This window comes from Corticium candelabrum, chromosome 2 (genome assembly GCF_963422355.1).
Source record: "Corticium candelabrum chromosome 2, ooCorCand1.1, whole genome shotgun sequence".
Classification (NCBI taxonomy): Eukaryota; Metazoa; Porifera; class Homoscleromorpha; order Homosclerophorida; family Plakinidae; genus Corticium; species Corticium candelabrum.
Genome location: NC_085086.1, coordinates 47,110 through 185,000, shown reverse-complemented (window position 1 = coordinate 185,000; position 137,891 = coordinate 47,110). Strand labels below are relative to the sequence as shown.

General features: G+C 39.5%; 12 protein-coding genes and 1 long non-coding RNA gene across 19 annotated transcripts in view; 8 read left to right on the top strand and 5 right to left on the bottom strand.

Annotated features, from left to right (window-relative positions):
* Positions 1-5,732, top strand: part of LOC134198358 (CARD- and ANK-domain containing inflammasome adapter protein-like) — a 32,424-nt gene extending 26,692 nt beyond the window's left edge. The window contains exons 10-13 of the mRNA XM_062667735.1: positions 3,297-3,364; positions 3,513-3,684; positions 4,419-4,687; positions 5,336-5,732. Of these exons, the coding sequence (XP_062523719.1) occupies positions 3,297-3,364; positions 3,513-3,684; positions 4,419-4,687; positions 5,336-5,566 (740 nt within the window). The 3' untranslated portion in view covers positions 5,567-5,732. The remainder of the gene's footprint in view (positions 1-3,296; positions 3,365-3,512; positions 3,685-4,418; positions 4,688-5,335) is intronic.
* Positions 5,733-12,910: 7,178 nt separating this feature from the next.
* Positions 12,911-14,649, bottom strand: LOC134198256 (uncharacterized). The gene is made up of 3 exons (XM_062667617.1): positions 14,588-14,649; positions 14,255-14,364; positions 12,911-14,196 (listed from the first exon to the last, which is right to left on the bottom strand). Exons 1-3 carry the CDS (start codon positions 14,647-14,649, stop codon positions 12,911-12,913), a joined length of 1,458 nt encoding a protein of 485 aa, XP_062523601.1.
* Positions 14,650-27,383: 12,734 nt separating this feature from the next.
* On the top strand, positions 27,384-28,319 carry LOC134198255 (probable serine/threonine-protein kinase DDB_G0271682). Its single transcript, XM_062667616.1, has 3 exons — positions 27,384-28,028; positions 28,095-28,267; positions 28,314-28,319. The coding sequence occupies exons 1-3, from the start codon at positions 27,692-27,694 to the stop codon at positions 28,317-28,319; spliced, it is 516 nt and encodes a 171-aa protein (XP_062523600.1). The 5' UTR covers positions 27,384-27,691.
* Positions 28,320-28,326: 7 nt separating this feature from the next.
* LOC134176252 (uncharacterized) lies at positions 28,327-29,116 on the top strand. Its single transcript, XM_062642932.1, has one exon. The coding sequence runs from the start codon at positions 28,352-28,354 to the stop codon at positions 28,844-28,846; it is 495 nt and encodes a 164-aa protein (XP_062498916.1). The 5' UTR covers positions 28,327-28,351; the 3' UTR covers positions 28,847-29,116.
* Positions 29,117-32,029: 2,913 nt separating this feature from the next.
* On the top strand, positions 32,030-41,341 carry LOC134198392 (uncharacterized). 6 transcript variants are annotated; one of them, XM_062667772.1, is made up of 13 exons: positions 32,030-32,115; positions 32,393-32,537; positions 33,690-33,788; positions 35,395-35,469; positions 37,208-37,244; positions 37,765-38,772; positions 38,826-38,892; positions 39,666-39,997; positions 40,058-40,321; positions 40,386-40,421; positions 40,478-40,549; positions 40,612-40,665; positions 41,007-41,341. In XM_062667772.1, exons 2-13 carry the CDS (start codon positions 32,418-32,420, stop codon positions 41,093-41,095), a joined length of 2,253 nt encoding a protein of 750 aa, XP_062523756.1. In that variant the 5' UTR covers positions 32,030-32,115; positions 32,393-32,417; the 3' UTR covers positions 41,096-41,341. The 6 variants fall into 6 exon arrangements, with proteins under 6 accessions (XP_062523756.1, XP_062523757.1, XP_062523759.1 ...); XM_062667773.1 differs by lacking the exon at positions 35,395-35,469; XM_062667775.1 differs by lacking the exons at positions 32,030-32,115; positions 32,393-32,537 and having other exon boundaries at positions 33,193-33,788; positions 37,208-37,521; positions 37,580-38,772.
* A 757-nt stretch (positions 41,342-42,098) lies between these two features.
* On the bottom strand, positions 42,099-42,973 carry LOC134198254 (uncharacterized). Its single transcript, XM_062667615.1, is given in 3 exon segments — positions 42,099-42,443; positions 42,475-42,783; positions 42,785-42,973. Coding segments are annotated over 3 exon segments (843 nt in total).
* A 670-nt stretch (positions 42,974-43,643) lies between these two features.
* On the top strand, positions 43,644-44,118 carry LOC134176595 (uncharacterized). The gene is made up of 3 exons (XR_009969293.1): positions 43,644-43,765; positions 43,846-43,914; positions 43,971-44,118. It is a non-coding gene; the product is annotated as an uncharacterized LOC134176595 (long non-coding RNA).
* A 1,613-nt stretch (positions 44,119-45,731) lies between these two features.
* On the top strand, positions 45,732-57,829 carry LOC134176616 (probable serine/threonine-protein kinase DDB_G0281745). The gene is made up of 9 exons (XM_062643283.1): positions 45,732-45,822; positions 48,410-48,508; positions 50,121-50,195; positions 51,307-51,352; positions 54,756-54,823; positions 55,029-55,206; positions 55,270-55,536; positions 56,142-56,464; positions 56,964-57,829. The coding sequence occupies exons 1-9, from the start codon at positions 45,742-45,744 to the stop codon at positions 57,447-57,449; spliced, it is 1,623 nt and encodes a 540-aa protein (XP_062499267.1). The 5' UTR covers positions 45,732-45,741; the 3' UTR covers positions 57,450-57,829.
* A 251-nt stretch (positions 57,830-58,080) lies between these two features.
* On the top strand, positions 58,081-64,573 carry LOC134176618 (mammalian ependymin-related protein 1-like). The gene is made up of 4 exons (XM_062643285.1): positions 58,081-58,325; positions 59,864-59,936; positions 61,246-61,384; positions 64,196-64,573. The coding sequence occupies exons 1-4, from the start codon at positions 58,114-58,116 to the stop codon at positions 64,360-64,362; spliced, it is 591 nt and encodes a 196-aa protein (XP_062499269.1). The 5' UTR covers positions 58,081-58,113; the 3' UTR covers positions 64,363-64,573.
* A 407-nt stretch (positions 64,574-64,980) lies between these two features.
* LOC134176617 (alcohol dehydrogenase class-3-like) lies at positions 64,981-71,874 on the bottom strand. The gene is made up of 12 exons (XM_062643284.1): positions 71,832-71,874; positions 70,393-70,636; positions 69,876-69,963; positions 69,334-69,466; positions 69,180-69,266; positions 67,897-68,026; positions 67,714-67,841; positions 66,289-66,361; positions 65,538-65,571; positions 65,443-65,471; positions 65,246-65,384; positions 64,981-65,178 (listed from the first exon to the last, which is right to left on the bottom strand). Exons 1-12 carry the CDS (start codon positions 71,853-71,855, stop codon positions 65,151-65,153), a joined length of 1,137 nt encoding a protein of 378 aa, XP_062499268.1. The 5' UTR covers positions 71,856-71,874; the 3' UTR covers positions 64,981-65,150.
* A 771-nt stretch (positions 71,875-72,645) lies between these two features.
* LOC134197841 (tetraspanin-9-like) lies at positions 72,646-73,828 on the bottom strand. The gene has a single exon (XM_062667192.1). It carries the CDS (start codon positions 73,646-73,648, stop codon positions 72,953-72,955), a length of 696 nt encoding a protein of 231 aa, XP_062523176.1. The 5' UTR covers positions 73,649-73,828; the 3' UTR covers positions 72,646-72,952.
* Positions 73,829-75,266: 1,438 nt separating this feature from the next.
* LOC134197825 (U4/U6.U5 tri-snRNP-associated protein 1-like) lies at positions 75,267-101,992 on the bottom strand. Of its 2 annotated transcripts, XM_062667176.1 has the most exons (30): positions 101,907-101,992; positions 101,515-101,752; positions 99,300-99,456; positions 99,171-99,235; positions 98,255-98,328; positions 98,135-98,190; positions 95,409-95,520; positions 94,620-94,694; positions 94,337-94,396; positions 94,241-94,277; positions 92,648-92,790; positions 92,518-92,590; positions 91,888-91,934; positions 91,803-91,829; positions 91,679-91,738; positions 91,503-91,612; positions 91,222-91,285; positions 89,264-89,297; positions 88,803-88,869; positions 88,567-88,676; positions 86,553-86,618; positions 85,121-85,158; positions 84,997-85,059; positions 84,853-84,934; positions 83,229-83,325; positions 80,281-80,373; positions 80,108-80,216; positions 76,761-76,850; positions 76,583-76,704; positions 75,267-75,523 (listed from the first exon to the last, which is right to left on the bottom strand). In XM_062667176.1, exons 2-30 carry the CDS (start codon positions 101,741-101,743, stop codon positions 75,499-75,501), a joined length of 2,385 nt encoding a protein of 794 aa, XP_062523160.1. In that variant the 5' UTR covers positions 101,744-101,752; positions 101,907-101,992; the 3' UTR covers positions 75,267-75,498. The 2 variants fall into 2 exon arrangements, with proteins under 2 accessions (XP_062523160.1, XP_062523165.1); XM_062667181.1 differs by lacking the exons at positions 99,171-99,235; positions 99,300-99,456.
* A 10,890-nt stretch (positions 101,993-112,882) lies between these two features.
* Positions 112,883-127,813, top strand: LOC134198239 (helicase POLQ-like). The gene is given in 19 exon segments (XM_062667598.1): positions 112,883-113,309; positions 114,526-114,704; positions 114,834-114,962; positions 115,032-115,103; positions 115,692-115,767; positions 115,972-116,069; positions 116,140-116,238; positions 116,397-116,541; positions 116,544-116,568; positions 116,800-117,045; positions 117,979-118,120; positions 120,223-120,327; positions 120,995-121,295; positions 122,690-122,850; positions 124,094-124,192; positions 125,412-125,588; positions 125,658-125,771; positions 126,587-126,721; positions 127,474-127,813. Coding segments are annotated over 19 exon segments (2,481 nt in total). The 5' UTR covers positions 112,883-113,209; the 3' UTR covers positions 127,552-127,813.
* Positions 127,814-137,891: the final 10,078 nt, after the last annotated feature.

Genomic DNA, 137,891 nt, shown 5'->3' with positions numbered 1-137,891 from the left:
TAAATTAATATATTAGTAATAAATCAATGAATTGTTAATAAATTAAGAAATTATTAATAAATCAATAAATTATTAATAAATCAATAAATTAATAATAAATTAATAAATTAGTAATAAATCATTAAATTAGTAATAAATCAATAAATTATTAATAAATTAATAAATTAGTAATAAATCAATAAATTAGTAATAAATCAATAAATTATTAATAAATAAATAAATTAGTAATAAATTAATATATTAGTAATAAATCAATGAATTGTTAATAAATTAAGAAATTATTAATAAATCAATAAATTATTAATAAATCAATAAATTAATAATAAATCAATATAATAATAAATTAATAAATTAGTCTTACATCAATAAATTAATAATAAATAAATAACTTGTTAATAAATCAATAAATTATTAATAAATCAATAAATTAATAATAAATCATTAAATTTGTAAATAAATAAATAAATTAGTAATAAATTAATAAATTAGTATTAAATTAATAAATTAGTATTAAATTAATAAATTAGTGAGAAATCAGTAAATTGATAATAAATCAATATATTATTAATATATTAATAAATTGGTAATACATCAATAAATTAGTAATATATCAATAAATTATTAATAAATTAATAAATTATTAAATACATTATTAAATACATAAACTAGTAATAAATCAATAAATTATTAATATATCAATAAATTAGTAATAAATTAATAAATTAGTAATAAATCAATAAATTAGTAATAAATGAATAAATTATTAATAAATCAATAAATTGTTAATAAATCAATAAATTATTAATAAATCTATAAATTATTAATATAACAATAAATTAATAATAAATCAATATATTAATAATAAATTAATAAATTAGTAATAAGTCACTAAATTAGAAATAAATCAATAAATTATTAATAAATTAATAAATTATTAATAAATCAATATATTATTAATAAATCAATAAATTAATAATAAATCAATATATTAATAATAAATTAATAAATTAGTCTTAAATCAATAAATTAATAATAAATAAATAACTTGTTAATAAATCAATGAATTATTAATAAATCAATAAATTAATAATAAATCATTAAATTTGTAAATAAATAAATAAATTAGTAATAAATTAATAAATTAGTGTTAAATTAATAAATTAGTATTAAATTAATAAATTAGTGAGAAATCAGTAAATTGATAATAAATCAATAAATTATTAATATATTAATAAATTGGTAATACATCAATAAATTAGTAATATATCAATAAATTATTAATAAATTAATAAATTATTAAATACATTATTAAATACATAAACTAGTAATAAATCAATAAATTATTAATATATCAATAAATTAGTAATAAATTAATAAATTAGTAATAAATCAATAAATTAGTAATAAATCAATAAATTATTAATAAATCAATAAATTGTTAATAAATTAATAAATTATTAATAAATCAATAAATTATTAATATAACAATAAATTAATAATAAATCAATATATTAATAATAATAAATTAATAAATTAGTCTTAAATATATATTAGTAATAAATATATTAGTAATAAATCAATGAATTGTTAATAAATTAATAAATTATTAATAAATCAATAAATTATTAATAAATCAATAAATTAATAATAAATCATTAAATTTGTAAATAAATAAATAAATTAGTAATAAATAAATAAATTAGTAATAAATTAATAAATTAGTATTAAATTAATAATTAGTGAGAAATCAGTAAATTGATAATAAATCAATAAATTATTATATATTAATAAATTGGTAATACATCAATAAATTAGTAATATATCAATAAATTATTAATAAATTAATAAATTATTAAATACATTATTAAATACATAAACTAGTAATAAATCATTAAATTATTAATAAATAAATAAATTAATAATAAATCAATATATTAATAATAAATTAATAAATTATTAATATATCAATAAAATAGTAATAAATCAATAAATTAGTAATAATTCAATAACTTGTTAATAAATCAATAAATTATTAATAAATCAATAAATTAATAATAAATCAATAAATTTGTAAAATAATAAATAAATTGGTAATAAATTAATAAATTATTAATAAATTAATAAATTAGTGAGAAATTAGTAAATTGATAATAAATCAATAAATTATTAATACATCAATAAATTAGTAATAAATCAATTTATTAGTAATATATCAATATATTATTAATAAATTAATATATTAGTAATAAATCAACAAATTGTTAATAAATCAATAAATTATTTATAAATCAGTAAATTAGTAATAAATCAATATAATAATAATAATATAATAAATTAGTAATAAATCAATAAATTAATAATAAATCAATAAATTAGTAATAAATAAATAAATTAGTGGTAAATCAATAAACTATTAATAAATTAATAATATAGTAATATATCAATAAATTATTAATAAGTTAATAAATTAGTAATAATCAATAAATTATTAGTAAATCAATAAATTAGTAATTAATCAATAAATTATTAATAAAGAGGCATGAGATAATTGGCAGCAACTTACACACAAATTCTTATCTCGACTCGGGAATATATATAAGTTCCTTGTCTTTGATTGGCGTGTACAAAACTGCTGGCTTGGCAGTAACATCATACAGCAGACGGATACGTTGAGCCTTGGTGTCCAGTTTCAGGGCTGCGTCATTGTCAGTGCCCCTGGTCAAGCTTCAGGTGGATTGAACGGCTGGCCCTTAAACCTCCACGTAGCGCATGGAGGCCCTGTCTCTCTATATCTCCGTAACTGACAGTATTGCCGATCCAACGAGGTGGAGGGCTTAACTTTTGGCAATTCTGTGTGTGTGTGTTTGTTGGTGTGTGTGTGTGTGTGTGTGTGTGTGTGTGTGTGTGTGTGTGTGTGTGTGTGCGTGCGTGTGTGTGTGTGTGTGTGTGTGTGTGTGTGTGTGTGTGTGCGTGTATGTGTGCTTGCGTGTGTGTGTGCGTGCGTGTATGTGTGCTTGCGTGTGTGTGTGCGTGCGTGCGTGCGTGCGTGTGTGCATTTGGGTGTGTGTGTGTGTGTGTGTGCGTGTGTGTGTGTGTGTGTGTGTGTGTGTGTGTGTGTGTGTGTGTGTGTGTGTGTCAATGTGTGTCAATGTCTACTCTGTGTAGTCTGGTCAAATGTTAATTTTGTATTGATTACTATATTATTATCACGTTTGATAAGTGATAGTAATAAACAGAAATTTGATTAACAAAATATAATTTAATTAATTTTACATCTCTACTTTTTGTGTTTGCAGGTCGTACAAGCTCAACAGCAACAGCATCAAATGTTTGTCCATCTACACCAGTGACACAGAGAATGAGGGTCGGCTAATTACTTTTGTATTGATGTTTGGTAGTTGATTTTAAGTATTGCGTGGCGGTGTCGATTTGTGATATTTCCTACAGTGTAACTGCCTAGAACATTGCTTGCTATAAACATCAATAGTAAGAATTTCTGTTGTTTTACACAGACCACTACACCTACACAACAATCTCCAAGACAAGTGGCTGGAAAAGGAGATGAACGGTTAGTAGAGCAGCTGATACAACAAATAGAACAACTGAGAAATGAAGGTTCAGAAAAAGATAGAGAAATTGCTGAAATGAGAAAACAAAATTCAGACCGACAGACCGCATTGAGAGGTGAGAGACTGCAGAGAGAAAATTTAGTTACTTATACGTAATATTGATTTGGTTATGTCAATATGGATTCTTATTTGTCAAATAGCAAACAATTAAACAAAATATTCAATGTCTTGTTTGCCACAGTCCAGACTTTGTCAATGCCATCAAATGGTGTGGCTGTACAAGACAGTGAAACCAGGATTTCACTTTCACTTTAGTTCATCAAGGCATGTCTGGCTGGAGTGGAGAATATTAACCAGTTAAACAGCAACTACAGGAAACTACCAGACAGTTTATACTGTTCTGTAAAGTTTGAGACCTTTTTAATTCATTTATATGAAACATTTTCAAAGATTTCTTATGTGACTACAACAATGCTGACAACCTCAATTTAGAAGGTAGTGCAAAAGCAGCTTCCAGTTGAATAGAATACAGAAAGTATAAAGAATATTTGAGATCCTTTTCTTGTTTGTATGATATCAAACAGGAAATCAGATCTGCAGAGTCTCTAAGGTGCATTGCTATACATTGAGGAGAGACTTCAGGATTTCTAAAGATGTTGTTTCATTAGTTCACGACATGACCAAATGAGATCTTATGTAATGTATTTAATAAAATAATAACTGAAAGTAATAATGGTTCAAGTGTGAGCATGAGTATTGATATAATTCCCCTGGGTAAGGAACTTGCAATACATTTCTTTTAGTTTTGATTAGTGTATGCCGCACCCATTTATTTCAGTTTTGATCTAGTGGATGGCAAAGTGGAGGAAACGTCAAATGACGACAACATTGCAAGTGACAAAAAAGACGATGTGCGACGACAGAGATTTGTGCTGTTAGTGGTTCTGCTCTGTGTTGGCACTGTTGTCCTTGCAGTAGTCCTACAACGAATTACATACACAACAGATCACAGTATTGATACGTCACATCGTGAACCTACTCGAATTCGTGAAAAAGCAGCAGTACCGTTAGCTACAGACTCAGACGCTGACCAAGTTACATCTGTTGAACTTTTAAAGGTTAGTGCTTCAACACTCTAGTGTCTTTTGCATGCTTTTTACTAACACAAAGTACAAAAATGCAAATCCCACCTAGTATGATTAGCTAGAGAGAAGACTCTATACTTAATTGTATTTAATTAATTGACTCACGTGTTCCATGCAATAATGCTCTTACTGCTTGCATGATATTGAGTCTAGACGCTGTTAGTCCAACATTGACGTTTGCCACCGCTGGTTATTTATGGTTGAGCAGCGCTGTTCAAAACGTCTTTAGTATGGCAAAGAGCAGTCAAACAACCCTAGTAGACAGACTAACAAAATACTAGACAGTACAGTCCAACCGAGGCAATTGATGTAAACTTAGAATTGTTTATAAATTATTTTATTATTAATATTAATAAAACTACAATAAACTATATAAATTTTATCAGAAAATTTTTACTCGTGACAGGAACACGCCCATTTTTCCTATGGAAGGCATGCAACCACCTCACTGCCTAATGCCTATAGCTATGCCTTTGCAGATACCTTGTGCTAATTAAGTCGTAGAGGTGTAAGGAACAGGCCAATCAGTCCTCTAGATGTAGAATCAGAAAGTAAGACTTTAGTTAAGTTTTGGTATTAGTACTATTGATCAAATTCAATTTCTTGTTGTTTCCTTAACAGATTGCTGTCGAGGCAGGATCTCATTGGCATTCATTTGGCATTCATCTGGGCTTCAGTGGTGAAACTCTTAGACAGTATGAGAAACAGTTCAACGAGGCAGCTCGTCTTCTCTTTGAGATTCTTGACAATTGGCGGAAACAGAAAGGCAAACAAGCAACAAAGAATGCAGTTTTGGAAGCTTGCAGACAAGCTGGTGTTAGAGGGGCATGTGAAAGGGTTTTTATAAGATAAGATTCTGACATCTTTCTTTACAATTGTTGTAGCTCTGTTAAGTTATGGGAGCACAAAGAATTGGGCTGTGACACACATCACAATTCCTTGTCTCTTAGCTAACGTTGTTTTTAAATTATTTGTAAACGACAATCAATCATCAATCTGTTGATAACGTGTACATAAAAACGAATAAATTTAGTACGTTTCTAACGTAAGCTACTGCTCGAGATTTTTTTATCTGAATGTTACATGCGAAAAACTGCTGTAGACGAGATATATCATGCAGTTTGATTGTTTTGCTCACGTTTCTATAAATTGAGTTAGTTAATTAAGTTAAGATTACCTCCAACGTTTCAACAGCAAAACTTCATTTCCGTCAGTTGATACCATGATGGCTTAATTAGTTAATTAGCGACCACAGTATACCGTAATATAAACATCAAAGAGTAGTCCCAAAGTTTTCAGAGAGTTTGTGAATTCAGCTCGCGCGCACAGAGACGGAGGCTCAAGCGACTACGTAGAAATCAACCATGTCTAGAACTAGACGACTGCCTGCCCATTTTCTAATATTTTTAGAATTTTAATGGCCTATTGTATAAATTCTGTTATTGTACTGGAGAGCTGCATGCATTCTTCTTGTAAACGATCGTCTATCTATAGAGTCTATAAATACAAATAGATACAAAAAGGTATAACAACGTGGACATGATGAGTTAGTGTTAGTATAAATAAAGTAAACGGAGATGAGATGACCTCCAACTTGTCCGAGTTCTTTTATAGCCTAGACGCTCAACGTATTCATCTTGCCATTTGCATAGCTGTTCATAAGGTTTTCAGAAAATGTCTGCCGCTGATCCTAAATGGCAAGTCACATGTATCAACGCTACAGCGATCTCACGAGATGATTACGAGCGAGCGGGCACTGTACTAGATCATCTCTACCAGTAAGGTCTCCTTGATTCTGAAGGACGTTCGACAGTGAATAAATAAAATGCCACCGAACACAGAAGAAGAGAAGGTTCGCTGCTTGCTGGAATTGCTTGAAAAGAAGCATCCTAGATCTTTTTATAAATATGTAATATATTGAGGGTTGATATAGGTACTTGGCTGTTATGCTACCGTCTGAAAGTAAGCATACGTATTAAAATAGAATAATTATAGTGTGGAACCTACATCGCTGATATCAATCAGAGATGATGTCGTGATTTAGGAATCTGGCAAGCTCAGGATAAGCGCGTGCGCGGCTCAAAAATGCTTTTTGTTGGATAGTCTTCTTGCACAAGGCAGTGCGTGGGACGTCCAGAAGCAGCTCAGTAAGAGCTGAACCGAGTCAGCATGCGCTCTCTCAGCGTAGCTTATACCTCACGACGTTTTCATACGCGATTGCTTGACTGTCAAGAAGTTTTACTGTCACGAATTAGCACTAAAAGAGAAGTTAATTTTTGTGATTTTTGCTAACGTAACGTAGAAAACACGTAACGTACCGTTGGTGTCTCTGTTCTCTAGTCGCTGCTTTGCAGCTTGCACAATGAATTTCCTGAACTGCATAGACATCTAAATCGGCTCGCGCGCACAACATGCAGGGTACACGCGCCGTTGTTTAGCTAAGGTGTTGAAAATCTGCTATCTAGGTCTTTACTTTGTTATTGTTGGTGTTTAGGAAACTGGACCTTGCAGTGGAGGCGTACATGAGCAAACAGCAGCACCGGACGCTATACACAATCAGATGATGACGAACTTACAACTTTCGAACTTTTCTAGGTTTGTTTTCATGTTCTCAGCTTCTTAGTTCATAAAACAAAAGCACGAGTCGTACATCTACATGTTCTGATCCCTTGTAAACACATGATGTAGAGAAGACACTACAGTTGACTCATGAAATTGACCCAAGGTTTTGATTCCTATTGTATGAAGTAGCCTCCCCCCAGACTTTCGCGCTCTAGTCTTGTCCGGTGCCCGTATGAGAATTCCAAGCCAACGGACAACACTAGTGTGAGAGAGTCTGGGGACTATGCTATTATGAATGTTGTGCTCGACTGTAGTGTGGACACACACACACACACACACACACACACACACACACACACACACACACACACACACACACACACACACACACACACACACACACACACACACACACACACACACACACGCACACACACACAAACACACACACACACACACACACACTCAAGAAAAAATAAGCAGATCCATCACGAACACGTTCTACAATGTCGTGCGTGAATTTGATGCTAATGTCTTTGTGCCTCCATCGCAATGCAAAAGCACAGTGACCAGAGAGAACTGAGAACGAAAGATAAGCACATTTTGCAGTGATGCATGTGTATCACTTTCTCGTTGTTTCTTTGTTTTTAACGTTTGTAGTTTAAGTTTTATTTGTTTCCTGTTGACGTTTTTGCTGCTGAGATCGCAATTGAAATTCTTATTTTCCTTATTTTTAGTGTTAGTTTTCGTCAAACTGTTAATTAATTAATTTATCTGTCCCTAGAATTTCAATACAACGTATACTATCTACACGGTCGTTACTGATAGATAGACGGTATTAGGGACTATATATACACGCTATAATAGCATTTACAGGAATGGTCCATAAATAAGTACATTTAGTATGTAAAACTCCTTTGTAATTGGTGGTAAATTCATAGAATTAATATTTATTGCTACTGTACCTTCTGCTTTATTTTATACAAAATAGTTTGCGTGAACTTCTTGTGTTACTAAGAAATAACATTTCGATGTTGTAGGTCGTTCTCAGTGCATTATTTATGTTTAGATTTCTTTAGACCATCTTTAGTATGTCAAACCATAATCATCCTTACTATCATCCTTCTAGCATGTTTGCCAGCAAACGTGTCAATTATTTCCTCTACATCCGTTGAGTAATTTTCTATAAAGAAATGCTAGACTACTCAGCCTGTCTTATTTGTCTCATAGTATACCTCAAGTATTTATAGAGACGGGTGTACGTACTCAAATTAACGTTTGAAGGTAAAGTCAAGACTACAGTTGATGTTTCAATATAAACTATAGCGATGATACAGTCATAGTTGCAGACGATTTACACTCATTTCCGGGTAAGCCAGTGGGACGTTAGAAAATATTGATATCAAACTGTACGACATCTCATACTTTGTTGCGACCGTTGTGTTCCGCTCGAATTGTATGGTTAGCACTACAATAAAAATTAATTAATTTGTAATACTGTAAGTATCTGTTCTAGACATATATTTCTTGTCCATTAGTCAATGACATGGAAAAGGTAATTTAGTAGTCGACAACAAAGTTTTTATTTAAAATTATTAATTGAAGTTGTGTGTACAAAGCCGAGATATCAATATCTAGATCGCATTTCCGCACGTGACTCACGTGACTCAAGCAACTAAATTTAGCAATGACGTGGGCGCATGCGTACAATAACACGTTTCTTTTGGGTCCCGATCTGCGAGTTTGAGTTTTAAACTGTCAGCGCTTTGTATAGAGCATTTGTTAGTAAGTTAAATTGAGTAGTAATGTTAAAGTTATGGTGATGAAGTGTAAGTTTTTTGTGTGAGAGTATCGTGTTGAGTGATTTCTCGTTTGTGAGTGAAATTGTAAAGATTTGTTGTGATTGATGTGTTAATGTTAGCCTCGTCCCCAGACTCTCTCGCGCTAGTCTTGTCCGGTGCCCGTATGACAATTGCAGGCGCGAGAGAGTCTGGGATAATCCCGCCTACTTCCTGCCGTATCTCCTTTCTAAACGCTCACTAAGTGTCACCCCCAACGTCATCAAGTGTCCCGTAACTTCAAAATCAAATTAGTGTTAGCACTAATCCAATAAACTAGTGTGGGACCCATCTGTGTATCCACCCAGCGCAATTTGGCAAGCTCTGGGCATGCCGGCCGCGTCCGGTGTACACAGAACGTGCATGGCAAAGTTTCCATGGCCGCTGAGGACGTCTACATAATTTGTAGGTACGCGTGATCATGAGCGCACGGTTTGAATCTATCTGCTCGAAAATCACATGCGTAAACACACTGACTGATCTCTTTTATGTTACATTACTGTTACGTATGATCGTGTAATCGCAGTCAGCCGTTCTTGTAACTAGCAACGTATCGCGTTAGAAGCTGAACACGTGACTGTCAAGACTGTAAAATATCTCATCATTGTAAATTACTCGACTCTCCTACTGAAGCGACGATCTACTACTTCTAGTAGTGAATGATGTCATTCGACTTCCTCCCATAACGTGTGCATTCCTAATCAGTTACTGGAAACCGCTGTACCGGATAGCACAATGTCAGTGACAATGACATCATATTTGAGAACATTTCAGATCATGACTTCCCAGTACTCTAGCAACTACTATATAGTAACTACTAACAATTCCTAGAAAATGAACATATCCGGGTAAGGATATAGATATAAGCAAGTGTATTGAAGTGCTTGCTCACTTCTGTTGGTTACCAACTACAGTGTATACTTTAGTATGACTATTCAGCTCTCACTGCCCAGTGTCTCTGTTGTCCTGCCATGGCTATGGAACATTCATCGACCGATCCCTCTGATGAAGTCAATTCACGTTATGTCAAGCTAAGAGGCAAATACTCTGTGCTATACACAATCCTCTGCTAACTATTGTAGCCAAACTAACAGTTGACACTGTTGTAGGCTTCACGAGAATTTTGAGCTTGGAACTGAGTCAGACAGGGTGCAGACAAAAGATGTTCTTGACTGCATGAACGTTGCCCTAGAGGCTGCTGGAGAGGCTGCAATATCTTCCAGCGATATTGGAAAACTCATACAAGTTGCCTTTGGCTCAGCAAATAAAGTACACAGAAAAAATGTCAGAGTTCAAGGAAGCCGATCGTACATGTATTGTGGCATTAGAAATAAGACCGACCATACCGCCAAGCGTCCTCATCTGTCACCAACAACTGAACTGATAGCAGACTTGGAATATGAATTGAAACATGAAAGACAGATCAAGCAAGACTTGCACCTTCAACTGCAGCACGAAAAGCAAATCAGGCAAGACTTAGAGCTTCAATTGCAACGGGAGAAGCAGGTCAAACAGGATTTGGAGCATCAACTGCAGCACGAAAAGCAAATCAGGCAAGACTTAGAGCTTCAATTGCAACGGGAGAAGCAGGTCAAACAGGATTTGGAGCATCAATTGCAGCACCAAATGCAGCAAATTCAGTCTATCCCATGGGACAGAGTACGAGCTGAGATAGACTCAGAGCTGGCTAACCTGCAGCAAGCCGGAGGAGCACCGACCATTGGTCCAATTGAAGAATCAGATCCAAGTACTTTGTCTGACTTCACGTTCAGTCAACTGTATGACCAATTGTTGCAGTATGCACCAAACACCACGTTGCTGTTGTCAACTATAGGTGGCCGTAGAGATTTCACAAGAACAGTCAGCAATTTAAAAGACATACACAGTCTGACTGCCATTGCTGTACTTGCAAAAATAATAGTGACCATGTAAAAGGTTTCCAACTTCTACTGAGCTTGATGTTGATTGCTAGGGCAACAAGCAAATCAGTCATAACAACACTCAATCACATTGGCATTTGTCTTTCATACAGTCAGACTATAAGATACGTAGAAAATGCAGCCAGGGCAATAGACAAAAGAAGAGAGCTCCAACGTGGTCATTGGATTGTTGCCTATGACAACATAAACATTAATAAACAGGTGAGACATGAAAGATTTGCAAGACATGCAGAAGCCTGGAACTTTACAAGTCGCTTAGCGTTCAAAGTTTCCAAACTACCACCACTCGAATATTACAGCACTGCCGGCATTCCACAATGCAAAAGAGTGGATCTATCTGTCGACGACATCCTACCCAATGATGAAGATGACAGAGATTTCCATAAATCTGCACAGAAGAAGGTGGAAACAATGCTCATAACAAAGTTCAAATGCTTCAGTCACCTTACTTCAACATCATACTACTCCAACCAAAGGAAACATGCTACAAAGTCTGTCATCCATTCAATTTCAGTGATTGATGTTGATGAGAGTTATATAGACAACAATGTCACAATACTTGAAGAATTCCAGAAAATGTTGGCAATAGATGATACAATTCAGCAATGTGACGTTGGAGACCAAGCTACCTGTAGAGCAATCCGTGGAGCTCGCCGCAGAAGAGTAGCTGATGTCCCCAATGCCCGTCTTCGATGGGCAAAAGAAAACCCAGGAGATTTCCATTTTATGTGGGAGTGTTTGAAAGTAATCTATCTGCATTTTGGGAGTCACAAGAGCATCCTGGCTCATTGGCCAATCTAAGCAAACTTACTAATAGAACCAACGTCACAAAGCTGCTAAAAAGTTCCAGCAAGCAGATGAATTCCTGCGACATGCACTAGAAGCCCACTTGACTGCATCTCTGCTAACATTTCTAAACATCTCTAGTGTATCAGCAGACATTTCATCTGATCAAAGCACAGTGACTGAACTAAGGCTGCACCAAACAGCTGAGAGATTTGCAAACCAAGTGCTATCAGCCCCAACTGATGAAGACAAAAAAGACGCTGACCATATGTACAACTTCCATCGGTCATTCTTACAAATGGCGTTGCTGTATGAAGACCTCAGAGATGCCATAAAACACGAGGATGGTCCGCGAATTATACAGCATTGGAGAATGTGGCTACTGTATTTCCTAGCATCAAAAAGGACCAACTACAGCAGCGAAGCTGCTAATCTCTTGGCAAATTTAAAGGCTGATTTTTCAAAGTGGCTGTCCTACATAGTCACTCACAACAGAACAGTCAATTCGTCGGGTCGGCCAGGTCATGGAAAGGCAATTGACATGGCTGTTGAACATCACAATCTCGTGATCAAAACAGCACTTAGGTCATCTGGTGGTAACCTCACTCTCCATCACCTAAAAATGATAAGTTTAGCAGCTCACATGCTACACGATGCAGCAGTATTGTGTGATGAAGAGGTCTTTGCTACTCACAACGGAACACGACATCAAAGCTCAAAGGCTGAAAAAGACATTCAAATGATGGTATCAAGCTTGATTGACTCCAGAGCAACCTGTCGAATTTCTCAAAGAACATTACCATCAAATAGGTGCTTCACAACACCAGAGCGTAAAGGATATGAAATTGCATTGTCCAAACAATGGCTGGCCAAATTCCTGAAGAAAGAGGAACTACATCTTGATGAAGACAAATCAACAGATGAAGACCATGAGGAAATCGATTTTCTGCAAGACAATGAAACATGACGAAGTGCTAGGCTTTATTGTAGCGTTATAGCACTATTATAGCACTAAATTATACCACTAACATAAATTTCATAGGTTATTGCTACAATCCCCCAAAACATTTCTACAGCGCTCTACAGTTAATTACATCTGTGTTATCACTTGTACGCCTCAAAGCAATTTGGGTTACAGTGTTAGGTATATGACCCTCGATTAATTGAAATACAGGTGCACTGAACTCTTTTACCACGCCTAGTGGTACCACATCTTCTTCTGAACAAATCTTATTACATCTCTTTACAATTTTGTCAATCACTGCCATGGAAAGTACTCCATCTAGACCTCTCCGCCTAAATCGTGTGCCTCCTGCAGTTTCCCTAAACTTTAGCAACGATTGTTTTAATGCAACTCTTTGCCCTGCAAGAACTCGACGTGATCTCAAAGCTCCAGATCTACAAGGAATTGGAGTGCCATCATCTGTACATGGTATTTTGGTGACAAACACACGTGGACGTTCAATAGAGGAGCAGAAAGAGCAACATAAATCAGAGGCTGGTAAAAGCTCCTCAGACTGCAAAATGTCACGAATTATTACTTTCCGCAAACAAGATGTATTTGAACAAAGTTTTAAGACGTCAGGCCCAGTGTCTTTAAGATCACGGGCATGTGCCACAAATCTAACCAGACACAATCGCCTTGAGTCTCTTCCTCCACGACCAGCTAACTGCACCAATTCTGATGTCTTGTCTGGCACACCAAACAAGATCACTTCAGTGATATCATCAATGTCTATACCAAGACCAAATGCACTTGTGGCTACCATTGCTCTCTGCCTTCCACTCTTAAAATTCTCATAGTGTTGTGACCGACACTCTAGAGACATCGTCGCGTGATACTGACCTACACAGCCCTTGGTGGCAGCACTACAGCTACGGACGAGATGGACATAAACACTATACAGGGTGTCCTTAGCCCTACAAAATATCAATGTCTTAGGAATTACTTCTGGAGACTTCACTGATGACAACATTGAAGAAAGTAAGTGAAAGACAGACAACATACACTTGGATGAATCCAAAGAAAAGAAGAGGTTGTGCCGATTCAAGGATCCAGACACTAGGACATAATCAGGCATATTTAGCTGTTGAGTGACTGAAACAATAAGTTGTTGTGGAGCTGTTGCTGAAAGAGCCATGAGTGGGACAAACGGTAGACAGGAACGGATATAGTTAAGCTCTTTATAAGCAGGGCGAAATTTACCCCAGTCTTCAATTAAATGAGCTTCATCTATGGCAATGAAGGTAATAACTTCCTTCAATCTCTCAGACATTGCCTTCCTGCAAAACTTTCCAGTAATTGCCTCGGGTGACATGTAGACTGAAATAAGAAAGACAAGATACCCTGTTGGGCCTGTCAGAACAACCACAATTACAATGCAAGTGCTCACTCAGTTTGAACTTTCCTAGACATATATCCTCCAGCAGCTCATTATCTGATAGAGAAGGTATGCGAGTAACAGAAACTGATTTTTCCTCCAGTTTACTAACGTTGAGAGAGAGGAGGATACAGACATTTGGCCTGTGTCAAGCCACAAAAGTTCAATACAATCTAAATCCTAGGTACCTGATCATCCATCAGTGATATCAAAGGGCTAACAACAATGCATGAACCAGACAGGACCATAGCAGGTAGCAGATAACACAGTGACTTTCCACCAGAAGTCCTCATTCTAACAAATACATCTTTCCGCGAAAGAATAGCCCTGGAAGCTTCAAGTTGACCCTCCCGGAAGTTTTCATACTTGAAGACTTCTCGAAGGGTAGACCGTAGTTTCCTGTCAAGATCAACCCGTTCCCTTGTCATTGCGCGCTTTTTGCTATAGAATAGAGTCTGCGCGCAAACGGTGTACGTACTGACCGCAAAGGAGATGCGCGTGTGAACTACATAGATGGTCATCACTCCGCCAATCGTAGGTCTCAGACTACAAGCTTACACGACTCCCGTCACCAACTCTCCATAGACTTACCTTTTCAACATGCTTCAGTTGTCTGCAAGTCCTGGATATGCCATAAACACCAAACAATGGTCATAGCATCCCGTGTGGTACGTTTATTGGATTAGTGCTAACGCTAATTTGATTTTGAAGTTACGGGACACTTGATGACGTTGGGGGTGACAGTGATAACGTTGGGGGTGACACTTAGTAAGCGTTTAGAAAGGAGATACGGCAGGAAGTAGGCGGGATGATCCCAGACTCTCTCGCGCCTGGAATTGTCATACGGGCACCGGACAAGACTAGCGCGAGAGAGTCTGGGGACGAGGCTATGTTAATGTTATGTTAGGATGATTGAGACACACCACACATGGATTGGAGGTTAGCGAGGGCTGTAGAGAACAACAAAGTCGATGAGGTGGAAGCTCTTTTGAATGCAGGAGCCTCATGTAATGCATGTGGTAGTGATGTATGTTATTGACTGAGTGACTCGTTTTTTTGTTTGTTGATAACAACTCACTCTATTTTAGGGATGTCCTGTACTTGTTATAGCTTGTGATAAAGGCTACATATCAATTGCACAATTTCTGTTACAGAAAGGAGCAAAAGTTAACAAAGCAACTCCTTATGTAAGTGTTGAGAGTGAATGGATGGATGGATGGATGGATGGATGGATGGTGGATGGGTGGGTGGGTGGGTGGGTGGGTGGGTTCTATACATATATTTTCAACATATTGCTGCTCTATTACAGGTTAGTTGTCTAACAGTCAACATCGAATACAATCCAATAGTTTGTACCAATAATGCAATATACTAGTTCTAAAGGAGTTCTTAGACAATGAGGCGAGCCTCACTGACGATGCTGTCAACACAGTCAAGATGTACTGGATGGCGCTTCGATGACCTCGTCCCTCTAACACAAAGAATTGCAGATCGTAGTAGAGAAAAACTCAGTCTGCATCGTATTAGTGCCATTGTTTGACTGTAGGAAGTGTTCTGTTTGTCTGAGATCAGGCTGGCTAGCCGTTTGTAGAAAGTGTTTGCTTCTCTTCCAATGCCTCCAGTTGACGACAACACTAATGGAGTGAAGCTACTTCCTTCAATTTCTCTGACTCTCTCGCCATAGGCTCTCTGCTTCTCAAGTTTATGGTTCCGGAAGATTTGGGGTAAGGTCATCTCCTGGTAACTTTGCGCGTTGGGGTAAAACACCCTAATATCGAAAAATGCGCGTTCACCACGACGCCATACACCTCTTGCCGAAACATCCAGCCGTGCCTCTTCGTCCCTGTTGGCAGTACGATTGTGTAGGCATTCACCTGAGAGGGGGTTTAGCCTCGGTTCGATGGCCACATCCGAGCATACTTCACTAATCAAATCTGCAGTGATGTCCCTCACTTCGTTATGCCTGATAGTTGGAAATCCTCCTTTGGGGCATATCATAGCATGGTCAACATTGAATGTTGACCCGCATGAGCACTTTGAGGAACGCCCTTCATTGACAACCCATACCTTAAACAAATGGCATCTCTAAATTCACACTTTGGTAGATGAAATCCATGATTTTGGATCGGCAAGACAGTCAAGTAGCTCGATGCTTCCTTTTCTCCTGCCAGTTCTATGGTTCTTCTTAGCGAGGGAGATGCGTCACTTTTCAACTTGTTCAAGGTTGATTTATGGGCTGCTTCTTTCTCTGACTTTGATGCCTTTTTTGTTTTTTGATTTTCTTTCTTGTCTACATAGTAGGAAGGTTGTTGATTTACAATCTCAGCTGCAAGAGGGGCGGTAATTCGTTCTGAAGTTTGATAATGCCAATCAGCCATTTGTGTAGGGTCAATAATATTTAGACCACCAAGTCTACAAGGTAGAGCTAGAAGGCTTCTCATTTCGTCACTGATAGCCGTTTGACCTTTGAGAGCAGGAATGAATTGTTGACGGACGATCTTCTCCAATGGAGCCATTAGATGTGAAATCTCTTTGACTGTACGCAGCAGGAAGTTCCATCTCCGTATCAAACCATGTGTAAATGCTGAGTAAGCAGCGTGTGGTTGCGTTTTTGCAATTAATCTCAAGTTCAACACTTGCTTAGCCCATTCATCTACCTTTCATCGTATATACTCCCCGACAAAGCAGTCATCACCCAAGGCAGCACCCAGATGTCGTTTTCCTGTAGTTGTTATATGAACACCAGAATTTGCAAAGACCACTTCAGCTTGTTTCTTTGCCTCAGGTTTCACGATTAACCATGACTTGGTCGCATTGGTTTGATAACCAAAATCCCCTCCTACTTCAGTCAGCTTGTCCCACCATTTCCAAACTTCATTTATGGTACCTGCTCCAATCGCATCGTCTGCAAACCATACTTGTTTACAGATTCCCGCAAGGCTAAAGATCAGAGGAACAGTTCCGATGGCATACATTGCCATAGCTAATGGGTCTCCTTGAGTTGTTCCTTCCACTGATTGTATTATCTCTCCGCCGATAACGTACATGTTAATTGCCACTCTGTAGGTGTTAATCAGTATTGTTGAGAGAGCAGGACATATTATCCTAGAATTATGCAAGGTCGCATTACGATTGAGTGTGTTGAATGCATTTTTTGCGTCCACAAGCAACACACAGTCACACTCATCAGCATGGAATATTGATCTCATGGCATGAATTTCAGCTTCAGAGCCACCTTCTTGCCATGCACAAACTTGCAATGAACCAGCACATTGGCAGATGTCGTCCTTCACTACTGCTGCAATAGATTTCGAAATTATTCTTCTAAATGTTTCACCAATCCCAATTGGCCTTAAGCCAGGACATTTATTGAGTGGTATTAGTCTACATGCAACAAACGCCTGTAAGCCACGAGGGTCAACGAATTCTGTGCAGAGTCTTTTTGCAAGGCTAGCGAGGGAGTTGCATAGCTCAGCCGACTGACAACCAAAAGAACAACCAAGACGACGCCAAGCATTAGAGACCATTCCAGATGGACCGCTGGAGCCTTGAGTTTGTAGAACTGCTCGTTTGATGGCATCTCCATCAATCTGTTCAAATATAACCGCTGGTATGTCATTGACTGGTCCTCGAAGAAGCGCCGAGTTTGATGTTGGTTGCGAGGCTGGGTGCTTTTCTTTGAGAACATTCATGGCAGTTTGACCATTGGACCCTTCCACTACTTCATCCATTGCCAAGATTCCTCCATTGGTATTGTCTGACAAATATCTAAGAGCAGCGTTCAACTTGCCTTGAACCATTAGGCGACTGAATATTCGTTCAATCTGTTGATTTGAAGGGGGTTTCTTTGATGACTCTAGGCGCTGCTGTATAGCTTTTCCTTCCCTAAACAACTCATCAAATCTTCCTTCCTTCCACAAGTTCAGCCGACGCTGGAGGTGATGGACGTGATCCCTGCTCTTTGATTTTGCACTGGGCTTTTGCAACAACAAGACTTGCAGGACAACGAAAGCTTTCAGTGCAATACCTTCCATAGCTGTTGCATTGCTATATGCTTGCAAAAGATTACACATTTCAGAAACAAAATCTTTTCCAACTCGTCCTGAAGGTACAAGGAACAGATTTTTTCTCCAAAAGACGACGTCGTCATAGATTCTGGACAATTCCTTGCATGCTTCCGAGCCATCTAAATCATTCCATTTGAAACTTGTTGCGGCACACTTTTTAAATGATGGCAGGTGAAATAAAGAGGTGTGAGAGCTGTCCGTTGACGGTACAGGAGATTCACAACGCATGGTGGTGGGAGTTCCTTGGCAAGACATCCAAGACGTTGAATTTCTGTTGCCTGAGGACGTGACATTTGAGATACATGTCGGAAGGCTAGATCTCCCAGAGATTGTGCTTTCATTATCATATGGCCTTTGTGATCTCACAGGGCTACAGATCCCGGATATTATGTTGCTATTGCCAGATCCGTTGTTATGCCGTCGAGACGTGGTGTTTCTGTTGACAGATGGCATTTGACAAGTCAACTGTTGTTTATTCAGCTCATGGTACGGTTTGCATTTGGAGAGATGCTGATTCAGGCGTTGAAACCAGTGTCTGCATCCGGGACATTGAGATAGCCGTAATTCAAATTTGAGATGCGATGGAAAGTCGTCCGGGTCATGTACCAGTCTAAAATGCTCAAGAAAACGGTTCTTTGATCCGGTCCATGCACAACCTGTACAATTGCATGAGATAGACCACCAGGAGTTGGTACCAGAGATTGGTGCCGGAGAAGCTGTTTGAGACATGTTGATGGCCTGTTAAAAACTATAGTCTTGAGGTATTTAATCGTGAAAATGAATAACCACGAGCCGACTAGGTCAACCGACAACCAGCGATCCTAGCACAATCCGTGCCATGTCAACATTCGGAGATGGATGGATGGATGGATGAATAGAATGATATTGAATGATGTAATGAGATTTGTGATAGGACGTATATTATATTAGATAGAGATAGTGCGTTTGACGTCACAATCACGTGATATCCCGGAAGTCGTCATCTTAGGGGGCAAGCGTACTAGCATGGCTACGAGTTGCTCTGTTTTCGGCTGCCACGATCGTAGAATTCAGGGCAGCAACATACGTTTTTAGTCTATACCGGCTATACCAACCAGTCAGGGACCTGAAACGCGTCATTTGAGCAACAGGCAACGGGCAGCGTGGATCTCCAGCCTAGTCAGAAAGGACTGGAAGCCGTCGCAGCATTGGCGTGTTTGCTCTGAGCACTTTCCGTCTGGTAGAGCTGTCATTTCTAGTATGCTCTGTACTAAAAGAGTAATCTATGCTACTCTGAATAATTCTAGGAAAGCCATCCTTTGTGTATGACTCAACTAATCCTGACTGGGTACCATCTGCAAGGATGGGTTAGGTTGCTACGATCACTTCCAGTAGAGAGAGATTTGTTCGTCTCAAGAAAGGTCTAGTACACCTAACAGCACACAATCATATACAACATCATGTCACTCCAATTCATGTCGGGAATACTTCTTGCTTCTCCGTCCACAGTTGGGCCTCCGTTCTACCTGTATTTAGGCCCGCAGGTACAACTTTCTCCTCGTATCGCTTCTGCGATTCGTCGGAGAGGCTTTTAGACTTCTGTTCCATAATCTCTATTCTAAGAATTAGCTTTATCGCACTCGACCATCAGACTACGAAATCACGTTAAACTCCCGAATTCACGGATAAAATTTGGTTTAAATCTTTCGCAATTAGTATAGTGTCGCCGTACTATGTAACACACAGTTGAACGTCCTTGAAATGTTGTACAAGCCGCCGTCGCAAACAGAGATGCCTGCCGAGGACAGAAACTTGCCTCCTAAAATGGCGGCAAATACGGGTACTACAGGGAACGCCTACTCCTGGCCCCCGCACGCACTATCTCTATACAAATAATAAAACATAATTATTGTTATTACAGGGTTCGACTGCTTTAATGTGTGCAGCATATCGTGGTTATGATTCACTAATTGTTATGTTATTATCAGCTAATGCTGATGGTAATCTGAAGACTAAGGTGAGTGTTTGTGTTTGTTCTTGTTGTATGTGTTGATGTGATGTATGAGATGTTATGTACTAATAATAAATGTATTAATATTGAATATTATTATAATTTTATTTAATTAATAGAAAGTGGAGAAATACAAACAATTTATAGAAATTAGTTTTATATTTATTGGTTGGTTTTAAATAAATTTTTATTTATATGTATGCATGTATGGATGTTTGTTTGTTCATTTGTTTGTCTGCAGTTTTTCTGTTTATCGGTTTGTTTGTGTTTTGTCTGTCTGTTGTAGATCGTTTATTGTAAACATCAATGCTAATACAGTAAACGTTATATTACTATAACAAATTTGTAACTAAAAGTTCAAGATAAGTGACTATAATGTAGGATTTATGTCTGTCTGTCTGTCAGTGTGTCTGTCAGTTTCTTTGTGTCTGTTTGTCTGTCAGTGTGTCTGTCTATGTGTTAGTGTGTCTGTCGGTCTGTCTATCAGTGTGTCTGTCTGTTTGTTTGTCTGTCCATTTTTCTGTCAGTGTTTTTGTCTGACTGTCAGTGTGCCTGTCCGTCTGTCTGTCAGTGTGTCTGACTGTTTCTGTTTGTCTGTCAGTCTGTCTGTTTTTCTGTCAATTTGTCTGTTTGTCTGTCAGTGTGTCTGTTTGTCTGTCAGTCTGTCTGTTTTTCTGTCAATTTGTCTGTTTGTCTGTCAGTGTGTCTGTTTGTCTGTCAGTCTGTCTGTCCATGAGTCTGTCAGTGAGTCTGTCTGTTTGTATGTATTTATGTCTGTTTGTTTGTCAGTCTTTTTGTTTGTCTTACTCTCTATCTGTCTGTCTGTCTGTCATTGTGTCTGTCTGTCTGTTTGTCTGTCAGTGTGTCTGTCTATCTATCAGTGTGTCTGTCTGTTTGTTTGTCTGTCTGTTTGTCTGTCAGTGTGTCTGTCTGTTTCTGTCCGTCTGTTGTCAGTGTGTCTGTCTGTTTGTTTGTCGGTCGGTCTGTTTGTCTATCAGTGTGTCTGTTTGTCTGTCAGTGTGTGTGTCCGTCTGTCTGTCAGTGTGTCTTTCTCTCTGTTTGTCTGTCAGTGTGTCTGCCTATCTCTCAGTGTGTCGGTCGGTCTGTCTATCAGTGTGTCTGTCTGTTTGTCTGTCCGTTTGTCTGTCAAGGTGTCTGTCTGTCTGTCAGTGTGTCTCTTCTTCTGTCTGTCTGTTCGTGAGTCTGTCATTGTGTCTCTCTGTTTGTCTGTATTTTATGTCTGTCTGTTTGTCAGTCTTTCTGTCGGTATCGCTGTCTGTCTGTCTGTCTGTCTGTCAATACATTTATTTCTTGTACAAGATGTTATGCTAAAAACAAATAAGTTCTGATTAACATAAAAGATTCTGTACTGTCTGTCTGTTTGTGTGTGTCTGTCTGTCTGATTGCTTTCTTATTATAATTATCTGTTATTGTAGGGTGGATGGACAGCATTGCATTTATGATTACGCTGCTAACAACAATCACTCCAAAGTTGTTCGTATTCTATTAGAAAATGGATGTGATATCAACATAAGACAAAGTAAGACATGTTGATGCGAATGTGAATGATAACATTTGTATCTAGGATCCATGGCCCGTCCTTCGCACTGGCAAGATACTGCAGTGCAAAGATAGGTCCGTGGACACGTCACGTGCAAACTTTGTTGCGAGGTCCCGGATGTGCGGAATGACTTCCAATTGTGCTCTTCGCACTTGTTTCGATAGACATCGACACACTCCCGTGTATCGCTTGCTGCAGAAAACGTGTAGGTTAGTTTTGGTGCAAATGCAATCAGAATTTGAGCAGAAACAAAAGCTGTAGAAGAGTAAGTTTCGTCGGCAAGAGATATTCGGTTACTTGAAGCTTTGCGAAGGACGACGTTGCATACAGTCTACGCAGGACTGGTGTGGGCGTGTGTTCAAATGAACTGGAATGTGTAACGTTTGCGTCATCGAGAAATTTTAGGCGGGGGTCAACCCCTCGAGAGGGAACCTGGTGGTTACTTTTTTAAATTGTTTTACGCAAACCTTCCCCTGTGCGTGCCGAGTGTGCGTGCCGAGTGTGCGTGCCGATTTCGGTTGCGAACGGACAAAAGACGTGGCCGCCAAACGCGAACACCCACACACACACACAGACAATTTGAGCTTTAGATATTAGATCATTGTCTTGTGCATTTTGGTGTGCATGGTGTGAGCACAGCTTTAGCTACTAGTCAGGGTTCTAGCCAGGCATGCTAAGGTGTAGCGGCCCGCTATGTCTTCACAACTGCCCTCTACGCCTTTCACATATGTCTACGCATTCAGAGCAGACCTCTACACCTCCAATACTTGCTACACATGTATTATGTACCATACTCTACACCTGCATCTACGCTTTCAATATACATTAATTTATATCAACAAATTATTAAGAAATAATAAATAAATAATTTGCATACAATTAATTAGCCTCCAACTTACAGACCAGAGTGCGTGCGAACTCTAGTCTGAACCGCAAGGCTACTAAAATGATTTTGGAAGTACTTATGAAGAGTGAGTGATGCTAAATGGTAGTCTAACTGCGTAGGATTGCTTTACCTAGATTAACATATCATTTGTAAATGCCATGAGATCTCACGAACGAAGAAGAGACGTCTGCAGTGTTTGCTGTGATATCTTGGTAGACGGCATGAAACCACGACTCTTTGATTCTTTGGCAGACCGCTAGCTACTCTAACTGCTCGACTAGCGAGACTACCACTTGACCAGTTGTCAAAAGTGATGGTCTAGCGACGCTGCTGTGCATGTCCTCTCACCGCAAAAGCTTGAAAAGATTGAAGAACTGAAGCTGAAACTAAAACTAAGATGTGTGCGCGCATCAGAGTCTTCATCAAGCCTCTGGCGTGCACTTAGCCGCCCATGAGGATTTCACACGCTTGCAATCAGCATTAGTGCACTTAGCATAACCAATTATTGCTAAACCAATCAGAATTTAACAACCGACATTCCGGTTCTAAGACGCTGGTTGGCTTAGAAAGCTATTTCCGAAATCATTTTATTACCGTTCTGGTCCAGACTAGAGTTTGCGTGCTCTCTTTGTCTGTAAGTTTGAGGCTAACAATTAATTTATTTATAGAAATTAATTGTTTGTAAATTATTTATATTTTATTTATTTAATATTATTTATTAATAATATATTTATATAACTAATTGTATGCAAGTCATTTATTTATTATTTATAAATTATTTATTAATATAAATTAATTAAATGCAAATTATTTATTTATTTATTTGTTATTTATTTATAATTATTTTTTATTATTTTTATTGCATGTACGCATGCTAAGGTACCCGTCTTCGCGTACACTGGCTACTTATTTAGTAGGTACTGTACACTACACTTGCACACGTACAGCATTGTATTGGTAATGAGAAACAGTTTAATTAATTAAAAATGTAATAGATACGTCACTATCAGTCTGCCACTCAGTGTGATTTGTAGAGGCTACTCCCCCAAACCATCGGTAATTTTATTTTAGAAATTTGCACAGACACTGCATGCCATGCCCACGTGCCTTGCTTGTGTGTCACGCCCATACTGTGTGTCTGTTGGTCTGTCTGTCAGTCTGTTTGTCTGTCTGTCAGTGTGTATGTCTATTTGTGTGCATATCTGTCTGTCCGTATGTAGCTCTGTCTATCTGTTTGTTTGTCTGTTTGTCCGTCCGTCTGTCGGTTTGTCTGTCCGTCTGTCTGTGTGTCTGTCTATCACATATATTTGTCTGTCTCATGTGTCACGCCAATACCGCTAAGCCTTCCTAAACTCCTGTCTATAACTCTGCTAGTTTATAGAAAATTCTATTTATTTTGGTTGATCTACAGTCAATACTCCAGCAAGTGACAAGAAACGTATAAGTATAAACTGGTGTATTATACATCTAATTTTATTGTCATGTATTTTCATGTGTTAATATTAGAAGATGTTAATCATAATTGGGTATTGTGTGTATTTGACAGAATGGAGAAACAGCACTGCAATTAGCTGTCAGGCGGTAAAAAAGACGCAGCAGATGTAATCAAGGCATTCACTGTAAATTGTGTGTGTGTGTGTGTGTATGTGTGTGTGTGTGTGTGTGTGTGTGTGTGTGTGTGTGTGTGTGTGTGTGTGTGTGTGTGTGTGTGTGTGTGTGTGTGTGTGTGTGTGTGTGTGAGTTGCACCAACTGTCCTACCATCTAATCAACTTTCAATCACTTTATCGCACGGAGAGAGCTCCAGTGAGGCAGCAATGAAAAGCACAAAGGATGTGATACAATGCTATTTAGAATATTACTTGTCTATGGAAGCTCATCTAGACATGTCAGTGTGATCTTACAGAAAACTATTTGAAGTACAATAAGAAGCTGGCTAGATCACAGTCTCCATGCAGTTGCTTTTGCCGTTGTACTGCTACACGTACACTGCCTCACTTTGAGAAATTTGTCAATTTGTTCATGCAGCTGGATGTATATATATATTAACGTTACCAAAGAGCTGCAGTTTACCTTGTGATAAAACGGGTCTTGACTTGATCAACTTTAAGTGTGGCATTGAGTTGAACCCTCCCAATAAATTTGTGTGTGTGTGTGTGTGTGTGCGCGCGCTCGCGCGCGTGCGTGTGTAAATATTAATAATAAATCAATAAATTAGTGATAAATGAATAAATTATTGATAAATCAATAAATTAGTAATAATTAAATAAATTAGTAAGAAATCAATAAATTAGTAGTAAATCAATAAATTAGTGATAAATTAATAAATTAGTAGTAAATCAATAAATTAGTGATAAATCAATAAATTAGTAATAATTAAATAAATTAGTAGTAAATCAATAAATTAGTAGTAAATCAATAAATTTGTAATAAATTAATAAATTAGTAGTAAATCAATAAATTAGTGATAAATCAATAAATTAGTAACAAATCAATAAATTAGGGATATATCAATAAATTAGTAATAAATCAATAAATTAGTAGTAAATTAATAAATTAGTAATAAATCAATAAATTAGTAACAAATCAATAAATTAGTAATATATCAATAAATTAGTGATAAATCAATAAATTAGTAGTAAATCAATAAATTATTAATAAATCAATAAATTAGTAACAAATCAATAAATTAGTGATATATCAATAAATTAGTGATAAATCAATAAATTAGTAGTAAATCAATAAATTATTAATAAATCAATAAATTAGTAACAAATCAATAAATTAGTGATATATCAATAAATTAGTGATATATCAATAAGTTAGTGATAAATCAATAAATTAGTGATATATCAATAAATTAGTGATAAATCAAAAAATTAGTAATAAATAAATAAATTAGTAATAAATCAATAAATTAATAATAAATTAATATATTAGTGATAAATTAATAAATTAATGATTGATCAATAAATTAGTGATAAATCAATAAATTGGTACTAAATCAATAAATTAGTAATGAATCAATGAATTAGTAATAAATCAGTAAATTAGTAATATATCAATAAGTTAGTAATAAATCAGTAAATTAGTAATATATCAATAAGTTAGTAATAAATCAATAAATTAGTCATAAATCAATAAATTAGGGATAAATCAATAAATTAGTAATAAATCAATAAATTAGTAATAAATCATTAAATTAGTAATAAATACATAAATTAGTAATAAATCAATGAATTAGTGATAAATAAATGAATTAGTAATAAATCAATAAATTAGCAATAAATCAATAAATTAGTGGTGGTGGTGGTGGTGATGGTGGTAGTGGTGGTGGTGCTGGTGGTGGTGCTGGTGGTGGTGGTGGTGGTGGTGCTGGTGCTGGTGGTGGTGGTGGTGGTGCTGGTGCTGGTGGTTGTGGTGGTAGTAGTAGTAGTAATACTTGTCTGTAATTGCTAAAGCGAAATCAATCACTTTCTTAGATTACAGCATTTATATGGGAATCTAAATTTATTTAACGATAAACGATATTTCAGCCTCAAAGGATAACTTTTGTTACTTTACTCTGATGACTACAGACTATTTTCAGACTTTGCTGTCACATGAAACGACAGTCACTTTGTATGATTTTAGATAGATTTTACATTTACAAGACTGAAGTAGTGCGCGTAAAAGGGAAATAGTGTAATTCTTTGCAACTTTCTTATCCTGGTGTTCAAAAGTCTCATAGCTGTGGAAGAGACAATGTAAACACGATTTCAATTACTACTCTAGCATGAGATTTTATAAAGAATATTTAGACAAGTCAAATTTCGTTTTAATTGATGATGAGTTCACAGGTAATGTGTAATGTGCCATAAGAGATGTGGGATGTCAGTGTGATGGGATCATGGGTTTTAGAAATTGCACAGGTATGGGTTTATTATGTACTAGGATCCATGACCCGTCCTTCGTACGGGCAAGATACTGTAGTGTAAAGATAGGTCTGTGGACACGTCACGTGCAATCTTTGTTGCGAGGTCCCGGATATGCTGAATGAATTCGAATCTTGCTCTTCGCGCTTGTTTCGATAGAAATCGACACACTCTCCGTGTAGCGCTTGCTGCAGAAAACGTGTAGGTTGGATTCGGTGCAAATGCTATCAGAATTTGGAGAGAAACGCAAGCGATAGAAGAGTAAGTTTCGTCGGCAAGAGATATTCGATTGCTCGAAGCTTTGCGAAGGACCGCGATGCATAGGGTCTACACGGGACTGGTGCGGGCGTGTGTTCGAATGAACTGCAATGTGTAACGTTTGCGGCGTCGAGAAATTTTACGCGTGGGTCGATCCCTCGAGAGGGGACCCGGTGCATTATTTTTTATTTTTTACGCAAACCTTCCTCTGTGCGTGCCGAGTGTGCGTGCCGATTTCCGTTGCCAACTGACAAAAGACGTGACCGCCAAACGCGAACATACACATACACACACACACACACACACACACACACACACACACACACACACACACACACACACACAGACAATTTGAGCTTTATATATTAGATGACATCAAAGCTGTATTATTGGTGGAAGATCAGATGGCAAGTAGAATGTTTGTTTTTTTGTTCACTCATTTGTTTATTTGTATTGTTTGTGTATTTGAGTTTTGTGTTTGTTTGTCAGGTGCGCATCAAGCAAGTGTAAATCAAGTTGATGCTTTACAAAGAGAGTTGGAGCAGCTCAGAGAAAGCAATCAAGCCATTCAAGCAGAGAAATCTGCTTTACTGCAGCAATTGGCTGATCAGGAGGCTGTGACTCGTACCGTCACTGATGAGAATGTACGTCAAGTGGGAGAAGTAAGGAGATTGCAGCAGCTTATGCAGCAACGTGACCAAGACAACAAACAACTGCAAACAGCAGTTCATGAGCAGGAACATCTTGCAGACGGAAACAGAAAGAAGCAAACGAACTGCAGGAGGAAATCACAAGAATGGCAAGTCAGTTAGATGACAATGAGAGACAGCTGCAACAACAGGAGGAAGAATTGGATGGCAAGAGAAACACAATAGAGCAACAGGGTATCACAATAGAAGAACAGAGAAGGCAAATGGATGTCTTGAGGCACGAGGTGCAAGAGATGGATGTCATGAGGCACGAGGCGCAAGAGAAGCACACAATTAATGAACGTCTGGCAAGAGACTTACAGAGAAGTGAAAGTGCAGTGCAGGAGCTGCAACAACTTCAACATCAATATGACAGCATTACACTGATCCATGATGACAGTTTACACATGACTGGATTAAAGTTGGGAGAAGGAGCTTATGGAGGTAACTGAAATTGGTGAATTGGTTGCTCTACTGTATGTGTATGTGTGTATTGATGGTGTATTGTAGAGGTTGGTGTTGGCATGTGGAGTGGTGTAGCAGTTGCTGTCAAGACATTTCATGAAGAACCGGTTAGAGTAGATGAACTCAACGTTTCCTTCATTCAACGTGAAGTGTCGGTGTCCAGTCGTATCCATCATCCCAATGTCGTATCCATCTGTGGAGCTATCATTGAGAATGAAGTTTCTCTTCGTATCGTCATGGAGCTTTTGGAAGGATTACTGAAAGATGTGATCAAAGTTGCTTTGAAAAGCAGATATCTGTCCATGAGGGAACAAGTGGATATAGCTGTGGGATGTCTGTGTGGTGTGATGTGTCTCCACCAGCTGCAGCCTGCTCTTCTTCATGGAGACATTCGCTCTACCAACATTCTTATCAGCAAGACCATGGAAGCCAAAATCGGTGATCTGGGCTCTTGCCGCTTCTCTAACGAGTCACTTTCTGTTGGTCCTCTCAGTCCACAATACATTGCACCAGAACGAGTTGTGGAAGGTCGTGCAGTGTCCCCACGCAACACAACACAAGCCGACATGTACAGCTTGGGAGTCACATTTGTTGAGTTATTCACAGGAGTAGGTGCAGAGGTGAAACGGCGTAAGTGTCAGTTTCGAGCTGTTCCTTATGTTTCACTGCAGGACATTTGCTATGCTATGGCAGAAGAGAATCCATGTGATCGCATTTCTGCAGCAGCAGCTCTCATGCAAGTGAATGCGGTTAAGCAGAATGACGAGTACACTTCATGTCCTCCCAACGGATGGTGAAAGGCAAGAAACGCAATGAAGACAAAGTGACACTCGTAGAGATGCCGTGGATGTGACTTTAGAGCAGATAATTGTGATGTATTTGTTTGTCTGTTTGTCTCAATTTATCCAACTTTGCTGCTTGTTATAAATGCAATAGATGATGTTGCATGTGTTTAGTCTGCTGTGCAATGTGAGTTGACATTGAACTTTTTGATAGTCTAGCAGTCAGTCTCAACAGTTTTTAATTTACAGTTTCACTTTGTGCTGATGGGAACTGAAAACACTTATCGTAGCCTTTTTAAATGCTGTTTATCACTTTTGTATGTCAATTCAGCAGCTGAGTATGAGTCTTTTATAAGACAACTTGGCAATTGAACTCAAACTGCACACATACATGTTTGTCAGTCTGTATGTATGTATTCACTTTTAACATTATAATGGATAATCAGTAAGTCATGTAGGACAACATGTGAATAGAAAACTCTTGCTGTTTGCAATTATTGATCTGTTCGATGAGAATGTGTTGTAGACATGGTTGTGGGCCAGCATATACATCAAACAGTCAGCAGCAAGGTTAGTGATCGATCAAACAGAATGTTGCCTATTGCATGCGCGTACTAAACGACTTAAAGTAACAAACAAAGAACAGACAAATCGGGAAATAAACAAGAAAATTAATATACTAATGATAGATGAAAAAATTTGTGATAAATTTAATTTAAATTAATAAATATGTAATTAATTTGAAAATAACAATTTAATAAATACATAGTAAATATGTAAATTAATAATAAGTTATTCAATTAATAACAATTTCATAAATTAATAATAAATGAATAAATTAATAACAAATTAATTGTAAATAATATATTAATAACTAATCAATAATCAATAACATATTAATAAATGAATAATGAATTAATTAGATAATAATAAATTAATAATAAATCAATACATTAATAGTAAGTAACCAATTATTAACAAATCAATAAACCAATAAAAAAATTAATAAATTAATATTAGATCAAAAAGTAATGGTAAATCACTAAATTAATAATAAATCAATTAATTAATAATAAATGAAGAAATTAATAGCAAATCAATAAATTAGTAATAAACGAAGAAATTAATAGCAAATCAGTAAATTTATAATAAATCAATAAATTAATAGTAAATCAATATGTTAATAATAAATCATTAAATTATTAATAAATCAATGAATAATAAAACATCAATAAATAAGTAATGAAAATAAATTAATATTAAATCTATAATATTAAATAATATTAAATAATAAAAAATAAATTAATAATATTAATAACATTAATAAAATAATATATTAATAAAATTAATATATTAATAAAAAATTAAAAAATTAATTATAAATTACTAAATTAATAATATATTAATAAATTTATAATTAATAATTAATTAATAATCAATCAATGTATTAATAATAAATAATTAATTTATTATATAAAATAAATCAAGTGATAATAAATTACTATATTTATAATAAGTCAACCCGGTTGGAACCAAGAGATAGTGAATATGTTGTGAAACGATGCGCAAGAGTACGTAATGATACGGATGTGAGTTGATTGTCAGTATTATGTGTATGAATAAATTTTATTGTCATTATAAAGACACACAGCAAACTGAGGGAAACAGATGGACAGAAAGATAGACAAAAAGGGGAGACAGACGCACAAATTGACTAACTGACAGACACAAAGGCAAATTGTCGGAATAAATGCACTTATATAATTAGAAATTGACTATAGAAATCACAATGTTTTTCAAGATTGGATAGTCATTTCTCCAATCTCAGTAACACTTGCACTACTAGAAGGATTACTTTCAAGCTGATACAATATGGCATGATACATACAGTGACGATTCACAGACACATCATTAACTAACAAGTGAACAAACAAACAATTAAACAGACAAACAAGTAAACAGACTAATAAACAAACAAACAAAGTAACAAGCAAGCTAGCTACCAAACCCTCAAACAAACGACCAAACAAACAGACAATAAACTAACAAAAAACAAACAAACAGACAGACAAGCAAAGCAACCAACAAAAAATAAACAAACAAACAGACAAAAAAACAAACATAAAAACAAGCATATATAATAAAAAACAGACAAATAACAAAATGAAAAACCAACAAATGAAAAAAAACAATAAACAATAAAACAGACAAACAGTCAATCGATCAAACAAACAAACAAATACATAAATAAAAGAGACAGACAAACAAACAAATATACAAACAAGCAAACCACAAACGAGCAATAAAACAAGTAAATATGAAAACAGTTGGACAATGAAACATGAGGAAAATACAACGGAGCAAGCAAACAAAGAAACAAACAAGCAAACAAACAAGCAAAGATAAAAACACCAACTAACGAAGCACAAACAAAGAGAAGAACAAACAAACTAACGAACAAACAGAAAAGAAAAACGAAAACCAAATGTAACACAACAAAATAAACACACAAACAAACTGAGAGATAAACAAACGAACAAACAACAAACTAACAAACTAAACCAGACAAAACAAACAAACAAACAGACAGACAGACTTACAGATAAAACAACTAACAAATTAACAACCAAACAACAAACAAACAAACAAACAACTAAACAAACATACAGATAGACAAACAAACAAACAAAGAAACAAAGAAACAAAAAATATACAAGCAAGCAAACCAACAAACAAAAGAACAGCCAAACAGACAAACAGACAAACAAATCAATATATTAATAATAGATAAAGGAAATAGTAACTTTATTATTTATTTATAAATTAGCAATTAATTAATAAATTAGTAATAAATCAATAAATTAGTAATATATCAATAAATTCATTATAAATCAATAAATTAGTAATAAATTAATAAATTAGTAATAAATTAATAAATTAATTATAAATTAATAAATTAGTAATAAAATAATAAATTAATTATAAATCAATAAATTAGTTATAAATCAATAAAATAATATATTTTGAATATCGCGTTGAACACAGTAGCGCAATAACGATTGAAACAGAAAAAGCGTGAATTCCCACAGCTATGATAAATAAATCATTTAATTAAACAAACAATAGAATGACACATTAATAACAACGATACAACTCGTGCGCACAGATTTAAGGGTCCTTCTTATCCGGGATAATAGCGTGAGGAATGCGCAAAGAGTAGATTTGCAGACGTCATTCATTTGGGGAAATTCCTTGAATCACAATCTCGCTGAGCCTTTTTTGCAGTAAGTAGATTGTTTTTGTAGCAATACTTTGCTTATTTGTGGCTGCATGAGAGAATGTGAGAATGATGCGTATTTTAGTGATGTCGCTAGAGAACTAGAACGTAACTTGTAGATAAGTGGACTGTTGTACGACGTCGTTGCTTTTTGGGAAATGCTGCGAGTGCTAGTGATGAGAGAAAGAAAGATGACGTCATAGTGTTGGATGTTTTCTCACTTTTTCTTTCGTTTGCGAGTTGATTTGAGTGTTGGGATGTTAGAGTTTGTTTGTTTCCTATAGTTAAAAGTGTTTTTGGACATTGGAAATGTCTGCACGTGAAGAAATCAACAAACAACTTTATGATGCTGTGAAGAGAAATGAGGTCGAGACAGTCACTCATTTGATTAAAAGAGGAGCAGACGTTAATACACGTGGTGGGATATGGGTATGTGCTGTGTGTTCTAATGTGCGTATTGGATGATGAAATGAACTTCACGTCATTTGATCTCAAAATAGATGGAGACTGTTCTGATAGAAGCTTGTTATAATGATAACAAGGAAATGTATTTGTTGTTGTTGTATGTGTTGATGTGATGTATGAGATGTTATGTACTACTAATAAATGTATTAATATTGAATATTATTATAATTTTATTTAATTAATAGAAAGTGGAGAAATACAAACAATTAATAGAAATTTGTTTTCTATTTATTGGTTGGTTTTAAATAAATTATTATTTGTATGTATGTATGTATGTATGTTTGTTTGTCCTTTTGTTTGTCTGTAGTTTTTCTGTCTCTCGGTTTGTTTGTATTTTTGTCTGTCTGTTGTAGATCGTTTATTGTAAACATCAAAGCTAATACAGTAAACGTTATATCACTATAACAAATTAGTAACTAAAAGTTTAAGATAAATGAACATAGTGTAGGATTTATGTCTGTGTGTCAGTGTGTCTGTTTGTCTGTTTGCCTGAATGTCTGTCTGTCTGTCTGTGTATCAGTGTGTCTGCCTGTTTATCTGTCTGTCCATCTGGCTGTCAGTGTTTTTGTCCCTTGGTGTGTCTGTCCATCTGTTTGTCAGTGTGTCTGTCCGTATGCCTGTCAGTGTGTCTGTCTGTCTGTCAGTCAGTCAGTGTGTCTGTCCATCTGTCTGTCGGGGTGTCTGTTTGTCTGTGTGTCAGTGTGTCTGTCTGTCTGTGTATCAGTGTGTCTGCCTGTTTGTCTGTCTGTCCGTCTGTCTGTCAGTGTTTTTGTCTGTTAGTGTTTCTGTCCATCTGTCTGTCAGTGTGTCTGTCCATCTATCTGTCAGTGTGTCTGTCTGTCTGTGTGTCTGTCAGTGTGTCTGTCTGTCTGTCTATCAGTGTCCCTGTCTGTCCGTCTGTCTGTTTGTCTGGCTGTCTGTCTGTCTATCTGTCTATTTTTCTGTTGGTCTGTTTGTGTCTGTCTGTCTGTCTGTCTCTTTGTCTGTTTGTCTGTCTGTCTGTCTGTCTGTCTGTGTCTGTGTGTCTGTCTGTCTGTTTGTCTGTCTCTCTGTCTGTCTGCTTTCTTATTACAATTATCTTTGTATGTTTCTTAATATAATTATCTGTTATTTTAGAATCAATGGACAGCATTGCAATATGCTGCTGTCTACAATCACTCCAAAGTTGTTCGTATTCTGTTAGAGAATGGATGTGACATCAACATAAAAGACAATGTAAGACATGTTGATGTGAATGTGAATGATAATATTTGTAATCATTGTATTGTGAATTTTGGTGTGCATGGTGTTAGCACAGCTTTAGCTACTAGTCAGGGTTCTAGCCAGGCATGCTAAGGTGTAACGGCCCGCTATGTCTTCACAACTGCCCTCTACGCCTTTCACATATGTCTACGTGTTCAGAGCTGACCGCTACACCTCCAATACTGACTACACATGTAGTAGGTACCATACACTATACCTGCATCTACGCTTCCAATATAGATTAATTTATATCAACAAATTATTAATAAATAATAAATAAATAATTTGCATACAATTAATTAGCCTCCAACTTACAGACCAGAGTGCGTGCGAACTCTAGTCTGGACCACAACGCTACTAAAATGATTTCGGAAGTACTTATGAAAAGTGATGCTAAATGGTGTCTAACAGCGTAAGATTGTTTTTGCATAGATCAACATATCATTTGTAAATGCCTTGAGATCTCACAAACGAAGAAGAGGACCACTAGCTACTCTAACTGCTCGACTAGCGAGACTACCACTCGACCAGTTGTCAAAGGTGATGGTCTAGCGATGCTGCTGTGCATGTCCTCTCACTGCAAGCTTGAAAAGATTGAAGAACTGAAACTGAAACTAAAATAAGATGTGTGTGTGCACCAGAGTTTTCATCACGGCTCTGGTGTGCACTTAGCCGCCCATGAGGATTTCACACGCGTTCAATCAGCATTAGTGCACTTAGCATAACCAATTATTGCTAAACCAATCAGAACTTACAATCGACGTTCCGGTTCTAAGACGCTGATTGGCTTAGAAGGCTATTTCCAAAATCATTTAGTACCATTCTGGTTCAGACTAGAGTTCTCGTGCTCTCTGGTCTGTAAGTTTGAGGCTAACAATTAATTTATTTATAGAAATTAATTGTTTGTAAATTATTTATATTTTATCTATTTAATATTATTTATTAATAATACATTTATATAACTAATGGTATGTAAGTCATTTATTTATTATTTATAAATAATTTATTGATATAAATTAATTATTTGCAAATTATTTATTTATTAATTTGTTATTTATTTATAATTATTTTATTATTTTTATTACATCTACGCATGCTAATGTACGCGTCTACCCGTACACTGGCTACTCATGTAGTAGGTTCTGTACACTACACTTGCACACATGCAGTTATATCTTTAGCATTGTATTGGTAATGAGAAACAGTTTAATTAATTTAAGAATGTAATAGATACGTCACTATCAGTCTGCCACTCAGTGTGATTTGTAGAGGCTACTCCCCCATACCATCGGTAATTTTATTTTAGAAATTTGCACAGACACTACATGCCACGCCCACATACCAGACTTATGTGCCACACCCATACAGCTATACACCTTTCAAAACTCCTGTCTATAACTCTGCTAGTTTATATAAAATTCTATTTATTTTGTTTTATCTGCAGTCAATACTCCAGCAGGTGACAAGAAACATATAAGTATAAACTGGTGTATTATACATCTAATTTTATTATCATGTATTTTGATATGTTATTATTAGAAGATGTTAATCATACTTGGATATTGTGTGTATTTGACAGTGGGGAAAAACTGCACTGCAATTAGCTATCAGTCACAATATGAAAGATGCTGCAGATGCAATCAAGTCATTTACTGTAAATTGTGTGTGTGTGTGTGTGTGTGTGTGTGTGTGTGTGTGTGTGTGTGTGTGTGTAGCTTAATTGGTTAGAGAGTGCATTTAGAGGAATACAACATCCGGGACCTTGCAGGGTTGTAGGTCCAAGTCACAGTGATCCATGGCATAATTTCCTTAAGCAAGAAACTTAGACACAATAGCTTCTCTTGACTCAGGAGTATAAGTGAATAGCTGGTCATTGACTTGGGTGAGTATGATCACTGGCTTGGCAGTAACATCATGCAAGTAACATTATGCAGCAGGCTGGTACTTGTTGTCGTTGGTGTCCAGTCCCTGTCCTGTGCAATATTTAGTGCCGTGTGACTCCAGCCAATCTCCTGGTGGATTGTAGCACTGGCCCTAACCCTCCACGTATCGTATGGAGGGCCCTGTCTGTAGAGGCAGGTGAGGGAGTGTTTATTTGTACGTGAATGAATGGCATGTGTTTGGGTGTAATGGGTGTAATGGGTGAGAGGTCCCTGCTTGTTGATGGATGGGTGTGTTGGTACGTGGGAGATTGATTTACTGGGTTGGTGTATGGGATGGCGGACAAGTTGATCAGATGTGTTGTTTAGTGTGTGGGTGAGTTTGTTTGTTTGTTTGTGTATTATAATATGTTGTGTTTGTGTGTGTGTGTGTGTGTGTGTGTGTGTGTGTGTGTGTGTGTGTGTGTGTGTGGTGGGAGGTGTGAGTAGGAGCATTTGTGGGTGGTTACATGAGCCGGTTTGTGAGTTTTTGGGTTGTCACTATTTCATGGGTCAGTAGGTGAGCAGTGTATGATTTGATGGGGTGGTGGGTGATGAGTCATACAGAAGGTCAAACGATGGGTCGGCGAGTTGGTGACTGGATCATTGTGTGTGTTTGTGGGTTGGTCAGTGTGTGCTTTCTTGGTATGACTTAGCAAATATATCAAGATCTACTTGGATAGAGAGAGCATTACTATGCCTTCCTGTAGTCTAGTCAATTGTCATATGGCAATATTGATTTACAGACTGTTGTGTGCTGTGACTGTCTCAGAAGTTCAAACTCTTTAGTGATCTGAAGAGACACAAATGCATTGCTGAAAGACAAAACCCTGTACATCAGTAAACTGGAGCCATTGAATGCCATACCTGTAAGAGATATTTTAGAATCAAAGGAGGCTATTCAATACACAAACACATAGAAGACCTTTATGTTACTTTGTCTTTGTCATCACTGAAGGGGTAGCGTGTCTGTTTAGACGGAAGCAATAGATGATGAGGAGGAGTGTGTGTGTGTGTGTGTAGTGCTGTAGCTCAATTAGTTATAATAATGTAGCTCAGTCACAATAATGACGAGCTATGGCATAAAGACACTTACACACAATTGCCTCTCTTGACTCAGGAGTATAAATGAGTACCTGGTCATTGACTTTGGGTTGACAAGACCGCTGACTTGGCAGTAACATCAGGCGGAGGGTATTGGCCTTGATGTCCAGCCCCATAGCTGCGCCAAAGTCAGTACCATGACTTTGGCAAGCTCCCTGTGAATTGTCAGCACTGGCCCTAAGCCTCCACTTAGCGCATGGAGGTCCTGTCTCTAGAGGCAGAGGGATGACTGACCTTAATTAAGGTTGACTTTGAACGATGTTCACGTCTTAACAAATATCAGTGTGTGTGTGTGTGTGTGTGTGTGTGTGTGTGTGTGTGTGTGTGTGTGTGTGTGTAATTTTATTAATTTGCTTTTTTTATATTTAGGACAAGAGCTTATCTGCATCCTCCTGGCCTGTGAACTGTAAGTTATAATAGAAACAATTATTAATACAGCTTGATGAGTAGTCGTGTTTGTAACTTACTGACACTAAACATATCACATTCTTGTAGGCTGCTTTATGAATGGGAGGGTTCAACTTAGGCTCACAAGCCAAGCCATTGTATTTGTTTAGTCCCAAAACATTGACGTGATAAGCTGCAGTCCTTATCAACAGATCAATCCTGCTTGTAGTTACACGTTTGGAACAAGACACAAAATATAGTTGAAGCTGTTTGTGCAGCTCAGGCAGCATTAAATGGTATCATAAATTTTCACTTGAGTTTAGCACTTTCTGACAAATTTTTGTTGTAATACAGGATGTCTTATGTGACTGTTGTGCTGTTAACGTATTGCTTGTCCTTTAAAAAAATTTTATGTTTTCTATGTTTTTCATTGAAGTGAAACAAGAATGTAGGATGGCTGCATGTAATGTGTGGTGGATAATTTACTGTATGTTGGTATTATCTGTTGGAATCTTTACGTCTATTTGTTGTATCATCAGCTGCTCCATCTGATGAATGGAAGATTATGGAAACAACAACCACAGCACCAGAAGAAGTTGCCCAAGCAGTGGCATCAGTTGCAGAAAACATTGGCAATGAAGGAGGATCATTGCAATCAGGTGCTGTGTCAGTAGTGGTACCTGAAGGTGCAGTTTCTATTCCTACTACATTCTCTATTGCCACATATTTGGATGAACAAGTGATGCCACCAGTCAATGAAGAAGAGGTGGTGGTCAGCCCTGTTGTTCATATCTCCACATCACAATCTTCTCACAAGTTCAACAAACCCGTGCAGCTGTCTCTTCGACCCGAGGTAGCACTGAAACCAAGGGAGCACGAGACCGGATGGCTTTTGGAGCTGAAGATGAGTGAGTCGTCAACTGAAGGCAAGCCTTCTGAATGGCACACTGTGTTGCAACTCAACACCGACACAGAAGTAGTGGTGACACACTCACCATCCGTTCATTATGATCCAAACACTCAAACACTGTATGTCAATCATTTCAGTTTCTTGGTATGGCTTGGCAAGGCACTTGGGATCCGATCTATGCGAGACATACGCTATGTTCTATTTGGCCAACAGCTGCAGCTACACAAGTGGAAGATTGCCGCTCACATCATCCATGGCTCAATTTCCGCCTACAATGAAATAGCTGAAAAGATGAAATCAAAGTCTTATGAAGAGCTAATAGTTCCTATCAAGGATCGCATTGGTTTGGAAGGTAAAGTGCGCATGTCAATTGAATGTTGTGACCCATGGCAAATGGTTTTGGGAAAAGCAGTCACTCACATTCCAACTAAACGCATTTGGAATTGTCGAAAGGATGCTGCATGTTATTATGAGTTCACAGTACAAGATAGAGAGAGAAGCTCTGACACGCTACAGTGTACAGTGGTAGCATCATTTGAGCATGACAAACAAGAAAAATCTGATGACTCTTGTGATTCTGTTCCCTTGATGGTTGCTCATCCATTGACTAAACCTCGTATTAGAGAAATAACAACAGGTAAATCAATTTAGGGTCAGTCAAATTGACAATTTTTGACTGTGTGTATTTAGGTGATAGGCCTGCACTTGACACAGTACTTGATGTTGATGATGATATTTCACAGTATGCCAAAATAGTGTAAGTTATACTGACTGATATATACACTCTTTGTCAATAGTATGTGCAGGTGTGTTCTTGTCTTTATATGTTATTGTGTCTGTGTGTCTCTGTCAGTACTGTGTGTCTGCATACGTGCGTTTGTGTGAAGCTACGTATATCTCAGTTGGTTAGAGAGTCATACAAGTGTGATTACATCCGGGACATCAGTGATTACAAATTGAAGTAGAGTGATAGCGAGTTATGGCATAATTTGCTAGTGCAAGAAACTCACACAATTGCCTTTCTTGACTCAGGAATATGCATGAGTACTTGGTCATTCACTGTGGATGGACAAGACCTCTGGGTTGGCAAATAATATTCTGTAGCAGATGGGTACTTATGGACTTTGGTGTCCTGTCCTAGAGCTGCACCATAGCCGATGCCACTCCATGGTCTGGTGAAGGTTCTGGTAGTTCTTCATTACTGGCCGAGAAACTCCAGGTAGTACGCTGTTGCCTGGTATTAGGGATGGGGAACTAGCATTGGATGACAGGGTTAGCATGTGTCTGTGCGTGCGTGCATGTGTGTGTGTGTGTGTGTGTGTGTGTGTGTGTGTGTGCACGCGCACGCGTTTAGTTCAATTGTGTGTAGTTAGAACATTCAGGACCTTTGTATCATTGGGCCGGTACGTAACTCACACACAATTGCTCTTTTCAACATGAGTATTAAATTTGTCTTTTGACTGCGGGTGGATACACACTTTAAAATAATTTTATATTTATATTAACATTAGATTATGTTTGTTGTTTTAGAAGAAGGCACAGTGACAAATTAGGAGGATTTTGGCGTGGATGGGCTGACGTCCCTGTTGATGTCATTAGGGATGTCAGCTATCTGCTCACCAGCAGTGAATGCAAACAGCAACTGGCCAAGTCACTTCTAGATGTTGAATCTGGTGGAATACATCGTGATGAAATAGTCCAGTCAAGTGATGAAGTGTTTACCACACTCGATTTGTGGATTAGAAATCAAGGAGACAAAGCTACGTTAGATAGACTCTTTCGATTCATGCAGACAGTAGACTTGTTTGAAGCTTTGAAAGAGAGATTGAATGAACGCTTGAAATCACAGAAACCCAAAAAAGGTGAGTGTGTCTTTCTTATCATTTTAGTATTTGTTTTTAATTTGGTTTTCTCTCGTTCAGTGGGCATTGCTCGCTTTCATCCTCCTCAACTGTTTCATGTTGTTAATGAAAACACATCGACTTGTTGGCTGGGATTAGGTTTAGAAATGGGATTGAAGAATGACCAAGTGATGAGCACTGTAGAAGGCACACATGCATACAAACTTCGTGCCATTTATGAAAGAAAACGCAGTGAAGTTGGAGAATACAGAGCGGCTGCTCACTTGGTAACAGCTGTGCAGGCAATCAAAAAAATGGGATCAGTGGAAGATGATCTACCAGGAGGTATGAAGTTTCACTGGGAGTTTGTACAGTACTGCTTACTGAATTATATTTGATTGTGTTGCAGTGACGGCTGCTCTAGCTGAATCATGCTCTTACAGTGGCAAGTGATGTTTGTAAACAGCTAAATATGTCATTCTTAAGTCGGTTGTTTTACAGGCTTGGAAGCAGAACAGGTAGGACAGGCTATTGTGGCGGCAGAGGCATTGTACAATGATGACAAATCTTCGAGTGATTTATGATACTTATATTATGGTATTACATTTTTGTGTATAATGTATGATTTATTGTAGGACTTGACTCTTTTAGAGAAAGCAGCAGCAATTTAGAGGGACAAGAGATTTTAAGTAAGTAAACTGAATAAGTTCAACTATTTGTGTTTTAGAATTTTGTGTTGCATGAACGTAAATTAGTCAATTAAACAAAGAGATGGAATGTGCAACATGTGCATGGATATCAGTGCTCTAGACTTCTTTTTCCATATGAATTACAAATTATGTAAATTAGTTTTGTTGAGCACATGCAGACAAATAAAAATGATATGAGTCAGTTGAGTTGTCATACAAGAATATCTATTACAAGTAAAGTAATTTTTATCAATTGTTGACTTTATATTAAACGTGTGCTTATGCAATTATGAATGAAAGTGAACTGAAGCCAACGTGTATGTCTCTTATTGTATTACCAGATCCAGTCTTTGCACATGAAGGACAAGTAGACGTACAGCCTTCCTCTTGCTGCTGCCTCTCTTTCCTACGAAGATGTCGCCAACAATGAAAAGCTGAAGAAACATTTGCAATCAGAGCACATTACTAATTAATGAAACGAGTCGAAGACTGTTGCAGATGTTTTTGTAGAATTTGGCAAACTAGCTGATGTTATATTTCTAGCTGTATGGTTGATTTGTGCAATTGCAAGCAATTCATTATTATTGTATTCTTAGATTATTTTTTCTTTTTTCTTAGTTTGATATTTCTATTTCTGTATTGCAAGATAGCAAACATGTCAGGGCAACAGAGACAACTGTGGCTCTATCAGACTCGTAGGAATCATGGCATCCAGGTTGGGGCAATCTAGATGCCATTATTGGAGCTTTTCTTGTTCCTCGATCATTTACACGATGACTTATTTATATATATTCACCATGACGACAGAGTTCGTACACCTAGTGGTCTCGTTTACCTTTTAGTGGTTGAGACCTTGGGGCTCTGCTTTAACCAGAGTTAATTATGGTGATGAAGTGTAAGTTTGTTGTGTGAGAGTGTCGTGTTGAGTGATTTCTCGTTAGTGAGTGAAATTGTAAAGATTTGTTGTGATTGATGTGTTGATGTGATGGTAGGATAAGTGACACAGACGTCTCACATGGATAAGATACTTGTGAAAGCAGTGAAAGACAACAAAGTTGATGAGGTGGAAGCTCTTTTGAAAACAGGTGCCTCACCTGATGCGTGTGATTATTTAGTATGTTATTGACTGAGTGACTCGTTTAATTGTTTGTTGATAACAACTCACTCTATTGTAGGGATGGCCTGTACTTGTAACAGCTTGTGATGAAGGCTTCATTTCAATCATACGAAGTTTGTTGCAGAATGGAGCAAAAGTTAACAAAACTACTTCTAGTGTAAGTGTTCAGAGTGAATGAATGGATGGATGGATGGATTCTATACATATATTTTCAACATATGGCTGCTCTATTACAGGCTAGTTGTCTAACAGTCAACATCAAATACAATCCAATAGTTTGTACCAATAATGCAATATACTAGTTCTAAAAGAGTTCTTAGACAGTGAGGCAAGCCTCACTGACGATGCTGTCAACACAGTCAAGATGTACTGGATGGCGCTTCGATGACCGTGTCCCTCTAACACAAAGAATTGCAGATCGTAGTAGAGAAAAACTCAGTCTGCATCGTATTAGTGCCATTGTTTGACTGTAGGAAGTGTCCTGTTTGTCTGAGATCAGGCTGGCTAGCCGTTTGTAGAAAGTGTTTGCTTCTCTTCCCATGCCTCCAGTTGACGACAACACCAATGGAGTGAAGCTACTTCCTTCAACCTCTCTGACTCTCTCGCCATAGGCTCTCTGCTTCTCAAGTTCATGGTTCCGAAAGATTTGGGGTAAGGTCATCTCCTGGTAACTGCGCGTTGGAGTAAAACACCCTAATATCGAAAAATGCGTGTTCACCACGACGCCATACACCTCTTGCCGAAACATCCAGCCGTGCCTCTTCGTCCCTGTTGGCAGTACGATTCTGCAGGCATTCACCTGAGAGGGGATTTAGCCTCGATTCGATGGCCACATCCGAGCATACTTCACTAATCAAATCTGCAGTGATGTCCCTCACTTCGTTATGCCTGATTGTTGGAAATCCTCCTTTGGGGCATATCATAGCATGGTCAACATTGAATGTTGACCCGCATGAGCACTTTGAGGAAACGCCCTTCAGTGACAACCCATACCTTAATTAAACAAATGGCATCTCTAAATTCACACTTTGGTAGAAGAAATCCATGATGTTGGATCGGCAAGACAGTTAACCAGCTCGATGCTTCCTTTTCTCCTGCCAGTTCTATGGTTCTTCTTAGCGAAGGAGATGCGTCACTTTTCAACTTGTTCAAGGTTGATTTATGGGCTGCTTCCCTATAGAAAATCTTCATGCGATCGCATGAGATTCGCATGCGAGTCTCTTGCGTATGTCGTTTACGCATGCGAATTGGCCGATTTCGCATGCGGAGACTAGCTGGCAATGCGTTACGAACGAGTTCCGCATGCGTTCTCATGAATTCCGCAATACTCTGGAAGTTTTCGCATACGAATCGCATGCGAATTGCAATTTCGCATGCGGAGGCTCTAGCTCGCAATGTGTAATCACAAGTTCCGCATGTAGAGAGGCGACCCGATGGTACGAGTTCTGCAAGTGTTGCAACACCTCCTAGATCTACGTACCTACACCACTTTGGATAGACCTCTACTACGAAGACCTACGAAGTAACGTCGTTACTAGACGCTCGTAGCTCAGACTGGCTTCGGATTTCCCAACTATTCGTAGCGTACTGCAGGTATGTACACACGGATAAGTTCAAGTTCAAAGAAAACGACAGAACCGCAGGCTCCACCAAGGGCGGCATTTAGCGACTGTAGACTAGCAATTAGCGCGTTTAGAGACTAATCAGCTACCACCCAGACGCTCACAAGATGTGACCGGTCTGCAACATTCGTACTGGATTGAGAAATGAAACAATGGGCGTCAAGCTGAAAAGGCGGAGCTGAACGGGAACCTTCGCTGTAGCCAATCACCATCAAGCACTGTTCACCTACGCGGGCACTCACGGACTCAACCGGCAGTTCAACTGTCTAGCTGTTTTGGCGGTGTAGCGACGCCGGGTGCAGGAGGATCGACTATGGCTTCACAGTCCAGCGACAGTCAAAGACGTGTCCCTACAGAAAAGGTAGTTTGTCACTCCAGCTCCAGTGGCTGTTACCACACTGCATGGTCACCTAACCCACCTCAAAACAGAAAATTCGATAGATTCTTCACGCTAGAAATAAGATGGAGCTGGGACTGAGGCTTTTGGAGAAGATTAGAAAAAACATACAGGTACCCAGACAAGAGTCTTGTCTTTCTTGTCTGTGTTACTGCAACTGCTTTATTAGACAACGATGAAATCTCCGCGAATACAGGCCTATTGCTGAGGTCGCTCATGATAGTGATTCTCAACCCAGGCAAGAGAAAAATCAGAACCCAAGTGAAAATGCAGACTGGCAACCACAGCGTAAGAAGAAGGCGAGTTCTTGTGGAAAACATTTCTAGACTGGGTTTTTGCTAAGGTAGAGTGCGAATGTCAAATAATTGGTTAGAAATATAATCAGAAATCAAAGAAATCGCGGTCAAATGGTTCTCAATCATGTCTCTAGGCGCATGATCGTGACCTAACCCCGTGCATGCGATTCTCGTGCGTTCCGCAAGCGATTATCCGTACGTTTCGCATGCGAATATCCGGACGTTCCGCATGCGAATGAGGTCCCAATTATGTAAATGAGCTACGCATGTGCGAGTCGACCCTCATCGCATGCGTTTCGTATGAGAGTCGCATGCGAGTCGCACAAAAATTTTCTATAGGGTTCTTTCTCTGACTTTGATGCCTTTTTTGTTTTTTGAATTTCTTCCTTGTCTACAGAGTAGGAAGGTTGTTGATTTACAATCTCAGCTGCAAGAGGGGCGGTAATTCGTTCTGAAGTTTGATAGTGCCAATCAGCCATTTGTGTAGGGTCAATAATATTTAGACCACCAAGTCTACAGGGTAGAGCTAGAAGGCTTCTCATTTCGTCACTGATAGCCGTTTGACCTGTGAGAGCAGGAATGAATTGTTGACGGACGACCTTCTCCAATGGAGCCATTAGATGTGAAATCTCTTTGACTGTACGCAGCAGGAAGTTCCATCTCCCTATCAAACCATGTGTAAATGCTGAGTAAGCAGCGTGTGGTTGCGTTTTACAATTAATGTCAAGTTCAACACTTGCTTAACCCATTCATCTACCTTTCCTCGTATATACTCCTCGACAAAGCAGTCATCACCCAAGGCAGCACCCAGATGTCGTTTTCCTGTAGTTGTTATATGAACACCGGAATTTGCAAAGACCACTTCAGCTTGTTTCTTTGCCTCAGGTTTCACGATTAGCCATGACTTGGTCGCATTGGTTTGATAACCAAAATCCCCTCCTACTTCAGTCAGCTTTTCCCACCATTTCCAAACTTCATTTATGGTACCTGCTCCAGTCGCATCGTCTGCAAACCATACTTGTTTACAGATTCCCGCAAGGCTAGAGATCAGAGGAACAGTTCCAATGGCATACATTGCCATAGCTAATGGGTCTCCTTGAGTTGTTCCTTCCACTGATTGTATTATCTCTCCGCCAATAACGTACATGGGAATTGCCACTCTGTAGGTGTTAATCAGTATTTTTGAGAGAGCAGGACATATTATCCTAGAATTATGCAAGGTCGCATTACGATTGAGTGTGTTGAATGCATTTTTTGCGTCCACAAGCAACACACAGTCAGACTCATCAGCATGGAATATTGATCTCATGGCATGAATTGCAGCTTCAGAGCCACCTTCTTGCCCTGCACAAACTTGCAATGAACCAGCACATTGGCAGATGTCGTCCTTCACTACTGCTGCAATAGATTTCGAAATTATTCTTCTAAATGTTTCACCAATCCCAATTGGCCTTAAGCCAGGACATTTATTGAGTGGTATTAGTCTACATGCAACAAACGCCTGTATGGATGGATGGATAGATGGATGGATGGATGAATAGAATGATATTTCAATGATGTAATGAGATTTGTGATAGGACGGATATTACATTAAATACAAATAATAAAACACAATTATTGTTATTACAGGGTTACACTGCTTTAATGAGGGCAGCATTTCATGGTTATGATTCACTAATTGTTATGTTATTATCAGCTAATGCTGATGGTAATCTGAAGGATGAGGTGAGTGTTTGTATTTGTTATTGTTGTATGTGTTGATGTGATGTATGAGATGTTATGTACTACTAATAAATGTATTAATATTGAATATTATTATAATTTTATTTAATTAATAGAAAGTGGAGAAATACAAACAATTTATAGAAATTTGTTTTATATTTATTGGTTGTTTTTAAATAAATTATTATTTATATGTATGTATGTATGTATGTATGTTTGTTTGTCCTTTTGTTTGTCTGTAGTTTTTCTGTGTCTCGATTTGTTTGTGTTTTTGTCTGTCTGTTGTAGATCGTTTATTGTAAACATCAAAGCTAATACAGTAAACGTTATATCACTATAACAAATTAGTAACCAAAAGTTCAAGATAAATGACCATAGTGTAGGATTTATGTCTGTCTGTCTGTCTTTTCATATCAGTGTGTCTGTCTCTGCCAGTGTGTGTGTGTGTGTGTGTGTGTGTGTGTGTGTGTGTGTGTGTGTGTGTGTGTGTGTGTCTGTGTGTGTCTGTGTCTGTCTGTGTGTGTCTGTCTGTCTGTGTCTGTCTGTCTGTGTCTGTCTGTCTGTGTCTGTCTGTCTGTGTGTGCACGTGCACATGTGCCTGTGCGTAATTGTGTGTGTGTGTGTGTGTGTGTGTGTGTGTGTGTGTGTGCATGTGCGTGTGTGAATGTGCGTGGGCATGGGCATGGGTGTGCAGGCATGCGTGCTTATGTGTGTGTAGGTGTGTTACTGTGTGTGTGTGCATGCGTGTATGTGTGTGCACGTGCGTGTGCATGTGAATGTACGTGTGCATGGGCGTGTGCAAGCGTGCGTGCATACATGTGTGTGTACATGTACGTATGTGTGTTACTGTGTGTTTACGCATGCGTGTGCGTGCTTGTGTGTGTGTGTGTGTGTGCGTGCGTGTGTGTATGTTTGTGTCTGTCTGTATGTATGTTTGTCTGTCTGTCAGTTTGTCTGTATGTTTGTTGGCTGTCTGTCTGTCTATCTGTCTGTCGGTGTGTCGGTCTGTCTGTCAGTTTATGTGTCGGTCTCTGTCTGTCTGTCTGTCTATCACATATATTTCAAACATAAACTAGTATACAATACCAATAACCCCTAATTACTTGTGCCTATCAGTCTATCTGTCTGTCAGTGTTTTTGTCTGTCAGTGTGTCTGTCCATCTGTCTATCAGGGTGTCTGTCTGTCAGTGTGTCTGCCTGTCTGTGTATCAGTGTGTCTGTCCGTTTGTCTGTCAGTGTTTGTCTGTTAGAGTGTCTGTCCAACTGTCTATCAGTGTGTCTGTCCGTCTGTCTGTTAGTGTGTCTGTCTGTTTGTCTGTCAGTGTGTCTGTCCGTCTGTCTATCAGTGTGCCTGTCTGTCTGTCTATGAGTGTGTCTGTTTGTCTGTCTTTTTGTCCATCTGTCTGTCTGTCTGTCTATCTGTCTGTCTGACTGTCTGTCTGTCTGTCTGTCTGTCTGTCTGTCTATCACATATATGTCAAACATAAACTAGTATACAATATCAATAACCCCTAATTACTTGTGTCTATCAAGTATTCCTAAAACAACTACATACTACAAAAAGAGACATAGATGTCCTTATCTAAATCTAGTTGGTTTGACTGCGACAGTAACTCCAGAGAGAAGTCAGGAAAGGAGGGTAGACGGAGAACATGGGAAGGTGGATTAGAACATTGAACAGAATACGAGAGAAACGACGACATGATGACTGACAATCGAGAGAGAACAAGTAGAAGCTCCAACAGCAGATTTGGTTAAAACAGCAACTCTAGAGAGCAGTGATGGAGGGAAGGTAGACAGAGATGACAGGCAGGTGGGTGAGAACATGGAACAACAAACATAACAAACAGCAGCACAATGACTGACAATTCAGAGAGCAAGTAGAAGCTTCATAAGCAGGGTTGACTGCAACAACAACTCCAGAGAGCAGCAACAAAAGGAGGGAAGATGGAGATGATAGATGATGATGAGTGAATGAGAACATTGGACAGCAGACAAAAGAAGTAACAACACTATGAATGACAATCCAGAGTCGGTGCAGACGTGTAGCCAAGTGAGACAATAAACAAACAAATACATACTACCTAACAGCAACAGGTGGGATCCATAAATTGGCAACAATGTCACTGGGAGGGTAGCAGCCGAAGCTGAACCTTCTCTTCTCTTTGTCTTTTGTTGAAGTCTTCACTGCACTCACAAAAAGAAAGGCCACTTACCCAGCATCCGGAATCTGTCTGTCTGTGTGTCTGTCTGTGTGTCTGTCTGTGTGTCTGTCTGTTTGTCTGTCTGTCTGTCTGTCTGTCTGTCTGTCAATACATAATATATTTCTTATACAAGACATTATTGCAGTCTACAATATGCTAACAATCAGTACGACAAATAATAATTATGCACTGTCTGTTTGTCTTTGTCTGTCTGTCTGTCTGTTTGTGTCTGTCTGTCTGTCTGTTTGTGTCTGTCTGTCTGTCTGTTTGTGTCTGTCTGTCTGTCTGTTTGTGTGTCTGTCTTCATTTGTTTATCTGTCTGTCTGTCTGCTTTCTTATTATAATTATCTTCTTATATTTCTTATTATAATTATCTGTTATTGTAGTATGGAACGACAGCATTGCATTTTGCTGCTGCCAACAATCACTCCAAAGATGTTCGTATTCTGTTAGAGAATGGATGTGATATCAACATAAAAAACAATGTAAGACATGTTGATGTGAATGTGAATGATAATATTTGTAATCATTGTATTGTGAATTTTGGTGTGCATGGTGTTAGCACAACTTTAGCTACTAGTCAGGGTTCTAGCCAGGCATGCTAAGGTGTAGCGGCCTGCTATGTCTTCACGACTGCTCTCTACGTCTTCCACATATGTCTACGCGTTTAGAGCTGACTGCTACACCTCCAATACTGGCTACACATGTAGTAGGTACCATACACTACACCTGCATCTACGCTTCCAATATACATTAATTAATATCAACAAATTATTAAGAAATAATAAATAAATAATTTGCATACAATTAATTAGCCTCCAACTTACAGACCAGAGAGCATGCGAACTCTAGTCTGTACCACAACGCTACTAAAATGATTTCGGAAGTATTTATGAAAAGCGATGCTAAATGGTAGTCTAATAGCGTAGGATTGTTTTACCTAGATCAACATATCATTTGTAAATGCCATGAGATCTCACAAACGAAGAAGAGACGTCTGCAGTGTTTGCAGTGATATCTTGGTAGACGGCATGAAACCACGACTCTTTGATTCTTTGGCTAGCTACTCTAACTGCTCGACTAGCGAGACTACCACTTGACCAGTTGTCAAAGGTGATGGTCTAGCGACGCTGCTGTGCATGTCCTCTCACTGCAAGCTTGAAAAGATTGAAGAACTGAAACTCAAACTAAATCTAAGATGTGTGCGTGCACCAGAGTCTTCATCACGGCTCTGGTGTGCAGTTAGCCGCCCATGAGGATTTCAAACGCGTGCAGTCAGCGTTAGTGCACTTAGCATAACCAATTATTGCTAAACCAATCAGAATTTACAACCAACATTCCGATTCTAAGACGCTGATTGGCTTAGAAGGCTATTTCCGAAATTATTTTAGTACCATTCTGGTACAGACTAGAGTTCTCGTGCTCTCTGGTCTGTAAGTTTGAGGCTAACAATTAATTTATTTATAGAAATTAATTGTTTGTAAATTATTTATATTTTATTTATTTAATATTATTTATTAATAATATATTTATATAACTAATTTTATGCAAGTTATTTATTTATTATTTATAAATAATTTATTGATATAAATTAATTATTATTTATTATTTTTATTGCATCTACGCATGTTAAGGTACGCGTCTACCCGTACACTGGCTACACATGTAGTAGGTACTGTACACTACACCTGCACACATGCAGTTATATCTTTAGCATTCTATTGGTAATGAGAAACAGTTTAATTAATTTAGGAATGTAATAGATACGTTACTATCATTTTGCCACTCAGTGTGATTTGTAGAGGCTACTCTCCCAAACCATCAGTAATTTTATTTTAGAAATTTTCACAGACACTACATGCCACGCCCACATGCCAGATTTATGTGCTACGTCCATACCGCCACACCTTCCAAAACTCCTGTCTATAACTCTACTAGTTTATATAAAATTCTATTTATTTTGTTTGATCTACAGTCAACACTCCAGCAGGTGACAAGAAACATATAAGTATAAACTGATGTATTATACATCTAATGTTATTATCATGTATTTTGATGTGTTATTAATCATACTTGGAAATTGTGTGTATTTGACAGTGGGGAAGGACTGCACTTCAAATGGCTGAGGAAAACAATAAGAAAGATGCTGCAGATGCGATCAAGACATTCACTGTAAATTGTGTGTGTGTGTGTGTGTGTGTGTGTGTGTGTGTGTGTGTGTGTGTGTGTGTGTGTGTGTGTGTGTGTGTGTGTGCAGCTGTCGCACAGCACAAACTCGGATCTTTGTTGGTGATGGGGCGACATCGTCTTCTCTTCGACATTCTTTGCAAGCGTCCTCTTCAGTGGCTAGGACACATTGCACGTATGCATGCCCCAGGCTTCTTTCTTCAAAAGTTCTGTTTGGCTGGCTACCACAAACTAGACCTGCCATGGTTCTTGCCTACGGTGGAAAGATCGTGTGAATGACGATCTGCGAAGGTTGCAGGTTGACAACTAGTTTGGGCTAGCACAAGATCAGAAAACATGGCGGAAGTTGTGCGCTACACTTCCAGACTCATTTGTTTCACATCCATCAAGCATCAGTTGTGGTTTATGGCAACGATATTATAAGAGCTGCCCCAGTCTTGCTTTTCACAAATGCTTTGTGACTTGCCAGCTTCCAGTTCATGAACAGCCTGGTGCATGACAATGCTTGGTATGCCAGGGATGGTTTAAGAGTTCAGGAGGTTTAGCTGTACAAGTGTGGACCTGTTGATCAGCCACAACCGACACGAACTTAAGAAGTGTTGTCAGAACTAGCCTTGATCTAGACACCTCAACTGAGTGTCCAGCTTTGACTAACATGGCTTGCTGCTTGTTCCACAGACGGGGTACTTGTGGGCCTTGCTTTCCACTCCCAGAGCTGCGTTATTGTCAATGCACCTGGATGACCTGGCCAAGCTTCAGGTGGATTGTAGAACTAGCCCTAAGCCTCCATGCAGGGCATGGAGACCCTGTCTCTAGAGGCAGGGGAGCTATCTCCGCAATTGACCTTAAGATTGGTTGACGTCGAATGACGTGGAGAGCTTGACATTTGTCCATGTCTGTCTGTGTGTGTGTGTGTGTGTGTGTGTGTGTGTGTGTGTGTGTGTGTGCACGTGTGTGTGTGTGTGTGTGTGTGTGTGTGTGTGTGTGTGTGTGTGTGTGTGTGTGTGTGTGTGTGTGTGTGTGTGTGTGTGTGTGTGTGTGTGTTGATATGTTTGCCTGTATGTATATCTATTTTAATGTGACATTGTGTGTGCAGGTGAGTTCCAGAACTGCATCTTCAGCATCAGTTGTACCTAACAGCAGTAAGTCATAATATAAACAATGATTATAGAGTTTACAGTGTGCTCTCTAAAGCTTGTCATGTGGGCATTGCATTTTGCCTGTTAATTAAAGTGAAAATAGTTGATATTAATTTGTATGATTACCGCTCTTCTAAGCAAACTATGTCATAGTACAGTACTATAGTGTTCTTCACTCGTACAATTATTTGGATGTGATTGCCAATAACCTGAGTCTGACTAGCAGATATAGATTTGATTGTATGCAAACATTTGTATACAAACTGTGTAAGTACCTGAATACATCTAATGTGTTGTATGTAGATAATCATTACAGTAAACGTTGACATGATAGGCTGTAATAGAGATCTAAATACATATACCATACCAGAAGTCTGTATTGTCTCGTGTCTTCAGTGTGTGAAGAAGAGAATTAAAATCGACTTTCATTGTTCACTTCTACACTTTGTGTAGCCAGTGCATGTTGTAGCTATAGTAACAATATTTCACTTGACATTGATGATCAGTAACTATTACTCACAAAGGGCAATATAACTGTCAGTCATTGGTCATTGGCCAACCAACGGGTGTTCATGACTGACCACAATTATTCTTTGATTGGACATACCTACATGACTGTTCAAGGCATAATAATAGTTATTGCATGGATGGTATTGTAGGGAATCAATGAGCACCCCAAGAATTCATACAACTGATGGAAGCAGGCAAGTTCTAGAGTTAATGATCTCCAGATGTGTAAATTCAAAATGACGTTTTATAGCAAATATCATATTTATTACTCCAAACACCATTTATTGCATGAGCTGCAGTCGAATGGATAAACGGTGGGAGGGCCACGTGTTGGTAACTAAATTGTTTGTTGAACAACAACATTCTCTTGATTAGCTTTCTCATCTATTGATCAGTTCATGTTATTTACTTCACAGACCTTTAACTAAAATGTTTCGAGCAGTAGTTGTCAACCAAGGCGAATTTTTGTTGAGGGGTTCCGCATGGTCCGTGGATCATGTTAGTCATGACATCACCAACAAAGTAAATTTGAGCAAATTTAGCAGTAGAATTTTCTGGAGAAGCAAGACTTCTGATAGAATGATAGATTTGTCCCTGAACTTTGAAACAGGGATTCCAACCGTTGCGAGCTTTAATTTCATCGCATCGAAAGGACGTCATCTGAAAATCCGAGTTATACGCTTCCGTGTTTGAGAGGAAATGCTGCGCTTCAACTGATTGGAGCTCGACCAATGGGTAAGAGGTTTGGGTATGGCGGGTAACAAAACTCTTCCGCCACTGCAGCAGATGCTTGGTGGTTCCTTCTTCCACGTCAGTGCTTTGCAGTGTTTGCACTTGATGTTCATTTTGCCAATGTTGTTAGGAGTAGGCTTCAGTGTAATATATCTAATAGAAACGTTTAGTAAATGGCGGCGACATGCAAGATAGAGGAGAACCTGTACGCCAAAGGACTGCTTGTGGTATTGCTATGACAATGATTTTCCATAAGCACTGATGACGGTATGCATTGCCTACATGATAGACACAGTTCCAAAAAGGAGACAACTTGGTTAGAAAGTATAAGAGTATTTTAGAATTACGTGATTATTGACGCACGTGCTAAGCGCGTGTTGAGAAAGACAGCAGTGCTCATTGTTAACTCTTTCGTTGACTGGAGAAGAAGTTTTAGTAGTAGCTTTCGCGATCCGTCAACAGGCACTGCGCTGGCGCTGTGAGTCAAGCCGGCGATTATAGCTTTGTTATCTTTTTTTTGTTGCAGTGCTAACTTTCGTTGCTTTGCCCATGACGAAATAGGAGACAGAGAGCACTTTTTGGGAGGCATTTTGACAGTGTACAGGCGGGTTTGCTGTAATGACAACTGTTTTGGCAAGCTTTAGCCAAAACAGCAGAGCGTTTGTGATGTCACAATATGTGATGCAACAATGAGTAGGCATAGGATGACATCAAGAAGTACAGATGAACGCTAGCAACACCTAGGTATACGACACAGACTACCAAAATCGACACCGGTTGCTATTCCAAACTGAGAAAAGGCCGCATGCTAAAAGACAAGCAAGGAAGTGCAGCGGTTTGTGAGCGCATAGGGAACAAACTTTTTGTGACATCACGATTTTCAAAAAAAAACCAACACAAAGCAAAGTACAGGGTACTGGCCACCACGAAGAGCACCAGTTGCTTTACGAAAGTAGAGAAGGTCGTGTGCTAAAGGAGGAGCGGAAAGGAATAGCAGTTTGTGAGAAATTACGATACAAAAATTCAAAATGGCTGCACCCATGGCCCTACTTTCCTTTATAGATATAGATTTTGATAGAAATATATACAGTAGTGAATATGATGCAACAAATAAAGAGATGAAATTAAATGTTGTTGCCGATGATTACAAGAAAAGATTGTGAAATCAAATAAGAATGAATGCGCAAAATTTTAGATGTAAGGTCAACCTCTTTTGCTAGAGCACGATGTCTGACCAAAATGTTTTATTTATATTCCACTCTACTCATGTCAATAATTGTGAATAATTATTAAGTTTTGATAATCATAATGAAATATAGTAATTTATTAAATATTATTTGTGAATTGTTGTTCCAATCAAGAATAGTGATATACATATCAGAGTTAATTAGGTGTGTGTGTGTCTGTGTGTGTGTGTGTGTGTGTGTGTGTGTGTGTGTGTGTGTGTGTGTGTGTGTGTGGTGTAGGTCAATTGGTATGAGTGCATTCGGAGAAAGGAAAAATTTGGGTTGCAAGTTCAAGTCACAAGTTTAAGTGGTGGCTTAATTGGCAGAAATTTACACACAATTGCTTTTCTCGACTCAGAAGTATAAATTAAGTACCTTGCCTTTGACTGGGGTGAACAAGACCGCTTGTAACATCATGCAGCAGACTGGTACATGTGAACCTTGGTTGGTGTTCAGTCCCAGAGCTGCGCCATTGTTATTGCCCCTGGATGACTCTGGCGAAGCTCCATTGGATTGTATCGCTGGTCCTTAAGTCTCCATGTAGAGCATGGAGGCGCTGTCTCTAGAGGCAGGTGAGCTGTCTTTGTAACTGACACTATAGTCGACGTCGAGCAACGTGGATGGCTGAACGTTTGTTCATTTGTGTGTGTGTGTGTGTGTGTGTGTGTGTGTGTGTGTGTGTGTGTGTGTGTGTGTGTGTGTGTGTGTGTGTGTGTGTGTGTGTGTGTGTGTGTGTGTGTGTCAATGTGTGTCAATGTGTACTTTGTGTAGTCATGTTATTTTAGATGTATGACAAGTTAACTATCATAGTATGGTAAAATGTTTAATTTGTATTTACTATAATATTATTATTGCGTTTGATGTATTTTAGTAATAAACAGAAATTTAATTTAAAAAATAAAATTTAATTAATTTAACATTTATTTTTGTGTTTGCAGGTTGTTCAAGCTCAACAGCAACAGCATCAAATGTTCATCTCTCTACACGAGTGACACAAAGAATGAGGGTAAGCTGATTTCTTTTGTATTGATGTTTGCTATTTGATTCTTATTGTGTGTGTGTGTGTGTGTGTGTGTGTGTGTGTGTGTGTGTGTGTGTGTGTGTGTGCGTGTGTGTGTGCGTGTGTGTGTGTGTGTGTGTGTGTGTGATATTTTGTGAGATTTCCTACAGTTTGCTGTATACATCGATAGTAAGAATTGTTTTGTTTACAGACCACTACACCTACCCGACAGCCTCCAAGACAAGTGGCTGGAAAAGGAGAATCTGATGAACAGTTAGTAGAGCAGCTGATACAACAAATAGAACAACTGAGAAATGAAGGTTTAGCAAATGTTAGAGAAATTGCTGAAATGAGGAAACAAAATGCAGACCAACAGACGGAACTGAGAGGTGAGAGACAGCAAACAGTAAATGAATATCAGCAAATTGTTGAACTGAGACAACACATTTTAGATCTACAACGTGCATTGACAGATGAGCAACTGCAAAGAGAACATGCAGTTGATAGAGAGAGGAGAGACAAACAACGGTTAGAACGAGACAAGGCCAATCTTCAGCAGCAACTAAATCAAGAGCAAAGAGAAAAGGCCAACGTCGTAGAGCTACTCTCAGAATCTGATGCTGCAATTGAACGTTACAAGCAAGAAAATGAAGTTTTCAATATTCCTTCTCATGACATTCAATTGACTGGCACAGAACTAGGACGTGGAGCATATGGAGGTGAGATACAGTATGACATTTGATCACAATGTTTTCTCTTTATTTGTTCTAATCAGCTTCATGTTGACCAACTGCTTGTTGTTAATAAAAATCCAATATCTACATCTCACTTTACTACTAGATGTCTGTAAGCTAATACCTTGTTCACTCATTTGTAAAATACATTTATTGAGTTGTAGAGTGTATGTTTGGTTCTCCCTAACTAACTTAAGTGTATCTCACTTTTGCTAACATTCACAGAAATGAGTGATGCAATAACTTTAATTAAACAGATTTGGTTTCCTGGCTTTACAATAATCATTTGAAGAGGGTCTGAAAGCATTTGAAAGACTGCTCTCTGCTTTTTGTTTGCCTCACACAATTTTTTTTTTATTGGGTAACTGAGCATGCATACTCATCTTTTTAGGTTGGCACTTATAGAAATGACATGACACAACTGGGTAAGGTCAGCTTGTGCTGGCTTAGAAATGAAGTTGGGACAGGTTGCACCACTAAGTAAACTGCAAATTAAATACCTGACACTTTCAAATAGAACTTACCAACAGTGAGTTGGGTAGAATTGCTTGTGAGAAGGAATTAATTTAAGAAACTGTATTGTGATTTAGTTGTTTGTGTTGGATATTGGCGTGGCTGTCCTGTTGCTGTCAAACTGTTGTATGATCATTTGGCTGCTGTTCAACGCAACATTCATCTTGTTGAACAAGAAGCATCTGTAGCATGGAAGATACATCATCCAAACATTGCTGCTGTTTGTGGTGTCACTCTGGAGTTAGAAGAGAAGAAGGCATGGATTATCATGGAATTACATAGCGGCTCCATGTCTGGTGTGATTGATGCATGTCAAGGAGATGTTGCACCTCTCACTTTACGAGAAAAAGTTGACATGGCACATGATTCTTTGTGTGGACTGGATTACATTCACTCAATGGTAAGAACAATAAAGGTAATGAGAAGAGACAGACAGACAGACAGACTAACAAGGACTTTATGTCCTCATAATCTAGAACTTGACATCTGTATGGACTCGTAATTAGCCTTTATCTGCTATTGTACCATAGTTCATGTTTGAAAATATACTACCATTGACAGACAGACAGACAGACACAGACACCCATGCAATTTAACAACCACAATTTTGACTATATAGTTTTATTTTATGAAGACTAATTTATTGACAAACAAAAAGGGAGATGACATACAGACTGTCTAGTGATTAAACAAGGAAGGAGGAAGGAGACTATAATTTGATTGGTTGACCAGTTTGTAATGACACCATGAGATATAATCAGTAAGGCAAATTCTAAATACACACGAGATTTCAATTATGGAAAATCCACACAGATATGCAACTGTTCAGACAAGTATACCAATACATAGATAAAGTTTATTTTTAATTGATTGTTTTATTACTATTTGTGTCATCATAGCAACCTACAGAAATTCTTCATGGTGACATCTGTCCAAGGAACATCCTGGTTACAGCAACAATGAGAGCCAAACTGGGCGATCTAGGAGCTGCTCGTTTTCAAGATGCTTCACTTTCTGTTGGTCTGCTCAGTCCACAATACACACCTCCTGAAAGATTTGATGTTCCAACTTTACCAAAAAGCACCAAGACTGACATGTACAGTATAGGTGCGACCATATGTGAGCTATTCACTGCTATTCCTCCAGATCGTCAAAAAAGAAGAGATCAAGTCTTACTCATTCGTCAGCTCAGTGTTCGTTCCTTATGTAAGCACTTGATGAGAGATAATCCTGCCACACGACCAACAGCAACAGAAGCCCGTCATATTATCAGTTGTATTCGTGATACAGACGAGTATAAAGCATGTCCTCCTAAACGAATGGTAAAGGGCAAGATGGATGGAATAGCTGATGTCACTAGTCTATTTGGTGAAGTTGACATTTGATTGAAGCATGTGTTTGTTACTTGACACCATTTATATGTTGTTACAAGGTATTCACTTAGCAATAGCAATATCTTTAGCTTTGAAGGATCACATTGTATTTTGTTATCTCATTGGTCAGACATTATAGAACTAGCGAGTTTTACTGTTTGAACTTTAATTGACATTGTTATTCAGTATTTGTAGGTTTGATGTGTATCACCTAGTCACGTGACATTATCATATGTTTTGATTATACGTACATTTGATATTATACTTACTACTTACCACAGTAGTAGATATAGTCACTTTAGTAAACTACCTGAGCATCAAGCGCTTGTGTCTAGAAATTCAGACAACAATACATAGACTGTGATGTTCAATCAACACCAAACTAACGGATGGAATAAATATTGTATTGTTTTAGTGCAACAACTGCCAGATCAATGAAAAGAATTTGTAGACACTCTAGTGTCTAAAATGGAATGAGTGAGTTAACGAGGAACGGAGAACAATGACATCAATGATAACTAATAATAGTAAATATGTATCTGCGTTAACGTACTGCAAGGTTATGTACTAAAATTTTAATTAACTTTTAATACCCAATTCTGTTATTAGGGTTTCCGGTTAACACAGGTCACATGACGTCATTCCTTACTACGCGTGCTCCACACGTGTCTCCGATATGTTTGTGCAAACTGTGATCTTCTCTTGTCTGTTGTTCTCGATTTCTCTTGCTGACCCGTTGCCGTGTAAATCGCCCCAGCAATGGAAAGGCTCTCTATCTGAATACGATCACGGAGATGGTCAACACAACTATTACAATGTTACGTATGATGCAATCAAACACCGTCGTAGGACAGTCGAAGAAGTGCGCGCTGACAGGCCGGGAAGAACGTAAGACTTAAGTAAAGTCGAAACGGTTCTAGTTGATGAGTGAGTGATATTTTGTGATGACGACATAGTGAGGTATCCGGTTTAGGGTGGTTGTGTGATCACGTAAATTAGTGCACGTGACCTTCACGCATCACTAGCGCTGTAGCCAGACTATCTCCGTCTTCATCCTTCGGCGGAGATGGTCTGGCTACGCGAGACTAGCACTGTAGCGCTGGAGGGAAAGCTTATTCCATGCATTGTGAATGTCTTATTTATTTACTAGATACATGACCCGAATAGGCAAACAACTGTAGTGTTATGATGGAAGACTCAGTTTGAGCGTATGTAGACACGTCATGTGCATTTTTTGGTAGCAATCAACACACTCCCTGTGTGAATTCAGTTCAAATGACTGGTGTGGGCGTGTGTTCGAATAAACTGGAATGTGCTAATTAGTTAATATCCCGTTGAAGACAAATGAAAACTTAACAGAGTGTCTCATTCCGAGAAATTTGCAGCGACTTTCCTGTTCAGAGATATATATCTGGGCAACAGAAACTTGAAGTCACGTGCAGTTTCTTACTCACCCATAGGATACATGCAGTAGCTGGACATGCAGTCATGCATGATTTAGTGCAATGTTTGCTCTCCGTTTTTGATGTTTTCACACTCCCAGTGTAGCACTCGATCCAGGAAACGTGTAGGTTGGATTCAGTGAAAGGCAGTCACACGTCTCTTCAGTGAGTCTTCTCGGAGCCATCTCAACAGTCCTATTGGATGTTATAACTTCGAAGACGTTGCTGCCATTACAGGAAACAGGCGTATCGAATGTGGCAGGTTTTCAGCGAGAGTACTCGAAAAAACCGAAGGTAGGCATATTTCTAAATACCCAGATATCCTACACAAAACTTTCTTGTGGTTTTGATATCGCCTGTAATAAGCGACACGCTCCGCGTGCATACCGTCCGAGTTCAGCTGTTTGCTCTGGATGTAGTTTGATGTTTAAGATAAACAAATCAACTACAGCTTGCTCAGATAACGCAGTCTGATGGGACTGCTGGATAGCTATAGCATTGTGACGTAACAATGGCATGTGAACAAATTAATGGATATTGAAAGTGAGCATTGCATTCTTAGTTATGAGAAAACAAAACTACCCTATGGGATTGAGTTCACGTAACGGAACTTCCTTCAAATTGAGTCTATCAGGGGCATTCAGTTTCCTTCTTGAACAATGAACAGCATTATGACGTTGTACGATGCACCCCTAAAACGGGACCCGACTGAAAAGCTGGAAGACGCCGCCACCCTGCCCATGTTCTTACCCATGTTGAGTTACGCCTGTACCCCAAATTTGGCCTCGTGGTTGATCCTGTCTAGCCGGCTATCGAACTTATACATACATACATACATATATATATACAAACACCTCCGATTTTAGCAGTATAGATTTATTATTGTTTATTTATTATTATTTATTTATTTTTATTTATTTGTTATTGTGTTGCTGTGTTGTGATTGTGTTGTTTATCCCTATATTTGTGTTTGTTGTTGAGCAGGTATTATGAGTGGCTGTTTCTTTATGATGAGAATGTTTTCTATGAGTTGAACTTGGCAACTCGAGTGTGCAGGGTAAGCAGAGATGATGTCAATGGAGTGGTTGCATTCCTTGGCTTTGACTAGTACATGAATGTTTGTATGCATTTTGTCTTACTGTCTGGCTGTTTTGATCTCTTTTAATATTGTCTCTGTTGTTTCAGTGTGTTGTACAGCATGTTGTACACGTTCACACAGATGCACACACACAAACAAACAAACAAACACAAACAACAAAACAAAACAAATGTTAATTAAGCCCTTCATGTCATTCCACGTCGACTTAAGTTTATTACAGGGTTCTAGCCAGGCATACTAAGGAGGTGGCAGGGTGCCACGCTTTAGTCCTCAAATGAGATGCTCGCCACGCCATGTGAACAAACATTCCAGGTGGAGTTAGTGGCTGTGTTCACACTACACTAAGGATAGCAAACTTTGTTTGTGCTAGACAGTCTGACTACTTGCTGTTCACTTTGACCGTTTACACTTACAGAAAGTACTAGTTATGGTGTGCTATTTACTGTGATTGGAAGTCATATTTTTTCCATGTGGTGTGCTCTAACAGATCGCTTTACAAAGCAAGATGACTAAACGGAAAGCATCTTAATTGAATGAGGATGTGGAATTTTATATAAACATAGTACTTGACCCTTGCAAAAAACATTGATATGCAAACAGCTAATCTTCTTTCAACAAAGATCATCTTAAAAACAGCCAAGTTATTCAGACTAGGTTTATTAATAAGCAGAGCAAATCACAACAGCAGGGCTACGTTTTCAACAAAGTTACCACAGCAAAACCACACCCTTTCAAAAGACCACGCTCTTTTAGAAAGCCACACCCTACTACCACGCTTTGCCAAAAGCCTGGCTAGAACTGTTATGAAGATGGCTCCCCCTGCCTCTAGAGACACAACCGGCTTAGGGCCAGTGCTACAATCCACCTGGAGCTTGGTCACTGTCTATGACGCACCTCTGGGACTGGATACCAAGGCCCACAATACCCGTCTGCTGCATGATGCCAAGCCAGCGGTCATGTCCACCCCAGTTAAAGACCGGGTACTCATTTATACTCCTGAGTCGAGAGAAGCAATCGTGTGTAAGTTTCTTGCTTAAGAAATTACGCAGTACCCTTCACTGTGACACACACACACACACACACACACACACACACACACACACACACACACACACACACACACACACACACACACACACACACATGCATAACACTCGTTCACACATGTGCACACACACAATACTTTGTATGAGTAGTTTGTGTTGTCAACAACAGTTATTTCTTGGGTATGGAAGTATTAAACTTAAAATTAAATTTTATTTTTTAGAAAATTTCCTCACCAGGGTCGTGGCGTAGTTATGAAATTCCTCCTAATGCTACGTTTGAGCACGACTTAGTGCTTGGAGTTGGGCCAACTGCATTGAAAGTTGAGGAATGGTCAGATCGTATGGTTGCTCCATCACTACGTATGTCATTTAGTTTCATGTTGTAGTTTCGTTAACACATGAGAGTGTGTAGTACACTAAGATGGTACTAAGGTGGGACGAGTCTGTTTTTAGACACTTTGGATTTATTGACAGATTGGTGGGCATGTAGACAGCAATGCAGTCTGAGACAGTCAGCAGGCTGTCACAGATTGACTGGTAGGGAGGTAGACAGATAGACTTTTACAATGAATACAGAAGCACTACAGTGCTAAACCCTCGGTTGGTGTATGTAATCATATCTCATCATGTGATAATGTTCTGCATACTGAGGCATTTCGCCCAACCCACTCATCTCAGCTAGGGTTTCCACTACAGGCATGTAAACAAAGGGTGCAAATACTTACAGGTCAGTCGCTTTGTCCAACAGACAGACGTGATGTCATGGACAATGCATGGTCCCCTTCGCAAATTCCCATGGAGCGCCAAATTTCTGTTGAAGACGACACTAAAAATTGTTACAGCTGCTACAACACCGCTCAGCCACGCATGCCGAAAATTCAAGCTGTCAGACTGCAGGACCACTATGCAGAAACACTGTGGAACAAGCTAAATGTTACAAGTACATTTCAGCTACACGTACTTCATGGCGCCTGAATCTTACCAGCACCTTTGCTCTCTAGATGCCTGGTGGTGGGAGAACATGCACGTGCAAATGCAGATTAGGCATTGTTTCTAAGTGCTAAACCCTTATGAAAAGTAAAGGACTAAACAGTATGTACAGGATGGACGAGCTGAGCAGCTATCAAACAAAGAGAGGTGGAGCCTTATGATGACATCACGTTCGTCTATTGGTTGGTAATGACACCACTTCTCGTCTATTGGTCAGAATAGCTTCGTTTGCATCTCCACTACTCGAGTATAATAGGGTCATACGTATGGTCGGTCGTCACCAGAATACTGTACCCTTAGCCCGGATACCGGGCCTCGGGTAATAAAGAGTATCAGACCAATTTACACTGTATGACTATATAGCCTCGACGCTAGGCCATCTTCATTCCATGTAGAGGTAGCAACGAGCGTCATTATACTGAATTCACATGATCTGGAACGAAGTTGCCACCGTAATTCGAAGAGTTAGGTTCGAGTAATGTGAACTCTATGTATAATCACGCTCAATACTCCAACAGGTAAGGCAAAGATGGCCTAGCGTCAAGGCTACTCACGTGACTGAATGACAATATTGTACTTTAAGATAAACTCAGTAGCCTTCTTCAGAGTTCGAAAAATGTGTTTGAATCTGGTCGCCAGTTTGGCCACCTAGAGGAACGGTTGGTCGCCAAACTTTCACTAGTTTCTGAGTCAGAGATTCCAGAAGTAAACAAGTCATTAATATCACTGTTGAGACCCTTTCCCAGATTATCATGTTTGACATTAAATTAAGACCTAACTAGGAATTTGCAGTAATGTTGGATGAACATTGGCTAGTAAACACATCAATCTACAGTGTGGTACTTGGGGTTCTTTTTATGTAATAGTATGAGTATTCATATTTTATAGAAACTTTCCACTAATTGTATAGCTACAACCAAAGAAAATGTGGTTGTGTGGTTTTGTAATGTTAATAACGTGATTATGTGGTTTGTCATCACATCCACATCCTGGCTATCCATCAATAAGACACCTTTTTAAATTGAATTCTCTATATGACTCAGTGCCACTACTGATTTGCTGAGAACAGGATATCCGGTAACTCTCAAGGGAAAACCCCACACCCCACGTGGTTTCCTATGGCTAGCTGTGTTAATCTCTGAAACGCGGTGGCTTCATTCAACACCTAGATTTCACATGCAGAAACTTTTGTCTGAATAACCTTTCTTAGTAGCACTAGGAGACTATGAGCTTCTTCTGGACGTACACCTTGGTCTAGTTCTTTTGATAGAAAGACACTCAGGCAGCTTGCTGGGCAAAAGCTGTTTGTTTTGCCACTTCCTACGCCCACCGTTTGCAAACATCTGCATAATAGTGTTTATTTGTCTCAATTCAAGATGGTCAGATTCTTTGAACAGCATAGAAAAGGATCTAAATAGGCAGTTGCCTTCACCTTCAACTACGATTGGCTGCGAATTTCATGTTTCATTCGGGAGAAGCTGCTGCGCAACGGCGTCTCGTCGATGATAGAGCTGTTGACTTGGATTTGTTGGTGTAGCCTATGAAGGATAGGAGTGACCACAATTGTTTGAAAATTATACGCGCCTGCGGGTCTTTAGTTGGATTTTTCTGGAGCTGATGGCACAGACCAATCAGATCGGTACAGGCACTAGAGTCCCTAAATGATGGTGTACCAGAGAATAGCAATGACTCGCAATAGATTGCTAGGTGATACTTTGTTACATGATATGTACGAAGGTGCTACATAGGCAGCATACGTCGCAGGGTGCCACTAAATGGTAGAAGTAGAAAGCGGAACTGAGCAGGTGGTTCGCATCAAGAGCCGCTGCCACGAAAGACTAGAAACTACCAATATTTCTACTCCCAAATTGGCGACCACACTGTTTGTTTAGCCGCCAGCCATCTAGAAGTGGTCGCCATATGGCGACTTGGCGACCGGATTTTTCGAACCCTGCTTCTTACTTTAGTGCTAAAGGTGTGAGTAGATTATGTGTTTTCAATAAAAATAGACAGATAGACAGATAAACAAAAACAGATGTGGTCTGTATATACAAACAGCAGATTTACAAACAGCACAATAGACACTAGCAAACAGGCAGAGCAAATTGTTGTAATATTATATAAATATAGGGTAATGATTGTCAGTTACAACATTGACTCTGTTTGTTTCTTAATTTCCAGCTGAGACATGGAGTGGAACGTTCACTGTTGATGGTTGTGTTCCTGTCACCGAGGTTGTGATTGTACGTGAAATCAGCAAGTCATTTAGTACCGTCTTCTACAACATTGACACAAGCCCACTTGGGCCTGACGATTTCACTCCACCTAAAGAGTGCAAGTCTGCATAACAACGGACACCAGTGTGTTTGTTATATGAAATGACAGACATTGTAATGATGTGTGCATGATTGCTTGATGACTTTGTGTGATTACATGGAATGGTTGAGTGTTTCTCTTGTGGTTGACAAGCTGATTGGCTTTATAATTGTCTTGCCACTTGGTGGGCTAGTTCTGCTGTGCTTTGTAGTCTCAGTTGTGAATGGAATGAACATTAGCTGATGGTCTTGTGAGCATGAAGTCGTGTTGTTGTTGTTGTTGACCAGAAGTTTGCGTAACGGTAATAGTGCAAGTTTATAATTCCTTTGCTTTACTTGGTAACAGCTGTACAGAATCAAATTCTCCCTTCACATCTTCCAGATGTATGTCCACTGCATAATTTTGCATAGTAAATGTAATCAGCCCTGCAACATTCTAACACTCCTCATATCACTAATTAGTCCACACCTTCTACTTAATTGCTGTAAAAATGAAATGCACCAAAACATATTGCAAAGGCGAAGCCTCCTAAGCATATAACCTTCATAAAGTCAGTTCACAAAGACTGAAAGTTAAATTTTAGAAACAAAATTAATATACTGTAACAAACTCTACACATTGATGTTATGCGCAACCCCTTACAGTACACATCCCACAACTTCAAGTGTATTTATTGAAAACAATCAAACAAACAACACAACATCAATCACTGTCTGTCAAGCAAGTACAGAACACATATAATGCTGTGACACAACAGTAGAAACAATTAACTGTGACCTCATGATCAATTAGTCATCATCACATCAACAGCAGAATGAATTCACTTGAAGTGTATTATTGCACGGATGCTATAACAAAAACAATTGTTAATTACCAGATCAAACATGTACACTGCTACATTCAATACGTCATTACCTTTTCCCTTCATGCATCAGATCAAATGCCTTGTTGATATCAGCCAATGGTAAGGTATGAGTAATAAATTCATCAACTTTTACTTTGCCATCCAAATAATCATCAACAAGTTGAGGAACTCCATCACGGCTCTTCCAGCCTTACAACAGATATCATGAATATTCTACAAGACAACATCAGGCTCATCATCTTGCTACCTCCAAACGCTGTGCCCTTCCACACTCGACTAATGCAGAGCAAACAAAATCGTTACATTATATAAACATCAAGAATATATCACATAACATCTCACCCAGTCACAAGCTGAAATGGACGAGTGCTAATCTCTGCAACCAAACACATCAATATGTGAGTGATATTGAGACAATAGATGTATACATGCATGTACAGGTGATTACAATTGTACTGTACTAATATATTGTAACATATTAGTACAGAATACGCGTATTGATAACAGGCTGTCCTACAACGTTGTGGAGACATCTAATCAATAAGGTTGACATACGTATACAAAGTAAAAATATAATGTAAACACTGAATAACTTTCTGTTTACTATCCTTCCAACAGATCATTTTAACAGACAATACAAACCCCGTCATGTGCTGCTGTTGCTTCAATGCCAGTTGGCATGCATGTATTCAGTGACACCAGCAAGACAACTAAAATGTTACAGTATAACCTGCAGTCCTAAATGACTGCGAATCAACTTCTGCTCTCCAACCAGGAAGACGGTTACTAGTACACACATGTACATGTGTCTGAACAGTGACTGCTTGGGACTGCAAGGATAGGCCTAATTATCTGTGAATTCTATTTGTGCACTCTGAAAAATAATCGTTAATATAGTATAACAATCTGCTATAACCTTTCAACAGCAATTAAGAGATACATGTAATGCAATTGAACAGTATTGATGACACGAGGTTTTGATGTCCACAATACCACTAATCTGAAATATGTGAGCAATCCCATCACGCCTGGCAATTATTATTTACGTAAACGACGATGTTGCCACATACGTTGTTATATATAACCTGCTGACCTTGTCCTATTCCTGCCACTCCAATGATGGTTGATACTCCCCAACCTTTATGACAAGACTCTAATGCAGCTCGCTACACAATAATTCGCATTAACACAGTATACACAAACTACAGTATACACACTAATATAGTAAGTAGTTCAATGTCACACCTGATGTGTCTGTCATGCATACTGTATAGTATAAATGTGGACAATCCATGGATTACTTGCACAATTAGTGGATTTATCGTTTGGATTATGGGTAAAAATGAAGTTAGAAATTTGTGTGTTAAAACACTAGTAATCTATGAAACTGTTGATATATCTCTACAATCCTTGACTTATTGTCTGTGCAATATTGAGAGCCACTATTTATGCAGAGCTATCTGTCAATGCCTGCACTGGTGTATTTGCACATAACATATCCGTGCAACAAACAAGTCCAATCCTCAGACTTGCTGATTTTTGTTGTCACATTACCCATAAGTTCAAGTATAGCCGTAGTACCATATGATTAAGTAGTTTTTCTTCTTTCTCCTTTGTTCCCTCCCTCATGCATCCCTTGAATCTCTTTCCTTGTCTTCCCTTTCTACCTCTGTCAGTCACGCATTCCCACATTCTCCTCCTTTCGTCCTCCTCCTCCTCATCCAACCATATTTGTCATGTATTCTTTCCTCTAGCCAGTGTAACAGCATATAACGAAAATTTTTTGGTCGGACATCGTGTTGTACCAAAATATGTTGACCCAACGTTTTAAATTTTGGGCATTCATTCTTATTTGATTTCACAAAATTTCTTGTAATCATTGACATCAACATTTAGTTAAATTTCTTTATTTGTTGCATCATATTCACTACTGTATTTATTTGCTATCAAAATAAAAAAAATTTGGTTCATTTGCTGTTGTTCTATTGCATTGATCATGATGACGATGGGTTAGAGTAACGATATGAACGGTTAAAAGTTAAATGAAGGTTACAATAATGACATGAACTGATCAAGAGGTGAGCAAGCTAAATCTATTGTATGGAGCCGATGGAAAGGAATCAGCGAACCAAAGTCCAGACTACTGGCAGAAGCAGCAGGCAAGATCAAATTAATTGTTTGTTAAACAATGTGCTCTTGATTAGCTTATTACGCCTTAACCAATTATGTAGGTATGTCCGATCAAAGCAAAATTGTGGTCAGTCACGAACACCAGTTGGTCGGTCAATGACCGATGACCGACTGTTATATTCTACTCTGCAGCTAGTGTACGTAGAGTTACTGGATATCTATACTATCTCCATATATGCAAATTAAATTGACTTAACCCTTGCAAGTGTGTTCAACTGTATGGTTTAATTCTATTTGAGGAAACACAATTACATAATAATTTGTACTAATGAAATGACTCCACACATAAGCAGACAACAAACAGAGCTCTCCATAAAATATCACTCACCATTGTTTGCACATTTCCAACACACTCAAATGTGAAATCAAGACCACCAGTCAATTCAACAAGATGTTGCTGTATTGGCTTGTTGATCGTCTTTGGATTGACGAACTCAGTTGCTCCAAATTGTTTTGCTACAATACAACGTACAATCAATCCAAATATGTCACCCCTGCATGAATTGCAGACCAATTGGTTCTTTGTCTGGGTTAATATCAACTGCAATGATGCGGTTGGCTCCCACTTCTTTGCATCCCATGATGACAGCAAGACCAACACAGCCAATACCCCACACAGCTACTGTGCTTCCACTCTCAACCTACACAAATATACGTTTTTATCAACAACTACACATCATTGTTCATTTCTATGTTAAAGTCACTACTATACTATACTATACTATAATATATATATATATATATATATATATATATATATATATATATATATATATACTAGCTGTTATCTAGCCCTTGATCCTCTGCTTATGAAGCATTGGTGACATCTATCACACTGGACACGGACAACTGCTTTCTGTGCTCTTATTGGTTTGCTTTGTTCTTCAGTGCATTTGTGTCTACTTTTGTCACATTGTCGTCTGAACTGCCTAAACTCTTACGTTGACTCACCGTTATATACCTCACAGACAAAAGGCAGTCTGCATGGCAACAGCTAGACTACACTTTTCCAGATGACACACTGTAAACCACTTGTATTGTCTAACAACTGAACTTGTGTAATCATGATTGTCATTATACAAGCTGCTCGAAGTGTAACTCAGCAATAAATAGTGATGTCGTTTAGTAATGACATATGACAAGTTTACTTATAAACAAAAATAAACTGTGTGCATGTAACAATGGCTGCACCATAGGCATACAAAGATTTTCCAAGAAACAACTTCCAAAAAGATACTATATACAGTCTGCCCACTCAACTTCACCCTTAAAATATCTCAAAATCTCTTGCCAGGAAGAGTGCACTCTAAGAGTCATGTCAAACACATCGTTTTAGAACCCCTGACCTTGCAATTCTTCCTGTTTGCATTTTAGTCAAAGATCCAATGAGCCCATTTATCAATTACATTTTAAAAATAGTAACCAATAGACAGTTAAAAGACAAGCTGATGTCTCAGTTATAGCTGACCAATCATTGATAATTGATACTAGATACTTGATAATTGACAACTGATAATTGATGGAAAGCCTGCCCTCCACAAAAACCATGCAACCATGCACGCTTCCAAAGACAAAGCTGGACATGATTACAAAAAAGCTAGTAAACTCTTGGAAATGTGCAAACAAACTACTGATTCTTTCACCAGTCAGTAAATATCTTTGGCATTGACTGATAAACAAATTTTCACAAAATGCAGAGTAAATTGCTTAATCAGTCCCTATCCCAAGTGCCATGTATTGTATTGTACGTGTAAAATCAAAGTGCATATGTAATTTTCTTCTTTAGGAATTTACCTTCGCTGTGTTGAGCACAGCTCCATAGCCAGTAGATATGCCACAACCAAGCAGACAAACCTTCTCTAAAGGAGCTTTAACATTGACCTAAACAACAAAAACACATCAACAAACTCTCTATAGCATATGAGTATACGAGTAATACGATGTTGACCTTGCAGACTGACACTTCGGCCACTACAGTGTATTCAGAGAAAGTGGAAGTTCCCATAAAGTGAAACAATGGTTTTCCCTTGCAATGGAATCGTACACTTCCATCAGGCATTTGACCTTTGCCTTGAGTAGATCTGTTGATATGTACAATGTCAATCACTCTCAAAGGCATTGACAAAGACGACACAACCATTTACACAGTTGCGTACTACAGTGGACAAGAGTGAAATATAGTTTAGTAGTCATTGTCATCAAAAGACTTGTCTATGTTGTTAATTAACACAACATCCAGAATATAACCAGACCTCAATAAACTAGGCCCATCATTTCAAAAGTTATCGTCATTTTCACTAAAACGTATATGGCAGCAAAGAGTGACAATGAAACTAACTGACCACCAGATAAAAGAACTAAAACAAGAGATATGTAAACAAACAAGACTAACCAAAAATAACCCTGCAAACAATAAAATATAAATCAAACACAAAGTACAAAACGATACCACAACTAATGATAAAGTCAAATAGCAGTACAATGACTGACCTAATTTTGCTGCATAAGTTTGTCTTTGGATGTTTGCAGTATTCACATTCTCTGCACTGTGGAATATAAAGAGGTATGACAGGATCACCTAGAAGTAATTTCAAAACATTAACATTATAGTATTACTGCAAAATAATCAACATACTAACTGCACTGTCTTACAAAGTCATTCATATATACAAAACAAATTAATTAAAAATATATTAAAACACATGTCTGTTAGAGGCTGCATGTAAACACAGCTTCAGTTACTACAGTATTTCCCGCACAATTATCCGGTTGAGGCAACCAATTATCCGAATCAGTCAACCAATTATCCGATTGAGGCAACAAATTATCTGCTCCAGCCAACGAATTATCCGGTTGGGCAACCAATTATCCAATCTCGCTCTGGCAAGCTGTCCACTTCACTATCACTCTCGCTACGCCTACGGTTAATTAATTGTGTATGATTGTTTGTTATTCTACAATGTCTGTTCAATGTCTACATACATGCATGCATGCATTCATATTGCACCTGGCTGTACAGATGTGACACCCTTCCCAACACTTTCAACAATTCCTCCTCCTTCATGTCCCAGAATGCATGGGAAGAGACCTTCAGGATCAGAACCTCCCAACGTGTACGCGTCTGTGTGACAAACTCCAGTTGCTGTGAGCTTGATCCTCACCTCTCCTTCACGAGGTGGCTGCACCTCCACAGTCTCAATTGTCAAAGGTTTCCCAGCTTCCCAAGCAACAGCTGCTTTACATTCAATTACCTAAACACATTTGTACAGCACAAATTCAGTTCTTACAAGACTAACATTAGATTCTTTCCATAACATTTTTAAAATAATTTTCAGTTAATTATTTATTACTCTCGTGCAGCCCATTTGACTTGTGTGAGACTAATAATTTATAAAAAATGTATTTGAAATTTTTGTAACAAATTAAATTTTTATGTAAGTGATTTTCAACCAATCCTAGCTGCTTCACAACATTTCAAGTGCAAATGTCTTCCTATATTACAGTCACTACATGCATGATGTACTGATACAGTACTGTATTGTATTTTCAATCAGACTCAACAACAATTGGCTCATGTCAATAACTGAGAATACACAAATGTTCAGAATTCCAAAGTCAAAAGTTAGTTCATACTGTACAGTGTCGATTTTCACAACAAACCAACTATATTTGCAATACTTGTAAAACATTTGAAATACTACAAACAATTATAATTACAAAAAATATAATTTGTGTAATTTGTATTTGTAGTAACTCACGCTTTTGAGCTGGCCGGACTATAAAGGCAAGTAAATTATTTGAATACAACACTGCATGGCATGCAAATATTATGTGCATGCAAAAAATGAACTCAAATATCATGCAAAAAATGAGCAAAAATCTGCATGAACTCATCACTGTACACAAATAGAGAAAATACAGACGTAAACCACACAACACAACAACAAAAATCACACTGTAACAAAAACTGCAGCAACCACAGTAACAATGCATGACTTGACTGAAAATTGAACAATCACACATGCAAACAAGAGAGGGAATAGCAGCAGAAAGCAGCAAAATTATCGACCAACGACGTATACTTAAGACTTGCACAAGCAGACAAACAACGTACCGGACACAAAACATGCAGGCAAACAATTAATTAAGTTAACTAAGTGAATATCTAGACTTAAACATGTACAGTACAAAAACTACAAAGACTCTACACTTAATTAACACTACAATGTCTCTATGAACAATACTATAGTAGAAACAACGGTACGTGTAGAGTAGTAGCTACAATAGTATATAGACACGTGGAACGTTGTTAACCGCAACTGCAACAGTCTGAGATTCTCCTCCTAGTGCGTGTGTTAGTTCTCTCTCTCTCTCTCATTAATAATTAACTCGCATGCCACAACTCGAGTAAACGTTCTAACATAAAGGCAAAGCCTGCAATCGCACCTTTCCAACTGTTTCAGCCGCCATGTTTCAGTAGAGTCACGTGACTGTAGTTGAAAGCAAGTACACTGTAGCTGTTTCGAAAGTAGAGTGCGAGTACCGCGAGATGTACAGATCATTGTCATGTCATTGCATGTTGCATCCAGAAAGTGAGTTGGTCTGACGTTACCATTATGACATTTTGATAGATTAAATATTCGCATCAATTGAATATTTAGGAGCCCAACTGTCTCTATATGCATGCAGTGACAAAGCTGAAAATGCGTGAGAATCTAAGATTTCGTCATTAGACTTAATTATCCACATGGGTTTGGCCATAGACAACGCAATACAGTGTGGTACAGTGTAGTACTGCAGTGTATAGTACTGCAGTGTAGTACTGCAGTGTAGTACTGCAGTGTAGTACTGCAGTGTATAGTACTGCAGTGTATAGTACTGCAGTGTAGTACAGTGTACATCTCATCTGGGTGTACAGTGAAAAAATGTGCTAAAACCCTCACTCAATTCTGTCCTACAAAAAACATCTAAATTATTATGTCATCTATACATTCTATTCCGTGTTCTAATTCCAGCAAAAGTAGTTAGAATTAAGCTTGTATAACAAAACAGGAGAACTTCTTGCAACATGCAGCCTTCTTGGCAACTAACACAACAAGTTCACTTCAGCCTTTCCATTCTTCCTTTTAATTAATTCCAAGAATGTAATTTTTCACGATAGGAAATCGAAGGGGCAACCCAAAGGATGAACAGATTTCTGGCACATGGAAACATGGCTGGCTACCCCACTGGACTTGAACACCTCAATGAACTTACAAAGTAGAATTCAAACACAAACTGATTCACTTCATTGTACATACACTACTACTGAACAGCACATTGTCAATGTGCTCTAGACAATAATCATTATGGCCACAGTCAGAACTTCTCACTATGTCCTCAAATGCATAACTAGGATACCAGATTACATACAGACTACAGTGTTAGTACAGTGTTATCATAGGAAACATAACTGTCACACAAAGGCAAGCTAAGTAGCATTTGGTAGAGTGAACAGCAACAGCACAAGAATAGAAAGAATCAACATCTTAGTAATGTCCATCTGTTCTCATCTTCTACGCCTCACACTAGTCACCACCAAGCGCTTTGGCAAGGCAGCAGCCACATATAACCCCGCATATTTGCATGAGAGCCAACACTATGACAATCGCTCCAACGACCATGTAATTGTTATCAAACCAATCAACCAATTTCGTGTAGCATCCCACATCGAACGAGTTACTAGCCGTACATCCAGCACCATTACTGCAGCAGCTATCAGGAAGATTGCTGCTCGAAAAATTGCCTTTGCCATACCAATCTGTTTTGTTAGTGACACCACAGCAGTCGAACTCGTTTTGTACGGCTTTCCATGACTTCCGGACAGGCTCACTGTCGTATTCCCACTGCGAGGTTGTAAGCAGGCCCTGCAGCTTGTCCTTCACATCATCTCGATACACAACAGCTAGAATGCCCGCTACCAGTTCAAGGACGAAGGTGACGAAGAGAAGAATGGCGAAAACGTAGAGAGAGCAGCGACTCTCACACCACGCACCGATACAACCGAAGAAGGCGAGCACGGCGATGATAGCGCCGACGGCGATGAGGAGATTAGGCGCGTTTGCCCAGTCCTTATCTAGAATGTCAACGAAGTCCCCGAACTTGAGCTTGACATAAATGCCGACGCCGAGGATTGCGACGCCGCCAGCCCAGAAAATCAGATTGAAAATGAGCAGCAGCCATTTGACGCATGCCATACCTCCGCTTAACTTCGATTCACCCATCTTTTCAGTTCGTTTTCTCTCCGCTCTCTCTCTCACGACCTACACTGGCCAACGCCTAGAAAACAAGTGTGTGATCCTCGCCTGTTGCTCCGAGTTACGTGAAACTATGACAAGACGTCACAAACGGGGTCTCCAGTAACCAATCATCGACGTGCTTTGGAGTGGCGGCCAGGACGTCGACACCGACCCTGCAAGGTTCCGATTGCGCGTGAGGTGTGGTATTGGCACTTTACCAGGAGAAAACGCCCAGGTTTGCAGAACAGACACTAGAACTGAGTGAAACCGCAACTCATGCGGCGTGCGACATCACACACACACACACACACACACACACACACACACACACACACACACACACACACACACACACACACACACACACACACACACACACACACACACACAAACACCGAACTCGGAAAAATGCGCGAGCACCTACTACATAGACACACCAGACCACTACGTACTAGATATACTGTACTACAAGTACTGAACTTCTGCACTACAAGTCTAAAAACATTTTGAGAAAATGATGAGCCGGGTAGGTAGGGATGGGTATGTACTTCATACTTATCTCCTACATCACAATCACATCCCTAGTCACACATCCACGGTATACTGTCACTGCTGCATAGAGGTAAAGATTTGTGACGTAGGAGATGAGCATGAATAAGTACATACCCATCTTTTTCTCAAAATGTTTTTATACTTTATAGTTTAGAACGCAAAAATTGGAGATATATTGATAGCTTTCCTGAGTTGCTAGTACATGAGATTAATTCAAGAAATAGAACCATGAATCAACACCAATACATCAGAGATCACCAGTATACTGTAAGGTATGTGTACGTGTACAAGATTGAGTTCTTGCATATATTACCATGACAAACCTGCTTAGTAACAATATTATAATAATAATAAACATTACTAGTATAAACATAAAAGGTCATTGGCATTTATCTAGCTGAAGACATCCAAGTAATTACATCCAACAATTACATCCTATTACTGCAACATGTTAGTTACATCATGCAGTCAGGCCAGTATGGATAGGAACTACTAGTACATACATCAAAGTAATCAATTACAAGATTGCTGTTAGTAAGTGTCTTCTAACCTATATATAGTGTTTGTATTCAATATTCAAATTTTAGATGAAACATCGAGCTCTTACAAACAAACAAGTTCTCTGACATTCAGATTCTCGCTGCAACATGCATTATTCTTCAGAAATTTTATTACGTATACACAATACATTTCCATTACAAAATACATTTCTATTACAAAATACATTTCTATTACAAAATACATTTCTATTACAAAATACATTTCTATTACAAAATACATTTCTATACCATTTGCTTATGCTAGATTGTTGTATGCACTTGGCTGAACCTTTAGCTACACCAATCATGAAACAAACCCATCCCAATGCAACTTTAATGTGTTAGAATCACAAACAGCACAGAGAGCTTAATTAAGGCTGCTCAAAACAGGCAAGGACATGCATCTTCAGATCACAACCATACACCCCACATCTATACAATAAATCATTTAAAGAATTTTGCACAGTCACCCACACTTCATAGTAGAAAAATCTCAATTGACAAACGCTGTGTCCAATTTCAATCATATGAACATTACTTAAGGATTCTATGTTATTCCCAAGTTAGTGTTCACACTGCACTCTATAATCAGCAGAAATATAGCATCATATGATTGACTAGCAAACAGATACAGCCTAATACGATGAAATTCAATTAGAATGAGTGTAAATAGTGATAAACACAGTAGAAGATCCAGTTCAAGCACATACAGCAAGTATGTTCGACTTCACTCATTTACCTGTGTCACTTTCTGCCAAAATCAGATACCCTAAACAGCAAGTTTGACACACATGAGTACAATAATCAAGCACACTCTCTACAATATACAATCAACACCACTTGTACGTCAGCAAACAAGCCACACAAGTCTTAGAAATGACTTTTCCATGCCTTCTTACAAGTCAATTCTACCTAAAAACCTTTCATATTCAATCCTATACAACAGAAGTAAAATAACGTTTTCGTTCAGGCAACATTATCAAACACTGTAACGATTCAATGACTTTCCTTCTAACCTATGGAATTTCTGCCTCACAATACCAAACCGACTTCGTCTGATAAGCTAAAATCTGCATTTCAGAAGGTAATACAAATGACAGAGCCCAACTACACTGTAATTTGCCCAGTAAAAACTGTTGAAAGATAATTCCATCTATCAGCAAACTTAATCATACGTAGTATAACAAATTTTAGAACAGGAAGTTTAAGTCCTCTTTACAGTTACATTGGATGTGCGCATGCGTGCACACACACACACACACACACACACACACACACACACACACACACACACACACACACACACACACACACACAGACACACAGACACAGACAAATATAGAGCCCTTCACATCGTTCGACGTCGACCTTAAAGTCAGTCATGAAGATGGCTCCCCTGCCTCTAGAGACAGGGCCTCCATACGCTGCATAAAGACTTAGTGCCAGTGCTAAGTTATAATCCACCTGGAGCTTGGCCAGAGTCATCCAAGGGCACTGACTATGGCACAGCTCTGAGAATGGACACCAAGGCCCACAAGTACCCGTCTGCTGCATGATGTTACTACCAAGTCAGCGGTCACGTCCACACCCAGTCAATGACCAGGTATTCATTTACACTCCTGAGTTAAGAGAAGCAATTGTGTGTGTGAGTTCCTTGCCCAAGGCAATTACGTCTGTGTCCATCCTGTCTTTGACCTCACGACCTAGTTGTCCCAGATGTTTCCATTCTCCAAATGCTAACCATTAAGCTACAAACCCCATGCAAACAAACACACAAACACACACACACACACACACACACACACACACACACACACACAGCACTTACCCAGCTAAAGATCTGGCTCCTCCACTGAGAACTAGAAACGCTGATCCAGCTTGCCTCTGCTTCTCATGCATCATAGCTACTGTGTTAAGAGGAGTGTCTGTCGAGTGCATTTTCTTCAATGCCTAAAAGTAACAATCAATTGTCTTGCTGTTCATTCTAAGTTGTCCACCAATCATACCTCGTCATCCAGCTTCTTCTTTACTCTCTTCTCAGTCTTTGACTTTCCTGGCTTTTTACCATGAAACTTGTGAGACAAATATCGAAATGCCTGCAAATCATAAGCACACAACTAGAAACAGCACTCATTATTCTAATATATTATACATGCTCAGTAGCTAGAATGCTCTCTGTCTCGGCAGATTAGATTGTCAAGTCATGAATTGTAGTAAGTATATCATTGCAGCCTTACTACAAATGCTAGTAGAAATCTTATTATAAGCTTAGCATAACAGTTTGTAGCAAATATGTTGCTCAAGCTGATTTGCAAGTCCCTAATTCTCAGTTATTGCATGTAGTTGTTAGAGAGTCAAAGAAACGTGCTACTACATCACATTCAGTGTTTGTACTAGACAAACCAAATACAGCCACCAACTATTGGAGCTACTATGTAGTAACTAATAGAAACGTCTTTTTTGCCTTGATTCTGACAGCGAAGGGGCAAATCTCTCTTTACCGTTAATGCAACAATTGCAAACAATCATGCTACAATTGCAACACATCTCATTTTTATCACTTAAATAAACAAAAAGAAAGGTAGGCACAAGTAAAAGATTTAAGTCAATTCACAGGTAATCATAGATCTCTGACAAACTAACATTACAGTGACAGTTGCACTTCATATGAGAAAATTTCAACATGGGCAAGTAAAACTTAGTTTATTTCCAACTGTGACCTAAAGGAATTTACACAAGGATACATCCAAAAAGAGAATAAATGATGATTTGTCATTTAGTGTTAAAGGCACAGTTCTTGCACGTGATGAGCGTGTAGCAAACCAATAGATCATGTGACTATGACTCACAAACAGACGTCTATCAAACACTACTTTTAGAGACAAGTTGAGTAGCATTTGGCCACCTGGAGAAATTTTATTATTGTTTGTTAAGTGTTAGTAAAGATACCATTCCAGGTATACTATGTCCTTGGAACACACTGAAAAGTTCTTCATTTCGGGTAACTTGACTGACCGTCTTGGAGGTTACCTCAAATATTTTTAGAATGTTTTTGCAGAGTGTGTCTTCATCAAACATGTTTCATGCATGTGTGTCACTTTTACTCCTGTAGTGCACAGTGCGCATACGTGTACCAGGCTAGGATTGCACAGTACATCTAGATATACACCACATGTAAGTGCCATGTCTGTCTAGCGATTTCTGTCTCGGTTCTAGATGGTGGTCATTCCATCGCTAATTCTAGAATACTGTGGGTTATAGAATCGTCTCTGCTAAAGACATTCTTTGTATGCGCAGACAGCATCACATCCAAGCATTCCCTATGATGCAGTGCTGGATGACGATGGTGGATTGCATTTAGAGTTTGGTAGACGTCATGTGTTTTTGCCTTGGAGGCTGCTACGGTATTGAGAATTTATCAGCAAGTTCTGGTTAAAAGTGCATGTAAACAACGTGCCGATGAAGAAGGCATTGGAGCAGCGTCTTCCCCAATCACTTACATCTGCATGGATCTGGTGGTACAGCCACCGGTATGGATCGTCTGGTTGCCATTATGTAACTGATAAGGACTGCTGGTCTCATATTCCTGGTTGGTGTCTCTGACATTGAAGGTACGTACCGCGTACCGTACATCGTGGGGTCCATTGGTCGTGCATTGTAACTGATCGATGGCCACCCCATGTAATGCATTTAACATGTTCGAAAAAGTGGTCATTTGATGACTAACTGCATTACTTCATGTGACAACCTATTATTCCAGTGAGGTTGCCATCCTGGGGACTAGAGTCACTCAAGTTATGGTGGACCCAATGAATTTTGCTTCATGCTGTAAAGTAAAATAGTGAAATTGCTCAGGTCAGGCTGCGGTGGCGCCGCTGGAGTCCTGGAATATCGTTTGCTTACACTAACAATCAGTACCATTATTACATATTTATGAGATATACATGTATGTAACAGTCCTAAACTCCTTGGCAACTGAAAATCTTGTGAGGTTGCCAGGGTGATGACTACGTCTGCAATAAAATTTCGAACACTGAAATTGTTGTATTTTTAAATAAAAAATGTAGAAAATACAATTCGCAACCAACCAACCGCAATTTTTTCTCCATCTTACCTGATACAAAAGATTTTTGGTTTGGTGTAGTGTATATCTTGTTCCAAGCAGATACCTTGCTAGCAAGCATCTCATCTCAGGCTGATTGTGAACTTCTTGTTCAATTAGCAATTTAGTTGCTAGAAACCTAAAGTGAGGTGTGGCCATGCCACACTTAGTACTGGACATCTACGATAACATAGTGATCGTGCTCTTCTCAATTAATTGATCACACATAACATTCTCCAGGGATGTAGCCACCGGTTCAGTTGATCCGATTTCAACTGGATCACTTTTCGATATTGTTACTTTCACCAACAGACCATTCCCGACAACTTTTGGAATAAGGCATAGCTGATTAAATAAGTTTTTATTTAATCACTCTGAGACAGCCTCATATGAAGTGTCTGCAGCCCCACAGATCAAAACACATACAGCTTGTAGACCTGCATGTTCATTCTGGTTTTAGAATAGCAGATAGTAAGTGGAACCAAATGGTGTTGCTTCTGTCACCTCCTTCTAATGCCTCATCACCTTTGAACTTGTTTCTTATGAGACCATTCTGAGAGTCTAACAATTAATCCTGTGCTGCTTTGTACTCTGTACAGACCCAATGCATGGTTTTATACCTGGTTGCCTTTCACTACAACGTTACGATGTCTAGTCATCATGCCACAGTCACCAACCATATGAGTCACCATTGGCAAAGTATTAAACATAAAAATTAAAGTTGAATCAGTGATATTCCCTCCAAACGTTTTGAAAGACAATAAAAATTTTCACTTATTACAGTTTTAAAGGTCAACAGCAAGGGAAGTAAGTTAAACAGACGTGCTTTCCTTTCATCGTAACCACTAGAATAGTATTGGAAAACTGCCAAACAACTGAAGTCGTCGCTCCCTTCTATCTACAAAGTCATTAGCAACTTGTTCTAAATCAAGAGAATCAGTCATGTACTTTGTCTTTAATAAATATATTAATTATTTAATCATTTATATCCCTAAACAGCAAGTAAGCGTTAGTAATCGACTGGCAAAAGAACACTTTGTGAAATGTAGTCAGGCCATGGCTAGACCAGTCTGACTGGTTCCACCGCTTCTGCAGGTTGTGCAAGCAAAATTCAAATGACACATAATGTATGAGTAATCAAAAATTTCAGGAGCAGTCAATTCGTGCAAGGTCATCAACCATTCAGTTTGATAACAACTAAAGTGTTGAGTGTGCTTGCCCTGTTTGAGAAGCAAATAAATACATAATTACCTCTTTTTCATCCATTGTTTCTCCCTTCTCATTGATATACTTCAGCTCAACTTTTGGTTTGTATTCTTCCTTAGACGATGACTGTGAATGTGACGAGTCATATCGATCACTGTCAGCAACAATGAGTTTATACACAAGCCTAACAATAAAAGCATCCAATCCAACGATCTCACCGAGAATACAGATCCCTGTCTCGATCTCGATCTCGTTCTCTGTCTCGATCTCTCCTTGAATCTCTTGTGGATTCTCCATATATTCCAGGTTCACTACAGATACAATAATTGGAACAAACAAACAATGAGAACAGCTGCAATGATCCGCCTAACAATTCAGACTGTCTTCACTTGTTCTAGTCCAAAGTATACTAAACTATCGTACATGTACTCTATTGTATTTGCTTGCTGCTAACTTGACCACCTTACTCTACAGACCAGTTTTGTCCCAGGTGTGATGATCTTAAACATTTCCCCTCTCTAGTTCAACTAATTTTACCAGTAACTTTAATCAATATTTCATAGTTATGTGTGCATATTTTCACAAAATGTAGCAAAATTGTAGCACGTTGTTACAAACATCGGCCCCCTATAGCATTCATAGCTCATCTAATACACTGGCTGTACGCCCACACTATACATGACGTCAACTAATGGCTCATCAAAACTGTCTGACCACAAAGTTTCATGGGTATAGTTGTTTACAGCCATCATCAATCATTTCTGTATAACAATAGAATAACGCAATAGTGCATCTCACACACATAGTCACTACTTCATGGACATGCAACATTATGACAACAGACTCAGTGAGTGTTCACACCGACATCTGGACTAACTATGATTAGGCTAACTATGATAGGCCAATATTAACGCAAGCGTGTTCACATGTGGGCACGTGAGTGTAATTAGCCTCAACAGTTTCATCCGTCATATCAGGTAAGAATTCGCGTGAATTGTCTTGACGAATCCATTGCTTTAGGTTTTGAAGAGAGAAAATTTAGTTTGCTCCTCTGGCAGCTCCTTCAGGAACGGCAGGAAGTTGTCACCTGTACAGGAACGTACATATTCTGTTGCGTTGACTTTGCGCTTTGAAAATCTGTAATAACTTCTGCATAATAGGGCAGACAGTGACCATCTTGGTATCATTCGAAACCGTACGTTCCGAAGTTTCTGTAGTTAGGGTAACAATGGCGGTTGTATTACACAAGCGGTTTGATAAGGCTTTTGCATATCAAGAGCCGGTAGGGTTCTGAACTCATTAAGAAGGTTCGGTCTTACAACAAGAACGCTGCTAATAGAGGAAGTAGCCAATTAACAAGGTCACTAAATGGTCTGCTGCCTTGACATCAACACACAGTTCCTCTTGTTTCACAAGTAGTTGCTTGATATTTCTGACTCCTCTTCTCGTTCTGCTTCGTCTTGATAGCCTGCAACTTTCTCTACTGTTGCCTAACATCTTTGTATTGTAATATGACCTCTACATTGCACAGTTACTGGGATATCACTTAACATCTGAGTGTGGTAAACGAATATAGCTGCATCAATAGTCACTTCCAGTGCAAAGTCAACGCAAACAGAGAATAGTATACATCTGCTTGCGCTTCCGTATGTATGTATACAGCGCCAAGTTGTTGCTGCGTACTTTTAAGCATACAACAGTTACACCACATCAAAAACATCAGTGAGGTGCTCTTCTTGGATATTACCTCGCATGCCAAAGTCACGTGTAACCACTAACGCCACTAATGTGGTTGTCATACTACTCTTTACGGCGAATGGTGTTACGCTAATCATGATTAGAATCGATGTGAACAAGTGGTGTTATCCACTAACGCCAAACTATTCATGATTAGGCCCGGTGTGAACACGCTCTCAACCATGAGGAGCTAATTATGATTACAGTAGGACGTCACTTATTCAAACACCAGTTAACCAAACGTCTCAGAATCCCTGTAGCTTTGCACGCACAAAGCTGTAATAAGCATGAGCATCAGAGTACACGTTCTCATATGGTAATGTTGAAACCCCAAGAGCCACAGAAGGAGAAGCAAAAATGAGTCGTTTTGTCCATAGAAGGAAAACCAAAAATTTGCACAAAAGCTTCAGACGGCTGGAGCAACTTGGTGAAGACTATGGAATTGCTAAACCGACTGTGTGTGATATCCTGAAAACCAAAGTGTCAGTTATCCAAACTATTCATCAGAGTTGTAAAGGGTCAGAGAACAAAGTGTTCAGATAAGGGACATCCTACTGTAGTTGATAAGATTGCTAGTCTGGGTGTCCACACAATCATACATTTACATTTACATTACTCAAATCAAATAATAACAAACCATAAGTTGGGCATTACTAACACATCAAATTGGCTAGGATCCTGCACCATCTGCAAGAAGGAAAGCATACAGTACTGTCTTGAAATATTGATGTCTATCTGTCTGTCTGACTGTCTGTCTGTCTGTCTGTCTTATTTCACTATTGAACACAAAAAGCAAAATTTTACAAGAACACTATAGGTAAAACTGCTAAGCTAAATGTCCATCTACTAAGACATACAGATTGAATACTACTAAAATTCTAATGAATGATGTTCTGAATGTCTCTTTCATTGTCGTCCAATTCTTCATTTCCCTCTGTAATTCTTCAAAGTTTTCTCAACATTACATTGGAATTGGACTTCTGAAGGCATATTGATAGTCTCTTTCTCCATTGTCCTCTAAACTGTGCTTCACTTGATCCACTTTCTACATCTCTTCATCTCTTGGCCAGCTGGTTCAAATAATTGTCTGCCTTTTCTCCCCAACAACCAAAATGTTCAAAAATCAACGGAATGAAGGTAGCTTTGCATGACCCTGGATGCTGTTGATTTGAATATTTATTTATTTTTTTCTCCTGTCTTTTTGCAGCTGCAAATCTGTCCTCTCTCGATGCTCTTACCACTGTGTCGCTACTAAATGGGCATGCCAGAGAGAAATCGAGTTCGTCTGTCTGTCTGTCTGTCTGTCTGTCTGACAGGTGACAAACTCACAAAACAATAGCTACATGCATGAGACAAAACAGGCAGCAAAAAGGATATAGTAAACCAACCAATGATTGTCACAAATAACAAATGAGCAAATGTGTGAGACCTTGTAGATTCAACGAAGACGTTCTTTGCTTTGTCTCTGTCAACAAACTCCATCTTTTTGTCATACTTCCTTTCGGTCGTTCCACTGTCCAGCATACCTTGACAAGCAACATGATTAGACAAACAATGTGAATGACTCATATAAAGTAACATCATGCAAATTAGAACAATGGAAATAAGTGAAACGGCTAAAATAAAAATAACCAAGCTGAAACACCTGCATATCAGCAAATCTACAACCAAAGACTACACATAGCCAGACTAACATGCAGGCAGACAAACAGAAAAACAGAGAGACAGACAGACAGAGAGACAGACAAACAGACGGACAGACAGACAGATGGATAGACAGACAGACAGACACACAGAGAGACAGACTAAAGATTCTCTGTACAATTACAGAATTGTAATGCTCAAGTTATATCAACGAAACTTAGCATGTTGTGTGGTGGGTCTGAAAGGCCTGACTCTCTCAGCACCCAATTTTTCCTCATTAGTCTTAGCTACATAATTATTAAGTGTTTCAGTTTGCTGTAATGTTAGCCTTCAATGAACATTAGTCTAGTTGTATTACTGTAGTTCTTTGCAGAATTGTATCATAGTTTGATGTAAGAAATAAAAGATTAACAAACAGACAGACAGACAGACAGACAGACAGACAGACAGATGGCTAGACAGACTGACAGAAAAGCAGACACACACACACCAACTAATCAACAGACAGAAATGGACAATTAAATAGGAAAGCAAGCAACTACCATATTCGTCCAAACACAAGCCCCAGTGCTTGAATTAAATAATGGAATGCAATAAGCTTGTCTGTGTACAAATAAAGAACCTCAGACTTGAATTTAGAAGAGGCTTATATGGTCTATATGGTGCAAAGATATGACTGGATGCTAAAGAGTTGAGAGTTGCACGTTGCTTGACTTGTCAATGACGTACAGTACATTACTGGTATCTGTTCACGTGATTGTCCAGCTACATAAAAATTACAGCAAGTCGTCTAGAGTGAAAGATTTTAAAGTCTGATTCTTCCAATAGCGCTAGATCGTCTTTCTTCTGTTCTGTGACATCCGCCAGCATCGGTTCAGTTACTTCCACTGATTGTGATTTGTCGTTGCTGAGACAGATATGACGTTTCACTTGTTCTCAGTGCTTTCGTCCCTCATGCAAATCACTAGAGCATCATCTGTGCCATCAATGTTGGTAGCGAGTCACTCACACTTAAAAGAATATATGATAGTTTCAAGTGAGTAGTTGGAGTAGGGGCCTCAGCTGAATGTTGAAATAAATTCGACCTGTACACATGCAGCTAAAGACAGGATGGGTCTTATATTCAGTCTGGGTCTTTTATAGTTGCAAAGCAGCTTGAAATAATGCACGGATACAGTGGCTGGAAGGACACACAACACATACACGTGCGCGCGCGTGCACACACACACACACACACACACACACACACACATTGTGACAAGCAAAAGGCTACAGTGCAGAAACAGATACATTATGTTATAAAACCAACAACGAGCAGATATACAGACGATCAAATAGATGTAGTGAAATCAATCAGACACACAAACAGTCAGCAACACGGTAATAACAAATTAAATCTTTTATCCCACCTTTCCTCATTGCCATCTGCAGAGCAGCTGTTATACTTGCCCCAATACTTGGTTCAGCCTCAAAACCTCGTCTTTCCTCATCCTTTCACAAACAATGCCTCCATTACAAGTTACAACAATCCAACAACTAATGTCTGATCTCACATCATCAGATTCATCTGCTGGTTCAGCTGCCTCAAACTGCATGTCTTCTTCACTTTCACTTTGCTAGAAATGATAACTCAGATGACAAGTGTGGCTTAATTAAAGGAAAACAATCAATACATACATGATCATGTTTCACAGACACCACACGCTCTGGAACATCTACAATACAATGATTGAAAATGTAGACTATAACACAATTTCATTCAACAAATTGCAAAGTGTAGATGAAAGTTTACCTCATTAATTAGACATTAAACAGAAACTCCCATGAAGGTACAAATGACATTCTGACAATAATACTAACAGTCCAGGGATTTCCCCAGGCTGCAGCGCAGTGCTACTTTATTAGGGCGTGACCATTTTTTCATCTGTACAGGCTCAACAAAAAATGTATTTATGTTAGAAAATATGTGTATGATGGCATGTAGACATTATTTCTGCTGCTGTAGCTCTTATTGATCAATTCATGTGTTGAACTCATGGATTTCACACATCATATGACATGCACAGCCTTTGTCCACTCGTAAGCCTAGGAAAGTACGTGCTAATCAACATGTGGTTACTACAAAGTGTAGTGAGTGCAAGGTCTTAGATTGATGTCAGCCAAAGCGATTGACAATGTCTGACTACTTTGAATTGAATGAACCTAAAAGGATCAGGTGCCACGCCCAAAACCATTTCAAAAATTATATAATTAAATTACGTGCCGCCCCACTTATATTTTCTGGAGAAACCCATGCAGTGCTGATTCTAGTATACGTAGTAACCTTTGGTTCATCAATAAATTGGAAAACTGAGCTTCCAAGTTGAGTGTGTCACCCTAACAAGATGATGCCAATGAATAACTCACACAGATGTTGCTGTACATGCTCTACAGCTGTACTGCACTTGGTTATCACTTGCCTCTTAGTAGTCTCGTACCCAGACTCAGGAACAAGGCTACCTCTTAGAAGGTAAAACAGCAGCTGACAAAAAGTCGATTACATAATTCTCATTGTACAAAAGATACAGTTTAGTTCTCTAGATTGCTAGAGCCTGTCTCTACGTCTCATTCAAACTCAGAACTTTCCAAACTCGTAACTGTTTTCAAAATCACCTTTCAGTTCAAACCGTAGGAATGCAAAGTCAGGCCATTGCAGACAACAAATTAGCAAAAGGATGCCATTCATATGCTACTCAAATGAGGACATCAAAAACAAAGATGTCCTGCAGGGCATGCTCTCAAGTTGGAAGCTCAAATTTCTGTCTAGACAAAGCTTCTATTATTTTATTAAATTGCTCCTAATAGAATCAAAGCAGTTAGTAGTATATCATCAGAATGTCAGTCCCATTTCTGTGGTAGTTTCCTTTTAATGCATTGCCAGTATACATAAAAATGAATCAAACACACACACAAACACAAACACAAACACACACACACACACACACACACACAATGCAATGTCTATCCCTAAAAATCACACACACTACTCATGAATTCAAGCAGTTGCATGTAATCATGTCTTAACACTAGCAGTAAATGTGATAAACTGATATGACATTTGTGCAATCACCTTGAGACTTCTCCCCAACTGTCCTGCAAAACTCAGCAATTGAACTCAGAACAATTTTCCCCTGTTCTGCAAACAATAAAACAGAACACTAAAGCATCTCAACGACTATCTTATACATATACAGACATTACAAATGAAAACACAATACAGTACAACCTCGATTATCCGGATTACTCCGGAGAGAGGTTAGAAGTCCAGATAATCAAAGTTGATAAATATCAACTAATTTCCTTCTGTTTCCACACTTACTGTACATTCATGTCACTAGCAGAGTCATCAACATCTACCTATTTATTAGATCATTACGTTCTCCATTATGTATTCACTCATTTGTAATAGACTGTACCTACAGCGTACTAGTATGAAGTAAAACATATTATAGTGCCTTTATCCGGAAACGCAAAAGGTCGGGCGACACAGAATTTGACTGGATAATTAAAAGTCCAGATAATCGAAGGTGTACTGTACAACATCATATCTTAGCACAAACCAAACATTGTATGAACATAAGCCTTCAATAACTATTACTTACTAACTGCAATAATATGCCCATCTTTCAGTGTTCTCATATTGTATATTTTTATCAGACTACCTTCTCTATTTTCAGTTTCATAACCATGTAAATTTATGGTCTAAGGAGAACTCTCACCAAATTAACAATCTCTCAGGTGAAAGCTGTCACTTCATGACAACCATTTGCAACCGTTTACTGCAGACGTTTACTGCAACAAATAATAAAGCATTGAAATTACCTCTGTGGGCGTGTTTAGTACCCGTATGTGGCATGAGCGTAACTCTGACTGCTGGTTAGCAAGGAAGACCGATACCTGTGCACTTTTCAAGGTAAGGATTGTGAGACATGTGGTGAGAAGTTGTGATTTATTGACTAAAGCAAACTGGGACCTAAAACTTACCACGCAAGTATTGACTGTGTCAATACAACCGTGGAGCCTCAAAATGAGACCCTTCTTAGATTAGTTCATAGATCCTGTCTCGCTGCATTTTGGCTGAGTTAGGAGCACTTGGTATGGTTAAACCTAAAGTAGTTACTTACAAACGAAGACAGACAGTAAGATTTCGTGCTACATACGGGGAATCGTCTGAACAACTCATGGCCCACTATCAGCTTCTGTGGCTGACTGGACAATAAAGTTCCTGCAAGAAGATACTAGGACTAGTATCTTTCTTTCAACAAGTTTTAGTATTTGGTGAAAAACTGTAACATGGCAAAATCACTGCTTTAATAGATCTGTCTGTCTATCTGTCTGTTTATCCGTCTGTCTGCCTGTCTGCCTGCCTACCTGTCTGTCTGTCTTTCATGTTGGCACAGCATGAGTGCTCGATGAACATGGTGTGGTTGCAGGTTGCACTGCAAGAGTCTATGACAAGCTGTGGTGTTAGCGTTTTGCCATTTTGAGCAACATGGCAAAAGTATCAGATGTTGTTTGTGGTATTCTGCTCATAAACTCGACAAATCATGCACAAGCAGAACATGTTAGGGTTTCTTTCCAGAATTGTAATATCCAAAGACTGTAATTCCCATGCTGTACACAATGATAAAACTCTGATCCTCTTCAATATTCTTGGTATCTCTGGTGAGTTGTGATGATACATCAATAGCATAATAAACATACAAACTCACAACATATCTATCTTCCAGAATCCTATCAACAATAACATTGGCAGTACACATTTCTGCACTCAGTGTCTGTGAACATAAAGCCATATTGAGGTGTACACAAAACAGCAGACCAGCAGTCTTGTGCTCACTTTGCTCACCCATGCTACCTGCTCCATGACCCAGTCTATATATCTATGCTGCCATTGCCATAGTACTAATTAAGACAGGTGTATGCCTCTGTCCTGTGGTGACTTTTCATTTGCCACATATTTAGTAGCGTGATTAAGAGATATCAATCTAATCTTTAGTTAATTTAATGACACAACAAGCATAAAATAACAAATAAAATGTTAAGAACACATCTAATTCTCTAGTACTACATGTATGTCTCACCAGTTGGTTGAGACGTTTCATTTTGTTGTTTCACTTCAGAAGACTTTGACAGCATTTCACCAACACGTTCAACACCACCAATTTTTCCACTCGACTTCACTCTTCTGGCTCTGTGACAACAAGTACAAGAAATACATAAAGGTAACAAACTGCTAGGGTTACCCAATAAAAATTTTCTTTTACCCCCCCCCCCCCCAACACACACACACAAGACACTATTATTGCATTCTCCATACCTCTGTAGAGCCTTCTGCAGTTCCACTTCTGCTTCATCTTCCTCAACATCACCAAAACCATCATCCACTACACAACACATCATATCTATGTATATCCTCCTACAGACACAAAGTTCTAGCCAAGAACCATTGCTAGCCAGCAAGCCCATAAGCAATGGTCCAGTTCATTAGCCAAAGTTTTAGCAGCAATAGTCATGAAATACTAATACTATATATGTAGTAGTACAGCTCTGCATGGACAGTATCACATGTTGTTAGCAACAGAAACATCATAATAGCTAACAACAAGTAAGTTAGTAACCCATTGTTCAGTCCATATGCTAACACTAACATAAACAAAGCAAAATCAGATCGTAACTTCCCAGCCAGTAGAGCAAAAATCCAACCAATGTTTGCTAGGTTAGCCAGTTATAGCTAGAACTTTGATGCAAAACTATTGCTTTGTTTGGCATCTTTCTCACCTTCCATGTAGCTTTCTTCTATGCTCTCATTCTGCTACAAAGACAACAACAAGAATACTATGATTATCAGTGACAATTACATAGCAATACCACAAGCTTCATATCTAAGTTATTGTTTAGAAAGTATACATGCATGTTACTAAGTTACATATATATATATATATATATATATATATATATATATATATATATATATATATATATATTTGCTTACATATTTTATATTCTTCTTCTATGCAAACTACCCCAAACTGCCCCAGACTACCCCAAACTACTCTACCCACCCAGTCCCTAAACATAACTACATTACAGTGACCGGAAAATCCCAAAAGTCATCAAAGTCCAGGTTCAGTCTACTGTATAATAGCTTGGCATTATACTGCCACAGTCTCACGGACAACTGTTCCATCAAATTTGAGTATGTCTGAGAGAAAGGTATGCTGTTCATTGATGAAGCTTTTGAGGCTACGATCTTCAGCGTCTCTAGACTTGAGGGAGACCAGTGTCCTAAAGTTTCTACAATGAGCGGGTAGAAATGACCTCAGATAATAATTGCATGCTTATTAAAAGATGAGTGCAAGGATAATTAAATGATTTGGCGTGCTAACCATCAATGTGCTACTAACACTATGTAGGAAACTCCTGCTCAAGTAGGAATTTTCGTAAATGTAAAAGCTTGAGCCAAAGAGCTACAACTGCACAGCAAGGCATCACACAATATAGTCAGCAGTTTCTGTCAACAATTCTACACATCCAGGTTCTCACCAGAATGTTTACCAACGTGATCAAAACAACATGTCTGTGAGGTCTAATATAATGACTTCAGGGACCAACAACAAAAAGTGCGAAATGATGTCTAAAACTTACTGTATTCAAACATGTTAAAAATGCAGCCTTTTAATACAACAGACTCATGGAACACTTGTATTCATCAAGCCTGAAAGTTAATGTCGACAAAAAAAATATGACTTGCTAGCCCTGCTTTCTCTGCTGTAAACATTATTAATCGTGCAACATGTCTTACAGCTGCCTGCATATAGAGACTAGCCAAACAATCGAATACTTTCTAATTACAATAAATATGTATTAACAGTGTTTTCCCAGTACCGTCAGTACTGTCATTTGACCGTTGGAAGAGGAAGGGACGTTTGGAGTGGGGAAAACAGCATTTATCGACGGTTGGGACAGAATTGGAAAGCCTTAGCATGCATAGTGTGGCATCACCGATCTAAAGAAATCAGTGGTTTTGATGGTCCTAGAGTTGCTACAGAACAATACATATTCTCATGTCAGACATCTGGTAATCATAGGGAGTGCATGGTCTCCTTGTTGAGTTGATGTTTGAGGTGAATTCCTGTTGACCTTTCACACAAGAAGTGCTAATGAGTGACTGTTGTTGCAGCAGGTGTTCTACTAATTACTGTTTATCTTCATCTCATGTTTTGTACACCCTTTTACTCCTTCAGGCCAGCTTACAATTCCGGTTTTAAGTCAACTTGTCATTGTAATATTATATAATCTACTGTATTATCTGTCTGTCTGTCTTATGTTTAAAATTATTAACAAGGTTATGTTCAATGAGGTTTATTAAGATCTGAGTATCAATTTTATTGAATAGTCTACCAATCATGCAGTAACTTCAAGACTTACATGGAGTCTTCTGACATTTTGTTACAGTTAGCAAACCGCCCTTCTAGTTTACATCTATTGTAGTTTGTCTCATCTATGGAACGTAGGATATCTACGTACAACAATATCCTACTACTACTACTACATGTACCACTACTAATATACATGCATCTGACTCTAATACAACTAAGGAACAGATAAAGTAATTTTATGATGTCATTACCAAATATGTCAACATCAAACATTTAATGGCGTCATTCATTGACATCATCATATTGACGGTTGGCAAAAAATCCTGGCTAGAACACTGTCAGTAATTCTTAACTCACTTCTTGCTTAATTGCAACATGTCGCTTGCCCTTCTTATGTTCAGATCCTTTACTGTCTGATACTCTGCAATAAACATAGAATATAACTAGCAAACAAATGTGTGTTCACTTGCCTTAATTATTTAATTTAAGCCATAAAATTAAATGTAGTTGTGTGTGTGTGTGTGTGTGTGTGTGTGTGTGTTGTGTGTGTGTGTGTGTGTCAGCAAGCATGCCAAGCATAAACTAGCCACACCAACTGCAGACACATTAACACTAATCACTCCATCATTCCACCTTACTTCTGTCGTGATCCGTGATCTTTTCCCGTCTCTTCCAGCGGAACAAGATCGTCCACCTTTAGAGATTTCCTCATCACTTTTCTCTTTTTCTTTGGCTTCTTGAATTGCACCTTGACATCCAATCAAAAGCAGTCAAGCAATGCAACCAATAAACACAGAACCTGACTGTTACATACCAGTTCTTCATGAGTGTAATATTCAGATGCCAGTCTGCCTGTACTGTGCTGCAGTGACTCCTACACAACACATACAATGAGAAGTGACAAACTAAATTATTGCTCGTTTTGTATGCAAGCTCACCCCCTTTAGGCTGAGACTCTCCCTAATCTAACAAACAGCAAGTCACATGATATAAAACTTGATATCAAGTAGAAAGAAATCAAACTCGTTTTTCTTCTTCAATGTCTTCTGTACTCACACGTCCATAGTTTCCTGTATATCACAATACATTAGGTTGTTCTATAGATAAGATGATACATACACATACAGTAACATTGTATTAGCAAGATAAATATCTCAATACATTAGACAATTGTATTGCAGTGCCAGTATAACATGTCAACTCGCCAACCAATCTGAAGATGTTAATTATGCCTTAAACATTACAGCAACCTCCTTCAATACATCCACAACCATAATACATAAACCCATCAACATGTCGCTTGAAACATCATTTGAAAGTGTGAAATCATAAGCTACAATCACAGTCTCCCATCAACTTCGTTATAACTCATCAGGGCATGTGACAAAATATACATCCAGTACATGTCTAGTCACACTTCTCTTGTCAGCTATTAGACATGCTCGATCCTCACAGATACAAAGTCAAAGACCAAATTTGTACATCAGTAAATACAAGTAAGAGACAGTTTAATGTAAACAAATTGTCTAAATTTTTCCTTTCATTGACAACACAGTAGAAAAGATGTGCTATCACTGATGTTCAGTATAGAAATAAGACGTGATTAAAAGGTAGTTACACGCGCATACAACAGAAATCACTACCTCCAATTACCTAACGTGAATGATGTGGCTTTCTCTCCATCTATTTCCTCGTCGTATTTCTCAAGTATTTTCTTTTCCTTCAGCTAACACAAAATGTCACGTAATTGTGCAGTTTTCTATCATTGATATCAATATCTCACCACTCCAAATTCGTCCACCTCATCGTCCGTGTAAGGATTGTAGGAAGGTTTCAACTTTTTCAGTTCAACATTCTTTGCTGCTTTCTCGTTGTCAAGCAAGTTGATGTTATAAAGTACATCACCACGCTCCTCATCCAACACATCTGCACAACAGATACTTACTGCATGATATTTGCTATACATCACAATACATATGTGCATACTGTCTATAATACGTCCATCAACTACAACAATTAAGTCTGCATGTCTGTATAAAAGATATCCCCTGTTCATCTACATTCTGTTTGCACCACCTCATACTTGACCTCCCGACCACCTTGTACACACAAAGACTGGTTTGCAGTAACAAGTCAAGTGTCACCTCAGTATCAATGCCAGTGTCACTTGACACACAACCTTACTGATCTACAGTAAGCAAGTAAAACTGACATCATGCAGTCAGCTGCGAGAAATACCGTAAATCCAGAAATTTCTGTACTCATGACATTTTAGTTATTTTTGTACAGATAACCTAGTTGTACACTAAAATAACACAAATTCTAAAATTTATAGATAGATGCACTTGGGTTTGGCTACAGTACAGTACTGATGTCCCATACTAAAGTTGTGTGTGTGTGTGTGTGTGTGTGTGTGTGTGTGTGTGTGTGTGTGTGTGTGTGTGTGTGTGTGTGTGTTTGTGTGTGTGTGTGTGTGTGCACAAACTACTTCATAAGCAGAAGTACTAAAATTTATGAGAATGAAAATTTCTGGATTTACAGTATTCAGTATTCGATGGTTACTGTTAGCACACGTAAAACAATTGCTGCTACTGCAGCCATAATATGTCATCACAATAATTCCTAGATTTTCAGTTCAGCTTTCAGCTCACATTTTGTGCTATCTGAAACAACATCATCACCTCACTGGACACTTTCTCTTTTTCATAATAATCTTCATAACAGACATCAATAACTTGCTATAGATAAGCAAAGTCTCGTACATCAATAATAAGCTTTCTTTACACCTAAAAAGCCTCTGATTGGTAGAATAAAATATGGTATTTCTCGGTTAATGCTGCAGACATAGAATAGAGCTCAGATCTATTGCAGCATCCATAAAGGGTGCACAGTACGATACTCAACTGACACTCAGCAGACACTCAGCTTTCATAAGTTCTCACCGGCGTAGAGAGAGGGGTGGGGTGGGGTGGAGAGGGTGGAGGTGGGGCTCCTCGCTCAGTGTAGGAATTGAAATTTTCTGTGCCAGTGACTTTGCAAATCTGTTTATGATCTGGTAAATGAAATAGTTTTTGCTTACTTATGATGACATCCACGGTACAGCCCCCCCCCCCCCCCCCCCCCCCGCTCGTGAACATCTTCCTATGCCACTGGTTCTGTAAACAAGTCTTTACCCTAATGCAGCATTCATATCTGTGTAGTGTATCTGACATGCACTACACCAGTTAACTGCATTCAACCGACCAGATCACACATGCTCACATACATGCTACCAAACTGTTTGCCCATCTACCCGCTCACAAACCAGAATCTCTACTTTGCTGTACATCTGCCTGTCTGTCTGTTACTTAATTGTTTGATATTTGTCATAACTCACCAGCATCTTTGAGTGTCAAAACAACTGCCTTTCCTTCCTATAAATATACTACAGTCATTACACACAATAATAAAATAATTCACATGTGCAACTCACAAGAAACGTATCTCTACTGTGCTCAACAGTCAAACCAGCAAGATCTCTCAAAGAGTATTCCTATAAACAGCAATCTTACTCACACATATGGACTCATGCATGCAGGTTCACACACATGGACTCATTCACGCACACACACACACACACACACACACACACACACACACACACACACACACACATGCACACACACACATGCACGCACGCACATGCACATGCACACACACACACACACACACACACACACACACACACACACACACACACACACACTCCTTCATACGGGACGTGCTTCCTTAGCCATGTCACTATCATTTTCTCTGTCAACATCTTCATCCATTTCTCTCATCATTTGTTCCTACAAACACACATTTTAAAAGTACTACGACTGACACTAACAGCACACAACAACAAAGATGTGCATACTATAATAAGAAAGATTCCTCTAAATTAAATGAATCTTCAGTTACATCTCAGTTACTAAAGAGTTTGCTCCTGGCTTATACCTACATCAGTCACCACCTCTGCATACAACTGGACTTAGTGGTTACTAACTTTCATGTTTCAACCAACAATCATGCTATCTCAACCACCAAGTCTTGCTGTTGTGGTCAGTACTGGTAAATCACTGTTTTTAGTGTATAATAAAAATGTGCTTTGTTACACTTGTCACACATAAAAGTCAACCAACCAATTGATTGCATTGCTATCTCTTCAATTTTAAAATTATTGAAAACAAGGAGAGAATGAGAAAATGCTAACATGCCAAAAAGTTAGTGAAGTTACAAAAACTATTGCTATACAATTATGCAGAATTGAACAGAACTAGTAGAGTAAACATCTTACTGTTTAGTAACTTTCTATGCATGTTCTGTGTCACGTGTGTGTGTGTGTGTGTGTGTGTGTGTGTGTGTGTGTGTGTGCACGCGTGTACACGTGCATGCGTGTGTGTGTGTGTGTGTGTGTGCACGCGTGTACACGTGCATGCGTGTGTGTGTGTGTGTGTGTGTGTGTGTGTGTGTGTGTGTGTGTGTGTGTGTGTGTGTGTGTGTGTGTGTGATGTGCGTCATACTCTCTTGGCAGCAAGTTCTCTCTCCCGTTGTATTCGTCTAGATTTCTCTATCCAACTAGCAGCACTTTCATTCTCCTTTTCATCATCACCTTCACCAAGACTCTTCACTTTACTACAACAAACAAATTTAAACTCACACCATCACCATCACAACACTTTACAAACACACAATCAACATCAAAACCTAACAGTTTACCACATGTTACCATCACTCTTAATCTACACTAGAACTGGAGCAACTGAATTTCTTTGATACACCAACATGCTGCAATAGATCATCACCACATGCACTATAACTCTCATGAAACTCTAAAAGAACAAATTTGTCATTCTAGCTGAGAAAATACGATACACTCATTTCCACCAAATGATCAAGATCTGCATACATTGTAGTATTTGTATCTTTATTTTCCTAAAATTCATCTTACACACACACACACACACACACACACACACACACACACACACACACACACACACACACACACACACACACACGTTCTGTCTACATTCCAGTGTCTCACTGGAGCAGGTAATGTAGGCCAAATGTCAGTTGCAAGGGTTCATTGCTAGTTGACATAAAAAATTAACAATTCTGTGTCGGTTACAGTTACACCCGGACTAAGTTGGTAGCATCAGTTGGAGTGAGATTTCAAGGTGGCATAAAAGTAGCACATGCAATATATATCACACAACTACTCTGTACACACTGTTCTGTGTCCAGCATATCACACTAGAACACAGCACTATTCGTCAATTTCCCTTTTACTGGTCTTGCTCGTATGGACACATGATGTGTTGTACATACAGCTGAAATGCTAAATTATAAAGGAAAGTAAACGTTTTAAAATGCCTCACAACTTCCACAGCATGAGTTTGCCTGGTATGTAGTAGACCATCCTAGCAGCAACAGATTGTAAGAGTGACATTCAGTTCTATCAACTAGTAATTGAAACTGTGTTTACACCGTCCCTTCCACAGCTATGACCCTTCAAAGTCCTGAACACCAGGTAGGATAGGCCAGTGGCGTATAGGAAGATGTTCACGAGCAGGGGCAGCTGTAGCGTGGATGCCATCAGCTTGCCAGACCGTAAACAGATTTTAAAAGTCCCTAGCAGAGAAACTTTAAATTTCTACACTGAGCAAGGGGTCTTCATCCCCCAGTCACCCCACCCCCACCCCCAGCTAAACCTCTCAAACACATAGCAAGTAGCACATGAAAGTATAAATACTAGTAAATGAAGCTGTGTTTACACCGTCGCTTCAGAGCTACGAGTGTGTGTGTGTGTGTGTGTGTGTCCATGCGTGTGCTTGCGTGTGTGTGTGCTTGTGTGTGTGTGTGTGTGTGTGTGTGTGTGTGTGTGTGTGTGTGTGTGTGTGTGTGTGTGTGTGTGTGTATCTGTGTGTGTGTGTGTGTGTGTTTGTGTGTACGTGCGTGTGTGTGTGTGTGTATGCATGTGTGTGTGTGTGTGTGTGTGTGTGTGTGTGTGTGTGTATGTGTGTGCACGTTTGTGTGTGTGTGTGTGTGTGCGTGAGTGCGAGTGCACGTCTGTATCTCTGTGTGTGTCTGTGTCTGTCCATGTGTGTATTTATTGTAAATATTAATGTATATTTATTAATTTTGTTTATTTATTGTCATTATCATTAATTAATCATTAGCTTAATTGTTGCTAGAATGTAAACTGTAGTTCTTTGAAAACACAGTGTTTACCAATGTCATTAAAGGTAATTAACTAAATACAATCAATGTCCCACACTACTTCGAATTCACACAGCTATGTAACTCTTGTACAGCACGGGCTTGTAATCCACGTTATTTCTCAATTCTGCATGTATAGTGCTCTTGCATCACTGGTAGTTAATAAATTAATTAACTATTGAGATGGACATCATTATCATACTTTTATTGAATCATCGCCATCTTTCGTTCCGGTATTTCGTTGTAGCTAGAGATCGGTGTACATCTCCTAGCTGCATAGATATTACTGTGAAGCGACGTCATGTACAGCTAGCGACCGGATCCAGAAGAAAGGAGCGTCAACGTTTCCTATGAATCTTTCTTGCAAGACGACGTCGATCGTTCATCATCAGTCCCATTTAGAACATACTGCTCTCTCTTGATCACGGATGACATGCTGGTGGTGCGCATGCAACGATGCTTAGCTAGATGCATGGTCCCGTTGGACCTTAGCTTGGCTTCTTGAAGAACAATAAATTCGCTTGTTTTGCGATTCTTTTGTAAAAAGTAACAAACGCATACAACTATTACCTGAACTTTACTCTGCGCTTCTCGGTTTGATAACAGTTTGACCGTAAAATGGAGGTTTACGACATCTCGGCTTTTCTGTCATAATGCGCGGGATTGTTACGCCGCCCATTGTTGGTCTCCCAAAGGACTGCTGATTGGCTCAACAAATTCCCGAGAGTGATTCACGCTGACAAGCTAATATTACGTCACCTACGTTTCGCGTCCCAAAACAACTGCTGATCGGCTCGACAAACTCCCTGAGCGTGACACACACTTACAAACAAACATAGGTAGTGACATACCGACAGACAGACCGGAAGTCAATACAGCCCGTTTAGAGTGAGCTTCTCGCGAAGCAGTCCACCACTTAATGTGGTGTCCTTCTTTTACGCTCGTAGCTAATTAAATTTAATCAACCCAACAGCTTCATACACAACTACAGTAACAAAATATCCAATAATGACATGACAATGTTCACCTGAGTTTCTCTCTAATCTTCCTCTTCTCCTGCATCTCAGCTAATTTCCGTTTCACCTAAACAACAACAATACCCACTTACGACGTATGTCTACTATAAACAATAGACGGAAATGCTCACTTCTTCTTGCTCTCTCTTCTCTCCAATATTATGAGCTGGAACATGAACATCCTGTTTCTTCTTTTTACTTTCACCTAAAGTAATAAAAGCACACATTACACACCAACATGTTTCAACTGCAATTGAAATTGTGTAAGCAGTTGGATGGTTGTACACGTGGCTGACAGACACATGTATAGTATAAGTCTGTACACTTTCATGTCCGTTTGTCTGGCTTTATGTTTCTATGTTTCACATTACCACCATCTCTCATTATAAACAAATACCAATCATGTCTACATGTTTGCCGGGATTTACTTAATTAATTAATTAACTTGCATCCTCCCCTTACATAATTAGCCCATGCCAATCTAGCTGTTGACATCAATGCCCATATTAATGTATCCTTATCCCTTTCCAACACAAACATGTAAACATGTAATTGACAGAAAAGTTTAACTCAGGGGAATACATACTTCAACTAGCATTACATATTCTGTTCTGGACACACAACTTGCTGCACCAAACAGGGGCGTAAGCGTGGTTATAAAAATTGTGGACTGTGATTCTATGGTATCAATCAATTAGAAGCCAATAAAAGTAGGTGTGTCCATAAAAGTGGGTGTGCCCCATAACACTGTGAAGCTTAGCCTCCCTTTCTAGAGGTCACACTATGCACCTGTACCAAAGTTTGGCAAAGACCTTAAAATCAATTGCATAAAATGCATTTCGTGTTTGGAAAAACTGAGATAGGCCAATCATTCACAGTACATGTATATATGTTCAAAAGTTAGGAAGACAGCAGCTAGCCAACCAACATCAATCGTCATTGCAAGCACCTCCCATAGTTTTTCAATGGACATTTTGCATCTGTAAACTCTCTAAACTTTGGCTCAATACACAAGAGTATTATTACACTATGACATCAATATCATACCAGCAGATTTCTCTTTCTCGTCTCCAACATCAAGTGGCTTCAAACCCAACTGTGCTCTCAATTTACTGCACACATGCCCAACAATTGACACACAATATTAACACATCAGCCAGAACTCTAGCATCTCACTTCGTCGCTTCAACACTAAGAGATGTGTCACCACCCTTCACATCAACATCCCTTGCATCTCGTTCCTTCTTTGTTTCGTCGTCCATACCATCCTCGACTCTCTTCTCATTCTCCTCCTCCACGCTCTCTTCTCTCGCTCTCTTCTTCACACTCACCTCTAGACCCAAGAAACAAAACACGACGTAAACAATAAATTAATGAAAAATTCCTTCTCAAGTAGTAATTGAAGGTGTGGTTACACTCTTACTATGAGCCTCCTAAAACCACAATAGGCATGTCAAGAACAATTTCAAAGTTAGATGCTATTTTCCTTTTAATTAAGTGCCCTACTTGTAAAATCCATCTAAAATCCTACAAAGAGACTGTCGTTTCATGTGACCACAAAGTCCACAAACAGGTTGTAGTCGTCAAAGTGCAATAACAAGAGTTATCGCACATAGGCTGTGTTCACACTGTGTAGATATACATGTAGTGTAGTTAGCGTAAACATGGCTATTACCCTACTATCCGGAAGTAAAAAGTGCACAAATGGAACTTCACTACGTGCATCATTTCAACAGCAGACTTACGGGAGTTACGAATACTAGTAGACACATCATCTAGTAGTCTCGCATAGCCGAACCCTTCGCCGCTACACGAGACTAATCATCCAGACATACTACGCATGCGTAACTACAGTAACTATGCTCTAACCAAAGTCGCAAGCTTAGTTCGATAACTACACTATAACTACGTTATAACTAGATGATAAATAACCACAGCTAGTGTGGTTCACACTGTAGTTTAGTTACTAGACTGCCAGGCAACTATACTGTAGTTACCAAACTACAAACGCTATAACCAGAAGTGTGAACACGCTCATACATGACCTAAATATCACTTGTGGTTTATAGTGTCAAGTTTCTGTGTAAACTTCGTAAGACACAAAATTAATTGATTTTATGTTATCATTTAATTGTAGACAAGTAAGTTGTGTTAATTATTTCCAACAAGAGCAGACAATCACCAACATGAGTCACACTGTTCTCGTAAAAAAACTCTCATGAACATTTCACAAATGTGATTGGTGTTTTGTCTCTGGTTGCCATGTATTTAACCAAACTAAGAGTGTGACCCATTCCTGAGCTACATATGTAGTCCATAACACTTGATCAAAAGTTAATAAATATCAACAAATTTTCCTCCACTGTACAAGACCATGCTCTGTTTCCACACTTACTGTACATTCATGTTACCAGAAGAGTCATTAACAGCTACCTATTTATTACAATAGTACTTCTCTGTTATGTATTCGCTCATTTGTGAAAGACTGTAAGTACCTACAGCGTTTTACTACAGTACATGTACGACATGAAATAGAGTAAAGTACATCTATCCGGGAATGCAAAAAATCAGAAGACACAATTTGTCCGGATAATTGAAAGTCCAAATAATCGAGGTTGTACTGTACTGGAAGTCAGTTAACCCCTATCTATACATATTGAGTATGTTACTCACTAAGTCACGTGACCTTTACAAAGTCCCCTTCTTACTGCTCATAGCTGAAATAACATACTGTTCGGTCCCTATTTGTTGCATGTCTGTTTCTCATCAGCCAGTCTGATGCAGGCGGGCAGGCTTACCATTATCCATTATATACATGTGACAATTAACGGAAGACAGTATTTAGTTACTCAAGAAACACAACAGATTAGCAATACTCTACACGGTACTATGTAGACTAGAGGTCTGATTTGCAGAATCTACAACAACATATACCTGGTAACCATGTTGGGCATCCTGTAAAAATTAGATAGGGAAGAAGCCCAGACGTATCTATGGTCCACATGCTCTGGTTGTATCACACATGCGCATTACATGAATAACACTGTAATGGAAAAATCAGTGCGACCTGTACGTCGTTCAGGAGAACGATGGAGAAACAGAAATGCAACAAATAGGAACCTAAAAACTACATATTTCATTGCACTGACAAATCGTAGAACAAAGGCTTAATCTCAGAGGATCGTAATGATAAGGCCACTCTACCTAAAACAAATACCCCATTTCTTGTTTATTAAGTCGTCTGTAAAAGATTTACCTCGTCTTCTTCTATGCATGTTTCAATACATTCAACGCCAGTTACTAAGTATGACATGTAACTTACATGAATGCAACATTTACAAAATTCACTTTAATATCAATTAATGACCACGCCTACACAGTCTATTCTAACCTCCCTCTGACTCGCCGTCACTCTGTAAATCCTTAGTTAGCTCTTTTCCGTCCTTCTCCGCTTCCTTCCGACTTCGCTTTCGCTTCTTCTTCTTCCTCTCGTGACTGTCGCCGCCATCCGCACGCACGTGCTTTTCCACGTGGTCGCCCTCGTCTCGTTTCTCATCTCTTTTCGACTTCTTCTTGCGTCGATCATCGCCGTCTTTATGTTTCTTCTTAGATGAACCCATCTAGACGATCTAAACACAATAACAGTATTTATTCACAACGAAAAACACAAAAACGTGAATAACACAAACTAGAGAACAGAGTAAATGATTTCTTTCACAATCTCAAGATCCCCAATAGAGCCCCACTACGCAAAACTAAGATTAAATACTCTAACAGTCTTACCACCGCCTTCTCTACTTTTTCTGCCTACAAACCAACGCTAAACCGCTCCAACTATTTTGTCTTTGAGTCTTGTAACGCGCGTTAGAGAAGCACACGTGACTACCGCAATTCTAAGCCTAGTACAGTAAACTGTTAGAGCGGTCATCAGTCGTTGCATCATTTCTTGGAACGTTTTATCAGTAACGCCCAATCTAGATTCAAGAAAAGATGATCTAAGTGCGGCATCAGATAACTGTTTGTAGCGCACGCTATCTACTTGTGCACGTGACTCTAGTTGTCGATTGATCGGTGATAGCGTGCTGACTCCCTCATCAGTGATAGCGAAGATTGAGTGTAAAAACGAAGCTTGCTGCTTGAGGACTGGGGCTTCCTTTGGTCGTGATGCGAACTAATGCACACAATCTGGATGAATGTACACGAAGTGTGTGGGTGTGTGCGTGCGTGCGTGCGTGTGTGCGTGCGTGTGTGCGTGCGCGTGTGCGTGCGTGTGTGTGTGTGTGTGTGTGTGTGTGTGTGTGTGTGTGTGTGAGTGTTTGTGTATACGTGTGCTTTAATTAAATATCCATACATGGAGCAGAGACGTGGACTATATATCAAAGCCTCATGTATGAAGCGGCTGAGCTCCTTTCACAATCGGTGCATCTGAATCTGGACAAAGTCGATACTAAAATGATTTCGGAAATAGCCTTCTAAGCCAATCAGCTTCTTACAACCGGATTGTCGGTTGTAAATTCTGATTGGTTTAGCAGTAATTGGTTATGCTAGGTGCACTAACGCTGTTTGCACGGGTGAAATCCCTGTGGGCGTCTAAGTGCACGCCAGAGAAGTGATAAAGACTCTGGTGCACGCACACATCTTAGTTTTAGTTTCAACTTCAGTTCTTCCATATTTTCTAGCTTGCGGTGAGAGGACATGCACAGCAGTGTCGCTAGACCATCACCTTTGACAACTGGTCGAGCGGTAGTCTCGCTTTGTAGTCGAGCAGTTAGAGCAGCTAGCGGTCTGCCAAAGAATCAAAGAGTCGTGGTTTCATACCTTCTACCAAGATATCACCGCAACACGGCAGACGTCTCTTCTTTGTTCGTGAGATCTCATATGATATGTTGATCTAGGTAAAACAATCCTACGCTGTTAGAATACCATTTAGCATCGCTTTTGATAAGTACTTCCGAAATCATTTTTAGTATCGACTTGGTCCAGACTAGAGTTCGCGCGCTTCTCACGCTCTCTGGTTTGGAAGTTCGAGGCTATGTGTGTGTGCGTGTGTGCGTGCGTGCGTGTGTGTGCATGTGCGTGTGTATGCAAGTGTCTTTGTTTTTTGACTACAGAGAATAGTCTAGAAGAACTTACACTTTGCTGTCTGTTGTGAGTACTAGTGGTGTAGAGTAACTCAGTCATACTAATTAGTGGTACCGTATGGACACACCTACTTTGTGACTAGTATATAGTGTACGGGCACAATAGAATCGTGGCCTTTTTGGGTTTCAACTGTTGCAAGTCGTATACTCGTTACATTTTGGTGTCAGAAGTGGGATCATGGCTCAGCAAGGTGCCGATCAGCCAGTTGTACAGCAACCTCAGGTTCAAGCCTATCGTCAGCCGTGCCTACCGGAACCTTTTGCTGATGGCGACATCTCTACCTGGTTGCGTCGCTTTGATCACTGCTGTTCTGCTAACCGCTGGGACGCCCACGACAGGGTCGTACGGTTGCCTACTCTGCTGCAAGGACGAGCCTTTGCAGTGTTTGAACGGCTGACACAACAGCAAACGGATACGTACGACCACCTCGTTGCCGCTCTGAAAACGGCATTTAAACCGCGTACAGAAGAAGGTCGTCGCCTTGCAACGCGGCAGCTCAATAGTCGCACTCTGCAGACGGGTGAGGACCTTGATGTGTTTGTACGTGATCTAGAACGTTTGCTAGACAGGGCACAGCCTGGGTTGTCCGCAGAGTTGCGTCGGCAGCAGTTGATTGACCGGTTCATTGCCGGGTTACCGGAGGTCATCAGTGATCAGCTATACGTCTTAGCACCGGTGGGCCTTAACGGGGCGGTGAGCAAAGCTAGAGAGCTGTGTCTCTTGCAGCGTCGCAAAGAGGACAGGCAAGGTAAAGGACAAGGGAGAATAGCTGCCACAACAGGAGCACAGTCTGCTGATCAGGAATCATTAGCACAAACAATGGTGCGTTCTTTAGAAGCGTTGACCTCGCGTCTGGAACGACTGGAAGACCGCATTCAAGGTGGAGCTACTGGGAAGCAACAGTCCCGATCTCGAAAGAGTAGTGGAGGATGCTTCAGATGTGGTAGTACAGGGCATTGGAAACGAGATTGTCCAGTGCCGGCTGGGAAACCTACCCACAAGGAAGCATGGAAGAAGACCAACAGTAACCCCAATAGCCTGACCAAAGAACCGCAGAAAAGTAATACTGTGGGTATTCTGACTGGTGGAGAAGCTGATCAATCATGCTCTCTCACAGTACAGGCGATTGTGGCAGGACAGATGACGCAGTGTCTGGTAGACACTGGTGCATCTCCATCTCTGGTGCCCAGCAGGCTTTATCTGGGAGACCACGATTCATCTAGGGGTGGTGAGAATGGCCACAATTCACTGAAAGGAGTGGATGGAAATGATATCCATGTCTGTGGCAAGGTGGATTTGCAAGTGGAGATTGGTCAGTGGAAGACTCATCATACATTTTTGGTAGCCAACATAGCTACAGGACCCATTCTTGGTGTGGACTTTCTTTTGAAGCACAACATTACTGTTGACTTGAGGCGAAGAAGGCTGACACTACCAGGAGGTGCAATTGGAAGGTTGACCACACCAGGAGTACAAAGCAATCATTGTTTTCTGATTCTCAACCACAGCATGCAGATTCCCACAATGACCAGACAGCTGGGAGAAGCTCACATAGTGGATAAGTATGGTAACAAGGTATGTCAAGAGGGAGTGGCAATGTTAGAGCCGGACAATACTGTCATTAGCAAGACAGGTGTGTTGATTGCCCACTCACTAATCAGTTTGGATCAAGATGTGGTGCCAGTGCAATTGATGGCACCTGGTGGACCAGTGCAGCTGTCACAGGGAACTGCATTAGGGCAACTGACCAGCATAGACCACAACGTCCCCATTGTAGGCGTGATTCAAGAACCAGATGCAGGAATTGACACTAGCCAAGATACAGTCCCTAGAAGTGATGTCATACCTACTAATGCATCAGTTAGTGAAAAGAACAATGAGCTAGTGCAGCAATTTGAACTAAACAAGCTGCCACTGAAGGAAAGCAAACGAAAACAATTGGAGGCACTGATCATCACGCATGCTAATCTGTTTGCATTCCAAGCAGGCGAAGTAGGCAGAACGGATCGTGTCCAACACAGAATCAAGACTGGGGACAGTCCCCCAATTAGACAGCACCCCAGACGACTTCCACACAGCTTGAGAGGCGTGGTCAAAGACCAAGTTCAAGAGATGCTGGAGAGGGACATTATTCGTTCATCAGCAAGTCCTTGGTCAAGTCCGATTGTTCTTGTAAAGAGAAGGGATGGCCGATTTAGATTCTGTGTAGACTACCGGAAGTTGAACGCTGTCACGACTAAAGATTCATACCCATTGCCTAGGATAGATGAGGCACTGGACAGCCTTTCAGGAGCCAAGTACTTTTCTACGTTGGACTTAGCTTCTGGGTACTGGCAAGTAGAGGTGACACCCGAGGATAGACCAAAGACGGCATTCACATCAATGCATGGGCTTTATGAATTTGATGTCATGCCTTTCGGTCTTACCAATGCGCCCAGTACTTTTCAGCGACTCATGGAAGCGGTGCTAGCTGGTTTATCATGGGAAGAATGTCTAATCTACTTGGATGACATCATAGTGTTTTCATCATCGTTCAAGGAACACATGTTGAGGCTAGAAAGGGTATTTGGGAGATTGAATGCAGCAGGTTTGAAGCTACAACCTGCTAAGTGTCACTTTGCGAGGAATTCCGTGAAGTACCTGGGACACATAGTATCTGCAAGGGGTATTCAACCAGATCCGGTAAAGCTTCAGGCAGTCAAGAATTTTCCAAGACCAACAGAAGTTAAAGAGCTGAAGGGATTCCTTGGCTTAGCGGGTTATTACCGGAGGTTCGTACCAGGATTTTCGCAGATTGCTGCCCCACTTTTTCAACTGCAGGAGAAAGGCACAGACTTCGTCTGGACTGAAGCCAGTGAAAGAGCTTTCACTGTCCTAAAAGAGGGACTGACGGAACCACCAGTCCTAGCTTTTCCGCAGTTTGATAAACCGTTCCACCTAGCCACCGATGCTAGTGAGACAGGATTGGGGGCAGTGCTATCTCAAGTGATCGAGGGGAAAGAGAGAGTAGTGTCCTATGCTAGCAGGGCTTTGCGTAAAGCAGAACACAACTATTCAACAGTAGAGAAGGAAGCACTCGCAATTGTGTGGGCAGTTACAGCATTTCGTCCTTACTTGTACGGTCACAAGTTTACAGTAGCAACGGATCACTGTCCATTATCATGGCTGAAGTCAGTCGAGGAACCAACGGGACGACTGGCACGATGGATCTTGATGTTAGGGGAGTATAACATGGACATTGTCTACCGGAGGGGCAAGGACAATACTAATGCAGATAGCTTATCGAGACGTCGACACCATGACACAGACAAAGAAGACCAGGAAATGCTATCCACTCACCACAACGAGACATCTGAATCATGTGCAGCAGTTGGATTCCTTCCCCAATGGTCAGCTGCTGACTTGCAGCACATGCAGAAAAGTGACACTGAAATAAAGGAAGTGCTTGAGCAGATGCCAGCAGGACGACCACAGTTAGCGGGAAAGTGGAAAAGTAATTCAAAACTTAAACAGTTTGGTCGAGTGTGGCATCAGTTGAAAGTAACAGACGATGGACTACTGTACAGAATTCGGGACAGGAGAATGGCTACAGGAAGACAAACGCAAGAATTAGTAGTTGTTCCAACGTCTTTAGTATCCGAGATCTTAACTCAATTGCATGACCAGAGTGGACACCTTGGATTGGAAAAGACTTTGGGATGACTGAAGGATAGATTTTGGTGGCCAGGATACCCTCAAGATATCAAAGACTGGATCAAGTGTTGTATGCAGTGTAGTCAGAGGAAAAGACCACCACGTCACCCAAGAGCAGCACTACACAACATTACAGTTGGAGGTCCAATGGAAGTGATCGCTATTGACTTTCTAGGTCCATTACCTCAGACAGAAAAGGGAAACAAGCATTTGCTTGTCATGGCTGATTATTACACCAAGTGGGTGGAAGCCTTTGCACTACCCAACCAGAAGGCATCAACAGTGGCACGAGTACTTGTTGATGAGGTCTTTTGCAGACTTGGAACACCAGCTATCCTCCATAGTGACCAGGGGAGAAATTTCGAGAGCAAGATACTGCAGGAGGTTTGCCAGATACTTGAGATAAAGAAAGTTAGAACTACTCCGTATCATCCCCAGAGTGATGGGTTAGTCGAGAGGGCAAATCGAACTCTGCTAGACCTGCTTGCTAAGCATGTCTCCCACAATCAGCGAGACTGGGATGTATGTCTACCTGTACTTCTGTTTCACTACAGAACATCAAAACAATCAACGACACAAATGAGTCCATTTGAATTGATGTTAGGAAGAAGTGCACGCCTTCCTGTCGACGTTCAGACTGGAGCACCTCTTCCTGAACCAGAAGCAACAACGGAGTTCGGACAACGATTGAAGGAGGACAGAGCTCTGACCAAGGAATTCGTAGAGACGCACATCGTGTCAGCACAACGTCGTCAGAAGGAGAACTACGACCAGAAGACATCTCCGCATCATCATTACACGGCAGGTGATCTGGTTTGGTTCTTTACTCCAGTTGTAAATATAGGAATGTCCAGCAAACTAGCCAAACCTTGGAAGGGTCCATTCCGCGTATTGGCAGTGTACGACAATGGCACCATGGACGTCATTCCTGCGGAAGGTAGAAGACGACGACGGAGGCGAGTACACTTTACCCCGAGTGAAGCCATGTTACAGACATCCGGTACACGACAGCTGTCAGGAAGATCGAGAACAACAAGTGATGAAACCAACTGAAGAGAACGAGCAACAAGCGGAGGAGGCCAGTCCGAATATTCTACCGGCAGCGGTTCAGTACTTTGGGGAGGTAGTCGCGGAAGGCCAAGTCCCGGATGTACGAGACCAGCCCTTGGTCGTGGACTTACCGATTCGAAGACCTGCTAGAGAACATAATCGACCAAGATGGCTACAAGACTACGTAGTTAGTGACACAAAGTAGTGATTTTTGCAGTTGTGTCATTGTAACGTGAGGTCACGTTAGAATCGTAGGAGGGAGGAATGTAGAGTAACTCAGTCATACTAATTAGTGGTACCGTATGGACACACCTACTTTGTGACTAGTATATAGTGTACGGGCACAATAGAATCGTGGCCTTTTTGGGTTTCAACTGTTGCAAGTCGTATACTCGTTACAGTGGCATGCTTGCCCTGACTTTAGTAGTATTGGGTGGCACTCTTGATCGAAAAGAGTTGTACTGGTTGATAATTAACAATGAGTCATAATAGTCTAGAAGACCTTGCATATACGCTTGCACTGACTCAGGGGCGACACGCCCACTCTTATTGGTTTATAATCGACTGACACCGAAGAAATATCAGTAGTGGATCCAGACTGGAAACAATGTCTATAATATATACGCTGCATTGGTCCTTACATGTATTTACAGTCCACAATTTTATGACCACGCCTACAAATGAAAGGCTATATAGCCCAGTCTAGCCCATGCCATGTTATACTTCTGCCTGACTGGATTGGTCACCTGATCGAAAACACATGGCAATTAATTTTAGTGTTCATACATATTGTTTGGCTGTATAGTTTGGTGGAGTTATGTAAATAAAGTCGCCTGCAGAAAACAAGGAAGATCTCTGTTTTTCCACTAATTGCAACAGATATGCAGCAGAGACTTCAGTATTTATTGCTTGTTGATCATAGACGTGCATTTAGACTGATGTAAAGATTAATGAGCCCTTGTCACCATTGGCAGCATGATTTTAATTAATCATTCAATTTTGCCACGAATTGTCATATTCATAAGTTTTTCATGTTGTTGACTCAAAAGTTGCACAATGAAGTACAAGCAACGGAACCAGCTAAGAGTTTTGCTAAAACAAAGACAAGTCTTGTTGTATTATATCGAGACTCATTCCTTTTGCCTGATTCTAGTGCAATTTTCTCACGTGTCTTTGCTGTCTCTAACTATTCCCTATTCCTTTTTACTGATGCTGCAAAACACTTTACGGCACTAGTCAATGAAATTCTAAACTTATCGATCATTCTAAAATTTTTTTTATCAAAGATCGCTTTAGATTGTGCGAACTTATAGCATTGCGATTTATCTAATTGTAGTCGTAGTGTAAACCCATCACATCTTTGGGACAGAAGGAGAATGGTAGTAATACATACATACATACTTGCTCGCATGCTGCCACCCACACTTTGAGCGTTGAACAATGACAGCTTTTTTATGATAATTAACCTTTGCATTACACTTTTGTAGCTGTATCAAAATGTTATCTGCTAATAATCAATAATCTTGCCAATGTTGGCTCTGTCAACTTTGTCTATGAATCGTTTGGGCGTCTGCATGCCTGCGGGATTGTTTGTGTGTCTGTCTGTTTATGTGTCTCTGTCTGCTTTCTTCCTTTCTCAAATTTTTGTATATTTTATTATATTTATTACGACACACAATTCTATTCATCTGTTTTGCATTTGATACATGCAGCTTTTGCATCAATTGAAATAAAGTAAATGTGTCCATGTATAGCCACATTTTTCACAAACAAGAAGGCAAAGGAGCAAACGAAAGGGGCAAAAATGACAGTGAGCGAACGAGGTCATCAGTACACACTAAAAATGAACACCTCAAACAAGTACGTAACAAATTAAAGCATACCCAATCACTCTCTACATGGTTTCCATAGTAGATAGGTCTATAGTTAATGCTGTGTGTTTATGTGTAGTTTGAATTCTTATCTCCGTCAGTTTTCCAGTGAGGTTCATCTTACCGAATTGATGCAACCACTTACCTGAGCCAGCCTGCATAATGAAGGCGTGGCCGTGGAGAGTGGGCGGAGCCCGGCCTAGCCCATCATGGTCCAGGAGAACCGACGTCCGGCGCGGATCCGGGACTTCAGACCGAACTTCGGCCCATAAGGAAGGCGACCACGCCCAACGGCGAGGTCGTCCCGCACCCAAGCCGGACCCACTTCTAGAGAACCTACTCTTCATGACTCATTCAGCTACGTAGCGCCGCTTAGCTGTCAGGGAGTGAGTGCCTTGTCACTGTGTAGTGAGCAAGTGTTTAAAACACTGCGAAACATGCTGGCTAAGTTTTGAAGATGGTCATGTAACCATTCGAGGTATAGGTATTCTAATACATATTGGCATTGCTTTCTTGCACATAGGAGTTTTCAAGCGTTTATTGTTCTTTTGGTTCTCATCGGAATTTCACCACGAGGCCTTTTACATTGGAAGACATCAACGTGAAATTGATGTTCAACTGACAAGAATTTGCGTTCCCCACGACTTTGGAAGAAAACCTAGATCTCTTGAAGACATGAAGCATTTTCAAGGGTGACTCTATATGTAGATATGCTTGGTATAATAAATATGGCATACAGGAGTGTGTATTTGTGTGTTTGTGTGCATGTGTTTGTCGTTTATGTGCCTGTGTTAGTGTGTGTGTGTGTGTGTGTGTGTGTGTGTGTGTGTGTGTGTGTGTGTGTGTGTGTGTGTGTACGCGCGTGCATACATGTGTGAGAGTGTGTTTCATAATTCTCATCAATTGTGTCGCATCTGTATAGCAACAGAGTTCCATGATATTATGCTATACTTCATCCTTCCATTGGTTCAACCATATCTGCCAGTTGATCACTTTCACCATTTCGCTGTTCTGATCACTGCAATCACCATTTTGTTGTCAGAATCAACAGAAAATGAAACAAAATTAGCAGGCATTCTTTTGGATTTTTTGTTTATAAAATGGAGTCTCTCTATGGTCAGTAATATGTAAGTGTTTTTTTCTAGCTAGTATGTTTTTGATTATCTCTATTGCTAGGTTTCTCTGCCATGACAATGAATGTTCATAGTCTCACTCATTTATCCGAACAGGTGTTAAATACAGGACCTCTGTGGTGCAATTCTATGTTTCCGTTCGAGAATATGCTAAAGGAAATTGGGTATCTGTACTCGGGCACTAGGAATGTAGGAGATCAGGTATTGTATTGATGCATATATACTAGCTAGATACCCATTTTATGATGAGTCTGAGGGACTTGCAAGAAATAGATTGTGTTGATTTGCTGTCTTTCAGATTGTTGATAACTTTCTTCTAAGGCAGCAGTTGTCAAGGTGCCAATTATCATTGCATGATCTCATTGACAACTTTACAGTACATTTGCATCTTCGTAGGCATCGATCTGTTCTTGATTTGATGCCATTTCTACCAGCCTCATGAAGACATTGCAATTTGTTAGTCCTCTCCAGCTAAAGTGAGATGCCAATAACTATTATATATGGAGATATTGATATTAACCATTGAAATTTTGTAAAAAGATTAACATGGCCAGAAGAAGTTTGTCTGTGCAGTTTTACTCCAGAAACTGCACATTTGCAGAATTAGTGATCAGATATGTCCATACTTATCGTCCTATTCCAAATAATCGGAGCTCTTGTATTACACGAAGATGACATTCAATTCTTTTCAAACTTAACAGATGTGTAGAAAAACTCATACCATCGATAGAAATACAATGAGAATGAGGAGCATCTTGATTTGGTGCCATTTCTACCAGCCTCAGGAAGACATTGCAATTTGTTAGTCCTCTCCAGCTAAAGTATATATGGAGATATTTATATAGTGCAAAGACAATGGTCACAGGTTACAAATATATATTATGTCGCTGCACTTATACACAATTAGATACATCAAGCAATTAGTATAGATTTGCTTTTGAAAATCTGTACCATAAAGCAGACAAACAGCTGAGACCAGAACACGGGCAATATATACATATATTTGTAACCACAATTAACATAACCTATTTATGTTCTATAATCTCTAACTACAGGTACAAGAAATCCCAAAATAGAGGGATGACTATTACTGCAAGGAATTAGAATACATTTTCTTATGATGTCAATGCATTGAATAACCACTAGATCATCGACTTCCTTCACAGGAAAGTAGTGGTAAGCTAGGCGTTCATTACGACATAGCTTCCTTATGAAGGCATCACTAGACGATGAAGCCTCTTTGCAGATATTTATTTTACGCTGACGAAGTAGTTTTACTACTGCAAATGCCTTGGCGTTATTAGAAGAAAAATTTTGCAATATATCCAAATAGCCTCCTATTATTGACTGTCACTTCAACAAGGCTGCTACACGTTGCACCCATTTGCTGGTAACTCTGACTGTGGAAGACTTCATGCTTGATTATAGCCCTTGCTGTTGTCTTCACTTCCTCAGTAACTGTTGCAATGGCAATCGTATAAGTTCTTGTTTTTCTCTCCACGTTAATTAAAATGTCAGGGGCAGGCTGCATCTTCCAATTCCTCTTTTTACACTAACTGACAACTTTCTTCAGAAATAAATAAATCATTTATACTGGCCTAGTTTAAAAGTTGGAGATGTTAAAAAGGTATTAAAATATCAATCAGTAATAATATACCGACTCTCGTCATGTCGACAGTCCCGCTGAACTTTGTCTCTTCGAAGACGTTGCTGGCGTTTCGGGGAACAGGTGCATTAAACACGGCAGCTCCGTATCTAACGAAGTCACCACTCCTACCGACGTGTGTGTGTGTGTGTGTGTGTGTGTGTGTGTGTGTGTGTGTGTGTGTGTGTGTGTGTGACATTGTGTTTTCTGTTGCTTATGTTGATCTGGTTATATGTCTAGTAGCTACTTGCAGTCATTTGTATAGGAGAAATTTTAACAGATAGAGTGACAAGGCAACCCTGATGATAAAATTCCTGTTGAAGGGTGATTTTGGTATTACCAGTGACTTTTACCATGTCAATGTATTTTGGTAATTTTCTTTGCCAAACAAATTTGGTATTCTACAATTTAGTGATATGCAGTTAATTCACATGTTTATATTTTAAATTAGTAATTTTGATTGATTTTCAGTCAGAGGATGCATTCATATGCCAAAAGGATGATATTGAATCAGATAGTCGTAGAAATGTTGGAGAGGATGTAGAGGGAGGTATGTGTGGTGATGGTGGTGGTGAAAAAGAGACGTTTTTTGGATTGCCGGTGAAAGTGAAGGAGCTGCTGGAGGAAAATAGACAAGTAAAGAATCTTTATGGTGAGGTGGCTGTGTGTGTGTGTGTGTGTGTGTGTGTGTGTGTGTGTGTGTGTGTGTGCATAATTGCATTCTAAGTTTGCAATATACTCATTATATGTATATTTATGAAGTTGACAACAGGCAAATCTATGTAAACTATATACACGTAATTTTTTATATTAGTGCTGCAATTCTTATTGTCAAAATAAGGGAAACAAGAGCGGTTTAGACAGTATTGGTAGTCTACCTCTAGTGCATTGTACGATACACTGGCAAATTCTTCTCTTGTGCTCAATGATGCATTGGACAATTACATATGACGATTCATATGTTATGATTCATATGAATGCTGCGAGATGCTAAAACTGAACCAGCATTTAGTTTTAACTGTTTATACGTACTTAACTGTACAAGAATGTTGTCGGCTCTCACTAGATTGATTTATGTCAGACGACAGGTACTTGACAGTCAGTCACACACAGACCCAAGACACTGCTGTAAAAAATATGACAAAATGTTTGAATGCTTAACATTTGCATGTTTTAACAGATGAAAAGTTAAATTTTTTATATTTGTGTTGACAATCACAGACTTTTGGCTTGATGCCTAGAACATATGTTTGTCTTGCGGACTGACTTTGTCTTTGCCCACTTTCAGCAAATGCAGACATTATAAAAAGTGACGTTTCATGCTGACCTTTCATTACCCGAGGCAAGGCAGCGACTAGGGATAGTAATGCCGGTCTTAGACCAGCAACCAACCGACTCGACAACTCAGTTCGCCTCCTGCATAACACGTGACCAAATAAATCCAAACCCTTCTCATTCTTATTATGTAGCTAAAGTGTAGCTGACATTTCGTTTACCTGACAGGCATATACTGATTGACAGTGCTGTTTGTGAATACCGATCCACAGTGCATAGCAGCCAAGGGTTTGCACTTTAGTGCTTCTTCATTTAAGCAGTTTTCAAACCTGTACTGTTTTTAAAGGCATAATCACGTGATCTAAACTGTTTGATCGGTCGGGTCTTTACATATTTTAATTACATACATGTTTTGTCTTGCGGTAGGCATAACAGCTTGAGTGTGGCTATTAGGCATAGTGTCAGTATGACATGGAGTTACATGTCAATAGCAATGGAACCTAGCAATATGATACTGTACATACATTATGTACTGTAGCAAAAATTTGTGTTTGTATTGGGTTTGTGTATTCACTCTTATTTTGTTTCTCTAGAGTGGCAGGAGACATGTCTGAAGTTGGATGCTGTCAGACGCAGACATAACTTCATTTATTCGCTCCCAACTAGTGGAGGAAAGACTCTCGTTGCAGAGATTTTGATTCTTAGAGAATTGCTTTGTCGTAATCGTGACGCCCTGTATGTCCTTCCCTTCGTGTCTATAGTTCAAGAAAAGGTAAATGCTATATGTGTGTTATATGCACAATAAACGCAAGGAAATTTGACAGACAAGTAGACAGACAAACAGACTAAGACGTGAACACAAAGCTGGACATGCTGTATGGTGGCTTTCTGTGGTTTGAAGGTTCGTGCTCTCTGTCCCTTTGCAACAGAATTGGGCTTTAGCATTGAAGAGTATGCAGCACACAGAGGGCGAATGCCTTCATTGAAACGTCCAAACAAATGCTCACTGTATATTGCTACAATTGAAAAAGTCAGACATGTGTTGATCATCAGTTGTATGGTGCATGGTACATTCGCTTGTGTGTGACTGATTTTGCAGGCTAATAGTTTGGTCAACAGTTTGATTGAAGAGAATCGCATTGAGGAAATTGGAATTGCTGTGTTTGATGAAGTAAGGCTGTAGCATTTAAATGTAGAAAACATATCAGCAAAGTGTTTAGATATGAGATTGATGGCAATTCTACTTGAACAACAGCTGTAATCATATAAAAACCGTAACAACTTGTTGATATTGCTGGATGCAATAGTTTCAGTTACAGACTTAGTTCTAAGCTTGAGGCATCAACACTTAGACAAACAAGAGAACTGTGTATGTATCTGTGTGCTGTGCTGTGTGTGTGTGTGTGTGTGTGTGTGTGTGTGTGTGTGTGTGTGTGTGTGTGTGTGTGTGTGTGTGTGTGTGTGTGTGTGTATGTGTGTGTGTGTGTGGGTGGGTGGGTGGGTGGGTGGGTGTGAGCAAGCATCCGTGTGTGTGTGCGTGCATCCGTGTGTGTGCATCCGTGTGTGTGTGTGTGTGTGTGTGTGTGTGTGTGTGTGTGTGTGTGTGTGTGTGTGTGTGTGTGTGTGTGTGTGTGTGCGTGCATCAGTGTACACATTTACAATTAATTTAATTACATAGTCTAGCTGTTTTGGTCGATGGATGCATAGTAGATGGAGTATATGCATCAACACATTTCCATTTTTATGTCGTGTTGTGTAGCTCCACATGCTTGTTGAAGGAGGTGAACGTGGTGCAACTCTTGAAATCTCTATTTGCAAGCTGAAGTTTGCAAGCCGTGAGTATTTAATTAATGCAATAAATGTTGTTGCAGTGAACATGGTCACACACACACACACACACACACACACACACACACACACACACACACACACACACACACACACACACACACACACACACACACACACACACACACACACACGGTGCACACTTGGCATTGATTGCTGGACTTACGTTTTGTGTGTTTCTCTCTTGTTAGCTTCAACACAGATCATTGGTATGAGTGCCACCCTGAGCAATGTTTGCGATCTCCAGCAATTCCTAGATGCTGAACTGTACCGCAACGACTTCAGGCCAGTAAGACATGTACAACTGTTACCCACGATGTTGCAATGTGATAGACTGTGCTTGCTTGTACTCATTTGAGATCCAACTCAAAGAATATGTTCAATTCAAAGATGGAACATATAGAGTGGATGACGTGATTAACGAAGACAAAATTCTTTCAAAAGCCACACCTTGTAGGGTATGTTTTATAATACATATATTATTTGCTTACACGTGGTTTTCACGTGTCATTTGATATTATCTTAATTGATGCATGCTACTTGGGTGTGACGCGATGGACTAGGTGACATGTGTGAATGGTTTGATACTTAGTGATTATGTGTGCTATTTTTTTAGTCGGATATTGTCAGTCAGGTTGACTTGAAGAGAGACCCGGATGGTTTGGTGGCCCGCGCGTTGGATGCCGTGCTGGGGGAGGATGGCTTTCCTAGGCATTCGTGTCTCGTGTTTTGTCCAACGAAGTCGAGCTGTCAGAGTGTGGCGAAATGATTTTGTTCGTGTTGCGCAAGTAATAAGAATTGTTTTTAGTGACAGACAGACAGACAGACAGACAGACAGACAGACAGACAGACAGACAGACAGACAGACAGACAGACAGACAGACAAGCAGACAGAAAACAGACAAACAGGCTAACAGACAGACAGACAAGCAGACAGACAGACAGATGACACATAAGGGTTACATACAGCTTTACAACATATTTGTGTCCAATTGCTATACTCTGTTACATGATTTTAGTTCATATACTCAAATGGTGGAGTGGCGTTCTGCCGAGAAACGGCAACTTCTTGAGGCCATCAATGATGACGTTGGCTCTTTCTGTTCAGTTTTAGCAGAGACGATACCGTATGGAGTGGCATACCACAACAGCACTTTGACCATGGATGAGCGACAACACATAGAATCCTCGTACATGTGTGGAGTTCTGTTTGTTCTCTGTTGCACATCAACTCTTGCTGCAGGTGTTAACTTGCCAGCAAAAAGGTGTTAACTGTTATTATTTAAAGTTTTGATTATGTAATTGAACGGTAGCTGTTCTTGTGAGTCAAGTAGAGCTGTGCATCTGTAACTTGTGTGTGTGTGTGTGTGTGTGTGTGTGTGTGTGTGTGTGTGTGTGTGTGTGTGTGTGTTGTGTGTGTGTGTGTGTGTGTGTGTGTGTGTGTGTGTGTGTGTGTGTTTGTGTGTGTGTGTGTGTGTGTGTGTGTGTGTGTGTGTGTGTGTGTGTGTGTGTGTGTGTGTGTGTGCAGGTGCACAGGTGTGTCTGTTTGACTGTTTGTCTGTATCGCTGACTGTTTTCTCTCTCTGTCTGTTTGTCAGTCAGTTGGTGGGTCGATTAGAGAGCTAGATGTTTACTAATCAGAACTGTACATGTTAGATCTATCACAATTTGTTATATTTTAAAGCACAATTGTGATGTTTCATTTGTTTCTGCTTGTCTGTCGATCTGTCTGTTTGTCTGTCTGTTTGTCTGTCAGTACATTTATTTTCATAAACGAGCTGTAGCACCTTGGGGCAAAGCAATAGCTAATCTGCACGTCTGTCTGTTTGTCTGTCTGTCTGTCTGTGTATCTGTCTGTTTGTCTTTTTGACTGTTTCTTTATCTTTTTGTTTTAATTATCTGTCAATTTGTTTATTTGTCTGTGTCTGTTTATGTTTTTTGTTTTTTGTATCTATTTTGTATCTGTTTGTATGCATTTGTCTTTCTGTTTGTTTGTCTTTTGTTGTTCGTCTGTTTTTGTTGTATCTTTCTTATCTTTTTGTCTGGCTGTTAATTTTTGTTGTATTTTTGTGCTTCAATCATTCTTAAGATTTCTAATGTAACTACCTGTTTCTTGTCTTGACTCTTAGTCTACTGTTCTGGCAAAATGTGCAAAGCACTTTCTTTTTGTCTAGTTTACTGAAGTTTTGCTCAATTAGGGTTATTGTACGTTCTCTGTATGTTGGGCAGCAGTTGATGACAATCAGTCATTACAAACAGATGGTAGGGAGAGCTGGAAGGGCTGGTTTAGATGACAGTGGGGAGAGCATTTTGATTGTGCAGCCAAAGGAACAGATGCAGGTGAAGGTGCCTTATGTTTGTGGCAATTGAAATGTACTGTATGTGTGCACAGATGGACGTGTGTGTGTGTGTGTGTGTGTGTGTGTGTGTGTGTGTGTGTGTGTGTGTGTGTGTGTGTGTGTGTGTGTGTGTGTGTGTGTGTGTGTGTGTGTGTGTGTGTGTGTGTGTGTGTGTGTGTGTGTGTGTGTGTGTGTGTGTGTGTGTGTGTGTGTGTGTGTGTGTGTGTGTGTGTGTGTGTGTGTGTGTGTGTGTGTGTGTGTGTGTGTGTGTGTGTGTGTGTGTGTGTGTGTGTGTGTGTGTGTGTGTGTGTGTGTGTGTGTGTGTGTGTGTGTGTGTGTGTGTGTGTGTGTGTGTGTGTGTGTGTGTGTGTGTGTGTGTGTGTGTGTGTGTGTGTGTGTGTGTGTGTGTGTGTGTGTGTGTGTGTGTGTGTGTGTGTGTGTGTGTGTGTGTGTGTGTGTGTGTGTGTGTGTGTGTGTGTGTGTGTGTGTGTGTGTGTGTGTGTGTGTGTGTGTGTGTGTGTGTGTGTGTGTGTGTGTGTGTGTGTGTGTGTGTGTGTGTGTGTGTGTGTGTGTGTGTGTGTGTGTGTGTGTGTGTGTGTGTGTGTGTGTGTGTGTGTGTGTGTGTGTGTGTGTGTGTGTGTGTGTGTGTGTGTGTGTGTGTGTGTGTGTGTGTGTGTGTGTGTGTGTGTGTGTGTGTGTGTGTGTGTGTGTGTGTGTGTGTGTGTGTGTGTGTGTGTGTGTGTGTGTGTGTGTGTGTGTGTGTGTGTGTGTGTGTGTGTGTGTGTGTGTGTGTGTGTGTGTGTGTGTGTGTGTGTGTGTGTGTGTGTGTGTGTGTGTGTGTGTGTGTGTGTGTGTGTGTGTGTGTGTGTGTGTGTGTGTGTGTGTGTGTGTGTGTGTGTGTGTGTGTGTGTGTGTGTGTGTGTGTGTGTGTGTGTGTGTGTGTGTGTGTGTGTGTGTGTGTGTGTGTGTGTGTGTGTGTGTGTGTGTGTGTGTGTGTGTGTGTGTGTGTGTGTGTGTGTGTGTGTGTGTGTGTGTGTGTGTGTGTGTGTGTGTGTGTGTGTGTGTGTGTGTGTGTGTGTGTGTGTGTGTGTGTGTGTGTGTGTGTGTGTGTGTGTGTGTGTGTGTGTGTGTGTGTGTGTGTGTGTGTGTGTGTGTGTGTGTGTGTGTGTGTGTGTGTGTGTGTGTGTGTGTGTGTGTGTGTGTGTGTGTGTGTGTGTGTGTGTGTGTGTGTGTGTGTGTGTGTGTGTGTGTGTGTGTGTGTGTGTGTGTGTGTGTGTGTGTGTGTGTGTGTGTGTGTGTGTGTGTGTGTGTGTGTGTGTGTGTGTGTGTGTGTGTGTGTGTGTGTGTGTGTGTGTGTGTGTGTGTGTGTGTGTGTGTGTGTGTGTGTGTGTGTGTGTGTGTGTGTGTGTGTGTGTGTGTGTGTGTGTGTGTGTGTGTGTGTGTGTGTGTGTGTGTGTGTGTGTGTGTGTGTGTGTGTGTGTGTGTGTGTGTGTGTGTGTGTGTGTGTGTGTGTGTGTGTGTGTGTGTGTGTGTGTGTGTGTGTGTGTGTGTGTGTGTGTGTGTGTGTGTGTGTGTGTGTGTGTGTGTGTGTGTGTGTGTGTGTGTGTGTGTGTGTGTGTGTGTGTGTGTGTGTGTGTGTGTGTGTGTGTGTGTGTGTCACTGTGTTTATGCTGTTTTCTGGTTGTTTGTATTTTGTTTTTGTCTGTTTGTTTATCTGTTTGCCCGTCTGTCTGTCTGTCTGTCTGTCTGTGGGCTGTTTGTCTGTCTGTCTCTTTGTATGTTGCTTTTTTTCTGTTTGTCTGTTATAGCCTGTTCGTCTGTCTATGTGTCAGTCTGTCTATTTTTGTCTTTGTTAGTTGTGCTACTGTTTATTGTACAGTAATGGTAGAAGCCACAGATACACTTTGGAGCAAGGAGAATATACCAACTATTTGTTGTTTGTCAATCTCATTTTGTAGATTTCTCTGTTTCTGTTTGTTTGTTGGCTTGCTATAGCTTGCTCACCTGTTCACTTGTCTGTGTGCATGCTATCTATGTTGATGTGTTGGTGTGTGTTTGAAATAGCAATTTAGGTTTGTGTGCTAACAAATGTGTGTATTGCAGGTCATTGAAATGCTTCGAAACTCATTTAGCAAGCGTTGTAGTTCACTATTATTGCAAGACAGCAAACCTATCAGGAGACTTGTCTTAAACATTATAGGGCTGAAAGTAAGAATTTAGAGAAACAGTGAACAGGCACAGATAGATGCAATTATATGCAACTCAACAGAGACAGACAGACTGGCTATTATCATGTAGTTTGCATTGGTGTGAGTTGATGTATGAAATAAATGAATTTGGCAGGCAGACAGACAGACAGACAGGCTGATATTTTATTCTCATACAGATTCTACTTGTACATATTCTAGGATTTTTTAATACAAATCAGTCCTTGCAAACAACAAAGTCATTAACTAATGGACTTGACTTTGAATGTCAAAATCAAATAATGTATTTAAATCACAGTGATTAGGTGACAGTTTTGAAAGTTTTGTAAGGATAACTTTGGCATTGCATCTTTGCAGCATTGTAGAAAATCTTTTTCTCCAATATGACATGAACATGGAGGCATTAGAATTGGCTTCTGGATTTTACTGACTGTTGTGACAAATGCTGCAAAAAATACAGCCAGACAGACAGACAGACAGACAGGCAGACAGACAGACACACACAGACAGACAGACAGACAGACAGACAGACGGACAGATAAAGACACAGACATATAGACAGACAGCCTGACAAATAGACAGAAAAGACTGACTGACAGACACAGAGACACACAGGCAGTGTAGCTAGATGGAAATGCTACCAAATGATTTGATTTATCTTAATTCAGATTGCCAGCAATGAGGAGCTGTTGATGTCGTTTATGAACACGACACTTTTCAGCATACAAACAAAACGTGAAGATGTGGAGAGTTTTGTGAAAGAGGCAATACGGAGTCTGTTGAATGCAAAACTGCTCTGCTATCGCCCTATTTGCATGAGCTTACCAGCATTACATGGATCACAAAAGTTGGATGTTCCTGCTGACGTTTGCGGTGGAGGGTTTATCAAGAAAGAGAATCCATTGGCAGCTATTGATGATTTGTTCCGTGATCTTGATGTAACAGCTGTGGGAAGAGCTACGTATAAGGGTGAGTAACTGCAATATAGTTGAGCGTGTTAGTGGATTTAGTGGATGTTGTCTTTGTTGTGTTGTGTTTGTTTGTGCACTAGTCTGTTTGTAATTGTGTTCTAGTCAATTTATGTGGCTATCTGTTTGTTTGTTTGTTTTTTGTGTTTATCTGTTGTCTGTCTTTCTGTTTGTCTGCTTTGTCTGTCTGTGTGTTTGTTCATTTATTGGCTAAGTTTGTGGACATGCATCAATTTTGCCTATCTATCTACCACTCATTTTCCTATTTTATATTTTACAGATTTATATGCACTTGTGCATGTAGTATGTGCTGGCTTGCATTATTTTCGTGCATGTTTGTGTGTGTGTGTGTGTGTGTGTGTGTGTGTGTGTGTGTGTGTGTGTGTGTGTGTGTGTGTGTGTGTGTGTGTGTGTGTGTGTGTGTGTGTGTGTGTGTGTGTGTGTGTGTGTGTGTGTGTGTGTGTGTGTGTGTGTGTGTGTGTGTGTGTGTGTGTGTGTGTGTGTGTGTGTGTGTGTGTGTGTGTGTGTGTGTGTGTGTGTGTGTGTGTGTGTGTGTGTGTGTGTGTGTGTGTGTGTGTGTGTGTGTGTGTGTGTGTGTGTGTGTGTGTGTGTGTGTGTGTGTGTGTGTGTGTGTGTGTGTGTGTGTGTGTGTGTGTGTGTGTGTGTGTGTGTGTGTGTGTGTGTGTGTGTGTGTGTGTGTGTGTGTGTGTGTGTGTGTGTGTGTGTGTGTGTGTGTGTGTGTGTGTGTGTGTGTGTGTGTGTGTGTGTGTGTGTGTGTGTGTGTGTGTGTGTGTGTGTGTGTGTGTGTGTGTGTGTGTGTGTGTGTGTGTGTGTGGTGCAATAGCTCAGTTGGTTAGAGAGTCATCTTATGGAGTGTTTACATCCGGGACCTTGAAGGGTTACAAGTTTAAGTCAGTGATGGCGAGCTGTGGCATAATTTCTTTAAGCAAGAATCTAACACACATTTGCTTCTCTCAACTCAGGAGTATAAATGAGTACCTGGTGACTGGCTGGGGACCTACACAGCCTTCGGCTGTGATGTGACAGGAGCCACTGGGGTCCTGGTGAGACTTCCGGTGCTCACACCACAGTTGGCTTCACAAGTTGGTGCTCCTATGAGTGCCTGACCCGGCTCCAGGAGTTTGCTAGCGCAGGCTCAGAATTCCCTGAGTAGCACACAGGGCCCTGGGTCCCAGCTTAACAGCTGGGGGCGTGACCTCTGACGCAGCTCCTGATGTTTAGGTTAGGTTTTAGGTGTGTCATTGTGTGTGTGTGTGTGTGTGTGTGTGTGTGTGTGTGTGCGCACGCGCACGTGCACGCGCATGCGTGTGTATGTGTGTGCTTTACTGTATCCATTCCTGTTACACTTTCTTTTTACTTTTGTAACATTTCTAGGTTGTATTGATGTTGACATTGGACCAATTGTCTATCGTGACTTGCAGCGAGCACAAGAACACCTTGTTCTTGCTGGCAATCTTCATCTTGTTCATCTTGTTACTCCATATGATCTTACACTTTCAATGAAAGTCAACAATTGGCAAGCGCTTTTGACAAAAGTGAGATATGGAATAAATTGAGTAGCCAAAAAGGCCATACACATGCAAGAGGAAGGGCAAAAATAGTTAAACAGCGCAAACAAGACAGGTGTGCAGACAGACAAACATGCAGACAGACAAACATGCAGACAGGTTGACAAACATGCAGAAAGACAAACTGACTTACATACAAACAGGCAAACGGACAGGCAGACAGACAGACATATAGATAGACAAACAAACTGACAGACAGACAAATAGACAGACAAACAGACAGACAAACAAACAGACAGACGGACACACAGACATGTAGACAGACAGTCAGACACAGTTAGGCAAACAAACCGACAGACAGACATACATAGGTACATACAGACCGACAAATAAACAGACAGACATAATAACAGACAGCAGGACAGACAGACGGACAAACAGATGGAAAGAGACGTGGACAAACACAGAGTTAACTAATTCACATCTATCAAACAATTTTGTAGCTCATACTGTAATATTGATAGATTTTGTCATTCGTTTACCTGCTGCTGCTTTAGAATAGTGATTATATATGAAAATAAATAAATATACCAGACAGAGAGACAGACAGACAGGCAAGCAAACAGACAGCCAAAGAAATCAGACAGACAGACAGACAGACAGACAGACAGTGCGATTGAGACAGTAGACTTGCTTAGTTGTGTTGTATGTAGATTTCATGGTTCAAAATATATGTAATGGACACACAAACAGACAGGCAGACAGACGGATGGACGGACAAACAGACAGACAGACAGACAGATTGTATTGCACCTCAGCACACTTCATGCCTTGGAGTTTTAGTTTAGTTGAATATGTATGCATCCCTTCTGTTCTAGTTTATAATTAGGTTATCCATACTGTTCACTTCAGATTTATTACGAAGCCTCAAATATATTAATACTGAAAAGTTTAAGAATATTTGTGTTTGACAGACAGACAGACAGACAGACAGACAGACAGACAGACAGGCAGGCAGACAGGCAAGCAAGCAAGCAGAGCAGACGAACAGAAAAAGAAAGGGGTCATTTCTCAACTAAATTATTTGCTAATATCATTACATTTCTAAAGACATTATGTATTAAAAATTTTGTTGTACCTTTACTGACTCATTTTAAACAAATTTGTGGGATTGATGTTTAGTAATGTATTTTATGAGATATGTAAACGTATATACTACAGTATAGAAATGCATTGATTATATTTTATTTTGACTGCATTTTTTATTGAGGTGTCAAATTTCTCTTCGAGTGAGTTGCACGCCACTGATGTTATTGGTTGTAATGAAGGTTATGTATCACGAAGAGTTTCAGGAGAAGCAGGCAAGAAGGTGGAACTACCGCTGGCTAACATAATTATGGCGTGTGTGTGTGTGCTCGCGCACGTGTGTGTGTGTGTGTGTGTGTGCTCGCGCACGTGTGTGTGTGTGTGTGTGTGTGTGTGTGTGTGTGTGTGTGTGTGTGTGTGTGTGTGTGCTCGTGCACGTGTGTGTGTGTGTGTGTGTGTGGGTGTGTGTGTGTGTTTGTGTGTGTGTGTGTGTGTGTGTGTGTGTGTGTGTGTGTGTGTGTGTGTGTGTGTGTGTGTGTGTGTGTGTGTGTGTGTCTGTTTCTGTGTCTGTGTCTGTGTGTGTTGGCATTGCAATTTTGAATACCTTTTTGTGCTAATTACTCTTTCAAGTATTTGAGTTTATAACTTGGAAATTATTAATTATGAGGGTCTGATGGACTGACAATTTTTAGAGAATCTAGTGGGAACTTTTAGTAAATTATAAAATGTAGTACTCAAGACAGCTTTTGTTTGTGTAGAAATTATTTGAATAACAAGACAGTGTATTGTGTTAGAAAGTCTTTGATAGGAAACTGTTTATGGTGCGCAATTTACACATAATCTATTTATTATATATAGTCTTAGGTATTCCCAGTATTTAGGCGACTTTTGGCTAGTAACCTATCAGTTGGGGTTTTAGCTCAAATGGTAGAGCGCTCCCTTAGCATGCGAGAGGATGCCCCAGTTCTCCACTTTGGTTTCTTTTCTTTACATACGTACTTATTTCTGTTTAGGAAATGATTTTATGCGTAATTTAGAACGAGACTTAGCTAGAATATTTTTGAAACGTTGATCTTCTTGCCGCGTTTTATTTCGCGTAGAGCGCAATGGAATATGTTGGAATCAAGCGTGATTGTACATACAGTAGGTTATAGAGCAGGTTGCTTTCCGAGTTTCACATTTGACACCCAGTTTACTCGCTAATAACGCCGTTGTTTGATTTTCTGAGGTTAATAATTATGCGCATGCGCAGCTTGAAACATTTGCTAGATTTCTTTGCACTGCTTTAAGGCAATAGGTCACTGTATACATGTGTAGTTGGCTTTAGTTGCGTGTGTTTGGTTCAACTTGTCTTAAAATTTCTAGGCGTGTCCTATTATTTGTAATTAATCTGTGCATATGCATAGTATAGACTTGTACTAACTAATTATTTAATAATGCTAGTTAATGATTAAGTTAAAGCTTTATGTTATCGACAGTTGTACATGTTTGTACTTTGTTAGAATGATGACAAAGAAAACCGATATGTTCGTTTCTACTTCTCCCTCATATTGTGTCACCTGATTCAAGGCAATACCATCTGGAAAACATCAGAGAAGTTTCAAGTGGAGCGAGGTTTTGTACAAAGTTTACTTCAATCGGCTACTTTGTTTTCCAGCTGTTTAGTTCACTTTATCAAGGTCGATTGTTATGGCATATGAATGCATGTGGAAACACAGACATGAGCAGTTGATGTTGTGTGATTGCAGGAGTTGCCTGAATTCTGGAGTTTGAGTCTTCTCCTTGAAGTGATTACAAAACGAATTGCAATGGCAAGCACTACAGAGCTGTTGCCATTGATGGAGTTGTCGTCTGTCAAACTGGTAATGAAGATGCATATTCATATAACGTCGTTGTTTGTGTTTGCTTATTACATAGACAGGCAGACAGACGGACAGACAGACAAACTGATGAAGAGAAAGACAGACCAAACGAAGAGAGGAGAGAAGGAAAGCCAAATACCAGATTAAAAAATTCCGAGTTGCAATCTATATTGTTAACACTACTAATTCTGGCACACATTGGAAGATGGGGCCAAGAAGGAGACCAAATTTGCTTTTACTTGCAAAATTTTCAAATAATGAAACTTGTGGACTAAACTCTGCAGAGGTCATGGACAAATGCAGAAAACAAATCACCATTCAACTACAGTGATGCAACGGGAGAGCAATCCAGCAGAAGATGGGATCATTATGCTGCTAAGCAAGCAATGGACGCAGATAGCCGTGGACCAGTTTAGAACTCTAACTTTATCATTACTTGTACTCTGGACTCTACATGTGTGGATTTGCTGAATTATGTTTAATAGCTGGAATGTTCAAAGTGTATGTATTGACAGACAGTCAGACAGACACACAGACAGACAAACAGATAGACAGACAGACAGACAGACAGACAAACAGACAGACGGACAAACTGACCAACAAAACTGTGCGTGATAAGTAGACATGACAAAATCTATGCAATGTGTTTTTGTTTATGGACCCTTTGCCTTTTGCCTGTCTTTTTCTCATTTAATTTTACAAAGGCAACAGTGAATTTTTTAGAAAAAAATCTGTGACAACTTAGAATGTGCTACTTAGTATCATGTTGCTATGAGTTGCCAGAGTAATGTAGTCAGTTCTATTATGTTTATCAGAGTCATGCGAAGCAGCTTTACAAAGCTGGCTTCAAGACACTCCAGCTGGTTGCAAGATCAGATGTGGATACTCTGGTCAGATGCATGCGTCCGCTGTCACGTGAAGCTGCTAAGAAGATAATCGCAGCAGCAAAGGTTACCATACATTGTTTGCTATAATTGTATTGATGTGGCTACTTGGGGTGTTGGTATTTCTGTGTGTTGTCTATTAGTTGGCCAATGTGTTTGGTTGTTTGTTTGACTTTCTATTTGCTTGTTTATCTCTTTGTCTGATCGTTTGTTTGTCAATTTACTTGTCTCTAAGAATTACACAGAGGCAACAGAACTTTTGTGCAATAGAGGCACTTAGCTAATTAGCAATACCTCAGTTTGATAGTTTAATTAATGGATCTTACTTGTTATACCGTTGACCAGTCAATGTAACAATGTGTTTGTGTAGCATCTGTTTGTTTATTTGATTTAGGTGTGTCTGTCAAATAAATTCAATTTTAAACATATATCTATCATATAGCAACTGCGAGAGATTACTAGGACTACACAAGGAAATACATGTAGCACGTACAAACACAATGTAAGCAACCCAGAGCAACTAATGGCAGAAAGTGGGTAGGACAGTTTGCAATGCTGTCACTGCATTGGTAAGAGCTAAGATTTCTCTCTTTTTATGACCTTGATGTTCTACTTCTGAAGTTGAGTTAAAACTGTTTTTTTAGAAATTTTAAATTTGTCTGTCATTATGTTTGTATGTCTGTCTGTCTCTCTGTTTGTCTGTCTATTAGTCAGTCAGTTTGTCTGTCTGTCTCTCTGTCTGTCTTTTACCTGTGTTTGTGTCTGTTGTTTGGCACAACTGTTTTTCATAGGTAACTCATATTATGCTCTTGTTGCAGACGCTGCTGATAGAGAAGGCTCGAGAACTCCAAGAGGAAGCTGAGGATTTGGCTGCGGGTGTAGAATTGGCATCATAACACTTGCAACTTTCACCACCAAGAAACCAATACCATGGCAAGTCATTCACACTCCTGAGCATATGTATATAAGATGGCAACATTTTCAGACATCTTGATGTCAGTGTCATGCATCTTATCAGCCGGAACGAAGACTATTTTTAGGGACATTTGTAGATATGCCGTCTTCAACAATTGTTATATTATGTTTGTGCAGCAGGCTTGGGTTAGCAGGAATGTAATATACAAGGCCGTTGCATGATTTCAATAAATTATGAGATGAAGGTACTACATACAAGCATACTTACACACACGCGCGCTCGTGTAGAGGCATGTACATTAATTAATTAATTAGCAAAATATTATATGCACATTAGATCTCCGCAAAGCAAGAACGTTTATCCAGCTATATTCCTTGTTTTCCTTTGTTTTTCTTTTCCTATGTTTCCATCTCTTTCCTCTTCTCCGTCCCTCATTCTGACTTCCTTTCTGGGTGACTAGAGGGTGGAGCTGTTCTTGTTAATTAATTAATTAATTAAATAAGCATTCGCACATACGCAGTCCATTACCCACGACTACGCGGGAAGTCGGCTTTGTTTCTTGGAGGACGTCACGTCTACTTGCAACATACTGTAAGGTAAGTAATTGATGCCGTTATCTTAGACAGCTTTTCCACACAAAATCCAGGCGGTAACGTCTACTTCTACATCTCGACTTAGCTAGGTATTCAACTAGCGCCATTAGCCCATCTAATAAATTTGTTCCCGCAATGTGGCAGCTTTGTACCTTGGTTTGCAAGACGATTTTTGGGACGTGTTTACGCTAGGCCACACCCATTTCTCTTTATTTGTTTACCTAGACATCTAAGTCTTCTTCTTCAATAGAAAATTCCATAGATTCCAGCTGTGTGTGTGTCCGGAACTTGGCAGAAAGTGTTCCGCGACGTCTGGACGCAATCAGGAGGGCGAGAGGCGGGAACACTCGGTACTGAGGAACTGGTGAAGGGCTTCAATTCTCCTTCGCGTTACTAAAACCGGCTTTTTAAAAGCCACTAAACAAAATCGGAGAAAGTCTAACCTACCACGCTTCTGCAGTCATGACGTCATACACTTTTAGCTCTCGTTTTTCGCAATGCGAAACGTAAAGAAAACTGTCTAGGGTCTAAAGTATTCTCAAGAAACCTAACAATCAACGCGGTAACTATTAAGTTCTTAGGAATATTGATAGTAGTAAATTATGACCTAATTATTGTGTTACTATGTACCCACAACGGGGTGTTACTATAATTTTGTCCAAGTCTGTATGTAGGTATGTAGTATGTATGTATGTATGTATGTATGTATGTATGTATGCATGTACGTATGTATGTATGTGGCTCAATTGGTTAGAGTGTGCATTTGGAGATTGGCAACACCCGGGACCTTTGGGCCAGAGTTTGAGTGCGGGAGGGCCACATACATAAATTCCCTTGGCAAGGAACTAACATACAATTGCCTCTCTCTTCGAAGTGTCAGGTTCTGTCTACAGCAAGTACACCAAGAGCGAAGTACATCATAGTGACTTCTGATAGTGACTTCTGCTACAGTAGTGTTAGATTGCAGTGTTAGATTGCGGTGTTACATTGCAGAATAGTGATTGCAGGATCTAACCTGGGCCGTAAGGGTCCTTGTAAACAAAAACAAAAAAATGTATGTGAGTGTGCAGTTAGAGATTGGCAACATCCGGGACCTTTGGGTCAGCGTTCAAGTGCGGGAGGGCCACATAGAAAATACAACTTTAGGATCATCTCATCAACAGCTAGAAATGTTGGGTTGTTCTTCAAGGCATCTTTCAATGCCAATTCTAGCCGATGGGCCAAACACCAAAACATAAGGATCCATGGTACATCTTTCTCCAAATATCCCTTTAACCCACCTGCTGCAATGTTAGCACTAGCGCCATCACAGCCAAAAGATATGAGCTTCTTCTTTCAATCGTCAAGCTGTACAAACGCCAAGGCTCTTTTAATTAAAACACTGATAAAGGCCCTCTCCAGTAGTTGATTTTGGCTGGCGAACTGCCAACAACTTGTTTCGAACATGAATTCTTCCATCAGATGAGTGATAATCAAAATAGAGTGCTAGGAACACTTCATTTTCAACATTGGCATCGTCTCTACTTCCGTCTGCTTGGATACTAAAAATGGATTGAAGACAAGACACTCTCAAGGTCTTTACAGTACGTCTTGGCAATGTATGAGACAAACTCTGCTGTAGCTTTGTCGTTCCTGTAGCTAACTCCAATATCAACATCATGCCTTTCTTCTAGTTCAGTAATTGGAACAAACTTCCTGAAAGAAAGGTTTTCTTTTGCTAGGAAATATGCAAGATCAAATTTTTTCTTGAGCCTGGCTTCTGTCGTAGGATCTAGAGTTGTCAATGCCTTTGCAATTGGTACATATTCATTGACATAAGTGGACTTGCTTCTTTCAAGTAACCTCATCGCTTGTTTGTGCATTTCAGAATTTGTGTGTTCTTTAAAGGCTGATGATATCACATTCCTCGATCCAGTAATAAAAGCTGAAGTAAAACTCTTGAAACCTCTCAACTTGTCTTCGTACTTTGCACAAACACTTGAGAGCTGAAACACATAAACCATCTCCTTCAAACCCAAGCCACATAGACGTGTCAAGCAGTTTGTCATTTCAGCGTTCCATTTGGTAGCTGTGGCCGGAGTCACACTTGGATTTTTGGCAACGACAACAGGTACCTGTTCAAAACTTATGGCGACAGCATCAGCTTTATTGACATGTGCAGATAGCTCTCTAGCCTGTGTCAGAACGGGTGAAGAGGTATCATTTAGAAAGTGAAACTTTTCCTGAGGCCGGGGTGCAACATTTAGAAGCCAATTTTGGTGGTTGGGCCGACTGACTGTATCTAGCTTATCTAACTGATCGCTCTAACACAAAGCAGCGATTAGCAACGCAAAGCAGCGATTAGCAACGCAAAGCAGCGATTAGCAACGCAAAGCAGCAATTAGCAAAGTTACCACGACCACTTATACTAACTCTAAGCAACTAATACTAATATCCAGCAAGTTATGCTAACTCTATTTTCGTGGAAGTATGACCCGGAGAAAGGATCTGGCTACGCGAGACTACTATAGCAGTGTCTTCGTGTGTCTGAAAGCCGTGCATTTTCCCAATCACTCAACGGTTTTTCCACGGTCTCTTCTGGAACTGCAATGCAATTTGTGTATACATTTCTTATTAGCTAAGCATGAGTTATGTAAAGATTTTTCACAAACGACCAGAATTGAGGCCATAAATGATTTGATACAACTCTTTTAGCACCATGTTTGGAGTGTGAGAAACGCACGACAAAGGCTAGCGGTATTGAACGACCATTCGGACAGTCAGAGATTCCCCGACTACAGACGCCCTTCTAAGCGCGATGTACTGTAATCGACCTTTATCAAGGAACACCCATCTGCAATATGAACGAGGTTGAAATTTTTGAGAAGGGTATGTTATATTTCAGTTTAATGACTATTACGTAGTAGTAGTCTGATGGACATGTCATTCACCATATAACTTTACAGCGTACATGTCACGTAATAAAGAACGCGAAGCGTTATGAAATAGCTGTCAAAGACCGACCGTCTACTGTCGCTTAATATAGGGCATAAAATGTTTCGTGGTTCAATAATACAGCTCGACTTCTGGCCAAAGGCGGATAGCGTTATTCCTGGTCGAAATCAGTATCGTATTATGACGAGAAAACGTCGCACAGCAAACACGTGAATGTCTCCACGCTAATTAGGAACGCGAAGCATGAGGGCAAAGGAAAGAATGTAACATCATGTAGTTTTTAAATGTTATTGTTTACAGTATACAGATTATCTTATTTTTCAATTTAAAGATCATCAAGTGGAGACACAGCCTTACTACTTTATCACCTTCTTATCATTTTCCTCACAATTAATTTTGTTTATCGTATCATCATGTTCATTCACATTTCCCCCACTTTACACACAAACTCTCCACTGTCAACAAGACATAACAGTCTCACACCATCTCGTATTATAACATTGCGGTACATAGCACCTCCCTCTTTCACAAAGGATTCCCAAACCTGCCGACACGTATTCAATTTACGATCTGACAACCCATTTCCAGTAGTAGTCCCGAGGCACTCATCTACGCTGGTGCAATCAGATCCATATAATCTGCAAACAAATGTCTCACATGCTGCAAACAAATCGCTGGTAACTTAAAATTGTACTCTGAGGCGTGCAATATCTTTGTACTTGATGTCATTAATATTTTTGTTGACAACAGAAAATGCAGTTTCCCCCCACGTCGCTTATGAGCGCTGGTGCTGTCACAGCCAGTCAGTGCATGCAACCCAATAAGACAATCAGACAGGTCATCACCAAGATCTTTTCTAATGGTATTGATGTCGACGATTCTTGTTCTCGCTTTTGTGCCTGTCCGAAAGTATAGCGACGCCTTGAAGTGGCAACTAAGAGTGCAAGCAATTACAGCGACATCTGTGTCCGGTGATTGTATTACAATGGGTTCATACTCACATCTTTCTGCATGGGCGGCGTGCAATAGTAATCTCGTGTCAGCTTCTTCGCGTGAGCACTTCAGAGAGGGGACATCAGTTGCTTCAACTATTCGTCCATCACCACTGGTCACTAGACTGCACTTTGTGCCGTGAGCTATATACAGATGGCAATGTTTTAATCGTTCAGCATACACGTTTTTTCTCCATTCCGAGGCAAGAAATGTTACTAATTTTCTTTTGTTGGAATTGACCGACAGAAACTTCTTCCATTGCAGAGGACATTTTTGAGACCGATTGTCAATTTTGATCTTCAGGAGCCCCTGTCGACCTACGTTTTTATGCTCAGATCTGGATATTGGTCTGTCACAAAGTCAACTCTTTCATAACCTTGTGTGAAGTTATCTTATCAAAGATTATAATTGCCACGTCGCGGAAAGTAGTTGGTGGACTGGTAATACTCTGTAAAATAGCCATTGCATCAATAATCACTGCCGCATGAGGTGGAATTTGCTCAACGGGTAAAGTGTTCTTTTCCATACATTCCATCAATTTTGCCTTGTTATGAAATAGCTGTCAAAGACCGACCGTCTACTGTCGCTTAATATAGGGCATAAAATGTTCCGTGGTTCAATGACACAGCTCGACTTCTGGCCAAAGGCGGGTAGCGTTATTCCTGGTCGAAATCAGTATCGTATTATGACGAGAAAACGTCGCGCAGCAAACACGGCAACGTCTCCACGCTAATTAGGAACGCGAAGCAAGAGGGCAAAGGAAAGAATGTAACATCATGTAGTTTTTAAATCTTATTGTTTACAGTATACAGATTATATTATTTTCAATTTAAAGATCATCAAGTGGAGACGCAACCTTACTACTTTATCACCTTATCATCATTTTTCTCACAGAGAGCAGCGCGATGTCCGCCTTGAGTGTTGTTGTTGGGTGTTCCGGTACGGCCGCCATCTCCTTATCCACTATCATCGAAGGACTTCTCGAGTGCGGAGAGGCTGCTTTGAAGCGGTTGATGGTCGATGGTCATCGCATTGCCCCCTTTGATATTCATGACGTCGAGCGGTCTAAGGTTAGTCGATGGACCGACACAAGTTGATTGAGGCCGAGATGGTAAAATGTCCGAACCGCCGCGTGAATCAACAGTTTTGCTCCGCGTGCACTGTCACTTGTCTGGCTGTGTTCGAGCAAAAGCTTCTATGGACTGTCGATTGATTGTGATTTCGCCCTGCTGTGTCGGAGTCAGACACTTCGTCTTTGTCGTTCGTTCGGGATTGAGATGCTCTACTGCTCTTTGTTAAAATGCTGGTGTTATTAGAGAGATTCAGTTCAAAATAACAGTAATTCAGCTTGTAGAAAGGAGCAATGATCAAGTCAGAAGAAACGATATCCAGCTACGAATGACGTTTTAAGTCGATGCAGCGTGCACACAAACGAACGTTGCACGGCTTATTAGCGTACACGTTTCGGCTATTGCTAGTCTTCATCAGCGGTCTGTTAGATTACGTTACTGGCCAACCAAGAGGCAAAGACATGTTTGGCGAAATTCTTACATATGAGGTTGAATAAACTAGTTCAATGGATAATAAACGGAGATCAGGTGTTAGTAAGAATGTCTAACTTTGTTGTCGCACGCTTGATAAGAATTTCTGTAACGGTGACCGTATGTTCGTGACTTGTACGCATTCCAAGCTTGAGAACAATGAACGCAAGTTGTTGTGATATTGATTTAAATCGATTGAATTGTCTTTGGACATTTTCTAATGAGTTCTCTTCTTCTGGGACGTTAAGGGTTTGTTATCTGTCGGCAGTTGTGCACCAAATCATAACAGTGTGTTGTTGCATGAAGTTAGGATACAGCCATCAGAGAAACCTTAAGAGAAGCATGACACAAATAAAAGACCCCAATTTTTTGCAATTTGTTTTGTGACCATGTGCATGCAATGTCGTACACTATTCCCCTCTGTACGTTTGTTAAATGAGACAGACCTGCAATATCGAATACATACTATGACCGCATTAGATTGGTTTTCGAGTATGAAAGTTTACTTACCAAGAGCTGCAATCATACACGCTTTCCGAGTGTAAGCCTCAACAGATATAGCAGACTGAAAAACGTGTAGTGATACAACTCCTCTGTCGTCACTCCAGATTTCTCTCATCCTAGCCACCTTCTTACTGTCGTTGTAATTGAGCGTACCTTGGAGACGAAGTCTATTGTTTTTCGTCTACAATTTTATCGCCGTGGAACCGGTAACAACCTGTGGACTGTACAAGCGTTGTACTGTCGGATGGAGAAATACTGGCTCGAGCGTCCTCTTCTTCTGGGGTAGACGAAGTCCACCTACAGATATCAAAAACGTAGAATTGATCGATCGTTGTGCTTCTTGAAACTTGTGATAGTCAGGTGTTGTTTACGTCGGTCACTCGCGTTGGCAGCTTGTGCGTCCCTCGAACAAAATAGTTTTTTTACAGTCTCTTATCCTTGTTTTAGGCAATAGTCATGCACACGCTCGCTAGCCACCGCTTTCCGCTCGCTATAATTATAGAGTAGCTACTCCATCATTTTCTACTGGTTGACCAACAACCTATTCCATTGGCAACAGATCTATTCCGCACTCTTGCGGGTGGTAAGAAATTTACGAGAATAGACTTATCGGATGCTTATCATCAGTTGTGTCTGGACAAAGAAAGTCAGGAAATTCTAGTAATCAATACGCACAAGGGTCTCTACAAGTACTTACGTCTACCATTTGGTATTAGTTCAGCCCCAGCACTGTTTCAAAGGATTATGTCTAACGTATTAGATGGTCTACCAAGGGTTGTCAGTTTTGCTGATGATATAGCTTTAACCGGTGACAATGATCAAGATCATCTTCAGAATTTATCAGCAGTATTACAGCGACTGAAACAGCATGGACTTCGAGCAAACAAAAGTAAATGTGCATTCCTTCAACCTTCAGTGGAATATTTGGGTCATGTCATAGATAGTAACGGAGTTAGAGCATCTGACAGTAAGCTCAAAGCTGTCCAAGCTATAAAGTCCTAAAAAGCAGACAGAACTTCGATCATTTTTGGGTCTTGTGAACTATTTCCGCCAGTTTTATTCTATGATGGTAGACGCAACGGTGCCGCTCAACCAGCTTCTACAAAAGGATACTCCTTGGATTTGGTCTGCACGAGCTAAGTCGGCATTTGAACGGTTAAGAAAAGGCTTACATCATTACCAGTTGTCACTAATTACGATGAAAAACTGCCGGTAGGCCTATCATGTGATGCCAGCAGTAAAGGGATAGGCGCATGTTTATTTCATTTTGACCAAGATGGTGCAGAACGTGTGATCGCTTATGCATCTAAATGTCTAACTACTGCAGAAATGAATTACTCACAAGTTGAAAAAGAAGGTCTATCTATCAAAAAATCAAATTTTTTTAACTTGTCAAACTAGCTTAGTTGTCTGTCAAATTAACTCTGGAGGGTGTCAATTCAAATTTAAGAGTTACGTGCTATTACTTAGTAACTAGTAATCAAATTTGCAAGATGTTCACCTAAGATGTCAACCCGTAGGGTTAATGGCTATGAATTTCAGTGCTTTGACTTGTCAACGAACTACTTGTCAACAGACTATCATCTGCCTACCAGTAATAATTATGTTTAAATTGTGAAGTGTTGTTGAAATTTCGAGCTACAACGATGAGAGCACACTGTCGTACTTTGGCAAAGGCTGTCTTTAATTATCTTCTTCGTTGCAGGATCAAGCAACTGAAATTATTTCCTCACTATAGCCCACACTATTGTCCTAGCTCTTGCGTAACAACTTTTAAAATATTTGTTGTTTATTAAACCAACCTTACGACTAATTGCAAATTGCCAGAAACAAAGGCCAGCCGATAACAATTTTTGGGATCAGATAAGCGATTGTCTCAACAAAATAGTAACCGTAGTTGTACATGTTTCGGCAAAATATTAAACAGAAGTTATCCGCAGGCTTCTGTCCTACATTAGTGAGACTGTTTACCGTCGATGTCTTTATCAGCGTACGGCAGGTGCCATTTCGAAGCCCCCTAGCGTACACTTTGTACGCTCGCTAAAATGAGGGTCAATATTTGTCTTGTTCATCAGACCATGTTTTGAGTATTTTGTTGCATGTTGGCCCCTTTTGTGTCACATTTCATTTACAAATATATTTTGAGCTGTAAGGCACTGAATGTGGATGGTTTTTTCAATTTGTGGAGGAAGAAGGGGGGAGGTTACACATAATTGTACTCGAGGTGTGATTGACGTGCGATTGATTTGTCGAATCCCGTAAGGAAGCCAGCCAGCCGTGCAGATTATTTACCGATTGCTGTACTATGCAATCCAAGCTAATTTCTTATTAATTAGTTGATGATGGAGAACAGTTTCATGATGCGTTTTCTCTTGGGAAATGTAGGATTTTTTATATCCGTATACTTGTAAGATAGAAACATAGGCCATGTCTGCACTAAGTGCACTTTAACTTAGCTTAGATGCGTTTATAAACTAAACAAGTTCAAGAAAGCGACTGTTTCCTCTTAGAAACTTGCACATCCGGGCTGTGCAAGACAAATAGTTTAAGAACACTTGTAGGCTTGTTGTAAAGGGTTACATACAGCTTTACAACATATTTGTGTCCAATTGCTATACTCTGTTACACGCTTTTAGTTCATATACTCAAATGATGGAGTGGCGTTCTGCCGAGAAACGGCAACTTCTTAAGGCCATCAACGATGACGTTGGATCTCTCTGTTCTGTTTCAGCAGAGACAATACCATATGGAGTGGCATACCACAACAGCACCTTGACCATGGATGAGCGACAACACATAGAATCTGCATACATGTGTGGAGTTCTGTTTAGTGACATAAGAACTAAAATGATAATCTACCTACGTATCTATGCACCTGCCTACCTACCTATCTAACTATATACCATATAACCGGTTATTACTGCAATTTGAGAATCTAATTGAAGTAATCTAATCGATTACGTAACGTCCACCCAATCGGGTTTCAAACCTGTTCGGTTTTCGTTCGTTCGGGACGTGAGACTTTTTTCGAAGAGGATCACTTTTGTGTCTGACAATTCTCGAGTGGTTCTGTTGAGGATGTTATTTCTGGTTGCTGTCGATGTCTTCGTCGATGGAGTCGAAGGTATAAACGACTGTTGGGGACGGTTGTGTAGAGGCGTTTGCGAGTTTTGGCGGGTTGTCGCGGCCGACAGAGAATTCAGAATCATCATCGTTGTCTTAAATAGTTCTATTGTTACGGTTCAACTCAACTGATCGGCAAATCGCATTAGTTAATTCAAATCGTTTTTAGTTCAATGATGGGGAAGCTGTATGCTTTCCTGAGGTCTGCAATGATTCCTTCAAGCTCACGTAATTTTTAGGAGACTTGTGGTATAAGTAATATAATCACTGCCACATTAGCCAGGGCAACTTACGTTGCATTTTGCCTTTCATGCTACTGATTTGTGATATGTTTACTGCTGCTCCATCGGTACTTACCCCTACAAGTACCGCATCAGGGGCAAGAACATTTTCACCCTTGTAAACATCGACCACACCCAGCTTCTCCAAACTTCTCTGAAGACATTGGATGAGTCCATCAGCAGTTACAGTCAAAGGTACTTCAACTGATAGAAAACGTGAAACTGATCTAACTTCTTGGGATCTAGTGCACAGTATTGCACCATTACAAGCTCATCATCAATGTTACCTGCATCTGTTATCATTGCACTGTAAAACTTGGCATCCTTTAACTTGCGTCGTAATTGCAAGCG

Coding starts and splice junctions, on each gene's coding strand:
- LOC134198256 (XM_062667617.1), bottom strand. CDS start 14,649: ATGACAAGGGAACGGGTTGATCTTGACAGGAAACTACGGTCTACCCTT. Junction 14,365..14,587: donor ACCCTTCGAGAAGTCTTCAA/GTATGAAAACTT, acceptor GGCTTGACACAG/GCCAAATGTCTGTATCCTCC. Junction 14,197..14,254: donor TGAGCTGCTGGAGGATATAT/GTCTAGGAAAGT, acceptor TTGTTCTGACAG/GCCCAACAGGGTATCTTGTC.
- LOC134197841 (XM_062667192.1), bottom strand. CDS start 73,648: ATGGGTGAATCGAAGTTAAGCGGAGGTATGGCATGCGTCAAATGGCTG.
- LOC134176252 (XM_062642932.1), top strand. CDS start 28,352: ATGAGGGAACAAGTGGATATAGCTGTGGGATGTCTGTGTGGTGTGATG.
- LOC134176616 (XM_062643283.1), top strand. CDS start 45,742: ATGAGGGCAGCATTTCATGGTTATGATTCACTAATTGTTATGTTATTA. Junction 45,823..48,409: donor ATGGTAATCTGAAGGATGAG/GTGAGTGTTTGT, acceptor CTGTTATTGTAG/TATGGAACGACAGCATTGCA. Junction 50,196..51,306: donor ATGCGATCAAGACATTCACT/GTAAATTGTGTG, acceptor TTGTGTGTGCAG/GTGAGTTCCAGAACTGCATC.
- LOC134176617 (XM_062643284.1), bottom strand. CDS start 71,855: ATGGCGGCTGAAACAGTTGGAAAG. Junction 67,842..67,896: donor CCCAGACAAAGAACCAATTG/GTCTGCAATTCA, acceptor GTTGTATTGTAG/CAAAACAATTTGGAGCAACT. Junction 65,472..65,537: donor CCATTTCAGCTTGTGACTGG/GTGAGATGTTAT, acceptor GCTCTGCATTAG/TCGAGTGTGGAAGGGCACAG.
- LOC134198392 (XM_062667772.1), top strand. CDS start 32,418: ATGTCTGCACGTGAAGAAATCAACAAACAACTTTATGATGCTGTGAAG. Junction 39,998..40,057: donor ATCACAGAAACCCAAAAAAG/GTGAGTGTGTCT, acceptor TCTCTCGTTCAG/TGGGCATTGCTCGCTTTCAT. Junction 40,666..41,006: donor AGAGGGACAAGAGATTTTAA/GTAAGTAAACTG, acceptor TTGTATTACCAG/ATCCAGTCTTTGCACATGAA.
- LOC134176618 (XM_062643285.1), top strand. CDS start 58,114: ATGTTTGTGCAAACTGTGATCTTCTCTTGTCTGTTGTTCTCGATTTCT. Junction 59,937..61,245: donor TGGCAACTCGAGTGTGCAGG/GTAAGCAGAGAT, acceptor TTTATTTTTTAG/AAAATTTCCTCACCAGGGTC. Junction 61,385..64,195: donor TATGGTTGCTCCATCACTAC/GTATGTCATTTA, acceptor CTTAATTTCCAG/CTGAGACATGGAGTGGAACG.
- LOC134197825 (XM_062667176.1), bottom strand. CDS start 101,743: ATGGGTTCATCTAAGAAGAAACATAAAGACGGCGATGATCGACGCAAG. Junction 94,397..94,619: donor TGGCTAAGGAAGCACGTCCC/GTATGAAGGAGT, acceptor TGCTGTTTATAG/GAATACTCTTTGAGAGATCT. Junction 89,298..91,221: donor ATGTTGCAATTAAGCAAGAA/GTGAGTTAAGAA, acceptor TTGTCTTTGTAG/CAGAATGAGAGCATAGAAGA.
- LOC134198255 (XM_062667616.1), top strand. CDS start 27,692: ATGGCAAGTCAGTTAGATGACAATGAGAGACAGCTGCAACAACAGGAG. Junction 28,029..28,094: donor GGGAGAAGGAGCTTATGGAG/GTAACTGAAATT, acceptor GGTGTATTGTAG/AGGTTGGTGTTGGCATGTGG.